This window comes from Musca autumnalis, unplaced genomic scaffold, assembly GCF_047663935.1.
Source record: "Musca autumnalis isolate F117 unplaced genomic scaffold, ASM4766393v1 scaffold_2, whole genome shotgun sequence".
NCBI lineage: Eukaryota > Metazoa > Arthropoda > Insecta > Diptera > Muscidae > Musca > Musca autumnalis.
The window spans coordinates 183,092,551-183,236,729 of NW_027411755.1; the positions used below are offsets into that span (position 1 = coordinate 183,092,551).

The following is a 144,179-nucleotide window of genomic DNA, read 5'->3' on the forward strand; positions in this document are numbered from 1 at the left end:
CGCACTCTTTATAGAGAAGGTGCAGTCTTCGCACTGACAGACGTACTTGAAAAGTACAAGACCGATATTACTGCCATACAGGAAATACGATGGATTGGGAAAGGCGTCACAACAACACCTAAAGGTGACGCACTGTATTATAGCTGCCATGACGTAAAGCATGAGTTTGGTTGTGGATTCGTAGTTAGTCGGAAACTAAAACATCTTGTATCCAGCTTCACTCCAGTGAATGAAAGACTTGCTGCAATTCGAATAAAAGCTAAATTCTTCAACATCAGCTTTATCTGCGCTCATGCTCCCACTGAAGAAAAGGATGAACAGACCAAAGATATATTTTACGAGCGCTTAGAAGAAACATATGACCGTTGCCCTGCCCATGACATTAAAATCATTCTAGGCGATTTTAATGCCAAAATTGGAAAGGAGAATATCTTTGGCCCAACAGTCGGGAAATTCAGTCTCCACAGTGAAACATCTGACAATGGTATGAGACTGATAGACTTTGCAGCTGCAAAAAACATGGTAGTTAGCAGTACCAGATTTAATCATCTCGATATTCATAAGGGCACCTGGCTGTCTCCAGATCAGAAAACAAGAAACCAAATTGATCATGTTGTGATAGATGGAAGACATTCATCGAGCGTGTTGGATGTACGATCGTTCCGAGGCGCAAACATTGATTCGGACCACTACCTTGTTGCAGCAAAGGTACGCACCCGCTTAAACGTAGCAAACAAAGTACGAACGGACACAACACGAAAGTTAGACATCGGTAAGCTGCAATCACAACAGATAGCCACAGCATATTCCACTCAACTAGCCCAATTGCTTAATCAAAGCCCTCCTCATCCCGATAACATATCAGCGCAATGGCAAAGCATTGCCCACTCCATGCAAACAGCCGCAAAATCCATACTTGGATACCAGAGACCTCCACCAAGGAATCCATGGTATGATGAGGAGTGTCGTGCTGCCACCGAAGAGAAAAATGCGGCATATAAGGCTACTTTACAATCCGTAGCAACGCGTAGCGCACGAGAGAGATACAGGGAGAAAAGGAGAGAGGAGAAACGTCTTTTCCGCAGGAAAAAGAGAGAGATGGAAAAGCGGGAGTGTGAAAAAATCGAGATGTACAGGAGCCAGAATGAAGTCCGAAAATTCTACCAAAGAGTCAAGCATCAAACTGATGGCTTTGGTACAGGCACATCCTCCTGTAGAGACCAGCAAGGTAATTTGGTAACTGATACAGATAGTGTACTCAGGATATGGAAAGAACATTTTTCAAATCTGTTGGTATCCAATAGCAGCGAAGACGACGAAGATACCACAGTCCCAATCCCAGAAGATGGTATTGAATGTATACCGCCCAGCCAAGATGAGGTAAAGACAGCAATAAATCGGCTGAAGAATAATAAGGCAGCAGGGGCCGATGGCTTACCAGCCGAGCTGTTCAAAACCGGAGGCGACACGCTGATAAGGTGTATTCATCAGCTAGTTAGCACCATCTGGCAGGAAGAACGAGTACCCGACGATTGGAACCTGAGTATCCTGTGCCCCGTCCACAAGAAGGGAGATAAGACTGTATGCTCTAACTATAGGGGCATAAGTCTACTCCCTATTGCCTACAAGATCGTGTCAGGGATATTGTGCGAACGACTAAAGCCAATGGTCAACGAGATTATTGGACCATACCAATGCGGCTTTAGACCTGGCAAGTCCACCATTGACCAGATATTTACCCTGCGGCAAATCCTGGAGAAGACCCAAGAGATGCAGATCGACACCTACCACCTTTTTGTCGATTATAAAGCAGCCTTCGACAGTCCGCTGCGCTCAAAGGTATTCCAAGCCATGTCTGAATTTGGTATTTCCGCAAAGCTCATCCGGCTTTGTAAAATGACTTTAACTGACACGAGGTCCTCAGTTAAAATAGGAAAGAACCTCTCCGAAGAGTTTGGTACCAAAAGAGGTTTCAGACAAGGAGACAGCCTTTCGTGTGACCTCTTCAACATCCTGCTAGAAAAAGTTATACGAGAGGCAAACGTCAAAAGAAGTGGCACAATCTACACCAACAGTCACATGTTACTTGCTTATGCTGATGATATAGACATCATGGGTCGATCAGTAAAAGAAGTAACTGATACCTTTATAAAGGTCGAAGGAGAATCTGCTAAAGTGGGTCTGGCGGTAAACGGTGAGAAGACCAAGTTGATGGTGTCGACGCGCAATGCGTCCATTGAGCTCGGACCGACTGTGGAAGTTGGTTCCTATAATATTGAGGTAGTAAAAGACTTCGTCTACCTCGGCACCTCCGTCAACACAACAAACGACATCAGTTGTGAAATAAAAAGAAGAATTGTATTGGCCAACAGATGCTACTTTGGATTAAGTAAGCAGTTTAAAAACAAAGCCACATCTCGTCAAACAAAAATAACGCTCTACAAAACACTGATACTACCCGTGCTAATGTATGGCTCCGAAGCCTGGGTACTTGCGCAAGCAGACATGGCAGTGCTTGGTGTGTTTGAGAGAAAAATTCTTCGAAAGATCTACGGACCAATCTGCGTTGACGGTGAATATCGACGTCGCATGAACCACGAGCTGTATCTGCTATACAACGACATGAATATAGTTAAACGTATCGAGATGCAGCGATTGCGTTGGCTAGGCCATATCATAAGAATGAGCGATGATGAACCCGCTAAAAAGGCGTATGAATACATGCCACATGGCGGTGCACGCAGAATTGGCAGGCCAAGGAATAGATGGCGCAAACAAGTGGATGATGAGATGACAAGGCGCGGTATTCCAGTGTGCAAAGCAACAAATAGAGAGGAATGGAGATCTCTTCTTAGTTCGGCCTATAGAACAAATGTTCTGTAATGGGCCAGCTAAGTAAGTAAGTAAGTAACAAACATCAAAGCGATTTAAGAGGAGGTCCTAACTTGAAATTTTTCGAAATTTTGTGTGGAAGGTACCCGAAGGAGTGGGCCGATGAAGTCCATATTGGAACCTCATCTAAGTCTGGTAGAAATTTCACGATGTGCAAGGTATGAACCAAATCGGTTATTCCCTTCAAGAGTTAACGTGCGCACAGATTTTCCGAACATTTTCGAACTTTTGTATGGGAGGTACAATGGAATTCATTATAAACGGCCAGAGGTTTTCGTAGAGGAACAAGAAACTTCACAAGTGGCCAAAAGGGAGTCTATAAGGAAGATGCCTATAGGCAAACTAAATGATGCGTTCAAAGAAGAACATAATCGGCTGTCAAAATAAATTGTGATTTGATGATTTGTGTAGACTATCTCTTGGTATCCTTGTAGACGGAAACAACAACAACAAGATTTTTACTAAAGTAATGATTGTGGCTAAAAATGTTCAGACTATTGATTTTAGAGAACAATTTAAATTTCTGTAACTTTTTTTATAAATCAAACTGACTGACGTTTGGTTTCAAATCACACATTTCCGACAACAGAATACTAACATCGGAAAAACGTATATTCTTTTGAAACAAGATTTCCATTAAAAGGTCGTGCGATATATGAACGGCAACAATAACCATTTGTTATTCAGTATTTAAACATTTGTTGTCTTATTTTCAGGGTACATAACTTAGCTGTTGGACAACCATCACTAGTCGTGGGCAGACATTCGAACTGATAGAACGTGTTATCTGGCTACGAACTGAGAGTTTTAGCAAAAACAATAATAGCCTCCCTAAATATTATATTTCAAAAGAAACGAAAAAAAACACATCTGTTTTCATATCACTCGACCACATAATTTTTTTTTTTAATTTCATGATACAAAATATCTACTCGACAAATCCTCAAGCCATTCGGATACATAAATAAATTTTCAATGGCGAAAAAACATCATACCGTACATACATAAATATGTTATGTATGTTTTTCTTATTTGTTTCGTGCCTTTTTCGTGAAAAATTATTTAACATTAAAAAAATTCTTTCACAATTTCATAAACATTCGTTGGCGTTTGGTGAATTTGCCATTGTGTCACAACAATTTTTCGAAAATTCGATTTTTTTTTTGATTATTTTTACATTCAAAAATTTGTATGAAACATTTCGCTTAAATTTTGTACATTTAATATTTGTTTTATGCGAAAATTAGAATCCCTTTTAGACAAACGTATTGACATCCTCAGTTGTTGTTATCAATTTTGGTCGTGATGGTGGCAAATCCTTGGCGTGGCGCTTGCCACTAGTCAAAATGCCCACCAACATGCCATCGTAGCCACCATCACCACCGATCTTCGTTAAAGACATTTTCAGTTTAGACTGCCGCACTGTCACCGGTTTTGTAACAAATCACCGCCCCGCTACTTCGGCTTGCTGGCGATTTGCTTTTCTTTTTTTGTGGCATGCAGAGTGCCAAATGTTTTAATTGCTTAAAATTGTTTATGAAATATTTGTATTTCGTGAGGGAAAAGCAACAATAAATATTTTATGTAGAAAATAAATCAACCAATATAAACATACAAACCTGTGTATGTAAATATTTCATAAATTATGAATAATTTTAATATTTTTTTTTTTTTTTTTGAAAAATTCATCTTTATTTAGGAAGAATATTTAGGTTCTAGAACTGAGGATCTATAGACAACCATAAGGGAGTGTCTGTAGAAGTTTTAACACTAATGAAGTTTTTGTAATCCCATTAAAGGGAGCTATACACGGTGCTTTTGAAGCAAATTTAAATGGAAGGTACTTGCACTTGGGAAGTTTTTGCCGATTCTGAAACTAAAATGTTCATAGATGAGAAAAAAAATCGCCGGAGCGCTTTTTAAATACAGGGTGTTTTTAAGCCCGATAGAACTTGAAATTTTAAAAAAATAACACAAAAAATTAAATTGTAATCAAATTTTTTTTTTATTCGAAATTAACATGACATTAACATTTGAAAATGATTTCGGGCATATGGGCACCGCGGCTGTTCTTGACGCCACGTAGCGCCATCCGGAGGAGATCAATGTCATCCATATTTTCAAACAAAAAATCATTGATCATGGTGCGGTAACTATCTCCATTGACCGTAACGCGAGCTCCGGCCTCATTTTTGATGAAATAAGGTCCGATGATGCCACCAGCGTGAAAACCGCACCATACGGTGCATTTTTCTGGATGTAATGGGTTCTGTAGGGTCTCTTGTGGATTGGTCTCACTCCATTTGCTGCAATTTTGCTTATTAACAAACCCGTTAAGCCAAAAATGCGCTTGTTCAGATGGACGATTATGTACGCCATACAAATGACGAAGTCGTCTATAAATTGCGCGAATCGACGACTGATTTTCAAAGTAAATTTGGATAATTTCGTAGCGTTGTTCAAGCGTGAGTCTATTCCTGATGATTTGTCAGAGTATACTGAAACAAATAAAAAAGGTTTCATCAAAATTTAATTTTTTGTGTTACTTTTTACAATTTAAAGTTCTATCTAGCTTAAAAAAAAAACACCCTATACATAGCGATTTAAGTTGGCAGCTTTAAGAGTTTTTTAGGTTTTCATGATTTTGCTTAGAAATCGCAAGTCCCATCAAAATGGGACTAAAGAAAATGTTGTAGCTATGAAAATTCTCTACAAGATTAACCTTTATGGTATCCTCGTCGGCTTTCCCGTTTTTGAGATATAGAAGTTAAAATTGGGACAATTCAAATTTAATTAAATTCTGTATCTCCCCCTTATAAAACAATGTCATGGCTGCAAATTCCTAACTTAAACTTATATATCTAAAAAATGCTACAACCATGGTTACTTAAAACAGACTTGTAGAGAATTTTCACAGCTTTAAGATTTTCTTAGGTCCCATATCGATAAGACTTGCCAGCAAAATCGGGAAACCCTAACAAAAAAACCTTAAAATGAAACTTGAGATTCTTTATCTCACAAATGGTACTGCCTGGGAACAAATCATAAACACCAATTCTCTAGAGAATTTTCACAGCTTCAACATTTTCTTTAGCTTCAATTCGATTTGATTTGCGGTTTCCAAGCAAAATCGTGAAAACCAAAAAAAAAAAAAAAAAAAAAAAAAAAAACACCTAAAAATGTGAATTTTGAACGCGATTTATTTAAAAATCCCTACAGCGATTTTTTCTTGTTTTTGGATTTTTCTCATCTATGAACATTGTAGTTTCAGAATACGCAAAAACTTCCCAGGTGCAAGCACCTTCCATTTAAATTTGCTTCAAGAGCACCGTGTATATGGTGAATTTGAATGGACTACTAATAGGCTACCATAAGAGGTTCTTTTTATACCCTCAGCATTAATGCTAACGAGGGTATATACACTTTCATACGGCAAAATGTGCCTCATCGAAATAATGGTTTTAGACCCCAAGTATGCTTGGACGAAATCCGTTTCAGACAATTTGGAGTTGATTTAGCCATGTCCGTTCGTCTCTCTGTCTTGTCTGGCTGGCTGGAGCGCACGATAACTATCGAACGGATCAATCGATTCGTTCCAAAATTTGGCTTTCGTAATGTTTTGTCCAAACTTGGTTTAAGTTCGAAGATGCGATATATCGGTCCACTCCTACCGGTACCTCCCCCACAAAATTTCGGAAATGTTCGGAAAAATTGTGAGCACGATAACTCTTGAAGGGAGTTACCGATTTGGTCCCTGCTTTGCACGTCGTGAAATTTCTACTAACCTTAGATGAGATTTTAATATGGATCCAATCCGTCCAGTCCTTCGGGTACCTCCCACACACAATTTTGGAAAAGTTCACTTTAGGACCTGCTCTCGAATCGCTTTTTGATTTTTGTTGTAACAACTTATATTGACTGTCCTCTATACGACACTACAAGTTTTATCAAGGGCAAGTCAATACTTCCTGAGAAATTAGCCTGAATGGTGCAAAAAATCCCTATGACACCGTGTGTAGTGGTTGGAGCGCAAGATAAATCTTGAACGGATCTGCCGATACGCTCCAAAATTTGGCCTTCGTAATATTTTGTCCAAACTTGGTTTATGTTCGAAGGTGGGATATATCTGTTCACTCCTTCAGGTACCTCCCCCAAGAGTTCAAAAATGTTCGAAAAAACTGTGCGCATGATAACTCTTGATGGTAGTGACCGATTTGGTCCATACTTTACACATCCCAATATATCTACCAAATATATATTAGGTTTGAATATGGACTATATCTGTCCAATCCTTCGGGTACCTCCCACACAAAATTGTGGATAAGTTCACTTTAAGAACTGCTCTGAAATCACTTTGATTTTTTTTGAAGCAACTTTCATTCGCTGCCTCAATTACGACGGTAAAAGTTTTTTCAGGGGAAAGTCCATACCTCTTGCGAAAACTGCCCGAAAAGTGTAAAAACACTCTATGGCACCATGTAGTGGCTGGAGAGCACGACAACTCTCGCACCAAATACTTTGCACATCGTAATATTTCTTCGAATATTAGCTGAAATTCAAAGGTGGTGCTTGTAGGTCCACAAAAATTCGAAAATATTAGCTAAAATAGTACGCGCGATATCTCATAAACAGAGCAACCCGGTTAAGGGTCTGTGCTAGGATCCCTAGAAAATTTTTACCTATTGCTCCTGTTTACAGCGATATCATGCTTCCTGATAAAATGGTCCAAAACCTGTGAATTATATGGTGACCAACTGAAACGACACCCAAAATAAGACCCAATTTCAAAATGGAATATGTCGGTCCATTCCTTTCGATACCTTCCCTGCAAAACTTTTTGAGCTTCTATCCAAATCCATATTTTTGTCGGTTCATACGCCCAAAATTGTCAAAACCCTTTAAATATATACCTTTTTGGAAAAAAAGTGTTTCAATTCACACAGGCTGAGGGTATATATCTGTCGGCAAAGCCGACTGATCCTTTTTTACTTGTTATAAAATATGAGTATATATAGATAGGGTGGTTAAATTTTAAGGGTCAATATTGCTTTTGAATCAGAACAAATTTCCCCCCTTTGGCTCCTAATTATATCATCTAACTCTAACTCTTGAAATGGCTGGTTTATCGACGAACACCTTTTTCTTGGTGGTCAATTGGTATCATCATTAGCTGTATCGCCGCTTTGTTGAAGCAGCATATTGTGCATCTTCCAATTCGTTATCATTTCACAATCACTACTGGGTTTCATGCAATTGTTTGACCGGCCACATTTTGGATAAAATGTGTCATTAAAGAAAAAACACTAAACAGTAATGTGGGTGCATTGGTTTTCCAACAATCTGTTTTGGATTATCATCCTTCCAAAGTACCTTACGGAGTCTGGCTACATTCTTTCGCAAATGACTTCAGCAGTGCGATTCTCTAACACATTTTTTGAGTTACCGACAAAAATCGGTATAATTAATATGCTTATGAATTCGGTAATGAACGATTTTTTTCGGTAAGTTAGCGACCAAGAGAAAGTATTCGAAAAGTTCTACCGATAGCAACAAAGTTGTCAACTTTGATTTGAACTTTTCATTCATAGTTTTGTGTTTTAATTTTACCGACATTTATCGTTAACTCAAAAAATGAGTTAGAGAATCGCACTACAGGGAAGGTACCTGACTCCAAGATGGTGTAGTGGTGGAGTACAGGAAAGGTAGAGGTTAATTGGAGTTTGGTATCTTTGATTTGGTTCGGTTTCATTCATCGAAATGTTCTTACAAAGATTAGGCACCTCCAAAATCCTTGTGCCAGCTGCCGAAGCAGGTGGCTTTCTCATATGATTACCCTTGGAATAGTTGTTAGAAGTAGTTGTTTCTTTCCATGCTTAACTACATCAGTATTCTAAGTCGATGGGTGATGAGTCCAAAGACACGTTTTGAATATTTATATATCAGCCCGTTCGAATCGAAGCAGACACTCGCTTGCAGCCGCACCTAACATGGCAAACGGACACTTCAGGTGTTTTACTACAACATGGGAGAACAGACGCTGACCCATGAGCCGCTGTCTCCAAGACAGTCGCTCACGGGATTCACGTGGGGTCCGCTGGGTCGTTAAACCCTTCATCCTTTTCTAAGGAGTGCCCTTGCAGGAAAATATCAACTCCATTAAAAATGAGTCGCGTTCAGTCGGGCTTGAAATAAACATCTGAAAAACTAAGTCCATCCCGGGAGGGTATGGAGCGAATACAGATTCACACATCCGCATTGATGAAGTTGACATCGAATGGGTGGACAAATTCAATTACCATGGTAGCCAAATTACGATATAGGGTGGAGCTGAAAAAGACATTATAAAGCAATGGCTGCTTTCGGCATGCTTCAGCCTATTTGGAGATCCCGACAAATCACAACACACACGATGTTTCGTATGTAACTATGTCCATTTTTGAGAATGCGAAACCTGGAAACGCACGACTTCAATAGAAGCCCGTCTACAAACCTTCACAAATAAATGTCAGCGGTAAATTTTAAACCTTTGGTGGCCGAACCGCATACGGAATGCTGAACTATTGAACATCACATATCAAATTGCAGCTCCTGTTGAGTTTTATGAACGAACGAAAATAGCGCTGGATAGGGCACATGCTACAGAGACCTTCCGAAACTATTGTTCGTCAAGCGCTTCGTTGGAATCCAAAGGGGAGAGGCCGGCGTGCTGGTGCACCAGCTAAAATGTGGAGAAGGTCGATCGACGCAGAACTACAAGCAGCAAACTATTCATGGAACCACGTCAGTCAAATATCGCTCAACAGAGTTCGACATGAAAGGATGGTTCAGGCCCTATGCTCCACAGGGAGTAAAGGATACCAGCAGAAGAAGGTTTTAAAGTGTTCCTGAGATATTACCCCCCACCTTGGTGAAATCACTGTTTCACTCTACGTGGCTTGGACTTGATGTTCCTGAATTCCACATACGACTGGCGTTCACAAATAGAATTGATTATCCAACGTTCCAAACTTGCCCGGAGGGTAGTCTGTTTCATGTCCTCAAAAAGCATGGAGTGTTTGACAATATCAAAGGCTTTTGATAAGTCGAGCGCCACCATAACTGTTCTAGGGCTACGTAAAATCGATTTCGGTTAATCGATTATTAACTGTAAAATTTCCAAAAGTCGTAGTCGACTATTGACTGTGCGAAAACCGGATAATAGCTTAGTCTTTGTCGACTATCGGAATTGCAGCTTCTGTTGACTGTGCAAAAACCGGATAATCGCTTAGTCTTAGTCGACTTTCGGAAGACGGAGTCAACTATTATTCGCAGTCAACCATTTATCGTAGTGTATTAGTATTCGAAGTCGGCTATTAATCGGGGTAGACTATTAGTTTTAGTTGACTATTAGGTGTGCTAAAACCGCGTAATCTATGATACTTTTTTATACATATAACTATCACGGTTCGCATCAACGAAAATGATCGATTATATTCGATTATAATCGGTTTTCGGCGGTTAACGATTAATCGAAAGTCGACTTTTAGAACACTCTCAAATAATCGACTAACCGAAAATCGAGTTTTAAGTTTATTGCAATTCACTGCATATCCCTAAACTGTTCTAGGACATGGCTTGCTCTGGTTCACTCCCCTGATTCCATCAGGGTCCAACGCTTTTGATAATTTAGTGTTCCTGATGACAATTTGTAACATCTTCCAATGCAAATTGTGGTGGTTCATCCTCGGCTGAAAGAGACGTCGTACTCTTCTTGACAGACTGTCGATTTAAATAACTTGCACATCTTTTCGGATCAAAGGTGACTGATGCCCTATCCTCCTTCTTTCCAGGTTTCGAAAGTAACTTATTCAGACTCTAATGTTGCAATTCTTCAGATGATTAAGACATTTTTTCCGGCTATGCTCATCGACCAACCTATCACCTACTGACTCTAGGGTCACTGTGTTTGACACGACAAAGTTCATCACGCTCATTTGCTAATCCCGTTGCCTCTGCTGGGATACTTGGTTTCACTTCGGGTATTCGACCAGTAGGTATATGGCGAGCGGCTGCAGCAGTGATGATGTCACGGAACGGATTTTCTGCTACCCTAACATCAGAAGGATTGGGCAGATCTTCGAAGCGTTGATCGGAAAAACTTGAACTCATTGGATACTTTCCAGTCAATAATGAGGGATTTGTCTTTAGACAAATACAGTTTCCGCCGCAAGTCCCTAAATATTCTTATCCCTGGGGGTCTATTGAGACCCTGATGACAAGACCCCCAATCTCCGAACTGTGGCTAACCAGTTTTTATGAGCTGGTCTGCAGATTGGGATTCTGAGCAAAGAGTATTTTTAGTATGCGAACAGGCTACACAGTGGGTAATGGCACCCATGTTGGCAAAACCCTTCTGCAGGGGATCTCCTTCAAATTGAAAACCGCTAGTTGCCAACCTTCCCAGAGTTCGTCAAGGCCGTATCTAAAGTTTGGAATTCTAGGGATTTTAGGGACATATGACCTTGACTATGTAAGGGGCAGCGTTACCGAACGGCGTGTGTTTGGGAGGTTCCCAAGCACCCGACATCACAATGTCAGCAGATAAGCAACACTCCATTGTCAGTGATCTCCCATCAGTGTCAGCTCTATCGATGACTGTCACTCGCAATTCATCTGTTACTATTGATTTCTGGTTTTCTTTTCAGTGCTGCGACCCGTAAGAAGAGATTCCGAAGATACTTTTTGGCTCAGGTTAGTTTGTGAGGCTACCTTGGCAGTGATGTCTTTCCTGCTTTCGTTCTGTTGGTAGCAGGTTTGGATTCTTTGTTCGAGTTGGGTCTCTAGGCCTTAGGGTGTACTTCTCACATTGACCAAACTCTCTTCACCATATTCTTTGATGAAGAAGTGTTGGTTTTGGTATGAACTACAGAGGCCGGTGCCGTGTCAGACTTCACAGGTTTCTGCACGCTTGTTTATACTTAGGGTTTATTCATCCTCTTTGACTTAACATCGTTCGACTTTGAGGTGAATCATTCGTGGGGAGTTGAGTCAAATCAACATCGTTCCTGCTTTGACCTTTAGGGGCATTGACAATGAACTCAACTTGACCTCTTCGGTCATCGGGATGTCATTCGTTTCTATATTTATCGTGGCAGACAGTCATTTTAGTTAGTCACCGTATATTTGTTTGACATTTTGGGTCTTTGGACGACTTAAGAAATGTTTTGAACTTTTGGCAAGGTGGTACCTGAAGTATTTGCCCCATAAATACCTACTTGGAACTTGACAAAGTATCGGTCAGCTAAACACAATTATTCTGACGCCTTTATGGATTTTTCGAGTTTTTGGGCCAATTTCTCAGGAAGTACAGACTTGGACCCGAAAAAATTTGGGCCGAATACATAACCTGTTGCCAAAAATGTTAAAATGATTCCAGAGGAGTCCTTAAACTGCACTTTTTTCAAACATTGTGTGGGAGGTACTCGAAAGAGTGGTCCGATGTAGTCAATATCGGAGTCTGTAAGAAGTAATGCAATGTAAACCCTTTGGACCAAATTGGTTTCACTTTTCGAGAGTTTTTTATGTACTACGCAGTTTAGTTGGTTCCGGCAGACTTTTTAGAAGCTTTTAGCCCATTATATTAAGTAGTATGGACTTGCCCTCGAAATAGGGCCCAAAGAAAAACTTATTTATTGATCAATTCAATTTTGGGAAAAGTGCAGTTTAAGACCTTTTCTCGAATTGTTTTGATGCTATAAGCACACAAACTAAAGGGAAAATTATCCTTTGACAGAGATCGACAAGGTGAGCTCGAACATGAAAAGGATGCACGCGACCTCAGAATCTTATGGAATTACCGCGGACTTAGAACTGAAGCCTAGGATCTTCCAGAAGTGGAAGATGGCCACGGAAACCGGAGCGGAGCCGCCATCTACTTATGCCAAGCTAGTCAAACGGCACTACAAGGACGAGCTTTTCTCTGCATTGATGGAAACTAGTAGAGGGTCCGGCAGACAACCCAAAGATCTTCAGGTGACCATCGAAGAAATCGAAGTCAAAGACAAAAAAATGGAACACATGCATCTAGGACGTGGAGAAAAAAAAAATAATCAGCAGTGGGTTTATAGGGGGGGGGGGGGCTCTGAATGTATCACTAGGACCCACAATCTCTCGGTGAGGTAGTTACCAGTTCAGCAAATTCATGGGAATGTGGTAAATTGATGCTAATGAGGAAGGACAAAATCCCTCACCATGGCTTCAAAATCGAAACGGAGCGTTTGCTGAGGATCTTTTATAAACAAAACTGGACTTTGAAGTGAAAGTCTTGAAGTGGAAAGATTTTCACAAGTAGAAGAAAGAAGGTGACATTTTCCTTGTCATGGGACTAGACGATCTCCCACTAGCCAGACATAACCATCGTGTTACTTGGTCTGACAAATGACGTTACCTGGCAACCCGTCATTTCCATTGGATCAAACCATCTCCCCATAATTGTCTCCATTAGCAGACCACCCGATTTCATTACCTCCGAACGCCGCACATTCGTCAATCATAAGAAAGCTGATTGGCCGGGTTTCAGAGAGTTCACCAATCACCGCTTCAGAGAAATGCCCAATCCTTCTGATGTTCGGGTAGCGGAAAGGACGTTCCGAAACATCATTACTGCTGCAGCCGCTCGCCATATCCCTACTGGTCGAATACCCGAAGTAAGGCCAAACTTCCGAGCAGAGGCGACGGGATTAGCAAATGAGCGTTATGAGCTTCGTCGAACCAACCCCAATGACCCCAGAGTCAGGGAGCTGACACTGGAAGTTAACAGGCTGGTCGGCGAGCATAAGCGGAACAAGTGGTTAAATCAGTTTGTCGAGCACCCCGAGAGTGACAGGGCGAAGAGCAGAGTATTACGTCGCATCAGATCTCTTCCTGCCGAGGAGGAACCACCTCAGTTTACAATGGATGATGTTGCCAATGCCATCAGGAACGCTGAATCATCCAAAGCGTTGGGCCCTGATGGAATCTCCATGGTAATGCTGAAGCAGCTGGATGAGCCGGAGTGGAGTATCTCACTAAAGTTCTCAACTTGTCGCTATCCACCCTCATTGTTCCCGAAGTCTGGAAAATGGGCAGGGTGGTCCCACTACGGAAGCCCGACACGGATGCTAGCTAAAGTGAATCGTACAGGCCTATTTCGCTTTTGTCCCCCGTAGCAAAAACCCTTGAGACCTTAGTCCTCCCCAGCATCAGAAATAGCTATTAAGTTGCAAGATCATCAGCATGAATTCCGTAAGCAGCACAGCACAACAACTGCGCTACACGCCATTACCACACATATTTGTCAAGGACTCAACCAGAGATGGCCGTGCGATAGAACAGTGATAGTGGCGCTTGACTAATCAAAAGCATTTGATACAGTCAGGCACTCCACGCTGTTTGAGGACATTGAACAAGCTTGAAACGTTGGATAGTCAATTATATGTGTGTACGCCAGTCGTACGTGGAATTCAGGAACAAGAAGTCCAGTCCCGCAGAGTGAAACAGGGAGTTCCCCAAGGTGGGGTGATATCTCCGGAACTGTTTAACCTCTACCTCTCCTGTATTCCGTCCCTCCATACGGCATCGAGATCGTAACGTATGCGGGTGATTGCACGATCCTGGCGTCGGATACCTAACTGCCCCAAAATTTGAGGTGTCACATTTGACACTACTTTCACGTCGTGCGCGCACGCCACAGCTATCTGCGACAAACTGAAAAGTAGGAACATAGTCCTCAAATCCCTAGCCAGCAGCAGTTGGAGTGCAGATAAAGAAAGCTTGTTGACCACATATAACGCGATAGGTCGGTCTATGGTAAGCTATGCGGCGCCAGTCGCCGTGTCCCCGAGATTATGTGATACGAATTGGAAAAAGATTCAAACTTGCCAGAATGCCGCCCTGAAAACAGCAACAGGATGCCTCCTCACATCTTCAGTGGACCATCTACATGAGGAGGCAAGGATTCTTCCAGTAAAGCAACACAATGAGATGCTTTCGTTGCAGTACCTGCTTGGATGTTACCGTGTGAGCCATCCCAATCACCATCTTGTGGGTAGGCCCGACACATTCAGGCAGATCAGGAAGGATATCCATGCTCTAGAGGGAGAGGTCCAACGATACAGGAGAGACCCCCTAGATCAACAAGTATATCAAGCAGGTTTAAATAGTATTCACACGGATGCAGTTGCCAAGACCCTAAGCAATTATGGTGTGAATAAAGTCCTCGAAATACATCCCCCAACTATTGCAGCTGAGGAGCGTCAGCTGTCACGACAAACTAGAGTGGTTTTGGCTCAACGACGCTCGGGATATTGCAGTCGCCTAAATTCTTATTGGGCGGAAATCGGCCCGCCGTGCAAGACATCTGCCCAGTATGTGGCATGGACCCGCACGACACAAAACACCTTTTCAACTGCCCAGCCATACTTACTCATCTAACTTCAGTGGATCTGTGGTTACATCCCATCGAAGCAGCCACTTTCCTGGAACTGGAGATAGACCCAGAGCCAGATTGAACAGAAGAACGAACTTACAAACATAATAACAAACACTGTTGCAACAACAATATCCCACTAGCCAGGCTATCGAAGACAAAAGGTCCGGATGTCAGCTTTAAAATTGAAAGGGCAAGAATCGGAGAGTACAATGATGCCCAACAAAACAGCCAGATGGTTAACCACCGTGCCGAAACCATAACAAACTCCCAAGAAGTCTGTTTAGGGGCATATGATTGAGGTCATTCAGATAAACCTCCATCGTCAGTGAATCTGCCGTTTGACTCACCCACATCACCTTCTTGAGAATTGCAGCATCTGGTTAGGAGGATCAAGAAAAGAGGTATCGACGTACTAATAGGCAGTGATACTAATTCATACATAGGAACCAAGCCCTATTAGATATTTTGAATACTAATGACCTAATAACTCTTAACATAAGAAACACTCCAACAGTTGGTTTCAATACAAAACTACCTTATCAGTGCATGCATAATCCCAACATCATGCATAATTACAACTCCATTCATACATTATTTAAACTTCAGTGTATTTCCTGGTTGTCTCGCCTTACAAATAATTCTCCTTCACTCCGTAAACCCAGATGGATAAGATGTATGGTTTTCGTCGCTGAATTTGTCGAGTGCTGGAGTTAACCGACGTAAAAGAGAAGACGTGTGGCATTGTCCGCAGTCCAATTCGATTCAACCGAGGATTACATTAGCCATCGACCTTGTGATACGTTCGCCCCTGTCGATTCGTTCGCTCCTGCTGATTAGTTCGCTCCTGACGATTCGTTCGCTCCTGTCAACTCGTTCGCTCCTGTCGATTCGTTCGCTCCTGTCGACTCGTTCGCTCCTGTCGATTCGTTCGCTCCTGTCGATTCGTTCGCTCCTGACGAATCGTTCGCTCCTGTCGATTCGTTCGCTCCTGTCGACTCGTTCGCTCCTGTCGATTCGTTCGCTCCTGTCGATTCGTTCGCTCCTGCTGATTAGTTCGCTCCTGACGATTCGTTCGCTCCTGTCGATTCGTTCGCTCCTGTCGATTCGTTCGCTCCTGTCGATTCGTTCGCTCCTGACGAATCGTTCGCTCCTGTCGACTCGTTCGCTCCTGTCGATTCGTTCGCTCCTGTCGACTCGTTCGCTCCTGTCGATTCGTTCGCTCCTGTCGATTCGTTTGCTCCTGACGAATCGTTCGCTCCTGTCGATTCGTTCGCTCCTGTCGACTCGTTCGCTCCTGTCGATTCGTTCGCTCCTGTCGATTCGTTCGCTCCTGCTGATTAGTTCGCTCCTGACGATTCGTTCGCTCCTGTCGATTCGTTCGCTCCTGTCGATTCGTTCGCTCCTGTCGATTCGTTCGCTCCTGACGAATCGTTCGCTCCTGTCGACTCGTTCGCTCCTGTCGATTCGTTCGCTCCTGTCGATTCGTTTGCTCCTGTCGACTCGTTCGCTCCTGTCGATTCGTTCGCTCCTGTCGATTCGTTCGCTCCTGCTGATTAGTTCGCTCCTGACGATTCGTTCGCTCCTGTCGATTCGTTCGCTCCTGCCGATTCGTTCGCTCCTGCCGATTGGTTCGCTCCTGCCCATTTGTTCGCTCCTGCCGATTCGTTCGCTCCGTTACCTAACCATTTCCGACTCTTCTCTTTGCAGAGTAGCAGAGCCGACCGTCAACAGCCGAGTACGATCAATCACCCGAAAGACGCCCAGCCGATTGTCGATCCAATACCGAGCCGAGTACTGCCGAGAAGAATATCGGCGACAACTACCAACAAGCCGACATCATCCGAGCACCCCAGATGCGAGCAAACACACCTGACGACTACCAACGAGCCGACCGTATCCGACGGCATCCGACTACCCAGAGCCGAGCAACACAACGATTGCCGACGAGCGACCAACAACCGAATATCACCGAGCCGATCCACATATCCGACGACTGTTGAGGCGACAGCCACCCTGCTATCCCTAATCCCATCCCCACACCCGATCATCATCGGGCCGACAAGCATCCATCCGAGATTGTTTGTAGCATCAGCCAATCAATCACTACATCCCCGACTAATCTCAAAATAATTGAATATTCATATATACGTAATTGTATCAATAAAGCATTGAAGCACAATTAACTGTTGTTCTTACATAAGGTTCGTGGGTCCTTAAGTCGACCCTGGAAACTGTGAGGGGGAAAGTCGTAAAACTCGTTTTCCCCACACAAACCTAGAAATTTATGACAAAAAGGCCAGAAAGGTTGTTTAAGTTGTTATTTTTTTGTTATTTTGAGTTAGTCTGTTTTGCCTATGAACGAACGATTGTGTGTTTTTGTTCCCAATAATAAATGTAGAAATTACTTGTAATGTTTTTTTTTTTTTTTGCATAGCGGGGGTACCGTTGGGATCAAAATACTCTCATAGGGAATAAACAAAGTAAACATGGTCGGAGAGAGTCAGTGCAGCGGCAGCGGAGGCGAATTGAGTAGCTGAGAGGGTGGTCGACAGAGAGTAGCGGCCAATTCGCCACGACAATAGAGGCTTAAAGAAGACTTGCGCACGGGAAAGGAGTGAGTCTATGTCGAGTGCTGATCGAGTGCGGATCGGGAAAAGTTTAGCAACCGAGAGTGATACGCGGTCGTACATTTGGTGGCAGCGCGGAATAGGACTAGTGGGTTTTTTGATTGTTCCTGTGCGATTATAAACGTGAGTACTAAGAATTATATAATTTTATATTGTGCTCCCTATACCCCTCCCAAGTGTAACCCCACAATTAGTGTGAACAGAGAACTCATACAAGGAGATTCGTGTGTTCGAAGATTTGCGGCGTATGTTTCCAATTTAGATTTGTTTTTTTTTTAACCAATATCACCACTCGCCTCGAACTCTAGGGAGGGCCGAACGGTCTCCTATAGAATCAATAGTGTAAAACTTTAGGAAGGTCCGAAAGGTCCCCTACAGTATTACTTGTGTTTAACTTTCTGGAGGGCCGAACGGTCTCCAATACAACTACTCGCGTCAAACTCTAGGGAGGGCCGAACGGTCTCCTACATTATTACTCGTGTTTAACTTTATGAAGGGCCGAACGGTCTCCAATATCACTACTCGCCTCGAACTCTAGGGAGGGCCGAACGGTCTCCTATAGAATCAATAGTGTAAAACTTTAGGGAGGGCCGTACGGTCTCCTACATTATTACTCGTGCTTCACTTCATGGAGGGCCGCACGGTCTCCACGATTATCATCTGTATTGAACTTTAGGGAGGGCCGAACGGTCTCTACATTATTACTAGTGTTTAACTTTATGGAGGGCCGAACGGTCTCCAATATCACTACTCGCGTCGAACTCTAGGGAGGAACTCTCGAACTCTAGAATCAATAGTGTAAAACTCCAGGGAGGGCCGAACGGTCTCCTACATTATTACTCGTGTTTAGCTTTATAGAGGGCCGAACGGTCTCCAATATCACTACTCGCGTCGAACTCTAGGGAGGGCCCAACGGTCTCCTACATTATTACCCGTGTACAACTTAAGGAGGGCTGAACGGTCTCCGTTATCATCCCTAGCGTTGAACTTTAGAGAGGGCCGAACGGTCTCCAATAATATCACGTGTGTTAAACTTCAGGGAGGGCCGAACGGTCTCCTACATTATTACCCGTGTGCAACTTCATGGAGGGCCGAACGGTCTCCAATACTATTGCTCGCGTCGAAACTTAGGGTGGGCCGAACGGTCACCAATATCATCACGTGCGTTTAACTTCAAGGAGGGCTGAACGGTCTCCGTTATCATCCCTAACGTTGAACTTTAGAGAGGGCCGAACGGTCTCAAATAATATCACGTGTGTTGAACTTCAAGGAGGGCCTGAACGGTCTCCAACATTATCATCTGTACTGAACTTCGGGGAGGGCTGAACGGTCCCCTATACTATTGGTAGCGTTGAACTTCAAGGAGGGCCGAACGGTCTCCAATATTCTTAGCTGTATTGACGCTTAACCAGCGTATTCGGGTGCCGACATATCTAAGAGCTCGAAAGTGGTGTCTGAGCGGATTGCCGTGAAAGGACCTGACCATCCAGCGGAGGGTGATCAAGGCTACCGGAGGTGTTCACGGCCGAAGCCGATCGTGGTAAAACTAGGTTTAAGGTTATAGATTATTGGAATTTTATAAATTGGAAATAAAGATTGAACTTGTAAATTTGAATTAAAATAAAACGAAACGTCTTTTCCCTCTCGGTTTCTGTGACGAACTCCGCCCCCTGAGTATATCCACGCTATAGGCGGAAAACGTGGCGTTACAAAACTACTGACCTAACCTCAGACTTCGGTAAAACCACTCGTTATAAGAATTAGGGAGGAATTACTAGATACAACAATTTGTTCAAATATCATCCCTGTTCCCAACCTATCCATATGTGTATATGTATGTATAGAAAAGTGTATGTCACCTACATATCATTTGATTTAATAACCTAATACATAGAATTTTATTGTAATTCACGATGTTAATAGGACACGACACACAAGCCCTGATTCCGTATATAGACCATAAACAGACATCTACTCAAAGAACTGTCTGCCCATCTTTGTGGCTGCCTGCAAAATTCTCGGTGACAGGCCATTTCCTTTTTGGTGTAAAATTCTTTAGTTTTATGAAATATCAATGAATCTGACTGCGATTTGCTGTCTGTGTGCAGTGTCTGCACGGGGGATGATAAATTAGGCAAAGTACCGGTGATCACAAGCCAGTATGGGTAGCTGCATGCCGCAAATGAAATGTGCCGGAAATTTGGTATTGTTTAGAAATTATGATTTTAATTAGATGCCTGTCGTATGTGTGTCAAGGGGGCATAAAGAAAATCCTAAGTTTGTGGGGAGGTATCCTACACCATTCATCTTTAAAAACATACATCGCCATAACCCATATATTTTTGTGAATCATTATTTTTTGAATCACTCGGTGGATTTCCTTCGCTTTCCTCAACAAATATATAGGACTCATCTTAGTCAAAATGTTAAACCAATCATGCCATAATTTCAAAAACATCATTTTTAGAAATCTTTGTTAGAAGCCACTAAACCATTTATTAGGACGGGTTTTTTTTGCCAATTATCCCATGTCATTTATCAAGTTAATTACATTTGCAGAGCGGAAGGACAGTACGAGGAAATTGTTGTTGATTTCGTTGTTCATTTTCATGCCGCAGATTGGACAGATGCACATGTAAACATCGATGCGTTTTGCCTTGGTAACAATAGAGCACGATCAGCGCAGTACAATCATAGATGTTTTTGATTTGAAATCTTTTTGTTATTTTTCGAATCAAAACATTCAACTTATTTTTAATACGTATTTTTTCGCCGTTGGTCGAGAAGAAATGAAGTGTACAAAAATATCGAATTTGCTTAGACAAATTAAAGGAACGAACGACCGACCGACATATTGCAACGGAATACAAATCAACTACATGCCCCAATGCAACAACAACAACGATAGCAACACTGCCTCAGGAGCATTTCATTCTCACTTGCAGGGCAGCAGGCATGCCATGAGACATTTACCAAAGGTGTAGCCAAAGTGAAATTTCGAAAAGAAGGAACAGTGGTTAAAATTGTTATTTAAACAAGTAAAAAAGTTCAGGCGGCTTAGCCTCGGACCTAAAGTAATGAAATAAACACAATAATTCTGACGTTTTCTGCCTTCAAGGCTTATCCTACTTACTAACCAGTTTAGCTAGTGCCCGTAGCCTTTTTAGAGCTTTTGGGCCATTATGTCGGAAAGTATGGTCTTGCCCCGAAAAAAACTTGTACCAACGTTATGGCAACAGGGAATACAAAGTCAATCGAAGGAATTTGAGAGCAGGCCTTAAACTGCATTTTTCCGAAATGGTCCAAAATATTGGACCAATATAATCCATATTCGTACCTGATCTAGGTCTAATAGAAAATGTAAGATGTGCAAAGTATGGATCAAATCAAAAGTTATAGCGCGCCACCATTTTAGCGAACAATTTAGAACTTTTGTGGTGGAGGTACCGGAAAGTGTGGAGCGATATTGGCCATTTCGAACTTAAACAAAGTTTTGACAAAACGTTGCGAAGGCCAAATCGTCTGATCCGTTTCAAAGCTGTCATGCGCTGCAGCCACTTTCTGAGCAAGTATGTGATTGCCACAGACAAATTTGTACCGTAGTAAAGGGGGCAGCGAATACAAGTTGCTACAACAAAAATCAAAGAGATTCGAGGGCAGCTCTTTAACTGCACTTTTCTGAAGTTTTGTGTGAGAGGTACCCGAAAGAGTGGACCGATAGAGTCCATATTCGAACCTTATCTATGTCTCGTAGAAATATAACGATGTGCAAAGTATGGACCAAATCGTTATAGTGCGCACCATTTTAACGAACAGTTTTGAACTTTTGGCAAAATATGACGAAGACCAAATTTTGGACCGAATCGGCTGATCTGAGATCTACTCGTCTTCTTAATAAAAGCTACGGAGACTTCCTATAGAAGACCCGTAAGGCCTCCCTATAGAAGACTAGGAAGCCTTTGAAGAACAGGGCTCCCAGAAGACGTCACTCTATAGAAGACCAGGAAACCTTCCAAGAGCTGTAATGTGGTTTTCTCGCAGGCTGAGGTAAACTCAGTTGTGTTCAGGGTCTCCATAAGGACCCACTAAACCTTACGAAATGAGAAGACTTGTATTTTCCCTTTCCAGGGGATTAATATGGATTTTATTTATTTAAGAACTAGATTAGTATCTACTCGGAATTGGATACGATAAGAATATGCTCAATGGGTATGGATCGATCGCTGGCGTGAAGATGACTGGGTGGATCGGTGCTCGTTAGATGGGGTTTTGTGGCAAGTGGCCGTTATTTTGACAATAGTTACCCTTACTCGGATGGATCATCTGAATCAGCGGTTGTTAAAGGCGTTCGCTCTGTATCGGGACCCGGTGGTTTCGCTGGTGGTTCGTGGATATTCGGGAAACTGGTATATTGATGACGGTGTGTAGATAATCGGGATGGCGGGTTGTAGGAGATCGGGGACCTGTTACTATGTCGACGGTTTGCAGGTAATCGGGACGGCGGCTTGTAGCTAACTGGGAACCAGGTGGATTTGGAGTCCGAGAGATAGGGTTTGAATACACGGTGGGTTCGGCGTTCGGCTGATGATGCTTAGTGAGCCGAGGGATTCAACGTTCGGCTGTTGATGTTCGGGAACACGATGGATACGGCGTTCGGCTGTTGATGTTCGGAAACACGATGGATTCGTCGCTCGAGTGTTAGTCTAGGACTACGGTCTAGTTTCTACAATGTACTACTACTACCCAAACAGTGGGATAGAAGACCCGAAGGCCCTTTAGAACTGAAAAACCCGGAAGTCCAGTGCCGAATGGAACAGATGACTCGAAAGCACTGTAGAACTGAAAAACCCGAAGGTCCAGTGCAATTTATTAGCCACCACACTTTAATGGGTAGCTTCCAAAAAGTATTCCCAACTCGGTAACACCAAGGTATACGTTGGCGGTTTTGGAACAACCTTTAGTTCCAACCCGTGTAGCTAACTCCCTGCAGTAGCCAGCTCACCATTTGCCTCCAAAACTGAAATACTTCAATAACTAGGAGCATGAAGCAAATGAGAATTATTAGCCGTAGGCAGGGACAATGAGTGTCGTAAAATACACTGGAGCGAAATTCATCATTGTATAGACTATTACGGCGTGAGTGTCAAGTAGAAATGGTCAAAGCGCTGGCAGTGATGTGGGTAGTTGATAGTAGTTGTTGTCAAATATACGTGCTATAACGTCACGTCACAGATCAGGTCCTGATCTTTTTCTAATCTTGGAAAACTCTTGGTATTCTATCGGATGATCTCCTTGTCTTCCCTGAGATCTCCTGATCTTGGAAGACCTCTTTGTCTTCTGTAGGAAGATATAAGGCCTTCTATAGGAAGATCTTCACGTCCTTTATAGGAAAACCTTCTGGTCTAATATAGGGAGACCTCCTGGCCTTCTATGGGAATACTGGGAATACTTCCTGATCTTCTAAGGAAGAACTACTGGTCTTTAATAGAAACACATCCTGGTGTTCTATAGGAAGACCTCTCTATTAAGACCTCCTAGTCTTCTCTAACCAGAAGGATTCTTGGTGTTTTATAAGAAGACCTCCTGGTCTTGTATAAAGGTCTATCTGGTCTTCTATTGGAAGACCTTCTAATATTTTATAGGAAGACCTCCTGGGTTAGAGAATGAATTTTTTCTAAATGAAGACCATCTGGCATTGTAATGGCAGAACTTCTATAGTTGGACCTCCTGATCTTCTATAGGAAATCTAAGACCTCCTGATCTCTCGTAAGGAGACCTCCAGATTTCCTATAGGAAGTCCTGGGTGTCTATAGAAAGACCTGCTGGTTTTCTACAACAGTACCACCTGTTCTTCTATCAGAAGTCCTCTTGGTCTTCTATAAGAAGACCTCCTGGTTTTGAATAAAAGACCTCCTGTCTTGTATAGGAAAACCTCCCTTCTTCTATAAAAAGACCTCCTGCCTTCTATTTGATGACACTCAAATCTTCTATAGGAAGATCTTCTAGTCTTCTAGAGAAAGAGCTTTTGGACTTCTAGGAGAAGGCCTTCTGGCCTACCAGAAGAGGACCTTTCCTTTTTATATAGGAAGACCTCCTCGTTGTTTTAAGTTGGACTTCCCGGACATCAATCCTTGTCTAATATACGATGCTATCCTGGCATTCTCTATGAAGACTTCCTGGTCTTCTATAGGAAGACCTCCTATTCCTCTATAGGAAGACCTTCCGGTCTCCTATAGGAAGAGACCATTCTTCTACAGGAAAACCTTTCGGTCTTCTATAAGAAGACTTCCTGATCTTCTATAGGAAGATCTTCCGGTCATCTATAGGAAGACCTTCCGGTCATCTATAGAAAAAGCTCCTGGTCTTCTATAGGATGCTATATAGCTATAGCTCTATGAAGACCTCATGGTCTTCTAGAGGAAGCCCTCCTATTCCTCCATAGGAAGACCTTCCGTTCTTCTACATGAAGACCTTTTGGTCTTATATAGGAAGACTTCCCGATCTTCTATAGGAAGACCTTTCGGTCATCTATAGGAAGACTTCCGATCTTCTATGGGAAGACCTTCCGGTCATCTATAAGAAGACCTTCCGGGATCTATAGAAAGACCTCCTGGTATTCTATAGGATGCTATCCTGGCTTTCTCTATGAAGACCTCCTGGTCTTCTAAAGGAAGCCCTCCTATTTCTCTATAGGAAGACCTTCCGGTCTCCTATAGGAAGACCTTCCGTTCTTCTACAGGAAGACCTTTCGGTCTTATATAGGAAGACTTCCCGATCTTCTATAGGAAGACCTTCCGGTCATCTATAGGAAGACTTCCCGATCTTCTATAGGAAGACCTTCCGTTCATCTATAAGAAGACCTTCCGGGATCTATAGAAAGACCACCTGGTCTTCTATAGGAATCTATCCTGGCCTTCTCTATGAAGACCTCCTGGTCATCTATAGGAAGCCCTCCTATTCCTCTATAGGAAAACCGTGCGGTCTCCTATAGGAAAACCTTCCGGTCTCCTATAGGAAGACCTTCGGGTCACCTATAGAAATACCTTCCGGTCATTTATAGAAAGACTTCCTAGTCTTCTATGGGAAGACTTCATTGAATTTTATGGGAAGGCGTTCTGGTCTTCTCTAGGAAGACCTTCTGGCAATGTCAAGGAAAACATCTTGGTCTTCTATAGAAAGGCCTTCTGCTATTCTATAGAAAGACATGATGGATTTCTATTGGAAGGCACCCAGGTCGTCTTAGAAGATTTCCTGGTCTTCTATAGGAAGAACTACTGGTCTTCTATAGAGAGCCCTCCTGTTTTTTTATAGGAAGACCTCCAGGTCTTCTCTAGGAAGTCATCCTGATCTCCTATATGAAGACCACCTGATCTTCTATAGGGAGACCTCCAGTAATTCTAAAGGAAGACATCCTGATTTTCTATAAGAAGTATCTTCTCTGCGAAGACTTTCTAGTCTTCTCCAGAAAGACCTTCTGGCCTACAATAGAAAACCTTCTCGCTCACAAAAGGAATACCTTCTCGCCTTTTAAAGGAAGACCTCCGAGTTTTTTTAGGAAGGTCATCTGGCCATTCTATTGGAAGACCTCCCGGTCTTTTACCTTCCTCTTGCTTTTTTTCAGGAAAACTTCGTGGTCTTCTATAAGAGGAGTATTCAATAGGAAGACCTCTTTGTCTTCTATGGAAAAATCTCCTTAGAATAACCGTGTTCTCTAGGAAGACATCCAGGTGTTCTATTGGAAGACATCCTGGCCATTTCAAGGAAACATCTTGGTCTTCTATAGGAAGACATGGTGCACTTCTATTGGAAGGCGCCCTCGGTCTTCGAAATAATCTTCGGTTTTTTTCAGGAAAACTTCCTGGTCTTTTAAAGGAAGACCTTCTTGTTTTCTCTAGGAAGACATATTAGTCTTCTATAGGAAGACATTTGTTTTTCTTCGAGAAAACCTCAGGCCCTTTATAAGAAGCCCTAGTGGACTTTTGTAAAACCCCCATATGAATGACCCATTAGAAACCCAATTTTAGCCCTATATAGTAAGACCTCCTGGTCTTCTCTAGGAAGACCTCCTGGCCATGTCAAGGAAGCATCTTGGTGTTCTATAGAAGGCCCTCCTGCTCTTCTATAGGAAGACATGGTGGACTCTTATTGGAAGGCGCCCAGGCCTTATAAGGAGATTTCCTTGTCTTCTATGACAAGACCTCCAGGTATTCTCCAGGAAGTCCTCCTGACCTTCTATAGGGAGACTTCCAGGAATTCTATAGGAAGACATCCTGGTTTTCTATAAGAAGAATCTTCTCTGGGAAGACCTTCTAATCTTCTCCAGAAAGACCTTTTCGTCTGCTATAGGAATACCTCCTGGTCCTTTTTAGGAAGGTCTTTGGCCATTCTACTGGAAGACCTTCCAGTCTTTTACAGGTCTCATGTTATTTCCAGGAAAACTTCCTGGTCTTCTATAGGAGGAACTTGTTTTCTTCAATAGGAAAACCGGCTAGTCTTCTATAGAAATACCTCTTGGTCTTCTATAGAAAAATCTCCTAAGAAGAACTGTATTCTCTTGGAAGACCACCTGGTATTCTATTGGAAGAAATCCTGGTCTTCTATGAAAATAACCCTCGGTCATCTATAGGAAAACCATTATTTTTTTCAGGAAAACTTCCTGGTCTTTTACAGGAAGACCTTATTGTTTTCTCTAGGAAGACATGTTAGTCTTTTATAGGAAGACCTCTGTTTTTCTTCAAGAAAACCTTAGACCCTTTATAAGAAGCAATATTGTAAAATTCCTATATGAATGACCCATTAGCAACCAATTTTAGTCCTACAAAATCTGCACCAATTCCCTAAAATCGAATGTCCCATTAAATAAATGTCATTTCGTGTTGTTCTACGTTTCTCGAACGAATCACTGTAAAACCCACCGAACTGACTTTTGTTTCCACTGACCGACCGCTGACTGAATTGGATCCTCTGAACATGTGTATATTTTTAAACTGGCAATTTGGATGGCATCCAATGTGCATTTAGCTACAGAAGTGAACTAAATCAGCATCCATCAGCCAATGTCTGTCTGTCCGTGTGTGTGTGTACGTTTATATGACATACCGACATGTTGTCGTTACGAACATACATATTTTCCCTGAGTGATCATCAACATCATCATCGCGTCCGGCAAAATATCTTGTCTTTTGTTTATGTGATTGTCTTGTGGTCGGATGTGGCCCATGTGGATGAATGCTGTAGGCATATTTCCGACAACGCCAAAAAAATAATTGAATTCATATTTGTTAATAAGAAGTTCGAAGATATTGTTTGCAAATATGACCACGGGATACTCACTTAAGTGAGTGAGCCTGCAGTTACTAATTAAATGTAAAGTAGTCATAAGGTTCATTGAGAACGATGTCCAGCTACCTTGTTGATTCACTGACATGACCAGATTTTAAAAATTGGCATTGGATAGTTAGATATTATAATAATTTGTATAATCTTTTTGAAAATTCTTCAACGGTTTTTTACAGCGGCATACATGTGTATGTACATACATATGTATGCATATGCATTTGAATATCGCCGGCACCATAGTGATACATTGTACCACATATTTATATAGGAATGCATATTTTTGTTCTTTTGTCAAAATTTTCGTACAAACTTGTGATTGATAATGAAATTTGTTTATTTTTTATCTTTAGACTTTCTCGAACTGTGGCTACACGAGATTGTGCAATATCGGATTATAATGCAACATATTCATACATACATTTGTATGTACGTATAATGTATATACATATATTTCAATGGGAAAGTGTGTATGTCATGTCTATCATTGGCGTCAATGAAAATAATACATGCTATATCGGATATCTGTCTATATGTATGTATACGATTTCTATATCAAGGTCGTACAGAAATAAAATAGGGTGTTTATTATAAGTGGTATGCCAGATATTGGCACTAAATGGTTTATCAAAAAATATTATTCTTTTGAGGGAATATCTGTTACTAAGAGATTGTATAGATCAAAGAAATGGCTAAGGCAAATACATCCAACTACATCTAGGGTATTCTCCAGCATGATTTATGCACTTTTTCATGCGCTCAAACCATTTGTCGAAGCTTTTTTTCGACTCCGAATGAAACACCTCATAAACATGGTTTTCAAACGCTTCAACAGCATCTTCTGGCGACGAAAATCGTTGATCACGCCTTTTTTCTTGATGTGCAGGATAAAAAGAAGTCATTGGGTGCAATGTCAGGGCTGTATGGCGGATGACCCACCACGTTTTGGTCAGTCAAAAAGTCGCTGATGTAAGAGAGCACATATGGATGCACAATTCTCTTGTTCGTTTTGAAATTTTGTATGGGAAGTACGCGAAGTAGTCGGCCGATAAGTCCATATTCGATTCTGATCAATACAAACGTATGTTCCCCCAACATCTCCGAAGGACAAGGGGACTTCTCGCATATCCATGTACACCGAATGTAAGTCAACATTATTACACTGAGAGGATTTGCCACTGCCAAAAATTTTGATATTCTGGCCAGGTATTGTACCGCAGACCTTCTGAGTGCAAGTCGAAAGTGAGTACTTCTGCACCGACTTGTAAAATTGTCTCAAATGTTTTTCGTCCAAACATACTTGGGGTGTAAAACCAATATATCGATAAGACGCATTTTGGTCGAATGGAAATGTATACACTAGGGCTATAACCAAAAAAATACCACGCCAGTACCATGTGCGGAATATTGTCCTGATAACGAAAACGGGGTTTTTAGTTCGATTCGGTGAAAAAAGTTTCCGTCCGCACCGACTGCGATTACTAAAGCCCTTTTGATATATTTTTTTCTATTTAAAAATTTAAATTTGCTTTGTTTGAATAAATATTTATAGAAAACAAACACGATTCTCACAGTCAAAGTCATTAAACACAGTATGTAACTTTCTGAACTAAACTTCAACGCATTTGGTGCGGAAACTTTTTTTCGCGATAGAGAAAAAATTACACCGTATTTCATTGTGGTTTTTCATGCTCTACACGGCTATGCTGTGGTAATTTTGATATTTGCAAAAATTACAAACAAGTTATAACCCTAATATACACCCTCGACAATGGCCCTCTACATATCATTTGTCCTACAACCCCAACTATGTATAGATTTCCGCTTATCCCTTTTGGAGATGAGGTCTTTAACTGCATCGAAATTTTTGATATTAACTTTGACTGTTGGTCCGAGTTAGTCCGCAGTGTTGCCAGGCGTCATTTGACATTTTTTTTGGAAAGTTTGAGAGTTTTTAGCCTGAGAGTTTACTCAAAGAGTGACACATCTCAAAAAATCAAGTACCGAGAAAAACGCGTTTTAAGTTGCGATTGAAATTTGGCTTCCCAACTTAAAAAAATTACTACACAAAAAATAAAATAACTTATTGGATCATCTTTTGTAAGTGCTATCAGTGCTTAATTCCTGTGCAAGATCAAGCATGATTTGAAGTGCTTAAGTGCATTATAACCTCAAAAGACTTTTTTGATGATTTATGCCAAACTCCTAGCAAATAAGCTGTAACTCGTTGAGTTTGAGAGTATCAACTTGAAAATTTGACATAATATAAAGTAGAAGTCGTAGAAAAAATAGAAATTGCTAACTCAGCAATAAAAAAGTGTCAGTCGGCTTTGCCGACAGATATATGTATACCCTTAGCCAATGTGAAGCAAAACTTTCAACTCTGGACGGAACGAATGTATTTAAGGTCTCTTCAGAATTTTGTGGCCTTTTTGAACATTTAATCTTGCCGACAAAAATGTGGATTAGGAATTAACTGAACTAAGATAAAAATGTTGAACCTTTGTGGGGGAGGTACCCTTAGGGAGGACCGATATGGGCCATTTTAGAAGTTAAACTAAATTTTGACAAAATATTAGGAGATCCAAAGTTTGGACCAAATTGGTTGCCCCATTCAAGTGATATTGTCCTAGCATTTTAGTGACATTTTTTTTAAATATTGGGGAGAAGTACCGAAAGTTGTGGACCGCTATTGCCCATGAAACTAAGTTTGGATATAATATGACAAAGACCAACTGTTGGACCAAATCGGTTAAACAGTTTGACCGCCATATATGGTGACATTAGGGTTTTTACAGCTTTCGCGCTGTTTTCCCAAGAAATATGGACTTGCCCCTGAAAAAACTTTTAACGTCGTAATGGAGGTAGCGAATGTAAATCGCTTCAACAAAAATCAAATTGATTCGAGAGCAGGACTTAAAGTTAACTTATCCGAAATTTTGTGTGAGAGGTACCAGAAGGAGTATACAAATATAGTTCATATTCGAACCTGATCTATATCTGGTATATATATTGGGATGTCCAAAGTATAGATTACATTGGTCACTCCTTTCAAGAGCTATCGTGCGGAAAATTTTTTTTGAACATTTTTGAAGTTTTGTGTTGGGGAGGTTTCTGAAGGAGTGGACCTATATAGCCCATCTTCGAATTTAAACTATGTTTTGATAAAATATTACGAATGCCAAATTTTGGACCGAATCGACAGATCCGTTCGAGAGTTATCTTGCGCTCCTACCACTACACAAGGTGTCATAGAGTCACATTCGTCTACCCACCTTAATACCCTTTTCCACCACTATCACTCATATTTCTCTCTCAATATTATAATTATCTCCTTACCTGTACAAACTCCTTTCTTTACTCTCTAATATCAACACCTGATTTAAATTACTCTCTCTCTCTCTCTCACTCACTTTCTAAAATATACTCTCGTATAATATAATCTCTCTTACTCGCCAATTGTCTCCCACTCATTCCCACTTTAGCTCCAATTTTTATTGATGCAAATAATTATTAGTTCAAGTCATTGTTTAAAGAGATATTTTGAAGTTCTAATTGATAACACTGTGCCACAAATTGGAACTCAAGGTCTGTGCGGTGGAAAATTCCTTTTGGAGATGAAAGCCCTTAGTGAGTATATCAAGAACCCAAAAGGAAATTTTCCCCATAGGTCAAGTTTCTGAGATATCGCGCGATGAATTTTCTGAATTTTCGCCTATGATGCTTGAAAAATAGCTTTATATATCTGTTTGCCGTTATTGTAGCGTCGTTTTGAGATTACATGTCTTCAGTCAAATCGAATGGCGAATCTTTTTGTAGAACATTTCATTCTTCTAACTCAATTCCTTTCATGTCCTTATCGTCCTTTCTTTCTTGAACCGTAGTAAATGTACCACAAGATGAGATTTTACAGCATCCAAATATTCCACAAAAATATTGCTCAAAGAATTTTAGGTACGGTTCTCATTGACAACTAATCGATATTGTCACGTTTTCATTGTCGTTATTTGTTATGTATTGGTAGGTAGACATACCCATTGATTATCGCTTAATTGACATCTGGAATGTATCTGAAATATTTACCATATATAGCTCCCGATATGCTGAACACGTTAATGATAAATTTTCAGAAGTTTGACCTATGGCATAACTGTCCTTCCGGGTTCATAATATTAACTTCATCCACTTTCATCGACAAAAAGAATATTTCACCCACCATGCTTTGTTCTTCATATTTACGCGCAGTGATATTTTTCCTTAAAAACGGTTCAAGAATACGGGTTTTTTGTTTTAGCACCGAACTCAGGTAAGATGCTGTCAAAAAATTTATTTTCCCTGATTGGCAATTTTATTAGCTTTCTAATGGTATACATATAAGCTTAATCGGTTACTTAAAATCGGTACAAAATCCGGGTTTTATATCGCTATATCCGGTTCAAAATATTAGATAACCGGATCTATTCTCCAAGAAACTTTGTCATTAACGTGTTCAGCATATCGGGAGCTATATATGGTAAATATTTCAGATACATTCCAGATGTCAATTAAGCGATAATCAATGGGTATGTCTACCTACCAATACATAACAAATAACGAATTTACAGAAAAACAAAACACAGGCTTTTTTCTGAACAAAAACCGGGTAAATTTCAAAAAGGACAATGAAAACGTGACAATATCGATTAGTTGTCAATGAGAACCGTACCTAAAATTCTCTGAGCAATATTTTTGGGGAATATTTGGATGCTGTAAAATCTCATCTTGTGGTACTTTTACTACGGTTCAAGAAAGAAAGAACGATAAGGACATGAAAGGAATTGAGTTAGAAGAATGAAATGTTCTACAAAAAGATTCGCCATTCGATTTGACTGAAGACATGTAATCTCAAAACGACGCTACAATAAAGGCAAACAGAGATATAAAGCTATTTTTCAAGCATCATAGGCGAAAATTCAAAAAATTCATCGCGCGATATCTCAGAAACTTGACCTATGGGGAAAATTTCCTTTTGGGTTCTTAATATACTCACTAAGGGCTTTCATCTCCAAAAGGAATTTTCCACCGCACAGAAACCTTGTTGCACAGTGTAATATAAGAAAATGTAATTAGCTGAAGAGTTTGAGTCGTAATCAAGATCTTGATAGTGTTTTGAAGAAATAAAGTGTTTTATTTGAAAAGAAAAATATAAATGTTTTATCAACCCGATAATAACATAACTATAGGGGTTTTTTGCATCTTTCAGGCTATTTTCTCAGGAAGTATGGACTTGCCCCTGATGAAACTTGTACCGTCGTATAGGGGGACGTGAATACAAGTAGTTGCAACAAAAATCAAAGCGATTCGAGAGCAGGTCCTAAACTGAACTTATCCAAAATTTTGTGTGGGAGGTACCCGAAGGAGTGGGACGATTAAGTCCATATTGGAACCTCATCTAAGTCTGGTAGAAGTTTCACGATGTGCAAAGTATGGACCAAATCGGTTACTCCCTTCAAGAGTTATCGTGCCGACAAATTTTCCGAACATTTTGGAACTTTTGTGGGGGAGATACCGGAAGGAGTGGATCGATATAGCTCATCTTCGAACTTAAACTAAGTTTGAACAAAATATTACGAAAGCCAAAATTTGAACCGAATCGGTTCATCCGTTCGAGAGTTATCGTGCGCCCCAGCCAGACAGACAGACGGACGGACATTGCTAAATCAACTCCAAATTGTCTGAAACACATTTCGTCCAAACATACTTGGGGTCTAAAACCATTATTTCGATGAGGCACATTTTGCCCGTATGAAAGTGTATATACCCTTTCTAGCCTAAAGTCTGAGGGTATAAAAATATGAAAATCTCCAGATGCAGACTCTTGGCTTTAAAGCTGCACTGATATTGGCAAATTATTTCATTGGTCATTGGATTTAGTCGTTCACACAATAATCCAGACATTATCTTATAGATAATGGGGATCAGACTTATATAATTTGAACACATGTTCCAATAATCGGATGGTCACATTCCAATCGTCGGATACTTGTTCTCCCTTCCAGATGATACTAAGTAGGTCCCGCATACTTCTTATCAGCATGTCGCCTCTATTCTTAAATAGCCCGACTACTAAACCATCGGCACCTGTGGTCAGTTTGTTGTTGTCTATACCCTACCCTGGCTGGGAGGTATACATTCAATAAGATAGTCTAGGATTAGATCAGTGATATCTTGGTCGTCTTTGTTTGTACTGGAACAGTTTGGAAAAATGATATTTCCATACCCTGAGCACGCTATCTGTGGAATAGAATTTTGGTAGAATTTCATGTTTGAATTCATTCTGACTACTGTATGTCTCGATTTTTTCAAACTTCCGCTTTTCTATTTTTGTCGTTTCCTGTGGCAAAAATGTTTGTCCTCCATCCGCTACTTCTCTCGATGGCTTCGCGTTGCTACTGATTGTAAAATAGGCTCTTTATGCCGCATTCTTCTCTTCGATAGCAGCACGACATTCCTGGTCATTTGGGTCCTTGTTAAAGGTCTATGGATTCTGTGGAATATGCTGACAATATGTGTTATGATTTCAGCTTTTAGATGTATTACATCCATGTTGTGTCTATTTGTACTTTGTGGCCGTTAAAGGGCTAACTTAATGCACTCTCTAATACAGAGAGGCAAACAAATATTGCAAAGCTATTCGATTCGTTTTGAAAACATTATATTCAGCAAATAGGGGAATACATCATATTTAAGCAGTCATCTGTAGTGCAATTCCCCAACTCGTTTTTTTGAGTTACCGACAACAGTCGGTAACATTAAAACGCAAAATTATGAATTTATTAAATTATTTAATTTTACCGATTTTTGTCGGTAACTCTAAAAATGAGTTAGAGAATCGTACTACTGATCGATTCTTCAACTTATAACAAATTGTGTGATAAATCACCGAAAAAAAATATTAACAATCTTAAAAATAATTTCAATTTACTAGTTGGTCTATTGGTTCGTCACTATTTGATGATTCAGAGCCCAAATGTCTCGCAAAGGAAAGGAAAACAAAAAATAGATTCATAAATTTGTTAAAAATACTTTCGATGAATGTCAGCCAAAAAGTTAATTACTTATTAGCCAGCCAACATTCGGCAATGTGCAATGCAAAATTATTATTCAGTGCCATTAAATTTTTTGAAAATATTTCTGACAATTTTCGTTGCGATTCACTGGTCTGTGAATTAGGGTTTGAGGAGGGAAGAAATATTAATGATTTTCTTTTCACAAATATGTGAATATGGCAGTGCGAATGCGATTTATGTACAGTATTTCAAAGAGAATAAACATTTAGTTATATGAGGAAAACAATTAAAATGATGTGAAATAAATAGCGTTTTATGTGGGGTTAACAAAATGTATTCTGTATGAATAAATGACAAGTAGACAATGAAATTTTGTAAAAAAAAATGTAAACCCAATGTAATCGATTATCTGATCTAAATTGTGTTACTTTTTATCTAAAAGGGTCCATCAAATGAAGCCACTGTTCACCAATCTGAAGAACAAAAAAAGGAAATCAAATTCAAATGCTTCGTTGCTCATTTGCCATCGCCATCAATAGCCAACATTAATATTTTGAAGGTGTAAATTGAATGTTTTATTTCGATGAATTCAATTAAATCGTTTGAAAATATTTTAGATTATTCGTCGTCTTTTTTGAAGACTAATTTAGAAAACCTAAAAACGAATAAATAAAAAAACGCCGTTTATTAAAGGAATTAGTGATCTGTGACCGGGCGACATGCATATTTGTCAGTGTTTCTTAGAAAATATATTGCAATTAATAAATATTTTTATTAAACATTAATCACAACATTCAAGCAGACATACATACATACACAGACATACAAACGCACATTCACCAACTGACTGTGTAATATGAAAATATGGTGTATTATGAAATAAAATGAACATTCATTGAGTCATACGACTTAATAATGTTGTGAATATTTCTATTTATTTTTAAATGAAAAATATATTTGAATATATGGTAAAAACCAAATTTCTTTTGCAATTACATTTGAAAAAGTTAAAAAAAATTTGCGAACACATCTACGATTATTGGTACAGAGGTTAGGGAAAAACTTTTGATTTTAAATTCGTTCGCGTTCACAAAATCGGCTGATGCGTGCAAAAGTTATAGCGGTTCTTATTCTCATACTAGCAGACCCCGGTCCGCGTTGCTGGCCCGTCGTAATGAGTTTTAAAACAGCTTTTAATGGACTTTATGTTTGATAATTCAAAAATAGATATTGTATACCTCACTTCTTCGGTCCATTGTCAAACCGAGGCAGATTTGAAATTTATCAACAGATTTCGTCTGTAGCCTTTCTTTTCTCTTACGGATTTTTTTCGCCCATTGATGCTGTTTAGGATTTATTATCGTCCATGTCCAACGTTGCCTCGAAAATTATAATGCAAGTCGATGCACTCATAAGTCAATTATAAAACAATAGGGCCCGAAATTCATCAACAAATATATAGCATTTTGGACCACGGGACATTTCTGAAAATTGCTTGAAATAAGGTACAGTAGTTTTGGAAAAATAATGTATTGAGAAGAGTGGGCGTGGTTATCAGTTTTCAAGATATAATATACTTAGCCAATTTGTACCTATGGTACACACAACCCCATTGCCTCCCAAAATATATGCTTAAACCGATATAATCTTAAGTTTGACTTATACATATAGCGTTTAAAAGAAAGGCATAGGGAAGGTACCCCACCTCCTGCGAAATTCATAAAATATACATAACAATGGCAAACATTGAGCTTTTGCTGCCAATTTGATGGAAATCGGTTCAGTAGTATTGGAGATATAACGTATTTAAAAACAGTCGTGGTCGGGTCTTAAGGCCCCAATAAAGTACATAAATTGTAGATTAATAAGTAAATTTTTAAACCAATACATGTGTAATTTTTATACCCTCAGCATTTTTGCTAACGAGTGTATATAGTAACATGGGGCGCCTTCGCCACTGGGGCGGCTACGCCAGGTCGATTTTCTCGCAAAATACAAGTGCTAGAAAAAATCCGTTAAAAACAAAATTGTGAGTTTGATGAAGATCTATCATCTCCCAAAAGTTGGCAGTGTTGTCATAGGTATGATAGCGGACGCGCGCGGTTTTGTGTTTTCAGGGTATTGGGTAAAATAATTATGGTAGGTATATTTTGTGATATCTTCTTTACCATTTGTGATATCAAAAACACATTTTATACCGTTAGAAGACAACTACTGAAAAATATAAATCCCAATAATTCGCATGAAAAAAGCAATTGCAAATGTCAATATATTAATATTATGAAATATGTAAGGGGTGGGGCGCCTACGCCATGATAGGGGCGTGGTGGGTTAATGTTCGAAATATGTCATGTTTAACTTAAATTCTTTATACCATAGATATACCACACTATAATATGAAGTTAAAATCAAATATTATCCTAAACGTATCTTGTTTTAGTTATATTATGATTTTTGTACCTAAATTCAAGGCAGCTACTTCAATTAACCTCTAGAATCGGTTACTTTTAATGAATTTTAAAATAATTTTTAATTATTCAATAGAAAACATGTTCTTTTTTTACATAATCTTGATATTTAAGGAAGGATTTACAGTTTTAGAGTCCGTTGAAGAATGTTCAATATCGATGGCGAAGCTGCCCCATGGGTGAGGAGGCTTCGCCACTTTTTACACATTTTGTAAATTCTCAAAAATAATATTTTAAGAACAAAATTATAACCATTTATATATCAAAACTTATAGTCAAGATATGCTAATATTTGTTCCAAAAATAATATTTGAATATTTTGAACAAAACATTTTGAACAAAAACGTGGCGAAGGCGCCCCATGTTACCATATACACTTTCATACGGGCAAAATGTGCCTCATCGAAATAATGGTTTTAGACCCCAAGTATGTTTGGACGAAATGTGTTTTAGACAATTTGGAGTGGATTGAGCAATGTCCGTTCGTCTGTCTGGCTGGCTGGAGTGCACGATAACTCTCGAACGGATCAACCGATTCGGTCCAAAATTTGGCTTTCGTAATATTTTGTCCAAACTTAGTTTAAGTTCGAAGATGGGTTATATCGGTCCACTCCTTCCGGGAGGTACCGGAGGTACCACAAAAGTTCGAAAATGTTCGGAAAATTTGTACGTACGATAACTTTTGAAGGAAGCAACCGATTTGGTCCATAATTTATAACTCGTGAAAAGTCTACCAGACTTAGATGAGGTTCCAATATGGACTTAAGCGGTTAACTCCTTCGGGTACCTCCCACACAAAATTTCGGATAAGTTCAGTTTAGGACCATCTCTCGAATCGCTTTGATTTTTGTTTTAGCAACTTGTATTCACCACCCCCTACACGACGGTAAAAGTTTCATCAGGGGCACGTCCATACTTCCTGAGAAAATAGCCTGAAAGTTGCAAAAAAAACCCTATGACACGGTGTGAGGTGGTTGGAGCGCAAGATAACTCTCGAAAGGATCTGCCGATTCGGTCCAAAATTCAGCCTTAGTAATATTTTGTCCAAACATAGTTTGTGTTCGAAGATAAGCCATATCGGTCCACTCCTTCAGGTACCTCCCCCACAACATTTCAAAAATATTCGGAAAAATTGTTCGTACGGTAACTTTTGAAGGGAGTGGCCGAATTGGTCCATACTTTACACATTCTAATATATCTACCAGATATACATCAGGTTCAAATATTGACTATATTAGTCCACTTCATGCAGTACCTCCCAAACAAAATTTCGGATAAGTTCACTTTAAGACTTGCTACTGCATTGCATTCGCTGCCTCACTTCCGATGGTAAAAGTATTTTCAGGGGCAAATCCACACTTCTTAAGCAAACAGCCCGAAGGTAGTAAAACCCCCCTATGGCACCATATGTAGTGGCTGGAGATCGACTTCCATAATGGTCAATGTTGATCCATTCCTTTAAGTATTTCCTCTGCACTTTAATCTAATAATCATTTTTGTCGGTTTATACGTCCACAATTTTTAAAACCTTCTAAATACATACGTTTTTTTGGGAAAAAATAGTTTCAATATATCATTGAGCTTATATGAATCGGGGTGCACTCATTGATATGAGAGAAGTCTCCCCTTGTCCCGTATGGGATGTTTGTGTTTGTGGAACAATTATAGTTTCAATATACACATGCTGAGGGTATATCTCTGTCGGCCAAGCTGACTGATACTTTTTTTACTTGTTTGTCCAAACTTAGTTTTAGTTCGAAGATGTGCAATTCCTATCAACAACTTCTAGTACTAAAAAGTGTATCTAAATGGTATGCACGATATATTTTGAACGGGGCAACCAATTGTGTCCAAACTTTGGATCTTCTAATATTTTGTCGAAATTTAGTTTAACTTCTAAAATGGTACATAATGGTCCAAAAGTTATACGATGACGCACTGAAATAACTAGTGGGTACGATATCTATAGAAAAGATATGACTCCCAAAATAAGTTACATTTCCATAATGGACTATGTCGGTCCATTCGTATGGGTGGCCGTGAATACAAGTTGTACAACAGAAATTAAAACGATTCTAGAGCAGGTCCTAAACTGAACTTTTCCGAAATTTTGTATGGGAGGTACCCGAAGAAGTGGACCGACCATATTGGAACCTCATCTAAATATGGAAGAAACTTTAAGATGTGCAAAGTATGGATTAAATCGGTTACTTCCTTCAGGAGTTATCATGCGCACAAATTTTCCGAACATTTTCGAAATTCTGTGGGGGAGGTACCGGAAGGAGTGGACCGATATAGCCCATATTCGAACTTTAATTATGTTTGGGCAAAATATTACGAAAGCCAAATTTTGGAGCGAATCGGTTGATCCATTCGATACGGATGGACATTGCTAAATCAACTACAAATTGTTTGAAACGGAAATAAAACGTTGACCTTTTCTCCAAATAAGCTTTTGCCCCTTCCGACTCCTGAATATTATCTGACTATCACCAAACTTAATAGCCTTCTTCCTCTGAGGGACCCGCATCAACTCCCAAAATATTCGTGACGATCCGATCAAAATTGCGTGATTACAAAAAATCAGAAAATGGGATGTATTACAGACTATTGCTATATCTTCGTTATTTGGCCACCTACGCCAACATACTTTGCATCATTGTAAAGGTGGGATAATCTACTTTCATAGTCAGGATTTGCTTTTGGAAGCTCCCCATCCAAAGCTGTGATATTCGTCCTTATAATTAAAATGAAAAATTGGGTTGTATTAGCGACTATTGCGATATCTTCGTTGTTTGACCACCTACGACAACCTACTATACATCGATGTAAAGGTGATATTTTCTACAACAACACCCAAAATTTGGTGACGATCTGGTCAAAATTGCGACCTGTAGCGTGGTTTAGATGGACAGACGGACACACATAGCCAGATCGACTCAGCTCATCGAGACATTCATTTTGGTATATATAAGTATGGGTCTACGACCATTATTTCGATGCGTTACAAACTGTTTGGCCAAAACCAACTTATAATACCCTACCTCTTGTGTTTAAAGTTTTTATTGAGACTAAAAAAATGTATACAAGTTTTGGTAAAAAAAACTTATACAATTAAAGGCATGACATGCTATGTTGAATATAGTATTTTAACAGCAAAGTAAACATACAAATGAGTAAAACATTCTAATTACAACACTCTCCCTGAATGTATAAACATTTGTTTTAAAATGATCAATTAACGTATTATGGATTTATAAAAGACCAAAGTAATTCATTAACTTATTAAGTTTTTGTACTGATATAGGTTTCGTGAGGGCATCTGCTACCATTTCGTTTGTTGAGATATATTCTAGGGTAACTTCTTTTGCTTCGATTTTTTGTCTAATGAACTTTGCTTTTATATCCACATGCTTTGTTTTGTTTGAATAGTTGTTGTTCAGGGCCACTTGTATAGCCCCCTTATTGTCACAAAATAATTTGATGGCTGTTTCGCAATCTGGGTTGAGTTCCTTTTCCAGCCTTTTTAACCAAATTGATTCTTGAATAGCTGCAGTCACGGACATAAATTCAGCTTCTGTTGAAGAAAGTGCTACGGTCTTTTGTTTTTTCGTTGCCCATGAAATAGCAGCTGATTGATAAATAAATACGTAGCCTGTTGTTGACTGTCGATCATCCACATTGCCTGCCCAATCAGCATCGCAATAACCGATCATGTTTGATTGTTTACTACTTGCTCTGTAAACCAAACCTTTATCAAGCGTTCCCTTTAAATAACGCATTACACGCTTTACGGCCTCCCAATGAGCTTTGCCAGGGTTTGTGCTAAAACGACTTAACACATTAACGGCGTATGATATATCTGGACGTGATATCTGTGATGCAAACAACAGACATCCAATTGCCTGCATATATGGAATACGTGACATTTCATTTTTCTCTTTGTCATTCTTTGGGCTCATAGAAGACGATAGTTTTTGATTAATATCGATTGGCGTTGAAATAGGGTTACAATCATCCATTCTAAAACGCTTCAACACATCCGCTATGTATTTGCTTTGGTCTAACTTTATGTGATCTACGCCTCGTGTGATCTTCATTCCAAGCACAGTTGATACTTCACCCATATCTTTCATTTTGAACGCTTTAGAAAGTTTCTTCTTTACGTTTCGGACCGCCTTGATATTATCCGAAAAAATGAGAACATCGTCGACGTATATTGCGACATAAAGCTTATACCCGTTGTTGGTATCGTGGTATATACATTGGTCGATGTCACTCCGCACAAGACCCATTTTCAATAATTCATTATTAATAGTCTGGTTCCAGACTCTACCAGACTGTTTTAAACCATACAAAGATTTCTCGAGTCTGCATACCTTTTTCGAACCATCACAAAATCCTTCTGGCTGGTGCATGTATATAGTTTCTTTAAGGTTTCCATTTAAGTACGCACTGACCGCATCCATTTGATGTATCACCATGTCGTTTTTTGCAGCTACCAGCCTAGCTTTCCATTTCTTTGGATTACCATCATTATCACATTTGGTTCTGAACACCCATTTGCACTGCACGGCCTTTTCACCCGGTGGTAATTCTGTCAAAACCCACGTATTATTTGATTTCAGTGAGTTGATTTCTTCATTCATAGCAGATTTCCAATTTTCCGCATGCTCTGAAGACATTGCTTCTTTGAAACTTCCAGGATCAGTCGAAACAAACTCAATTGCACAAAAACTTGATGACGGTAGATTTCTGTTTGCGATTCTTTCAGATCTGCGTATAGTCGGTCCTTCACTGCTCGGTTGGTTATTATGCATATCTGGCGACCATGTGCTATCAGTTCGTCTTTCTGCATTATCACAATTCGACGGCCAATCAGTATCCAAATATTCACTATCCGACTCCGATTCAGGATATGCCTCGCCAGGAACTAAGGTGCCGTCGGCTTGTTCATCGTCATTATCCGTTTCGCTATAACGTGGCGAAGGGGTCGATTCACTGTCACAATTTGATGGGACATCAATTGCTTCTGATGCGACATCAATTTCACTCTCCCCTGAATCGACACCACCATAATGTTCCAAATCAGGATAATAGAAATCTTGCACACTATTTTCTGTTGCCATTACTTGCCTATGTTCTACGAAAACAACATCTCGACTTATAATTATACTGCCATCATTAGGGTTGTACAAACGATATCCTTTGCTTTCACTGCTGTATCCCACCATGATACACTCGGTCGATTTCGGATCTAGTTTTGATCTCCTTTCTTTTGGAATATGAACTAACGCTGGGCAACCAAAAACTCTCAAAAATTTCAAATTTTGTTTGCGTCCAGTCCATATTTCTTCTGGGCATTTGTCTGAGCCACGGCAAGGAACACGATTAATTAAAAATGCGGACGTGGCTGCGGCTTCAGCCCAAAAACGATGATCTAGACCACTATCTAGAAGCATACATCGAACTCTTTCCATAATGGTTCGATTCATCCGCTCTGCAACGCCGTTCTGTTCAGGAGAATATACACAAGACCTTTGATGAACTATTCCTTGTTCCTTAAAGAAATTTGAAAACTGCTTGTTCACATATTCTCCTCCATTATCTGTTCGAAGAATTTTAATTCTCCTTCCGGTTTGCTTCTCAACCAAAGATTTGAATTCCACGAACTTGGAAAAAACATCCGATTTTCTCTTCAACGGATATACAACCACTTTTCGAGAGAAGTCGTCGACGAAAGTAACTAGAAAACGACTTCCGGAAAATGACGTTGTGCTGAGTGGTCCCACAACATCCGAATGGACGAGTTCCAACAATTCAGTCGCTCTAGTACCTTCTTCATTATTTGGCCTGCGTGTTTGCTTACCCTTAACACAAATCGTACACAGATCTTCCTCTTTATTTGAGAACTGCATTCCGATATTCGCATCTTTCACTTCATGGAGCTTTTTATTGCAGATGTGGCCCATTCTCCGATGCCACAAGTTAAAATCGTTTTTTACAACTAAAGCACTAGAAGACACTTTGGTAGATGAGCTCTCCAAACGATGTAACTCATTAAAAACTCTTGCAGACGCTATGGTCTTTCCTTTACAATCAGAAATTCGACATACATCACCTTCAAATGTCACCTTCTTGTTGTTTCTTGTAATTTGCCTAACAGAAAGTATATTAGTGCACAATTTAGGCACATACTCCACATCTTTTACGGTGATAGTTTTGGCTTTGTTTTTACAGTTGATTTCCAAGTCGATATCTCCAACACATTTGACCTCAAGTTCTTCTTTATTAGCCACAATTACCTTCTTAGATTCCACGTCTCTAATGTTGTACATATCCAAGTTGCTATTGGTCATGTGGTTACTTGCTCCGCTATCTATAAACCAATAATTTGAGTTCGCATTTATTTCAGTTGTTGCATTTGCGCATAATGTAAGGCCTTTCGTTGCAAATAAAACCTCAGATTTCTTGTGATTATTTCCTTGACCACCATTTGAATAGGATTTGTTCGGGCAGTTCTTCGAAATATGGCCCACTTTCTTGCAATTATAACAAACTATTTGCTTCTTGAATTTCTTTGACGTCTTTGCTTGAAGTGCAGCTTGCTTTCCTGGCGCTTGGTCAAATTTTGCATCCTGGAGTAAAAGGTTCTTTACCATATCGACGGTCAACTTTTCTTTTGAGTTCTCCACGGCCATCACCAGGGGTTTGAAATCATCAGTTAAACCGGCCAACATCAATGAAGCCGTTAGTTCGTCGTCTATATTCAAGCCAGCGTTCTTGACTTTTAATGCAATAATTACCAATTCGTTAACGTAGTCCTCAATTGTCTTGTAATTTTGCATTTTAATGTTAACCAACTGCTTCAGAAGTTCAACCTTACGAGTTAGGCCCGTATCCTCGTACGCTTTTACCAAAGCCGTCCATGCTTCTTTTGCGGTTGTCGCTGCTGCTATGTGTCCATAATTATTCGGGTCAACCATAAGCGTAATCTCGGCCAGCGCACGTTCGTTCAAATCCGTATTGGGCATCGCCTCGCTAACTGCTTTCCAGCAACCTTTAATAACTAGCAAGGATTTCGCCTGTCTTTTCCAGACATCAAAATTTTCTCTGCCCCTCAGTCTCTCCACAGGACAAGATATTTGAGCGCTTGTCATATTTTTTTCACTTTTTTCAACAGCACAGAAAAAACGATTTGAAAAAATATTCCGTGTCTATAGGCCCATAACCTATTGTGTTTAAAGTTTTTATTGAGACTAAAAAAATGTATACAAGTTTTGGAAAAAAAACTTATACAATTAAAGGCATGACATGCTATGTTGAATATAGTATTTTAACAGCAAAGTAAACATACAAATGAGTAAAACATTCTAATTACAACACTACCCACATAGTGATGTAGGGTATAAAAATCAACAAAACCCCGAAATTCCGGCTTCAAAATGTCAGCATAAATTTTAGGTGGATGCATTGGATATATCGAAAAATCATACACGAGTATCATGTTGCCCATGGAGTATTCATCGAGTCTTTCTATGGGAAGGGAGCATAAAAAACATGTTGGCTTCAACCCATATTTATCCATTTTTCTACGTTGATGCCAACACAGCTTCCACGTAAATTTAATTTTAATGGTCGATATTATGGGATCCCACCTGAAACACTTCATTTTAAAACATTTTTAGTCATACTATTTAGAATTTGTTAACAGTTCGTGAACTCTTCAAGGGTGAAACTCGGATTCATCGATTGTAAACAATTTTTGGTTTTTACCTTATACATATATCATGAATAAAATATTTGAGAAAAATATTTGAAAAATTCGTAAAAAAGTTTTTTCACAAGAATTATAGGTAGGACTCCTTCAAGGCAAATAGAATGTCAAAATCTACTTAATTACAACCACAAAAATTTTGTTACAAAGGGATTTAACACTTCGTATTCAAACAGGTATTGCGAACTTGAAATATCTATTGGAAACATTTCCAATTTTCAGATGGGCAAATGCGTATCAGTTTCGAAATGAATATTTTAGCCACTAAATGTGAAATGTTTTTAGTACATTTAACGCCATCTAGCGGATATTTCATCAACATGTTTTCTTAATGTTTTAATGAAAATGTTTTGATAACATTAAAAACATTTAAAATGTTTAAATAGTTTTTTTTTATTTCATACATGTCTACATACACAACATACATACATAGGCACATATGTATATATTTAGCGGACTGGCCTTTCTTTTATTCCATGCGTCAGTCAGTCACAAATATTTAGACAATGGTATTTTTAACACCTTTTATTTGAATTTCCACCTGATTTTTCACCTACTTCAGCTTACATTTGTATGTGTATTATATAAATAGCATTTGTTCTATACAGAAGCAACACAATGTTGATCAGCATGTAGCGTTTGTGAAGAAACACATAAAATGAAAAAAGCTAAAACAGCATTAAGTTCGACAGGGCATTATGAATTGAGAGTTTTATTAGTTTATGTTATTGGTTGGCATTCTGGTTTTCACTGGATAAATAAAAAACTTCATTTTATTTTAGCGTCAAATATTTGTTATTTTAGCCAGCAACTTATAATTCAGTCGAATATCGCACTACAAGGTAATGTAAACAACCTACCTTTTCCAATATCACAGTTGTGGCCACGGTTGGGCAGTCGGAGAAGAATCCAATCAAGTAGCAAATTTTGCTGTAGTTTTGAAAAAAATACTACTCCGATTACGGGCAAGTTGGTTTTGGCCGAAATAATGGCCGTAGACCCATACTTATATATATCAAAATGAATGTCTCGACGAGCTGAGTCGATCTGGTTATGTGTATCCGTCTGACCATCTAAACTTTTTGATCGGATCATCACGAAATTTTAGGTGTTGATTGGGGTCCAGGAGGGGAAGAAGCCTATTGATTTTGGTGTTGGTCCGATAATGTTCAGGGGTCGGAATGGCAAGAAACATATTTGGAGAAAAAGTCAACTTTTTTGTCAAAGCGACTATCTCAGCATAGTAGTATACCCCTTACTAAAATAAAACCCTGACTATGAAAGTAGAAAATATCATATTGTCGTAGTCAAATAACGAAGATATGACAATAGTCACAAAAGAACCTAAATTTTCATTTTTACGATTCTAATTATAATGACGAATATCTCAGCCTTGGTTGGGGACTTTCCAAAAGCAAAGCCTGACTATGAAAGTAGAAAATCCCATCTTTACAATGATGCAAAGTAGGTTGACGCAGGCATCCAAATAACGGATATATCGCAATAGTCGGTAATTCATCACATTTTTTGAGATCACGCTACAGATGGCAATTTTGATCGGTCCCGAAGCGGAAGAACACTACTGATTTTGGTAATGGATGATATTCATTGACTTCTCAACGTTTTATTCCAAAGCAAATATTTCAGCGTCTACAAATGGTATTCCAAAAGCAAAGCCTGACAATGAAAGTAGAAAATATCACCTTTCTAACGATGCAAAGTAGTTTGGCGTACGTGACCAAATAGGGTGGACATCGCAATAATCAATGCATCCCATTTTAATACCCTTGGCATTTATGCTAACGAGGGCACACATACACTCTCATACGGGCAAAAAGTTCCTCATCGAAATGATAGTTTTATACCCCAAATATGTTTGGAAGAAATCCGTTTCAGACAATTTGGAGTCGATTTACCAATGTCCGTCCATCTGTCTGGCTGGCTGGTGCGCACGATAACTCTCGAACGGATGAACCGATTTGGTCCCAAAGTTGGCTTTCGTAATATTTTGTCCAAAATTAGTTTAAGTTCGAAGATGGGTTATATCGGTCCACTCCTTCCGGTACCTTCCCCACAAAAGTTCCAAAATGTTCGGAAAATTTGTGGGCACCGATTTGGTCCATACTTTGCACATCGTGAAATGTCTACCAGACTTAGATGAGGTTCTAGTATGGATTCAAATGGTCTACTCCTTCGGGTACCTCCCACACAAAATTTCGGAAAAGTTCAGTTTAGGACCTGCTCTCGAATCGCTTTGATTTTTGTTGCAACAACTTGTATTCACTGCCACCCATACGACGGTACAAGTTTCATCATGGGCAAGTCCATACTTCCTGAGAAAATAGACTGAAAGATGCAAAAAGCCCTTATGACACCGTGTGTAGTTGTTAGAGTCCAAGATAACTCTCGAACGGATCTGCCGATTCGGTCCAAAATTTGACCTTCTTATTATTTTGTCCAAACAAAGTTTAGATTCGAAGATAAGCCATATCGGTCCACTCCTTCAGGTACCTCCCCCACAAAAGTTCAAAATTTTTCGGAAAAATTGTGCGCACCATAACTTTTGATGGGAATGACTGATGTAATCCATACCTAATCCACATACTAATATATCTACCAGATATAGATCAGGTTCGAATATGGACTATATTTGTCTACTCCTTCTGGTACCTCTCACATAAAATTGCGGATAAGTTCACTTTAAGACCTGCTCTCGAATCACTTTAATTTTTGTTGAAGCTATTTGTATTCGCATCCTCCATTACGACGGTAAAAATTTTTTTATGGGCAAGTGCATATTTCTTGGGAAAAAAACCCGAAAGGTGTAAAAGAAACCACAAAGTCGCCATATGTGGCGGTCGGAGAGCACGATAACTCTCGAACTGTTCAAATGATCTGGTCTTCGTCATATTATATCCAAACTTAGTGTCATGGGGCAATACCGGTCCACAACTTCCGGTACTTCTCCCCAATATTTAAAAAATGTCACTAAAATGCTAGGACGATATCACTTGAATGGGGAACCAATTTGGTCCAAACTTTGGATCTCCAAATATTTTGTTTAACTTCTAAACTGGCCCATATCGGTCCTCCCTAAGGGTACCTCCCAAAATTGCAACATTTGTGTCTTAGTGCAGTTAATTCCTAATCCACACGTCGGCAAGTTCAAATGTCCAAAAAGGGCCACAAGATTCAGAAGAGACCTTAAATACATTCGATCTGTCCGTAGGTGAAAGTTTCACATCACATTGGCTGAGGGTATATATCTGTCGGCAAATCCGACTTACACTTTTTTACTTATTATATAAATGTTTTGCGGCGTCCACTAAAGCTCGAAAACGAATGGATCGATCATCATATATTTTTCTGGGCTTAGTAAGTAACTTATAATCATGCCTTTGGACGAGAGACTTTTAAAAATATGTATTTTTTTTTAAATAAAATGTGTACCACCAAAGTCAACATTAGATTTTTTGGACAAAAAATTGTCCGATTTTGAACCCTAATCGGTCAAAAACGCTTTTAAAGCACAATTCTCATTTTTGAAAACAAGAGTTCGATGTATTCAATAAGCCCAATATGAAGACTGAACACGAAATTTCAGATATTTCGGGTGGATATTGAGGGCACAACCTTCAAAATATCGAAAATCGGTAGGTACGGTTCCATGGGGGCTATATGAAGGCTGACAGATTTCAGATGGAGAGTTATATACCCACAACGAAGGTTAAATACCAATTTTCAGCCATTTCGGTGTGATAATGAGGCTAAAACCTTCAAAATACCGAAAATCGGGAGGAAGGTCCTTTGTCCCCCAACAAAGGCTAAATACCAAATTTTAGCAATTTCGGCGTGACAATGAGGCTAAAATCTTCAAAATACCGAAAATCGGGAGGTAGCGATATATAGGGGCTATATCAAAACGTGGACTTACATCCACAATTCTCTGTTGGAATGTTTCATACCCCTGCTGAAGACGAAACACCAAATTTCAATCATTTCGGTTGGTTATTGTGACTAAAACTTTCAAAATACCGAAAATCGGGAGGTATGGTTCTATGGGGGCTATATCAAAACCTGGACCGAACATCCCAGTTTTTTGTCCTCGAGATTGTTAGTCAACAATAAGTACGTGTAACAAAATTGATGTACCTACGATAACTTCTTCTATTTTTTGGCCACAGTTAATATGAACTCACGTCATAGTGTGGCATGACTAGCATACAAATATACAAAATGTCCGTTTTTCAACAATAATCGGTCAAAAACGTTTTTAAAGCAAAATTCTCATTTTTGAAAACAAGAGTTCGATGTATTCAATAAGCCCAATATGAAGACTGAACACGAAATTTCAGACATTTCGGGTGGATATTGAGGGCACAACCATCAAAATATCGAAAATCGGTAGGTGCGATTCCATGGGGGCTATATGAAGGCTGACTGATTTCAGATGGAGAGTTATATACCCACAACGAAGGTTAAATACCAATTTTCAGCCATTTCGGTGTGATAATGAGGCTAAAACCTACAAAATACCGAAAATCGGGAGGGAGGTCCTTTGGGGGCTATATGAAGGTGTGGACATATACCGACAAATTTCAAGGGGAACGTTTTATACCCCCAAACAAAGGCTAAATACCAAATTTTAGCAATTCCGGCGTGACAATGAGGCTAAAATCTTCAAAATACCGAAAATCGGGAGGTATCGTTATATAGAGGTTATATATCAACACGTGGACTTACATCCACAATTCTCTGTTGGAATGTTTCATAATTGATGCAACAAAATTGATGCACCTACGATAACTTCTTCTATTTTTGGCCACATTTAATATGAACTCACGTCATAGTGTGGCGTGACTAGCATACAAAATGTTCTTTAAAAAGTATTGTTTTGAAACTTTTACCGAAGGTAGTCCTTGTGGTCCTGTTTACAATTATATAATGTTTTTCATGGGGAAATCAATACTTTTCGACTAAATGGAGGGAGATATCTTAAAATATCCTACGGTCACGCTACACTGATTTGATCTTTATTTAATTATAATGATTGATTTTTGAACTTTCAAAGTTTAAATGGTTTTAATAATAGTTCATAAAAATATGTTATCCTTGAGAACTGATATCTATTTACACCCGCCAGATGCATACGATATTTAAAACATGGGACAACATACCATTTAGCCAAAACTATTTTACGTCATTTGGTGATTCAAACAAATACTTTGTTTTTTGTTTCTTCAATTATTGTCGATAATAATGAATGGCATTCAGAATAAATTGAATCTCTGGTCTTAAATCAATAACAGTGGGAGGAAACGGGTGGTATTACGTTATTGCTGGCCTGTTGAATATAGAATTTCAAATATTTATTTCTCATTCAACTGTTGTTGCTACATTAGGCTGGGTATGATTCGATTCAAAGAAATGACATTGAAAAATATTGGAAAATTTGAAAAAAAATAGAAAATTTGTAATTCGTATTCTGCACTTTGGTGGCTTTCAATTATTTGCTTTATTTTTAAACTGAGAATAAATAACAAGAAAAAAAAACAATCGTTTATGTGACGTAAAAAGATTTGGTGAATGTTAATGGTTTGATAGTTGTTGTTGTTGTTCCTTGTTATTGTTTAAATGTAATTGTTGTTGTTTATGCTTAGCGGATTTTGTGAAAAACAGATTTACTCAAAGAAAAAGAATTTGACACTAAAAATAAACCTAAGATGAAAAAAAATCGAAAAGTTTTCTTTTTTTTTTTTTTTGATTCTAGTCAAACACCAATACAACTGAAGAAACACACTCTCCCATATACCACGAACATGGGCAATGTGAAAAATAAAGAAAACACATAGGCAAAGAGAGTGTCTTGATACTCGTACACATAAAGATATATGAGAGAGCAACTATTTGCATGAAAATAGCCAGACCAGGCAGAAAGCCACCTAACCACTGGCCCACAGTTTCCATGGCACATATCGCCTATTTTGCTTTCTTCTTTTCCAAATTCCAAAATCTTCACATCAAATAAATTTCCCCATGCTGCTACGCATATTCGTATTAATTATGTGGATGTGTGTTGCTGGCTCCTTATATATGGATATGTATATGGTTCTGCAATCGTTTTGTCTTCTCTCCCTCATTGTGATCGTGCTGCTGGCCAACCTGCTGAAATGAAAAACAACGACAATATATTCGGTCATATTGAAGTAAAAAAGACGAAATCAACAACAACAAAATAGTCGAACCAATTTTTTGTTGCGTTCAGTGGTTGATGCTTTGAAATATTTGCCAGTTTTTTTACTGCCACTGAGCGCATTGTATGGCGGAGCTCATCGAGATCAGGGTTCTTTGATGATGCAGAAGAAAAACATGCACTGCCTGTATTAAGAAATTTTCAAAACAGAAACACACGCAACAATTCACATATCCTTCTTCGAATTGTGTGAAACCATCCATCCATTAATTGTTTCCTTTGGAAAGAGTGTTACACCTAATATCGTTTTTTTTTTGTATTGTATTTGTATTTTTTTTTTGTATTGCGGCAGATTTTATTGGGTTTCAGATAATATGAACAAGTGAATTTAAAACATCGTCAATATCGTAAAAAATATTTGTTATTTTAGGTTCAATAGGGATAACAGAAAAGTAAGCAGTAATTTGTCCGGTTGCAGGGTTTAGGAAAAAATTTTTCCGTTATAGCCCAATTCGGCACCAGCTTATTTATGTTAAGCTAATTAAACGAAAGAAGGAAGGACGGACGAAGGCGAAAATGTCAAACGGATATCTATCTAACTGTAAAATCCTTAAATATGTTTCGTAGGATATACATATCCTATGACATACATGACAAGCGAGAGAGCTCTCGTATCAATGCGTGAACTCCGATTCATATAAGCTCGTGCCTTAGGACATCACTTGTAGAGAATTCTTAAATGTCTGAAATACTCAGGAAATGTTATCAACATAACTAAGGAGTATTTTGCCACCGTTTGAAATTTATTGTTGCTTGGCCTGGGAATGAAATCCGGACATTTAGCGTGCAAGGCGGGTGTGCATACCTTTGTACCAAGGTGCATCTAATCAACGCAGTCCAAGCAGAATAAAACAAGAAAGTCAGCTGTGCCGACAGAAAGAAAGTATCAGTCAGCCTCCGACCTAAATGATGCAAACACAATACTTCTGAGGTCCGTGGGAGTGGTTTGAGTTTTTAGGCCAATTTCTCAGTCAGATGGATTTGAGCCCAAACAAGTAAAAAAGTATCAATCGACTTTGCCGAAGTGAATTGAAACGTTCATCTACGGACAGATCAACACAATTGTTGAACTTTTCTGGGGGAGGTACCATAAGGGGAAAAGCGATATCGGTCATTTTAGAAATTAAACTAAATTTGGAAAAAAATATAAGGAGATCCGATGTTTGGATAAATTTGGTTGCCCCGTTCAAAGGATATCGTGCCTACCATTTTAGTGACATTTTTTAAATATTGGAAGTTGTTGCCAATCTTCGAACTGAAACTATGTTTGGACAACTTTTGGGCTGTTTTCTCAAGAAGTATGGATTTGACCCTGAAAAAAAAAAACATTTACCGTAGTATTTGAGACAGCGAATGCAAGTTGCTTCAACAGAAATGAAAGGAAGAGCCCGGCTTCCCCGGCTGAGGTTCGAACCGTGGGTCCTCTCCAACAAACAAGACAATGTTGTCGAGGTCTTAGCGTTCTAAGCCACTGCCAACCTATCATATCAACACTTCTTGATATGATACGAACAAAAAAAACTTCCGAAATGGAGAGCATTACAATTCATGAAGGAAACCCCCCTTCGATTGTACATGTGTATGTATTGAGAAAGTGATTCCTAGACAAGACACTAGGGTGACTTGATATAGAAAAAGATTTCAAAAAATACTTCATATCTACAAATTTGTAAAAATGGTTGCATAAATAAAAGTTATCAAAATCAGCCTTTGTCTTCTAGCCATTTACATTCAAAATATACCTGATGAGCTGGCTTAAACCACCAGCGAAATGATCGCAGCATAGTGGTTGGGTGTGTGGTACTTCGCTAGAATTCATTTTTCAATACAAATTCCTTAGGCCATGTTAGCTCGATTAATTCAATTAATCAATTAAAAACTTTCATAAATAAAGGATTTCGTCCTAAAAAGAGAATAATAAATAAAAAAAAGAAATCAAAGTGATTCGAGAGCAGATCTTAAAGTGAACTTATCCGAAATTTTGTGTGGAAGGTATCCGAAGGAATGGACAAATATAGTCCATATCCAAACCTGATATACATATGGCAGATATATTAGGATGTGTAAAGTATGGACTAAATGGGTCACTCCCTTCAAGACTTGCCGTGCCCTCAATTTTCCGAACATTTTTGAACTTTTGTAAAGGAGTGGACCGATATGGCTTATCTTCGAACTTAGACTATGCTTGGACAATATATTACGGAGGCCAAATTTTGGACCAAATCCGTTTAAGAGTTATCTTGCGCTCCAACCAGTACACGCGGTGTCATAGGGTTTTTTTGCACCTTTCAGGCTGTTTGCTCAGGAAGTATGGACTTGCCGCAGAAGAAACCAAATTGTCTGAAACGGATTTCGTCCAAAAATACTAGGGGTCTAAAACCATTATTTCGATGAGGCACATTTTGCCCGTATGAAAGTGTAAATACCCTCGTTAGCAAAAATGCTGAGGGTATAAAAATCAAAGCGATTCGAGAGCAGGTCCTAAACTGAACTTTTCCGAACTTTTGTGTGGGAGGTACCCGAAAGAGTGGACCGATAGAGTCCATATTGGAACCTCATCTAAGTCTGGTAGAAATTTCACGACGGCAAAGTATGGACCAATTTGGCTATTCCCTTCAAGAGCTATCGTGCGCACAAATTTTCCGAACATATTTGAACTTTTGTGGAGGAGGTACCGAAAGAAGTGGACCGATATAACCCATTTTCGAACTTTAATGAAGTTCCAGAGTTATGTTGCGCTCCAGCCAGCCAGACACCCAACTTCAAATTGTCCGAAACGGATTTTATCCAAACATACTTGGGGTCTAAAACCATTATTTCGATGAGACGCATTTTGGCCGTAGCATATATGCTGAGAGTATACAAAGGGTCGCATACACAACATGCCAAAAATTTAAAAACGATCTGGACGAGTACCGAATCTGTGACTTTTCCAAACATTGTGTGGGAACAACGTCAGCAACGCTACACAAAATAAGGAATTGTACAATACAGAGATCTTCAATAAGCCACAGACAAAAGCGAGCCACTTAGGTATACACAAATGTTTTTGGTTCTCGAGCATTTTAATAGCAAGTATGTTTGCCACTTGAGTATTTTTACCACACAACAAAATGCAATTGATGATTTTTCAGCCGTTGCTTGAGCATTAGAGGGTGAATTGAGTGTAAATCAAATTTTGACTTGTGTGCAAAACTCACAACTTGTGAGTCACAAGTGCTCTCTTGATCGTAGGTGAGTGGCACAACATACTCACGAAAAAAATATGAGAATTGTGTTTTGTGCGCCTTTGTATGTTGTGTGTTTGCGTGCCTTTATTTTGTTTGTAATATTGTGCGTGCTTCTGTTTATGCCATAAAATGAAGGATGTTACTTGTTGCTTGGGTACACTCATTATCACACAACCCGCTTGCGCGATGGACTAGTTCGGCATCGGAAACTCGTCGATTCTCAGCGTTACAGTAACTAGTTCCACTTCTGACCCCTCACAGTGCAATCAACTGTAAACTTTAACATGGGGATGTCATAGGAGGTAACCAATTGACACTCTATGCATTACTTGTAGGTATATAGGTGTCAATTGGTTCCCTTCGCATTACTTATGGGTCAATTGTAAACTAGTACCACTTACCTCTAAATTGCGACAATTGGAATTGTCGCAACTGACGCCTCCTCGTTTACTTGGGGATAAAAAGGTGACAATTGGTTCCCTTCGCATTATTTAGGGGCCAATATTTGTACTAGTACTGATGAGAACTAGTTCTGGACTACTTATACTGCGATAATTGGAATTTTCGTCGCAAGCGGGAAGTGCTTGAGCCACTTGTGCTTCTCTATCTCTGAGAGAGCGTAAAGTAAACAATTGAGTATCAATTTTTACTTGTTGTGCAATGAATAAGAAGGTTAGGCATAAAATAGGTCAGAGTGCGCAAAACGACATGGCAAAGCAGATCCAAGTGTCTATGAGTATGTATTTTAAGAGAACTTGTTTTTTGGTTGGCAATCAATACGTAGGCTTGTTTTTTAGCAAGTGGCTTATGAGTGGCAAATTGCATTTCTCTGGTACAATAGCAGTCTAAAAGAAAATACGTTGAATATACCCTGTAACACTCCCTGATTTAATGAAATAAAAAAGACAGTAGAAAGACTAAAAAGTAACAGAACCGCGACTGAGTTACTTCGGTCGTACATCACATTAGCTTGGGAAGAAGAAAGACTGCCTCCAACATGGAAGAAAGGTATCATTGTAAAGTTTCCCAAGAATGACGACTTGAAAGACTGTAACAACTGGAGTAGAATAACACTATGCAACACTGAAAATGCAAACAAATTCTAGTATGCATTTTTTGAAAGTATGTATATATTTAGACTACAAAAACCCTACTAGGGTTTTGTTCTGTCAGATCCAGTTCGGATTTTATGGCCTCATCTAAACCGGGCTAAATCTACACTTGTTTGCATTTATCAGGACTTTATCTCAGAAACGAATAGGAATTTGGCCTTGCTGTCTTTAGCAATATTGTAGCCCTAAACTAGTAGAACTTATGTTTTGAAAAAAACACATAAGAAAAACTCCATCTAGGGCATCAAAATCTATAAAATATGGAAAATTGTGCATAATTGCTGAAATTCTGGTCAGTATCGGCTAAACTATTGGGAGTTGAACCAAGTAACCTTTTGCAAAAATCTTCCAAATAAAGTTCTCAACAATTCTTTAGAACATTCTGAAACTCTAAAAAGCTTACTTCAAGTTGTTTCAGCGGTATTTTGCATCATATCTTTTACAACACGTATTTCAAACACAGTTCACACCAACGGTTTATTCTCGCATTTCGGATTTCACTACATTATTGACATTTTTATTAAATCGTCGTTGAAAAATGTACTGAAAACAACGGCATAGAGGCATTTTACAACAATGACATATTCTGAAGAGTTGTGTATTACATTTCAGGAAATATTTTTCCGAAAGAAAATATAAAGAAAAAGTTAACGGTTTTGGAGATACAGTGCGCAATGTATACAAATTGTGGAATTTTTGCATATATTTTGAAAGTTGAGGCAATAAATGTAGTTTTCCGAGTTCACTATTTCTCCAAATATTTTATTCTTGTCCTTTTCTACAAATTTGCTTCAGAGATCAGAAGAAGATTCGCATTGGTTTCAGAGATATAGCCCCGGATTTTCTTTAAAAACTCAATATTTAACAATGTTTAGATGGGGCCATAAAATCCGAGATGGATCTGACACAACAAAACCCAACTAGAGTTTCTTGTCTTTTGGGTATGTACTTTCAAAAAATCCTCGGTTCGAATTGTTTGCACAAGATCACCTTAAAAATGTTGCACAGTGTAACCCTGTTCAACACCATATACAAGATACTAGCAGTCATATCACAAGAAACAATTCAAATGCAAGTAGAACATATTCTGAGAGATGAACAAGCTGGCTTCAGATCAAAAAAATGGGATTACCAAGCAGGACTATAGGAAAAGTTTGGAGTTTCAATTAACTGACATAATTTCGCATATGCATTTATCTAATGAAGTGCGATATATACTAGTTACCAAGCTTTGCCTTCGTCTGCCCCAAAAACATCATAATACGCCTGAAGATCGGCTTAACCACCTGTGAAACGTAGCGTAAAAGTTGGATGCGTGGGACTTCGGTAGACTCCTAATTTTCAATGTATATCTAAGGCCTAACAGCTCAACTCGAAAGAGAATTAATTAAAGAAACTATGTAGACCAGGCCAAAACCTTACGCGCCATAACAGAACAATCTATAGAATGACGCACCCCGTGTATCTAATGTTCATCGACTTCAAGAAATCATTCGACACCATCAGACGAACTGTCATATGGTAAGCATTTAGCAAAAAGTGAGTACCCCAGAAAATAATCCGAGTAATAAAGGCGATGTACGAGGTTGCAGAACTCTCAATTCTTCACAACGGGAACATAAGCCAAACGTTCCTCACAAACGCGGGAGTAAAGCAAGGGTGCCCTCTGTCTCCCCTATTGTTCACAATTGTACTGGGTGAAATAATGAGTGAAGTCTGCTCTCAGAGAAGAGGCATAAGGTAGAGTCTCTCACGACAACTCGAAGACTGAGACTATGCGTATGATTTCTGCCTCTCTCAAAATAAATCCAACATGCAGTCAAAACTTGAAGAGACTTGTACGCAATATTGGACTTGAAGTTAACATCAGGAAAACAAAGGCCATGAGAATTAACAACACCAGTACAGAAAACATCATCCTACAAGATCAAGCAATTGAATATGTCGATAGCTTCTGCTATCTAAGAAGCCCTGTAACAACGAATGGTGGTGCAGAAAAGGACATAATCAATAGGCTATAAAATCGATTCTTCTATACGGCAGTGAAACCTGGCTTGTATCCAACACCATCACGCAAAAGCTACAGGTATTCATAAACAAATACCTCAGGATCATATGCGGGAGAGGACGGCATACCCGCAGAGCTTCTTCAGACCAACTCGACAGCAGCTGCAGAAATACTGCTACCATACATTCAACAAGCGTGGATAGACGAGGAATTGCCTGAAACTTGGACGAAAGGAACAATCATAAAACTTCCAAAGAAAAACGATCTGACAGATTGCAATAATTGGCGGGGCATTACCCTTCTCAATACCATATATAAAATACTTGCAACAATAATAAATGACAGGCTAAAGATCGTGGAAAGGGGACTAAGAGATGAGCAAGCTGGATTTAGACCCCACATGAGCTGTCTGGATCAGACGAACACCATCCGGATTATCATTGAGCAATCGATAGAGTGGAGAACCCCGCTATGCTTAGTCTTTATCGACTTTAAAAAAGCCTTCGATTCCAAAAAAAGGACAGCGATATGGGATGCACTTCGGGCGAAAGGTGTTCCATTAAAAATAATACACATAATAAAAGCTATGTACCACAATGCTGCGCTCCAAGTCCGACACAATGGGATGGCGAGCGAACCTTTCTACACCATGGCCGGTGTGAAACAGGGCTGCCCATTGTCACCACTGTTGTTTGCGGTGGTACTAGATGAGATCATGCTAATTCTAAGCAAGAAAAAAAGAGGAATAACTTGGAACTTTCAACAACATCTGGAGGACCTCGACTATGCAGACGACATATGTCTATTATCCCACAAATTCAATGATATGCAGAGCAAATTAAATGACCTGGTGAAACTTGCGAAAATGGTTGGACTGGAAATCAATGAAGAAACAACATATGCAATGCGCCTAAACCATATAACCGACAACAACCTCACTGTCAATAATCACCCGATTTCCTATACTAACAAGTTCTGTTACATGGGAAGCGTAATGTCAGTAGACAATGGCGTGGAAGAAGACGTTACAAATAGACTTAAGAAAGCATGATCAGTATTCGGTCACCTCAATAAAACATGGAGAGCAACGAGCATATCAACAAAAACAAAAATGAGACTATTCAATGCATGCGTAAAAAGCACACTCCTCTATGGAAGCGAAACGTGGTTGATGACTAAGATCATAGCCCAAAGACTGCAAACGTTTATTAACAAGTGTCAATAATACACAGAATATTTTGGCCAAGAAAAATCAAAAACGAAGAACTACTCCTATTAGCCAATGAGGAACCTATAGGAAAGCAAAGCAAAAAGACGGAAATGGAAGTGGATAGGACACATACTTCGTAAATCACAAGAAAGTATTGCAAGTGCAGCATTAGAATGGAACCCAGAAGGCACAAGAAGACCGGGAAGACCAAAGAACACATGGCGACGAACAGTGCTTGCCGAATTGAATAAGATCAACAAATCATAAAATGAAATAAAAGTATATGTAATGATAGAATAAGTTGGAAAAACATTGTAGAAGTCCTATGTTCCCATGAGGAATAAATTAAAGAAAAAAATATGCAGGAAACTCTGGCCCAACACCATAAGTAACATAGAACTGTGGAACTTAACAAACCAAGAACCCATACAAAAGCAGATTAGACGTAGGAAATGGAGGTGGATTGGCAACACCTTAAGAAAAAATGTTCATAGCATAACCAGAATGGCGCTTGAATGATATCCCCAAGGATCACGAAATAGAGGTCGACCAAGAAACACCTGGCGACGAAAAATAACCCAAGAACAAAGACAAAACAACCTAACATGAGAAAATGCAAAAACAACAGCAAGTAACCGCGTCAGATGACGATGCTTTGTGCAAGCTCTACGTCCCAAGAGGAGTTACAGAAAAAAATGCCATAATGGACCGCATGACACGCTGCAACTGTAATTGGCCAGCTAAACCAACTCTATCTGAAGTCTGGGAGCAAGAGACTTTTCCGAGCGAATGGATAGATGGCATAATTGTAAAAATTGCTAAAAAGGCGTGGTATTTGTGTGCTACCGACAATAGCAAAAATAATTGCCAAAATTATTCTCAACCGAATCAAAGATCACCTGGAGGATTCTATAAACTTAGCACTAGCCGGATTGCGAAGTAGATGCTCATGCGCGGACCATATAAATACCATCCGGTTAATAATTGAGCAAAGTGTTGAATTTAATTCAGAGCTGCATCTACTTTCCATCGATTTTGATAAGGCTTTCGACAGCATTAACCGTGCCTGCATTTGGAATTCACTGCAGAATAGAGGTATCCCGCCTAAGCTTATAAATCTCATAAAAGAAAGCTACAATGGCGCAAACTGCTACGTTTTGCATAAGGGAAAATTGTCTAAACCTTTTCATGTTGTGAGTGTGGTAAGACAAGGTTGCATTCTCTCGCCTATCTTATGTCTGCTTGTCGTCGAGGACGTATTATCTGCAATGGTTCATTTTTAAATTATTTGGCCTATGCAGATGACATATTCCTACTGTCAAACAGAGCCAGAGACTTAACACAATCTGTCACAAACCACCAAGATAACCTGAGAGGCACAGGCCTACAGATAAATTCAGCAAAAACCAAATACATGAGTATTAAGACAAACAACGAACAACAGTTACACGCAGGTGGTCAATGCTTTGCCTCAGTAGACCAATTCTGTTTTTTGGGAAGCTTGGTGGACCCGGACGGTGGCACAGCAGTAGATATAAAAGCAAAGATTAGTAAAGCAGCTTTTGAAATGCTGGCACCGATTTGGCAAAACAACGGCTTAAGCCTACGACCAAAGCTCCGTATATTCGAATCCAATGTCAAATCTTTGTTGCTGTATGGATGTACGACGTGGAAGATCACCAACGGCGACTACAAGTCTTTATTAATCGCTGTCTTCGCCGGATTTTAAGTATATTTTGGCCGCGTGTAATAACGAACGCAGAGCTCTTACGTCAAGCAAATCAGATGGATGTGGGATCCGAAAACGTAAATGGCAATGGATTGGACATGTACTACGCCGTGATGACAATAACATAGCAAAACAATCTCTACGTTGGAATCCGTTCAGCCAAGAAGGAAGAAGGGTTGGAAGACCAAAGAAAACCTGGAGACGTTCCACAGAAGCTGAAATGAGATCCATCGGATTGACCTGAGATCAACTTAGATATTAGCTCCAAACCGAGTGTGATGGAAAACGGCTATTGTTAGCGCCCTATGCTCCATTAGGAGTTAAAGGACGAAAATAATAATAAATAAACCAACTCACATAATAACCATGTTACACATAAAAAATATTCATATGCTGTTCCCTGATTCGTTTCCTAGACCTAAGTATTCCAGCCATGTACAACTTCTACACATATACTTCTATACAAGAGGTGTCATAAGGTTACGCCCAAATGAATTAAGGACTTATGTCTATCCGCCAAGTGTTCGCAGACATAACTTCCAAAAAAAATTAGGATATAACACCTAAACCATCTTGAAACAAGTAAGAAAAGCGTTAAGTTCGGTCGTGCCGAACTTTTTATACCCTCCACCACAAATTTCAGCCATTTCGGTGGATTAATGTGGCCACAACCTTCAAAATACCGAAATGCGGAAGGTACCGTTCTATGGGGGCTATATGATGGCGTGGACCTATACCTAAAAATTTCTGGGGGAAAGTTTTATACGCCTAAAGAAGACTAAATATCAAATTTCAGCCATCTCGGTGTGATAATGAGGCTAAAACGTTCAAAATATCGAAAATCGGGAGATATTGTATTATGGGGGCCTATATCAACACGTGGACCTATATAAACATTTTATGGTAGAAATGTTTCTTAGCCTCTGGAAACACAAAATACAAAGTTACAACCGATTCTTCGGTCAAATGGGTCTAACACATTCAAAATATATTCAAATGACGCGTACTTTATAAGGGACATTATGTGGGGGCTATACCAAAACGTGGACCTATATAACCCAACTTTGGTAGGAATGTTTTCTGGCCTCTGAAGACACAAAATACCAAATTACAACCAATTCTGTGGTCAAATGGGTCTAATACATTCAAAATATATTAAAATGACGCGAACTTTATATGGGGCCTTATATGGGGGCTATACCAAAACGTGGACCTATATAACCCAACTTTGGTAGGAATATTTTTTTCGCCTCTGGAGACACAAAGTACCAAATTACAACCAATTCGGTGGTAAAATGGGCCAAATATCTTAAAAATTCCTTAAAACGACGACGCGTCACGCGTCATTTTGTATGGGGGCTATACGAAAGCGTGGACCTACATAGCCCGCTTTCAATACCAAAAGTCCTACGTAAAAATAACATATTTTCCCAAAATTTCATCAACCTACGTCAATCGGTTCGGACGCTAGTGTGATTTCCACAGACGGACGGACATGGCTATATCGATGTAGAATTGCACGCTGATCAAGAATATATATACTTTGTGGGGTCTACAATAATTATTTCGAGTAGTTACAAACGTAGTGACAAACTTAATATACCCCCATCCTATGGTGGAGGGTATAAAAAAGTTTGCATCTGTCCATTAGTTGAAGTCTCAAATACCGGCCGAAGCCCGGTCGTCTACTACATCTTATAATGTTGAAATACTGATTGCAATATTATTGTGAGTCTAAATCCCAGTTATAGCACCTCCCAACTAATTAATATATCCTCGGATTTCAGAATATTTGTATTTTATTAAACCTTAAGTGAAGATGTTTTTTTAATAAATTCTTTTTCAAATTTCGACATATGTATTTCTCTCCATTTAACATCGTTCGATAATATGTATATGGCAACATTTTTTTATATATTTTAATAAAAGTATTTTGTATCATATCGGTTTTACGATATTTTTAAACATTTGTGTTTTAATTTTATTGAAATATTTCGGATAATCCATAAAACAAACACCTTTAGAAAAAAGGGAAATTGTTGTTCAGTTTTTTTTTTGTGATGTGGATGTTGTTGCAAGAGATTAGAGAAGTCACGAGTACTGGTGACCGGTGACGGTGACCAGACACAACAACTAAAAGGTGGTCTATAGTTGATGTTTAGCCGCCGGTGGCATTTGTTTTGAATATTTTTAGAATCAACTGCAAACTAAAAACTTGCTTCTCTTTGAGAGAAAGAAGAAAGCAAACCTCTCACTTAATTCTATATACTACAAAAAACAGATGAATATATACTTGCACCTATGATGGGCTATATACATACATAGAGGCCAAACACAAAAACTATTTACTTTCTTTTACCGATCAACCAACCCAGCCATAATGGAATATTGGAAATATCTTCATTCAGACATACGTAAATACAAACATGCAATACATTTCAATATTTTGTACGAAAATCTCAGGACCACTATTCTCTATTCCATTGCTGCCTGTCACTACTATTGGGAATTATTTGTGTTGTTGCCTTTGGTTATGATGCTGTTTTCATGACGATCGAAAGAACAAATCAAATACCCCATAGGGCGGGCCATAAGGAGAAGTAGATGCACAGAGATCAATAGTGGTTGTTTGTTTGTTTGTGTTGCCAGCCTTCTTCTGTACGAGGTGTTGAAATGTTCTCCGTTTACTTGATTCCCTGTTGTTGGGTTTTTGTTTTTTTTTTCTGTGTGTGCCATAATTCCAAATATAGAATTCGGTTGAACTCTCGAAAACAGATTTCATAAACATTTTTATTTTCATTTAGTTTTTTATGGGATTTTTGTTCTGTTGTTGCTGATGATGTTGCTTTCTTCCGAATACCTCAAGTTTCTGAGCTATTTTAAGTTTAGTTATTTCTTAAGAAATAATAAAATATAGGTCATCGTGTTAAAAGTTGGAGACATATAGATGACCTTTTTGGCGTATTTTTAGATCACGATTTTTTAATGGGTAGAACGCTTGTCACGAAAATTATTTTTTACAAAAATGGCTGCAGCACAGAGCCACCGTGGTGGTGAGACACTTCCGCCTTGCGCTCAGAAGATCTGTGGCTCAATCCCTGACCAGAACATCAAATTGTTCGGCGGTGGCAAATCCAGTCTGCGTAATGTCGGCTTACATTTCCTGAGTATGTAAGCCACGAAAAACTGCTCTACAAGTGGTTCGGCGATAAATGTTAAATCCCATATCATTGAGCCAATATGAAGCGGTGTACACTCATTGAATGCGAAAAATCTCTCTTGTCCCTTCGGGATGTTGTGGGAACATACATATGTATATTAGGGTTATGACTTTTTTACAACCTTCTGTCCCTGCATGATATTTTGATGATTTATTACCTATGATTACATAAAACCTTAATTATAAAGTGATTCCTTAAAAAATGATTCCGCACAAAAAGCTTTTAAAGTTCTAGTTTTTCAGAACTTTTGAACATTTTTTGAAATCAATGTAAGCGTAAGTTTAACTAAAAACAAGATATAGGGGCACACGACATAGCAAAATGACATAACCGTTTGTTTCTCACTAATTTTATCATCGTATTATTGCATATACCCTCCACCATATTATGGAGGGTATAATTAAAATTGTCATTCCGTTTGTAACACATCGAAATATTCATCGGAGACCCTATAAATATTCTTGATCAGGATATTTGGTCTTCGTTGTGGGTATACAACTTTCCCTCAGAAGTTTGTCGGTACAGTTCTACGCCTTAATGTAGCCCTCATAGAACGGTACCTTCCAATTTTCGGTATTTTGAAGGTTGTGGCCACAATAATCCATCGAAATTGTTGAAATTTGGTATTTAGTCTTCGTTGGCAGTATTCAGCTTTTCCTTCCTAAATTTGTTGGTATAGGTCCACGCTTCCATATAGCCTCCATAGAACGGAAGCTCCCAATATTCGGTATTTTGAAGGTTATGGCCTCAATATTCCACAGAAATTGCAGAAATTTGGTATTTAGTGCTTGTTGGGGGTATATAACTTTCCCCCAGAAATTTGTCGGTACGGGTCCACGCCTTTGTGTAGCCCCCGGTGCCTCGCGATTTTCCGTATTTTAAAGTTTGTGGCCCCAACAACCCACCGAAACGACTGAAATTTGGTATTTAATCACGTCCTTGAAAAACACATGAAAAAAAATGTTGTCACGGAGTGTTAGCGTTCAGAGCCAAAAGGCACAGCTTCCAAATACTGCCCTAAGCCTTTGTCATGGACAAATGAATGGACAAATATCCATCTTTGCATTTGAAAGAAGAAAAGTTCAGTGACAGTGAAGCCGCTCCACAGCCGATATGTCTGATGAGACTATACCAAAGGCGAAACACGTAACATAGTGATGGTTGTGTGGGTTCGAATCGTCGACTTTCCTTTTTCACTTGCGAAAATCATAGGTCATTAAGCTCTACTCCAACGAGAAATTAATTAAAAAAATGGTAGTCGACAGCTCTAGGTTCCAACACCTAGGCAACCATGTGTCGATAAGTTGAAAACTCAACTAGCCCCGATGCTGGAAGACGGCACTCCGATAAAGTTGGAAGCGCAGTGGCAAAGAATTGCCCACTTTCTTCAAACTGCCGCTAAATCTATACTTGTGTATCAAAAACCACCACCTAAAAATCTCTGGTATGGTCCGTCGTCGCTACTGAAGAGAAGAACACGGCACACAGAACTACCCTGCAATCAGTAGCAACGCAAAGCGTCAACGAAACGTCAAGGAAAATATCGTTAGGAGAGGATAAGCGTATTTTCAGAAAGAAGAAGGAGCAGGAAAAAACATGAGCGTGATAAACTCGAGATGTTCATAACGAATATTTTACCAGAGTGTAAAACACCTGACTGAAGGGTATGGTGCACTGAATAGAGCTTGGTAACTGATGCATATAGCGTACTGAGTACCTGTAAGGAGCAGTTTTTTAATTTTTTGGTATGAAATATGGCGGCGATGATGATACCCCAGAACGACGGCATTGAATGTTTACCACCCAGCCAAAGTGAGACCAAGACAGCAATTAATCGCCTGAAGAGCAATAAAGCAGAAGGAAATGATGGGCTACATGCCGAACTGTTCAATACCAATAGGGAGTATGCATCAGTTGGTTAGTAAAATGTGGCAGGAAGAAAGCAGTATCAACGAGTAGAACCTCAGTCTGTTATGTCCCGTGCACAAGAAAGGAAACAAGACGTTTTGTGCCAACTACAGAGGCACAAGTATTTTACCCATAGCAATTAAAGTTCAGTCGGGTGTATTGGCTAAAACCTAAGGTCAATGGAATAATCGGATTATACCAATGCGGATTCCGGTTTCGACAGCCCAATAATGTCAAAGGTGTTCCGAGCCATGTCTTAATTTGGTATAATCTGTAGGGGATGCAAGATACCAAGGAACGGTCCTGACTGGCTTTAACATGGCAAAACCCAGGATTTATATTGATTCCTCTCTCATCTCAATTGGACACTGACCTCCTCGTGGTGTCACCTGGGTTAGCTGCATTAAACACCCGTTAAAGGAAGTGAGCTAAAACGTTAAAAATTTGGGTTTGGGCGCCGGGTTAGTGACCCACCGCTATAGAAAAACAGCTTACTATGAAAAAACACGACCCCCGCAAAGTTTTAAGGACAATGATCTGCGAATCTGCACCTGGAATGTTCGCACTCTTTATAGAGAAGGTCAGTTTATGCATTGGCAGATGTACTTGAAAAATACAAGGCCGACATTACTGCCTTCCTGTATGGATGGATTGGGAAAAGTGTCACAATAACACCTAAAGGTGACGCACTGTATTACGAGAATAGCCGCCATGACACAAAGCATGAGTTTGGCTGCGGATTTGTAGTTAGTCGGAAGTTAAAACATCTGGCCTCCAGCTTCACTCCATGAAAGGCTTACTGCAATACGGATAAAAGCAAAATTCTTTAACCTTAGCTTTATCTGCACTCATGTTCCAACCGAAGACAATGACGAACAGAACAAAAAAAAACATTGTTCCACAACATCCCATACGGGACAAGGGAGAATTCTCTCATATCAATGAGTGCACCCCGATTCATATTAGCTCAATGATATGGGACCTACTGTTTATCGCCGAGTCCGAACGGCGTGCCTTAAGACACCACTTGTAGAGAAGTTTTTCAAGGCTGATATACTCAGGAAATGTCGCCAGCATTACTGAGGGGTATTTTGCCACCGTTGAAAAATGTTCGATGTTGCCTGGCCGGGGAATCGAACCACTGACCTTCTGCGTGCAAGGCGGGTGTGCATACCATTGCACCACGGTGTGCATACCATTGCACCAATGACGAACAGACCAAAGATATATTCTACGAGCGCCTATAAGAAACATATGACCGTTGTCCTGCCCATGACATTAAAATTATTCTAGGCGATTTTAATGCCAAAATTGGAAAGGAGATTTTCTTTGGCCCAACAGTCGGGAAATTCAGTCTCCAGAGTGAAACATCTGACAATGGAATGAGGCTGATAGACTTTGCAGCTGCAAAAACATGGTAGTTAACAGTACCAGATTTAATCATCTCGATATTCATAAGGGCACCTGGCTGGCTGTTCCCTATTGCATATACGAGAGTATCTGGAATATTGTGTGAGCGACTAAAGCCTATGGTCAATGAAATAATTGGACCCAATCAGTGCGGCTTTAGGCCGGGCAAATCCACCATTGAGCAGATATTTACCTTGAGACAAATCCTGGAAAAAACCCATGGAATGCAGATCGACCTCACCTCTTTGTCGATTATAAAGCAGCCTTCGACAACCCTATACGTTCAAAGGTGTTCCAAGCCATGACTGATTTTTGTATCGCAGCAAAGCTAATTCGGCTTTGCAAGATGACATTAACTGAAACTCGGTCATAAGTTTAAATAAGAAATAAGCTCTCCGAAGAGTTTAATACCAAAAGAGGTTTCAGACAAGGAGACGGTCTGTCGTGAGATCTCTTCAACATCCTGTTGGAAAAGTTCATACGAGACTCGAAGATCAAAAGAATTGGAACAATACTCGTATAAACAAACAACCATATGTTACTTGCTTATGCCCACGACATTGACATAATGGGTCGATTGGTAAAGGAAGTAACTGACACCTTTGCAAAAGTCGAAAGGGAATCTGCTAAAGTCGGTCTGGCAGTAATCGGCGATAAAACCCAAGTTGATGGTATCGACGCGTAATACGTCCACAGATCTCGCACCATCTGTGAACGTTGGTACCTACGATTTTGAGGAAGTAAAGGACTTCGTCTACCTCGTCACCGCCATAAACACAACAAACAACATCATGGATGTTCACGCAAATCTGGAATGCCAAAGCTTCGTTGGAGCGAACAAGTGAAACGAGACATCAGAAAGCTGCATACCCCAGATTGGGAAAACACAGCAGCAAACAGAGAGGATTGGAGATCTTTTCTTAGATCGGCTTATGGAACAAATGTTATGTAAAAAAGCCAGCTAAGTAAGTAAAGTAAGTACACCCTAGTCCGCCCATAAAATACTCGAAAAAAACGTAAATGGGGTGAACAAAATGCTTGAGGCATGAAGAGTGTCTCAGAACATACCCGATTGTTTCGATGAGGCACATTTTCATCGTATCAAAGGGTAAATGCTGCGGGTATAACAAAAATATAACAATACATAATGTTACAGTAAATAACCGTTATACTATTTCCCTTAATCATTATACCCTACACCACTATGTGGGGAGGGTATTATAAGTTGGTTTTGGCCAAAAAGATTGTAACGCATCGAAATAATGGTCGTAGACCCATACTTCCATATACCAAAATGAATGTCTCGACGAGCTGAGTCGATCTGGCTATGTGTGTCCGTCCGTCCGTCTGTCCATCTAAACCTTGTAATCACGCTACAGGTCGCAATTTTGATCGGATCGTCACGAAATTTCGAGAGTTGATGGAGGTCTCACAGAGGAAGAAGCTTATTGATTTTGGTGATGGTCGGATAATATTTAGGGGTCGGAATGAGCAAAAAATTTATTTGGAGAAAAAGTCAACATTTTATTCCAAAGCAAATATCTCAGCGTCTATAAGGGGTATACAAAAAGCAAAATGAAGCAATGAAAGTAGAAAATATCACCTTTACAAAGAAGTAACGTAGGTTGTCGTAGGTGTTCAAACAACGAAGATATCACAATAGTCGCTAATAGAACCCAACTTTTCATTTTTGCGATTTTAATAATAATGACGGATATCACACCTTTGGTTAAGGGACCTTCTAAAAGCAAAGCCTGACTAAAAAAGTAGAAAATCCCATCTTTAAAATTATGTAAAGTAGGTTAGCGTAGGTGGTCAAATAACAGAGATCTCGCAATAGTCGGTAATGCATCCCTTTTTTCCACTTTTTCTGCAATCACACTACAGGTCGGAATTTTGATCAGATCATCAAAAAAAATTCTCACAGAGATAGAAGCATATTGATGTTGGTGATGTCGATAGTAGTCAAATATAAAATTAAATATAAATTATTTTGGTTCAGTTCGACTTAAGTAATTTGATATAAAAGCCAGATAGGTGAAAACTTTCGTATCTCCCTAAAAGAAATGTTTTCGAGTGAAAAGATTATGCACAGAGGTAGTGGTGTAGGGTATCACATAGTCGGCCCCGTACCGACTATAGCCTTTTCACACTTGTTTTTATACTTGATATGTACGATCATTAGAACTTCCTTTAAAATGTCATTCGTATTCTTATTTCAATAAGTTTTACCTATTCCAATAGAACTTCCTATAAAATATCTGCCGTCTTACGTAAAGAAGATATGGCTTCTAAAGGCCAGTCATCATGTTCGGAAAGACCATGAAATATTCAAATAGACAAACAACTAATTTTCTGGTGTTATAAAATTAAAGCAAAATGTTTATGTAAATTGGATATACATCTTCAAATGCTATTTATATACATAAATGTTATTGCCACTACAAACACTCCATCACCGTCTTCCAATTGTTTTGAAGCGAAATCCTATTCGATTACATTTATAAATATGTTTTCCAAATTAGAATTGTTTATGGGAAAACAGCAGAACATAAATTTCACTTCAACCAGGTGAATATCCTCTAAATGTTTACCCTGTCTCATGGAGATTACACCGAGGGCAGCAAAACAATTATGACCTGTGAAAGAATTAATAAACATGGAAAGATAACAACAATTACACCAACAACAACACCCATAAACATTTTTTACCAAAAATTGTTTTCCAGAACCCAACATGATGTTCCTTTTGGGGTTCAATGATACGCCTCATAAATGTTTTTTTTTTAACCCGCCGGCTTTTCTAAGAGAACTTCAGTCCAGCTCTATTGCTGTCACAGCAATTAATCGCAACCCATATCTTTGCCTTGGCAAATTCAAATAATTGTTGTTAACAAAACCGCGTTAACATGTTTTTCTTATCAGGTCCTTCTTATCAGGGAATGGTTTGTAAATCAACAAGTTTATCGCCCATCACCTGCATAGCTAACGGCAGTGTTTATCGCCTTGATGGGCCTGGGAACTTTTTCAAGATGTTACCAGCCAGCAATTTCGCCCTCATTGCGACAAATTGTAATGTCTGTTTTTGGAAGTTTTTGCAATTCAGTGTGAATCGTAGTGTCTAAATTGTCGGTTGTAAGTGGGCTTAATTCGCATTATGGGTTATTGGTCGGAATTAAGAGCTTGGCTATTTAAAGATCCTGCCAAAATAATTCGTTATGTTGTGCTGTTTGTTTGTTGTATTATTGTCATTGTTCAGGTAGGATAGTGAGGGAGAGAGAGAGAGTGGAATACTAAAAGGATAATGTGGTGGAATAATCTAACGGAATTGTATTCTCTGCGTGTGTGCGTTTATTCGTTTTTTTTTTTTTCAGTTATATGAATGCTTCTCGAAATTAGATAATCCTCCCATATCCACCCACTCATATTATAATTTAAATGAAACGATTGAAATGCCAGCGGTAACCATATGTCGTGAACCTCCGTACAAAGAGGACCAGTTAACGGTAAGTTTTATTAAAAAAATTTAGATTTTGTTAGGCATTTTAAGATATAGCTGTCCCAAAAAACGAATGAAAGTTGGAAATTTTATTTTTTTACTTCGATCCCATCCCAAAGGAAGAAATCCTTTAAGGAAAGAAATAAGATTTTTTTTAAATCTCTATAAAAGAAAAAAATGGATGGGACTAAAGACGAAAAGATTTGGATAACTTTTATGATTTTAAAGGATTTTATTAATTTTGAATTTTAAGCTGTTGTACTTTTGTCATTGTGATTTTATAGCTTTTTATATTTCCTATTGTGTTTGATCTTGACATTTTTAAAGTTAACAGCAAAAAATACACCTCTGTAAATATATGTATTTAATACTACTACTTTAAGCATCTATGTACTACTAAAATTGGTTGGCAACCCTGTAATGGCGAAAATGTAAATTTCGGTCGTCGCGGAAATTATTATTTAAATATTGATAAAAAGGCAGTAAATAGTAGATGATTTATGCATAGTGTTATAAAATGAAATTAATTGAATATTACACTGTTGGAGTTTGTGTGGCTTTTATATGAACTAAATTTTAATAACATCCAAAACCTTACATCATACGTGTGGTTGTTCTTTCAAGAAGAAGAGGAAGAAAAAGAAAGAAAAAAAGGAGAATTTTTTAATAAATTGATGATTAATGTTTGCAGTCTCGTTTCGCACTGAACATCAATTGTCGTTGAATTGTAGACAAACTCTGGAGTTTGCCCGATATTCCAATTAATCATTGAGTATTCCGTTCCGTCTGCTACTCTTGCTTTGTTGCTGCTATTTTCTTGTTTATCAGCTATTGTTTACATCTCCCCAACATATCATTATGGCTCCCAAAAAAAAGGTGTACAAGTGCCCTAAATGCAATATTTCTGTGACTGGGTATAGTATAGGCTGCTCAGTTTGTGATGACTTTTACCATATTAATTGTCTAAAAATATCAAGAGAGCAACATGCATTTTTGTATAAAAACAAAAAATTTTTGTTCAAATGTGAAAAATGCATAAAAATAAAAGAAGGTAATTCTAGTAATAGCACTACTCTACCACACGACCAATGCAGTACCTCCTTGCTTACTGTGTCGAATAAAAATATAAACATGACAGATGATCTTAGCTTATCATTGGAGAACCAACAAGAGAATTTCAAGAAGGAACTGCATGGGCAGATTAAAGCTTTTGAGGAAAAAATGTTAAACGTAATTGATGTTCTTCGAGAGGAAAGGAATTCTAATGTAATGAAATTGGAGCAAGAGCTTAAAAACTGCTATGATATGGCCAAACGTTTAGATGCCTTTCATTATAATGAAATACGGGAGTTGCATATCCAGCAGGACATTATGCAAAGAAGACTGAATGGAGCAAATGTTGTGGTAAATGGATTACCTGATGGATTTAAAGATCTCAGACAACCGGTTTTAAGGATTGCTTCTAAAGGGTGTTTTTTTAAGCTAGATAGAACTTTAAATTGTAAAAAGTAACACAAAAAATTAAATTTTGATGAAACTTTTTTTTATTTGTTTCAGTATACAAATCATCATGCATAGAATCACGCTTGAACTACGCTACGATTCGACCCGTTGTTTTATCGCAAAATTTTGTTCAGCGATGAGGCGCATTTTTGGCTTAACGGGTTTGTTAATAAGCAAAATTGCCGCATATGGAGTGAGACCAATCCACAAGAGACCCTACAGACTCCATCACATCCAGAAAAATGCACTGTATGGTGCGGTTTTCACGCTGGTGGCATCATCGGACCTTATTTCTTCAAAAATCGTTACCGCACCAGGATCAATGATTGTTTGTTTGAAAATATGGATGACATTGATCCGGAGGAGATGTGGTTTCAACAGGATGGCGCTACGTGTCATACGGCGAGCGCAACCATCGACTTATTGAAATCAAAATTTGGCAATAAGTTGATTTCGAGAAGTGGACCTGTCAATTGGCCTCCAAAGTCGTGCGATTTGACACCTCTCGATTATTTCCTGTGGGGCTACGTAAAGTCACTGGTTTATGCTGATAAACCAGCAACAATTGATGCCTTGGAGGCCAACATTGTTCCTGTTATTCGTGACATACGGCCAGCAGTGCTCGAAAAAGTGGCCAAAAATTGGACGTCCAGAATGCACTTCGTCAAGAACAGCCGCGGTGCCCATATGCCCGAAATCATTTTCAAATGTTAATGTCACGTATTGATCTTTCGAATAAAAAAATGTTGATTACAATTTAATTTTTTGTGTTATTTTTTACAATTTCAAGTTCTATCGGGCTTAAAAAAACAACCTTATTTGTGGTTTGGAGTTGTGTCCTCTGGATATACAGCACTGCTGTTACTTTTTAAATGGAAAATCTGTATTAATAAAATTCAACTCAGTATTCATTCGTGACACCTTAATGGCAAATTATCATAAAAGAGCCCCGCTGTATTTGCGCGATATTACTGGTGATGATACTGGGAACAGAGTATTTCTGAATGACCACCTGAATGCGACTTCCTCAAAACTAATATATCTTTGCAAAAAAACTAAAATCTACAGGAAAGATACAATATTATAAATTATTTAATGCAGATAAACTTAAGGTTGAAGTTCTTATGCTTGATGGTTCGTGTAAGGAATTGGATATTGATCAGTGTGCGCAAATTTTAGATGAGAGCAACACATCAACACCCGTCTTGTCGACTTGATATATGTATATGTGCACTACTTACTATCTTATAATTTTTAGCTGTTTTTTATTCATATTTTATTTAATATTTCCGCACATAAAAATTATTATAAATATTGCCAGAGATAATAATTTTCTAAAAACTGCATTAAGGAATCATAGGGATAACTTGAACATAGGTCATTTTAATTGCCAAAGTTTTAAGGTCAACAAAAATGCATTTAAGATTAATGAAATCAGGGATATTTTGGAAGGGAACTATTTAGATTGCGTGGGGGTGAGTGAGACTTGGCTGAAACCCTACATATCTTACAACGTTGTGAACATACCCGGATATGTTTGTCATAGAAACGACCGGCCAGAACGCAGAAGTGGTGGTGTTGCCATATATGTTTCAGAAAAGATTAAACACAAAATTGTCTTTAGAGGTTCATTATATGGTGTAATGGAATATATTTTCGCAGAGTTGAGTATTGGTAGTAATAAGATTCTGCTTGGTACAGTGTATCTTTCCCATGGACGTATTGGAGTTATTGAGGAGCAGCTGTCCGATTTGATAGTGAGGTATGACAATGTTGTATAGATGGGGGATTGTAATACAAATTTGTTTGACCTACAAAAATCAGTTCAAATGAGAAATATATGCAGAAGTTTGGATTTATCTACAGCCCATAACTCAATCCCTACTCACTATGACATTGTACATAACTCCACATCTCTTATTGACTATTTTTTGCTATCTTCTAGTGGCAGTCTTCAGCATTCCAGTCAATTTCAATTTCACACCACTCTTTCATTTTTGTGTCATTGCATATTTCGAAGACTAATAACCCATTATTTTTTGAAGAAGCCTTAATGGCATGTGATTTTTCGAATATGTATTTAACAAACAATGTTGATTTACAGTTGGACATTCTATATTCCAATTTTTCCAGTGTTAACTCTTCTTTTCCAACACTCAGACGTAAAATAACGTATGAACGGAAGGATTCCTGGTTTAATGATCCAGAGATTAAGCGTTGCTTATCATGCAGAGACCTTGCTTGGAATAACTACAACTTATATCCTAGCTCTGAAAATTGGAAATACTTCTGTAGATACAGAAATAAGGCAAAACGGATTATAAGAGGTATTAAAGCCCAAGTTCATGGTAGGCTTTTTGAAGGTAAAACAACGAAGGAATTATGGGGTATACTGAAAGAATATGGTGTTGGTAGGGAAAAAGATATTATTGACGTTGATGTTAATGAGTTGAATGAGTCTTTTTATTCATTCCAAAATAGAAACGTCCCTCTATTATTTCGGATATCGTTGGAACTTTTTCGTTTCATTCTGTGGATATCATAGATATACGGAATGCATTTTCTCTTATTAAGTCAAAAGCTGTTGGTTCAGATGGTCTGACTTTAAAATTCATTAAGTTAATCTGGCCTTATGTGGAACTTCATATCCTACATCTAGTTAACACAATTTTGATGACCTCTGTGTGTCCCACTTTATGGAAGGTTGGAAAAATCATACCCATTCGCAAAAACGATTCTTCGGATTCATATAGACCTATTTCTATGATGCCTATTCTGTCAAAAATGGTTGAGTACCTTATGAAGTCTCAGATTATTGAACACCTCACTTTTTCATTTGCAATTCATGATTGTCAGTTAGGATTCAGGCGAAACCGAAGTACAACTTCACTCCTGATTGGTCTAACTGACAATATAAGAAGTATTCTTAGCCAACATGGATGTTGTATCTCCTTTCCCTTGATATGGAATAGGCGTTTGACAGGATTGAACACACAATTCTTGTGAATAAACTACATAACTATTTTCAATTTACGAATTCAGCTTGTAACCTGATGGCTTCATACCTTAAAAATAGGTATCAATATGTTTCCTGTAATAGACGTTCTTCAGACCTTTTACCAGTTTCGAGAGGAGTGCCCCAAGGGTCAGTACTCGGTCCGCTTTTATTTATAATGTTTACAAATGATCTTTTTTCGTCAATATCTACATCTAACTGCATTCCTTTTGTCTTCGCTGACAATGTGCAGCTTCTCTTTAAATCCGATTTGGGAAATTATGATGTTTTACAAAGTGTTATTAATTTATCAATGTCCTTGTTATCTAATTGGTTACAGTCTAATCAACTAACAATTAAAACAAAAGCTATGTATTTTGGATTCCGTAATGATGTTGGCATTTCTGTCAAGTTTGATCGCATTGAAATTGAATTTGTAAACAGTATTAGATGTCTAGGTATAATTTTGGACAGACATCTGACTTTTGAGGACCATATAAACTTGCTTATTACTAAAATAAATTTCATTCTCAAGAAATTATATAATCTGGAATTAAATATCTCAGTGAAAATAAGAGAAAATATAATTTATGCCCTTATAATGCCAGTATTATTATACTGTGTGGAAATATACACTGGAACCATTGCTGCTTTAACGAAAAGGATAAGACTGGCTTTTAATAGGGTAATAAGGTACATATATTTCTTGCATGTGCGAGAACATGTCGCCACTTATGTAACAAGATTTCTAGAATGTACTTTTCGATTGCAATGTCCTCTTTTTTTGATAAACTTTTTTAAGTTTTCGAAGCACATACGAAATCCGCAACTTATTTTTCCAACGTTATCTCCAATTTTGTGCGTTTGCGTTCATTCCACGTAAGAGTAACTAGGGTTTATAACTCTCTCCCGCTTGGCTTAAGAATCTTTATTTCATCTCAATACTCATATCGAAAAAATCTCATCCGACACCTGAACTCACTTGAGTAAACTTCACCAGGCAAATTTTGTGTTTCTTCTTTGTGAAATATGTATTTTCAACTTTGTATTTATATGTTGATTTTAATAATATTTTTGTTGTTTATGAATCATTTAATTTAACACAACAACAACATTTAACACAATCTCTAATTTTATTAACGTTTGATGTTAACATAAATTGAGTTATCCTTATGAACTGATATTTTTTTCATTCATTCTATTTGAGAGTAGCTGATTTTTTTTTTCATAAATTATCTTTGTAAATGAATTAATTAAATTATATTTCTAATTATAAATTTTAAAACCAGAGTAGATGTCATTCAAAGCAATTTATTTTTAATTTTAATTTTTTTTTAAATTATTGTTAGCATTTAAGAAATGTACATTGTATTTATTGTAGTATACTAGCCACATATGGCCATTTGGCTTGGCTTTGAAATGAATAAATAATAAATAAATAAATTTCATCATACATGACTAAACGACTTTGTCGCTTCTCAAAAGTGAAGCTAAGTAGAATAAAATTCAATAAATTCGTTCATTCCTCTTGAGCAACTTGAACTCTGTACATCAACCTCAGTGCTTCCTTAAGTAGTTGAAACTGATAGCAGAGCATCATCCGCAATACAGAGAGTGAATCAACCAAACAATCTACGAAAATCGTGTATTCTTTAATATTTATTTGGACAAAGAGAAGATAGAAAATTCGGTTTTAAAAATTTAAAGATGCACCAAAAGATTGCTAGGGCGGCTTAGAGGTGAAGACTTTTAGATAGAAGGGCAGGAACAATTTTACGAGGTTTTGATGCAAAAAAAAATAAAGACTCATGAATTTTTAAAGACATTTAGTTCCACCCAAAAACGAAAGAAAGCGTCGATTGTTGGTGGCTCAAAAGATTGAAGGAAACTTTTTTTATTTAGGAGGACCAAAAGACGTGGAGGTTTTTAGGATTTGTATGTGTGATCAAAGTACAAAAAAATGTGATTTTGTATACCCTCAGTATTTATGGTAACGAGGGAAAAATGTGGCTCATCGAAAGAATGGTTTCAGATCCCAAGAATGTTTGGACGAAGTCCTTTTCAGACAATTTGGAGTCGATTTAGCAATATCCGTCCGTCTGTAAGGCTGGCTAGCTGACTGGTGCGCACGATAACTCTCGAACGGATCAACCGATTCGAAACAAATTTTGGATATAGTAATATTTTGTCCAGATTTAGTTTAACTTCGAAGATAGGCTATATCGGTCCACTCCTTCGGGTACCTCCCCCCTAAAGTTCAAAATTTGTCTGTAAAAGCAATCGAGCAATCGTTGTGGTCCAAATTTTGCGCATCGTATTATTCCATCCAGATATAGATCGGGTTCGAAAATGGACTATTTCGGTCCACTCCTTCGGGTACCTCCCACACAAAATTCGGATAAAGTGAAGTTTAAGAGCTCCCCTCGGTTCGTTTTGAAATTTGTTTCAGTAAGTTGTACTTGTGGCTCCCTTTACGACGGTAAAATTTTTTTCCTGCGCAAGTCCATACTTCCTGATATATTGGCCTAAAAGTTCAAAGAAACACTGACGGCACCAACCAAAATGGCAAATCCGCAAGATAATTCTCACTGGGAGTTTCTGATTGGTGCAGACTTTGCACATCGTATTATTTCATCCAGTCATGCGTCAGGTTGGAATATGGACTAAAGCAAAGCAAACTCGTGATAAAAATTCAATATATTTTATATACGGCAAAATTATTGTCTTTGGTTTTGTTGTTTTTTTTTTTTTATACCCTCCACCATAGGATGGGGGTATATTAAGTTTGTCACTACGTTTGTAACTACTCGAAATAATCATTGTAGACCCCACAAAGTATATATATTCTTGATCAGCGTGCAATTCTACATCGATATAGCCATGTCCGTCCGTCTGTCCGTCTGTCCGTCTGTGGAAATCACTCTAGCGTCCGAACGGATTGACGTAGGTTGATGAAATTTTGGGAAAATATGTTATATTTACGTAGGACTTTTGGTATTGAAAGCGGGCTATGTAGGTCCACGCTTTCGTATAGCCCCCATACAAAATGACGCGTGACGCGTCGTCGTTTTAAGGAATTTTTAAGATATTTGGCCCATTTTACCACCGAATTGGTTGTAATTTGGTACTTTGTGTCTCCAGAGGCCAAAAAATATTCCTACCAAAGTTGGGATATATAGGTCCACGTTTTGGTATAGCCCCCATATAAGGCCCCATATAAAGTACGCGTCATTTTAATATATTTTGAATGTATTAGACTCATTTGACAACAGAATTGGTTGTAATTTGGTATTTTGTGTCTCCATAGGCCAGAAAACATTCCTACCAAAGTTGCGTTATATAGGTCCACGTTTTGCTATAGCCCCCATATAAGACCCCTTATAAAGTACGCGTCATTTTAATAGATTTTGAATGTATTAGACCCATTTGACCAAAGAATCGGTTGTAACTTTGTATTTTGTGTTTCCAGAGGCTAAGAAACATTTCTACCATAAAATGTTTATATAGGTCCACGTGTTGATATAGCCCCATAATACAATATCTCCCGATTTTCGATATTTTGAACGTTTTAGCCTCATTATCACACCGATATGGCTGAAATTTGGTATTTAGTCTTCTTTAGGCCTATAAAACTTTCCCCCAGAAATTTGTAGGTATATCTCCACGCCATCATATAGCCCCCATAGAACGGTACCTTCCGAATTTCGGTATTTTGAAGGTTGTGGCCACATTAATCCACCGAAATGGCTGAAATTTGTGGTGGAGGGTATAAAAAGTTCGGCCCGACCGAACTTAACGCTTTTCTTACTTGTTTTTTTTTTTTTTTTGGTCAGTGGCTGAGGGTATATCTCATATCTGACTGATATTTTCTTACTTGTTATATTAGCGTTATGTTTGTTTTAATACCCTCAGCCTTGAGGCTAGAAAAGGGTGTGTACACTTTGATACGACCAAAAATGTGCCTCATCGAAATAACGGTTTTAGTTCCCAAGTATGTTTGGACGAAATTCGTTTCAGACAATTTGGAGTCGATATAGCCAAGTCCATCCGTCTGTCTGTCTGTGCGTCTGTCTGGCTGGCTGGTACGCACGATAACTCTCGAACGGATCAACCGATTCGAACCACATTTTGGGTATCGTAATATTATGTCCCAACTTAGTTTAAGTTCGAAGATGGGCCATATCGATCCACTCCTCCGGGTACCTCCCCCGCAAAAGTTCAAAATTAGTCTGTAAAATGGTGTGAACGATAACTCTCGAAGGGAGCAATCGATTTGGTCCAAACTTTGCGCATCGTAGGGTTCGGTTTAGATCGGGTTCATATATGGACTATATTTGCCCACTCCTTTGGGTACCTCCCATACAAAATTCGCATAAAGTGAAGTTTAAGAGCTCCTCTCGGATCGTTTTGAAATTTGTTTCAGTAAATTGTCCTTGCGGCTCCCTTTACAGCGGTACAATTTTTTTTCTTGCGCAGGTCCATACATCCTGAGATATTTGCCTAAAAGTTCCAAGAAAAAGTTTAATCATTATCAGTCAGCTTTGCCGACAGAGATATACCCTCAGACTCGCTGCAATTCGATTAAAAGCAAAATTCTTCAACATCAGCTTTATTTGCGCTCATGCTCCCACTGTAGACAAGGACGAACAGACCAAAGATATTTTTTACGAGAGCTTAGAAAAAACATATGACCGTTGCTCTGCCCATGACATTAAAATTATACTAGGCGATTTTAATGCCAAAATTGGAAAGGAGAATATCTTTGGCCCAACAGTCGGGAAATTCAGTCTCCACAGTGAAACATCTGACAATGGTATGAGGCTGATAGACTTTGCAGCAGTACCAGATTTAAGCATCTCGATATTCATAAGGGCACCTGGCTGTCGCCAGATCAAAGAACAAGAAATCAAATTGACCAAGTTGTGGTAGATGGAAGACATGCATCAAGCGTGTTGGATGTACGATCGTTCCGAGGTGCAAACATAGATTCGGACCACTACCTTGTTGCGGCCAAGGTACGTACCAGATTAAAAGTAGCAAACAAAGTGCGAACAGACACAACACGGAAGTTGGACATCGGTAAGCTGCAATCACAACAGATAGCCACAGCATATTCCACTCAACTGGCCCAACTGCTTAATCAAAGCACTCCTCGTCCCGATAACATATCAGGACAATGGCAAAACATTGCCCACTCCATGCAAACAGCCGCAAAATCAGTACTTGGATACCAGAGACCTCCACCAAGAAATCCATGATATGACCAGGAGTGTCGTGCTGCTACCGAAGAGAAAAATGATATATGACTACTTTACAATCCGTAGCAACGTGTAGCGCACGAGAGCGATATCGGGAAAAAAGGAGAGAGAAAAACGTCTTTTCCGCAGGAAAAAGAGAGAGATGGAAAAGCGGGAGTACAGGAGACAGAATGAAGTCCGAAAATTCTACCAAAGAGGGAAACATCAAACTGATGGCTTTGGAACTGGCACATCCTCCTGTAGAGACCAGCAAGGTAATCTGGTAACAGATACAGATAGCGAACTCAGGATATGGAAGGAACATTTCTTCAATCTGCTGGTATCCAATAGTAGCGATGACAATGATGCCACAGATCCAATCCCAGAAGATGGTATTGAATGTATACCACCCGGCCAAGATGAGGTAACGACAGCAATAAACCGGCTGAAGAATAATAAGGCAGCAGGAGCAGGAGATGGCTTACCAGCCGAGCTGTTTAAAACCGGAGGCGACACGCTGATAAGGTGTATGCATCAGCTAGTTAGCTCCATCTGGCAGGAAGAAAGCGTACCCGACGATTGGAACCTGAGCATCCTGTGTCCCGACCATAAGAAAGGATATAAGACTTTATGCTCCAACTATAGGGGCATAAGTCTTCTCCCTATTCCCTACAAGATAGTGTCAGAGATATTGTGCGAACGACTAAAGCCCATGGTCAACGAAATAATTGGACTATACCAATGCGGCTTTAGACCTGACAAGTCCACCATTGACCAGATATTTACCCTGCGCCAAATCCTGGAGGAGACACAAGAGATGTACCACCTTTTTGTCGATTAAAAGCAGCCTTCGACAGCCCGCTACGTTCAAAAGTATTCCAAATAATGTCTGAATTTGGTATCCCCGCAAAGCTCATTCGGCTTTGTAAAATCACTCTAACTGACACAAGATCTTCAGTTAAAATAGGAAAGAGTTTTGTACCAAAAGAGGTTTCAGGCAAGGAGACAGCATTTCGTGTGACCTTTTCAACATCCTGCTAGAAAAGGTTATACGAGAGGTAAACGTCTACACCAATAGCCACATGTTACTTGCTTATGCTAATGATATAGACATCATGGGACGATCAGTAAAAGAAGTAACTGATACCTTTATGAAGGTCGAAGGAGAATCTGCTAAAGTGGGTCTGTCGGTAAACGGTGAGAAGACCAAGTTGATGGTGTCGACGCGCAATGCGTCCATTGAGCTCGGACCGACTGTGGAAGTTGGTTACTATAATATTGAGGTAGTAAAAGACTTCGTCTACCTCGGCACCTCCGTAAACACAACAAACGACATTAGTTGTGAAATAAAAAGAATAATTGTATTGGCCAACAGATGCTACTTTGGTTTAAGTAAGCAGTTTAAGCGGTATTCCAGAAAGCGAAGCAACAAATAGAGAGAATTGGAGATCTTTTCTTAGTTCGGCCTATAGAACAAATGTTCTGTAATGGGCTAGCTAAGTAAGTAAGTACAGGTTATAGGCACAACATTGGCCCGCTTTTGGAAGGTCATAACCTTCCACCGTCTGTTGTGGCCTTTGGTCCTTGGAAACCACCAGAGGAGTATAGTGCTGGCTGACCAAAGGATTATAGTACTTGCACGGTCAATGAAGACACCCCTACCAGAATTAACGGAGAGTATCACAGTTCGGCCGAAAAATGACATCACCTGGTAACCAATTGTTTCTCTTGGGTCAGAGAATCTCCCTCATCGGCAGACCGCCCGACTTCATCCCCTCTTAACGCCGCACTTAGTTTCAGAGAGTTCACTAATCATCGCTTCAGAGAAACGTTGTATAACAAATTATATGTATGAACGCTAGTCGTATGTGCAAGAAGTCCAAGTCCAATAGAGTGAAACAGGAAATTCCTCAAAGTGGGCGATATCTCCGGAACTGTTTAACATCTACACGACCTTAGACGTTACGTATGCGTATGATTGTACGATCATGGTGTCGGGTAAATTCCCTGACGTAATTTGTGATAGGATGAATTCCTATTTGATTGATATTAATACATTTTCCCGCGCGAAGAATATGCAAATATCCGTCACTACATCTTTATTCGTCATCTATGGAAATAAAGACTTTTCTAGGTATACAATGGAATGAGGAGCTCCTCTACATAATCTATAGAAAGAAGACCTTTTTAGGTCTGAACGAAAGAAGCGAAATGAACGAGATAATCTAAATGAATGAATATGTATGTATTTGGTTCCGCTTCTTTCATTTCAGGAATCGCTCCTTTAAACAATAGTTCGTTCACGAACGACACAACCCAAGCTCCGTTGGATTTAGACGTGATAAAAGAAGGGAATTTAAAATGAAATTTGTCTCTGTCCCTAGACGTACCAAAAGGAATACAAAGTGAACTTTTTAAGGGGGTAGCCCCTTTGGATATTTTCTCCGAGGCAATTTTGTACAATCCACAGATAGATCAATTCGGTTCACCAAAATGAAACAAATCGTTCATTTTGTTCTTTCGGCTCATTTTCGTCCAATATTAAATTTTTTGGTAGATAACTGTATTTATTGTTACTATCCTTTTAAATCCACTGATGAAGCGGTTTTAGTATGATTAGGACATGGGTAGTGATCTTTTGGATCCACTTAAAATCCTCTTAAAACCCTCAAATTGACATTCCTCTTTAAGCCCCTCTGAAATGTTTCAAGTGTGCTTGGTAGTTGATTATGTTCTCCTTCCTTACTTTTAGGAAATCTCCGGCAATATATGCAGCCATCCAAAGTACAGTTCCTGTTGGAATATGTATCCCTATGATGAAGTACCAATTTCGGAATTTTTTATTAATTCCACATTCAATCAAAGCGAGACCTTTTACAACGATCAATATGGACTGAACTCTTTGAAATCAAGTAAGTAAATGTTCTCTTCAATACTTAAATTCACTTACCGAAAAAACGTTTTTCAGATGTTGAGGTCACCAGTAATACCCAATTTTTTCGTGGCCGCTGTCATACCATTCGTCCAAAAGTTGCCCTCAAGAGGGCTACCAAAAATTCCGGCTATTCGATAATGTTACAGCATCATATCCCCAAGAAAGATGTCGACTTGGATATCTATGAGACACGACCCGGCTGGCATTTATACATCCACGATCCTAAGGAGAATTTCACTGAAGTCAGTATGAAGGCATCGGGTCGTGTGGAGTATGTTTTTGTGGATATTGATGAAGAAATCGAAATAAAGTTGCAGAGTCAATATTTTTCAAATATTGCAACGAAATATCAATACTGTAACAAAGATGAAAACTATAGTGAATTGAAGGTAAATGTTAAGCTATATTGGGAAGGGGAGGGGGGTTTCTGTCTAGGTAAAGTAGTAAGCCCCTGGAAATAAGTTTGGTACATTCTCTTAGAAAGGTTTGTTGAATTTGATCATGTAGACTGTATTAGGAATGATGGGTTGGTAAATCTGCTCCGGTAAACTGCATCAGAGCTAATGGGTTGTTGAATCTGCTAACACATCAATAAAATTACAGAGGTTGAAGATGGCGTCGCTGTAGTTTTGTTGGACGTCCAAACCATACATGTAGAAGACTTTCTTCAGATCCCCCTGGCGTAAAAATGCTGAATGGTATTCATGATGGTTCCAGTAATAATTTTCATTCTTGCCATTGGTAAGGGTGTGAAGTGTTTGACGCGGTGCTCCAGTAGTCATCTTGAAGAGTACGGTACTGAACTTTTATCAACAGCGTTACCTTATGGTTCCAAAAATTACGAATCGCTTTTGATTCAGTTGTTTTACTCCTCGGCCACTGCCAACTGTTGATGGTGTCGAGTGGTCATGTTAGATGACCCCACGTTGGGCGCCAATAAAAAAGAACAAAATTTACATTTGAACAACGTTTTATTTACATAACTTTGACAGTTTTATTTTATTGTTTCCAGTGTGGGGAAAGTTGTATTCTAAATGCAGTTGGTGAATATGCGAACTGTTCGGGACCTTGGTTGCACAATGATAACTCATTGCATTCCTGCAATTCCTATAAATCCATCATGAAGTTAATTGGAGAATATGGAAGGTAAGCCTATATATTTTTACTTGGTTTCTCTTATTAAAAGTTCCTAACCAATGCTTCTGTTTCTTTCAGAGTATATGAAAGTGATGATGACCCTGAATGCGACTGTGACCAACCCTGCGAATCGCGCATATTTTCCACATACATACAGAATCGTAAAAATTTTACCAAAAACATAGAACCAAGCACACAGATCTATATTTACTATACAACGAAATTGATATCGGTAAGAATTTTTATGAGATACGCCTTCTTAAGTTTGTATAACCACAACCTTATGGCGGGTATTTACGATCACAACTGTACCACATTGAAATTATGATTTTAGACTTCCTTTTCCACGCTCGAGTGTTAGATATCCAATCTGATCAAGTTCGGAGATTGTTGTTGTAACAGTGTTTTATTATTATATTTGTATGTTCGTTCTCCTGTTCAATCTGGCTCTGGGTCTATCTCCAGTTCCAGGAAAGTGGCTACTTCGATGGGATGCAACCACAGATCCACTGGAGTTAAATGAGTAGGTTTGGCGGGACAATTGAAAATGTGCGATTCCTGCCCAATAGGAATTTAGGCTACTGCAATGTCCCGAGCGTAATTGAGCCAAAACTACTCTGGTTTGCCGTGGCAGCTGACGCTCTTCAGCTGCGATAGAAGGGGGATGTACTCCGATGACTGCATTCACACAATAATTGCTTATGGCCTTAGCAACTGTGTCCGTGTGGATGCTGTTCAAACCTGCCTGATATGCCCGTTGATCTAGAGGTTCTCTCCTATATTGTTGGACCTCCGTCTCTAGAGCATGAATATCCTTCTTGATATGCCTGGGTGTATCGGTGGCCAGCAGATGGTGATTGGGATGGCTCTCACTCGAGCAAGTACTGCAACGATAGCATCTGATTATGTTGTCGTACTGGAAGAATCTTTGCCTCCTCATGTAGATGGTCCACTGTAGATTTGAGAAGGCACCATGTTGCTGTTCTCATGGCGCCGTTCTGACAAATTTGAATCTTATAAAATTCGGGTACCAAACTGGCGCCGCAGACCGACCTATCGCTTTATACGTGGTCAACAAGGTTTCTTTATCTGCACCCCAAGTGCTGTCGGCTAGGGACTTGAGGACCTTGTTCCTACATTTCAGTTTATCGCAGATAGCTGTGGCATGCGAGGACGACGTGTGAAAGTGGTATCGAATGTGACCCCTAGAATTTTGGGGCAGTTTGTGGTCGGAATTCTGCTACCATCGACCCTGATATTCAACTCTCTTCTATACTGCGCCGTCCATGTGGTGCACATAGTGGCCGTCGATTTAGTGGCGGATATCTGCATATTCCTCGCGTGGAAAAAGGTGGTAAGATCGGTTAAATAGGAGTTCAGTCTCTCACAGATGTCATCAGGGTAGGTACCTGACGCCAAGATCGTACAATCATCCCCACACGTTACGATCTCAATGCCGTCTGGAGGGGCGGAATACGGGAAAAGTGGATGTTAAACAGTTCCGGAGATATCACCCCTCCTTGGGGAACTCCCTATTTCACTCTACGGGCTTGGATTTATTGTTCCTGAATTCCACGTACGACTGGCGACCACACATATAGTTTACTATCCAACGTTTCAAGCTTGGCCGGAGTGTTGTCTGCTCAATGTCCTCAAACAGCGTGGAGTGCTTGACAGTAGCAAAGTGGAGTGCTTGACAGTAAGTCAAGCGCCACCATCACTGTTCTATCACACGGCCGCTCCTGGTTGCGTCCTCGACAAATATATGTGTAGATGGCGTACGGGCTGTTGTCGTGCTGTGCTGCTTACTGAATCCATGCTGATGATCGGTAACTTGATAGCTATTTCTAATGCTGGGGAGGACTAAGGCCTCAAGGGTCTTCGCTACAGGTGACAAAAGCGAAATCGGCATGTACGATTCCCCTTTGCGGGCTTCCTTGCCTAGCTTCAGTAACGGGACCACCCTGCCCATTTTCCAGACTTCGGGAACAATAAACGTGGCTAGCGATAGGTTGAGAACTTTAGTGAGATACTCCACTCCCGGCTCATCCAGCTGTTTCAACATTACCATGGAAATTCCGTCAGGGCCCAACGCTTTGGATGATTTAGCGTTCCTGATGACATTCGCAACATCATTCATTGTAAACTGTGGTGGTTCATCCTCGGCAGGAGGAGATCTAATGCGACGTACTCTCGGGGTGCTCGACAAACTGTCGATTAAAGTAACTTGCACACCTCTTCGGGTCAGTCAACGTTACTGAGGATGACAGGACCTCCTTCCGGGGTTCGAGAGTGACTTAACCGTTGCCCACAATTTACCTATACTGGCTCCAATGTTGCAACTCTTCAGATGATTTAAGCACTTGTTCCGCTTATGTTCACCGACCAGCCTGATAACTCCCAGTATCAGCTCCCTAACTCTGGGTTTGTCGGGGTTGGTTCGACTAAGCTCATCATGCTCCCGTCGCCTCTGCTGGGAAATTTGGTCTTACATCGGGTATTCGACCAGCAGGTATATGGCGAGCGGCTGCAGCATTGATGATGTCTCGGAACGTCCTTTCCGCTACCCGAACATCAGAAAGATTGGGCAATTCTCTAAAGCGGGGATTGGTGAACTCTCTGAAACTCGGCCAATCAGCTTTCCCGTGATTGACGAATGTGCGGCATTCAGAGGTGATGAAATCGGGTGGTCTGCTGATGGAGACAATTATGGGGAGATGGTCTGATCCAATGGAAATGACGGGTTGCCAGGTGATGTCATTTGTCAGACCAGGTGACACTATGGTGATGTCTGGCGAACTGTGACATAGTGCTCGTAGCTAACTTAGTGATGTTCTTCCATCTGGGAAATATGAAAACGTCCACCGCTAAATCAACTGCCACACTGTTCATCACCTGGACGGATGAAATTAAGCTCCCCCAAAACATATAGGTCGATAGTGTCCTGGTTATGATCTCAAACTACGCATGATATTGGTTGTAACCTTCGATAGGATGTCTTAGTAGCCCGCGCAAGCAACGGAACAAGGTTCTCAAGTCGCTGGCAATAGCCCGGTCATTGGTTAGCTATGTGGCACCAGAGTGGTATGCAATTGTTAGCGCTACGCTAACCGCCCTGAGGACTGGAATTGGGTGTCCACTCGTGACACTATTGGATCATCTTCATGAAGAGGCGAAGATTTTACCGATACTTGAGCATCCCTACCACAATCGTGTTCACGGAGAAAGATCCAAAGGTACAAATGGAACGTCTAGATCAACGAGTCTATCAAGTGAGTTCGAAAAGCTTTCACGCTGATGCAGTTACGAAGACAGTTAAACCCTTCCCACCCTGCATCCATCGCCTGCAAGTTCAGGTTGCAGAATTTGAATTGATATACAGAAGAACCAGAAGCAGATATAATGATTTTGGAGAAAGTTCACACCGAATATTTTATTCGTGTACCATTTCTCGGATAACAAAATTATCTCTTAAGTTCACTTTAAAGGCTTTTCGAGGATCGGTTCGAAATTTCCACCGAATATCTGTAATTCGTATCACGATTTTTCGTGGGCAAGTCCACGCTTCCTGGCATAATAACCCGAAAGCTCTAAAAAATCCTACGGTGACCAACAAAAGTGGCTAAGTGGCACAATAACATATCGAAAGGAGTGTCTGACATTGACACAATCTGTAATACACTCCGGTTCATCTGAATAGAACCAATCAATTTTGCCTACAAATACCTTTATATCTAACGATAGGAGAGGAATTGAAAATTATATTTTTGTAGACATGTAGAGTATATAATAGCCTCTCTCTCAAACTTCAACCATTTTTTACGACGGATTATATCGGACAACTTCTTCGAGTATTTCGACCAAACATGTTCAAAATGTTCGATTTAGTGCTGTTTAAGGGGCTGTTACAGGATTCATGTGAACTTTTTAACGAGGGTTGTCCTTATGGTCCTGATTTCGATATATTTTCTTCGTGTAAAAGTAAATACTTCATAGCACAATGTTTAAAAAATGGCCGTTTGCCACAATACTATATGAAGAGGTAACCACCTAAGATAGATGAAGTTCAAAGATATGCTCCAAATGCTACCTCCACAAAAATTCAACACATTTACCCTTAAATACAGTTTCAGACACAAAAGTGCAGCCAAGTCCAGTAGGCCTATTCTCTAACTTTTATCGATTGAAAAGTTGTTAAAATTCCTTTTGTGTTTGTAAGAACAATAAAACAAACAAATGAATTTTTTATAAAATAAACAATGAATAAAGTTGTTAAAAAGTTACAGAAAAGGTCTTTACTACAGGTAGTGTTTGTGTTCCCTTTTACAATGCCATAATTTTATTCTCCATTCTTCCCTCGAAAATAGTTCCAAAAACCCCGCCATGTTTTTATTTTCTTTTTTATTCTTCGAACAAAACTCATTAAATATTTATTGGCCCTTCCATTCATTCTACCGATCGAATGCCTATTTTTTAAAGTATAATTTTCTAAATTCGTGTGCTATTTTTTTGTTTTCAGATGATGGAAGAACGTCCCAGCTATGATACCACGCAATTTATTGCCGATGTTGGTGGTTCTTTGGGTTTCCTTTTGGGACTATCCGTGTTGGGTTTAATTGGTATATTGGAACATGTATGTAATCGGCTTTATATTCCTATATTTTATCAGCACTAAAGATAACGTCTATTTTACAGATAACTCTCCTATTGTGCGGCGGTGTCATCAAGAAAATGCAACGTAAACATGAGAAACGTTCAAAAGGCGGCGAAGAAATGGATAAGGGTTCCGAAAATAGTGATGCCACTGTAGACATTGCCACAATCTACAAAGAGCGTCTATAAAATATTACGAACGTGTATTACACATAACAAAAGTATTATTTTAATAAATATAAATTCTGAATATTTTTTTTAATAAAAATAATGAATAGATGCGACTTCACCATAATAATAGTAGAATTAAAATCTTCACAAACCTTTCCGAAGGGACAGGGGAAGTTTCTCTCATATCGTTAAAAATATGATGTTGATTGACAGGGGCATCGAACAAGTACAATCATTGCTCAAGTTGGGTGTGCTTACCATCGCACCACGGTGACACTCGCGAATTAAAATTAATCCAAGTCAAATACTGAAACCAGCCAAGAATACCAGGTGAATCGTATAGACCAATTTCGAGTGTGTGGCCCGTAGCAGACACGCTTGGTCCCGTTAACAGCACAGCACTACAACAGCGATAAAATCCATCTCCACGCAAAATAGTCGATGACACAACCGGAACTAACTATACGATATAACTATACGACTTGTCTAAATCTCTCAACATTGTCAAGAACTCCACGCTGTTTAAGGAAACCGATCGGACCACATTGATAATATGTTATGTATATGTCTGAAAGCCAGTTGTACGTGGAATTCAGGAACTAAAAGTCGAAGCTGTTTAACCTCTACATGTATTCCCATCCACGATCTTGGTGTCGGGTACCTTCCCTAATGTTATTTTTTAAAAGCTGAATTCCTATTTAATGGATCTTATCACCTTCTAACGCGCGAGAAACAGACAAATATCTCCCACTAAATCTACGACCACTCTTTTCACCACATGGACTGCGGATATGAATACTAAGGGGTAGTTTACACTATATGTAAATGTCATATGACATGCAATTTTTCATCGTTATATTGTCGCTAATATGTGCAATATTGGGAATTTTCCTTACGCAATTTACTTTGTGTGTCCACACCAGCAAACATTTAATAAAATTACGTCTCCACATTGCCTGCGTGGGTAGATATGGAATGTTTTTATTTCGTGTCATATAACATTGATAGATAGTGTAAACTACCTCTAATCTGAATGACCCTATCGATGGTAACAGATTTTTGACTACTAACCCAAGATTTAAGGAATTTCGTTCAACAGTAAGTTCACGTCGTCCATAGGAACAGGGTCCTCAAGTTCCCAGCAGGCAAAACTTGAGGTGCAGATTAGGAAGCCTTTGTGACCATATATGACGCCATAGTTAGGACTACAGTAAGAGCAACGCGATGGAAAAATATTTAAAGTTGTCAGAACACCACCCTGAGAACTTACCCTGAGAGTCATCCTAATCACCGTATTGTAGATGGGACACAACCCGAAGCAACCACATTTCTAGACCAGGATATAGAGTCCGAGCCAGATTAAGCCGGAAAATAAACTATCATATCATATGCCGTCACAACAACAACTTTATGCTTGGTTAAGAACAACCATTTCACGGATCTTCATGCGATGTTTCTGGATTGTTAGGGCTCGTCACAGAGAAGCTGTAGTTTATACTATAGCAGAGAAACTTATAATATTATCATGGATGACGTATGAGGTGAAAGAATCCAAGAAACTGTCCTGACCTGCTTTAACTTGGCAAAGCCTAGGACCTTACATTGGTCCCTCTTTCATCTTAAGTATGCACTGACCACCCCGTGATGTCTCCTGGGAAACTGCCTCTAACAACCGTTAAAAGTATTGAGCTAACGTTCGTTCACCCATAAGAACGACAAGAACATGGGTTGGATATTGGGTTAGTAACCCACCACTATAAAAAACTTTCTACCCTCTAGAGTTGACGCTACCTGCAAAAGAGTTAACAACCATGATCTGTATGAATGAAGTTTGCTCACTTGCGGATGTGCAAATCCGATATTACTGCCACACAGTATATACTATGAATTGCGGAAGACGTGAAAACAACACCTAAAGGTGATGCATTGTATTATACCTGCCACGAGTTTGGTTGCGTATTTGTAGCAAGTCAGGGCCTAAAACACTTGCAGAGAAGTTGTTCATGACTGAAAACTTAAGAAATGGATTTGCCACAGCCGAAATTGTAATGTTCTGGTCAGGGATTGAACCGCATACCTCCTAAAAGCAAGGCGAACTTGCTTACCACTGCACTGCGATGGATGGGGGTGATCTCCGAGTACGTCATTCGCACTGTTCATTTATACTGCCTGCGCACATGCATATGAATGCTATCCAAGCCTGCCTGCTCTTTGATCTAGAGGTTACCGTTTGTACCTTTAGACCTCTCTCTGTAGATCATGAAGATCCCTCCTGACATCGCTGGGTGGGGGAAGCCACTCTACCCAGCGTTTTGCTAGCCGCTTGAAAAATATTATTTTTAAAAATCCACGCCATATTGGTGGCTTGAAACAATATTTCTTTAAAAATCCACGTTGTTGAAAAAGTATTAAAACAAGTAAAAAAGTATAAGTCGGTTTTGCCGACCGAGATGTACCCTCAGCTTGTGTGGATTAAATAGTTTCCTTCCCAAAAAAAAAGTATGTATTTAGGGGGGTTTTCAAAATTCTGGGCGATTGAACCGACAAAAATATGTATTGGATTAAAGCTCAAACATTTGGGGGGAATATCGATAGATAGGGCTTTTGTACCATACTTGCCTACGAAAAACAAAATATCGCAAAAATGTTGATCAATTGTGTGGGTAGTAGCCCAAGAAATGGACTGATAGGATCCACATTTGAACATAAACTAAGTTTGGATAAAATATTTAGAGATCCAAACTTTGAACCAAATCGGTTGTACCATTTTAGCGAATATTTTCGAACTTTTCTGGGGGAGGCACCGGAACCGAGCACCACCTTCAAATTTCTTCTAATATTCGAAGAAATATTACGATATCCAAAGTGTGGACGAACGCAGTATTCCGTTCGAGCTCTCCAGCCACTACATACGGTGCCATAGGGGGTTTTTACAACTTTCGTGCTGTTTTCTCAAGAAGTATGGACTTGCCCCTGAAAAAACTTTTACCGTCGTAATTGAGGCAGCGATTGCAAGTTGCTTCAACAAAAACAAAAAAAGTGATTCGAGAGCATCTCTTAAAGTGAATTTATCCGAAATTTTGTATGGGAGGTATACGAAGGAGATATCTGGTAGATATATAAGGATTTGTAAAGTATGGACCAAATTCATCACTTCAAGAGTTATCGTGCGCATAATTTTTCCGCACATTTTTGAACTTTTGTGGGGGAGGTACCTGAAGGCGTGGACCGATATGGCATATCTTCGAACTTAAACTAAGCTAGCACAAAATCTTACGAAGGCCACATTTTAAACCGAATTACGTTTATTGAAAAAGTATTTTAAAATATCCACATTTTTTGAAAAATATTGTTCAAAAAATTCTCGTTTATTGAAAAAATTAGTTTTTAAAAATCCCTGTTTAATAAAAAAATTAAAAAAATCCCCGTTTATTGAAAAGATGTTTTCTTAAAATTGAAAAATATTTTTTTTTTAAATCCACTTTAATTAAAAAACAGGTATGAACGTGGTCCTCTGGCATTTTATTGTTAGCGGCGCAATATGTGGAAGAATATTCCTTTCGAGAACAAACGATTTGAACGCACGAAATTTTATTTGGGAATGAAAACAATATTTTCACATTGACAATACAACAAAAGTCAAAGCATACTTGATTGATATAAAATAATATTATAATGAAAATTACAAACTAAGTCGATTGAACTCTTACACCCTTTCTCAACCGATTTCGACGCCAACAGATTTTCTGAATTTTACAAATGTTGATACAGGGAGCGGTTTCTTGCATATTATATTTTGCTTTTCAATGTGATCCTTCACAAAATGAACTTTGGTGTCAATGTGTTTTGTCGTATTGCTAAGTTTTCCTTCCTTAATGAGCCGTAAGCAACTTTGTATTCAAATATTGTTGTTGGTAATTCTTGACTGATTCGCATATCGCTTAATAATCGTCTAATCCATATGGCTTCTTTGCATGCTTCGGAAAGGGCAACAAATTCATCTTCTGTAGACGAAAGAGACACACATGTTTGTTTTCTACATGACCAACTGATAGTACCGCCGTTAATTTGAAATATTTAACCAGAGTTTGATTTCCTTTCAACCCTGTCTTCGGCCCAATTTGCGTCGGCGTAGCCTTTTAATATATATTGCTCAGGATTAACACAGTTTAGGTACTTGAGGACCCGTTTCAATTTCGTCCAATCTTCTTGAGTTGGTGCGGCTATATCAGGCCTGGAGTTGACACTTATGTACAGTAGTGATCCAATTAATTTTATATATTTTGCGTTATCAAGCAGTTGCTCTGATTCAGACTTTCCATATCCTGGATCTATAGGGTATTTTGAATCTTTCGAATTCTCCATTCAAAATTCTTTGACCAAGTCGTTAATGTACTTTCTCTGACGAATACAAAAATTCGACAATTTGTCTTGAAATTTTTACACACCCAAATAGTGGTTCGCCATTCCAAGGTTACTTATATCAAATTTACCTCTGAGTAATGTTTCTACTTCGTCGACGTTTGACTTCTCTTCGCTAGCAACCAATATTCATCAACGTAAATTAACGTAGGGGATGGAAGATACCAAGGAACGGTCCTGACCGGTTTTAACATGGCAAAGCCCAGGATTTATCTTGGTCCCTCTTTCATCCCAAGTGGACACTGACCTCCCCGTGGTGTCACCTAGGGAACTGCCTTTAACACCCGTTAAAGGTAGTGAGCTAACATGTGCCGCGCGTTCACCCATAAGAACGTTAAAAACTTGGGTTTGGGCGTCGGGTTAGTAACCCTCCCCTAGAAAAAACAGCCTACTATGAAAAAACGAAAGAAAAGAAAAACAAACCCCTCTAAAGTTGACGAACCCCGCAAACGTTTTAAGGACCATGATCTGCGAATCTGCACCTGGAATGTTCGCACTCTTTATAGAGAAGGTGCAGTCTTCGCATTGGCAGACGTACTTGAAAAGTACAAGACCGATATTACTGCCATACAGGAAATACGATGGATTGGGAAAGGCGTCACAACAACACCTAAAGGTGACGCACTGTATTATAGCTGCCATGACGTAAAGCATGAGTTTGGTTGTGGATTCGTAGTTAGTCGGAGACTAAAACATCTTGTATCCAGCTTCACTCCAGTGAATGAAAGACTTGCTGCAATTCGAATAAAAGCTAAATTCTTCAACATCAGCTTTATTTGCGCTCATGCTCCCACTGAAGAAAAGGACGAACAGACCAAAGATATATTTTACGAGCACTTAGAAGAAACATATGACCGTTGCCCTGCCCATGACATTAAAATCATTCTAGGCGATTTTAATGCCAAAATTGGAAAGGAGAATATCTTTGGCCCAACAGTCGGGAAATTCAGTCTCCACAATGAAACATCTGACAATGGTATGAGACTGATAGACTTTGCAGCTGCAAAAAACATGGTAGTTAGCAGTACCAGATTTAATCATCTCGATATTCATAAGGGCACCTGGCTGTCTCCAGATCAGAAAACAAGAAACCAAATTGATCATGTTGTGATAGATGGAAGACATTCATCGAGCGTGTTGGATGTACGATCGTTCCGAGGCGCAAACATTGATTCGGACCACTACCTTGTTGCAGCAAAGGTACGCACCCGCTTAAACGTAGCAAACAAAGTACGAACAGACACAACACGAAAGTTAGACATCGGTAAGCTGCAATCACAACAGATAGCCACAGCATATTCCACTCAACTAGCCCAATTGCTTAATCAAAGCCCTCCTCATCCCGATAACATATCAGCGCAATGGCAAAGCATTGCCCACTCCATGCAAACAGCCGCAAAATCCATACTTGGATACCAGAGACCTCCACCAAGGAATCCATGGTATGATGAGGAGTGTCGTGCTGCCACCGAAGAGAAAAATGCGGCATATAAGGCTACTTTACAATCCGTAGCAACGCGTAGCGCACGAGAGAGATACAGGGAGAAAAGGAGAGAGGAGAAACGTCTTTTCCGCAGGAAAAAGAGAGAGATGGAAAAGCGGGAGTGTGAAAAAATCGAGATGTACAGGAGCCAGAATGAAGTCCGAAAATTCTACCAAAGAGTCAAGCATCAAACTGATGGCTTTGGTACAGGCACATCCTCCTGTAGAGACCAGCAAGGTAATTTGGTAACTGATACAGATAGTGTACTCAGGATATGGAAAGAACATTTTTCAAATCTGTTGGTATCCAATAGCAGCGAAGACGACGAAGATACCACAGTCCCAATCCCAGAAGATGAGCTAAAGACAGCAATAAATCGGCTGAAGAATAATAAGGCAGCAGGGGCCGATGGCTTACCAGCCGAGCTGTTCAAAACCGGAGGCGACACGCTGATAAGGTGTATTCATCAGCTAGTTAGCACCATCTGGCAGGAAGAACGAGTACCCGACGATTGGAACCTGAGTATCCTGTGCCCCGTCCACAAGAAGGGAGATAAGACTGTATGCTCTAACTATAGGGGCATAAGTCTACTCCCTATTGCCTACAAGATCGTGTCAGGGATATTGTGCGAACGACTAAAGCCAATGGTCAACGAGATTATTGGACCATACCAATGCGGCTTTAGACCTGGCAAGTCCACCATTGACCAGATATTCACCCTGCGGCAAATCCTGGAGAAGACCCAAGAGATGCAGATCGACACTTACCACCTTTTTGTCGATTATAAAGCGGCCTTCGACAGTCCGCTGCGCTCAAAGGTATTCCAAGCCATGTCTGAATTTGGTATTCCCGCAAAGCTCATCCGGCTTTGTAAAATGACTTTAACTGACACGAGGTCCTCAGTTAAAATAGGAAAGAACCTCTCCGAAGAGTTTGGTACCAAAAGAGGTTTCAGACAAGGAGACAGCCTTTCGTGTGACCTCTTCAACATCCTGCTAGAAAAGGTTATACGAGAGGCAAACGTCAAAAGAAGTGGCACAATCTACACCAATAGTCACATGTTACTTGCTTATGCTGATGATATAGACATCATGGGTCGATCAGTAAAAGAAGTAACTGATACCTTTATAAAGGTCGAAGGAGAATCTGCTAAAGTGGGTCTGGCGGTAAACGGTGAGAAGACCAAGTTGATGGTGTCAATTCCTATAATATTGAGGTTGTAAAAGACTTCGTCTACCTCGGCACCTCCGTCAACACAACAAACGACATCAGTGAAATAAAAAGAAGAATTGTATTGGCCAACAGATGCTACTTTGGATTATGTAAGCAGTTTAAAAACAAAGCCACATCTCGTCAAACTAAAATAACGCTCTACAAAACACTGATACTACCCGTGCTGATGTATGGCTCCGAAGCCTGGGTACTTGCGCAAGCAGACATGGCAGTGCTTGGTGTGTTTGAGAGAAAAATTCTTCGAAAGATCTACGGACCAATCTGCGTTGACGGTGAATATCGACGTCGCATGAACCACGAGCTGTATCTGCTATACAACGACATCAATATTGTTAAACGTATCGAGATGCAGCGATTGCGTTGGCTAGGCCATATCATAAGAATGAGCGATGATGAACCCGCTAAAAAGGCGTATGAATACATGCCACATAGCGGTGCACGCAGAATTGGCAGGCCAAGGAATAGATGGCGCAAACAAGTGGATGATGAGATGAAATGGCGCGGTATTCCAGAGTGCAAAGCAACAAATAGAGAGGAATGGAGATCTCTTCTTAGTTCGGCCTATAGAACAAATGTTCTGTAATGGGCCAGCTAAGTAAGTAAGTAAATTAACACATACGTTATCCCTTCCTCGTTGGTGCATTTTGTGTAGAGACATGGGTCTGCTGTTGACTGTTCGAAACCTCCATTACTCAAAACTTTATGGAGCGTATTGCTCCATACATGAGCAGCTTGTTTGAGTCCATATATGCTTTTATTCAGTTTACATACCAGTTTCTTTCCGATTCCTTCAAATCCTGGAGGCTGTTTCATATATATGGTATCTTGCAATTCACCATTCAAAAACGCTGATTTTACATCGAAGTGAACAACTGACATTTTCTTCGCTCCTGCTACGGACAACAAGGTCCGTAAAGTCGTTTGTCTCACTACCGGAGCAAAAACTTCGTCGTAATCCTGACCATATTTTTGAGAGTATCCACGAGCTACAAGTCGATCTTTATACCTTTGAACTGTTCTTTCAGCATTCCGTTTTATTTTGAATGTCCACTTTGAGCTAACGATATTTGCATTCTTCGGAGGTACCACGAGCTCCCACGTATTCAGTTTCTTTAGATATGTTATTTCTTCTTTCATTGCTTTTATCCACTCTTTGCGCTGTTCTGATTGTAAAGCATCGTTAACAGTTTTTGGTTCCTGAAATTCTTTATTATTTTGAGCACTATACCCGTACTTTTCAGCAGGATTTCCTTTTCTTTCACGAGTTGATCTGCGTAATTGTAGTGGTTCATTTATATCATTTGAAGAGATTTCAATTTGATCTTCCATGCTTTCAAAAAATACATCTTCGGACTGAATATCATCGACTAAATTCTCTACATGACCCTCATCACGAGTATTATTGGAATTTGCTTCTCTTGTAAAAACATCGAGTTGTACTTCCGAAAGCATGAGCTTTCGATCCAAAAACATGCAAATGGTTAATATTGGGTACTTTCTTTTCCCATACTCGGTAAGGTGTAATGTCGATCGTTTTGGAGAAAGTGCGATTTTGTAAATAGTTTGCTGTCATTATTGCTTCTCCCCAGGACATATTTGTAAGTTTGGCTTCTGCGAGTAGACATCTTGCCATTTCGACAAGGGATCTATTTTTTCGCTCAGCAATACCATTTTGTTGCGGACAGTAGGGTACAGTATATTGACATTCTATTCCTCTCTCCTCCAAATAGTTCCGCACCTTCTTACCGGTATATTCACCACCATTGTCGGATCGTATAACGGATTGGTATCTTGAAAATGTATTCTTCATCAATTCTAAAAAATATTTAATTTTATCGAAGACTTCATCTTTGGTGTGACTAGGTAGACGTATGTATATCTACTAAAGTCATCAATAAATGTAAGGATATAACGTTTTCCTCCTGGCGTCACAGTCTGCATGGGTCCACATACATCAGTGGGGATAATATCTAAAACCTTGACCGATTTTCCCTCAGATGTTTTATTTAAAGGCTTCTTCGTCATTTTACATGGAATACATATGTCACATACCTTTCTTATACCGCAATCACGTATCTTTAATCCCTTTACCAAATCTCTTTTCTCCATTTCAACATCTCTATGACCGAATATTTTGTGCAAATAGTGCTGACAGTTGGTCGAGTTGCATGTTGCAGACAGTGCATGTTGACTTTGACGAAGTTGGAATAAACCAGCAGACATCTCGGCATAGCCTACCTCTTTCCATCTGCAGCCACAATTTTCGCATTCGATTCCTTGAATATAACTTTAAATCCATTTTTAATATCTTATTTACCGACAATAAATTCCCATGGAAGGATGGTATATAGAGCACATCTTTGATTTTGATATTAAATTTTTTGCATTTTGAATTCATTGTTTGGACATTGTAACTGCTTTGCCACTTGAATGAATCAATTCTCCATTTGCAACGGTAACTAACTTATGTACGGTCGTATCCAACGTTGCAAAATTAGCACGATTTGAACTGATTCGGCACGTTGCGCCGGAATCAAGAACCCACGATTTTGCGTCACATTTTGCTGAAAAGCAATAGTTACCTTCAACAGCTTTCTCGTCTTTTGCCTCGTTCGCTTTGTTGGCATTATTGTTCATGGCTTTCTTGAATTTCCAGCAATCCTTTTTCAGATGACCTTTTGCTTTACAAAAATGGCATCGTTTTACGTGGCGTTCTTCAGAGCGTTCAGATGTCTGGAGAATTGAATTTGATGGTACGTTACCTTTCATGCTACTATAATAGTCAGCTCGTCAACTTTTCGAACTTCCAGGGCTGTGACAAGCGTGTCAAATGACGACGGAATACTGCTAAGAAGCATGGCCACCAAACAGCGCTCGGAAAATTTCTCACCCATAGCTTCCAATTGTTCGAATAGAAGCTTCATGTCCATTATGTGTTCATTAATATACTGCATATTTGTCTCATGATACGTACACTAGTCCCAAGCGTATTTTTTTCATGATGATTTTGCAATATATCCCAAGAGTCGTGGGCACTCGTTTCTTTATCAACATAAGGTGATTGTCTTCAACGGAAAGGCCAATTATAACCGTCGCTGCTTCATACATTTTCTTCCATTCCGCATTAGGGTTACTAGGAACAGCGGAAGTAACTTATTCCCACAAATCTTCCTTACGCAATATTAATTCCAGCTTGAACTTCCATAAATGGTAATTATCTGCGATTAATTTCGCGAAAGGTGTTCTCAAAAAATCCATTGCGATAGAGCCCATAACCTGTTAGCGACGCAATATGTGGAAAAATATTCCTTTCGATAACAAACGATTTGAACACACGAAATTTTATTTGGGAATGAAAAAATATTTTCACATTGACAATACAACAAAATTCAAAAGTCAAAGCATACTTGATTGATATAAAATAATAACATAATAAAAATTACAAACTAAGTCGATTGAATCTCTAACATTTATTGCAATCCTCAGAATTGTGTTTTGACAGGTTTGATATGCTTCCAATGTGTAGATCAAAGGTTTCTATGCGACACTGTCGCCGCATAATAAATCACAGACCGGCCTAATGATTTGTAAAAAATCAACAAGGTTTATTTGTGAGAACCGTCGCTACTGGTAACAGAGGAGAAATCGGCCTGAACGATTTGGCTTTGCCGGCATCCTTGCCTGGATTTAGTAGCGAGACCAAACTACCAACTCAACTCCGGGTTCATCCGGTAAGCATTATCATTAAAACTCCGTGTGGACCCAATGATTTGACGGATGACATCTCCAACATCGCTCATCGTAAATTGTGGCGATACCTCCTCGGCTGCGAGAGCTCTTATTCGACGTAGCACGCTCCCCTTTGCCTTATCACTCTCAGGGTACTCTATAAATTGACTGTTAAAATAACACGCGGAACTCTTCGGATCCTACACTGTCACGCCGTTGGAAATAAGAGTCGTTCTATTATCCTTCTTTTCTGGAATCGAAAGTGATTTCGCCGTTGATAACAATGTTGCATTGCTGCAGGTGGTCTAGTCACTTTTTCCGCTTATGCCCGCCTAATAGCACGTTGACTTCAAGAGTAAGTTCCCCAAATCTTGGGTCATCAGGGTTCATACCACGAAGCTCATCAAGCGCATTTGCCAATACTACTTATGAGTTTAAGTTATGCGGTGGTTTGCCAATCTGAATAAAGAATATCGAAGCTAGTCAGAAAGTAGCCCTGTCCTCCAAGGACCACTTAAATGAGAAGTCCTAGGTTTTGCCGGTGCGTCAACAAGCCAAAATGTCAAGCAAGAGAAGACAATACAGATAATCATATTACGGAGAGACATAGGTCTTTATTATAATCTATAAAGTTGTTTAATTTGTACAAATATGTCTTTATTGATAAACTTATATTTAACTTATATTTTATTTTTAAACACACAAATTAACAAACTAAAATTCGAATAATTATATACAAATATACGTTTTACAGAAATATGCAATCCTTAAATCTACATTTCGAATGGAATGGAAAGGGGGGCAGAAAATACTTTGTCAATTAACATAACATTTTTTGAAAAAAAAAATTAACCTCATCTAAATAATGCCGAAATAAAGACGAAGATAGCTAATACTATTGCCTCCCTTACAGCAAGCCGACCAGCCGAATTGTGATGGTCATGTTGATGATGATGCTTATGATCGTGGTTGTGATGATTATGATTGTTTACATTGTAGTCTGTGGGGGCGGTTCTTCCTATGTTCATCATATCCGAAAAGCTTGTTGAAGTCTCCTTATTCGATCCCTCACAAACCGTATTTGCAATGGCCTCATTTACGGTAGCCTTTAAAATACGGAAATTCACAGAATTTGGAAACAGTTCGCCATAAATGAATTCCTGTAGGCGATTGGAAAGAACCCACAAATTGTGATTGCCATCAACTTTCACATCACTTGGAAACAGCATTTCAACGGGATGCATATAAACACGACCTTGGGTCTTGGGACTATATTCACCACTGGTGGATTTCCAACAGGCCACAGCATTTAAATTTGGCAGGGTATAGAATAAAACCTCAGTTTCCTGATCCAAAAATGATGCTCCCGATTGGGCATTTGTGCCACGAGAACCCAAAATTTTAAATTCCTTATAAATCTGACCCTCAGTGGCCAATGTTTTGTTGCGCAGAATTTTCGTATTCACCGAAAACTCCATGGTCGAGGTCAAGGGATGGAAATATAATGTTGAGAAACCATCTTCCTGCACTTTGCTCAATGACAAGCCATACAAACCATCATCCCATTGAAACATATGACCACCAATACTGAAATTTCCCGACATTGGATCTGGATGGAAGAAATGATGTTGGACACGCCATGATTCCTGTTTTTTCCATGAATATACCACCAAGCCGGGATTACCCAAATCACCAGCATAGGCATAGGTATCTGCACAATCACCATCTTCAATGGCCAAATTGGCAAAGAAGGAATTCTCCTTCACTTGATTGGCCGGAAATATGTGGCGTCTAAGGAGATCATCGTTATGTAAATCATATACCAATAGCTGGGACGGACCAAATATTTGTGTGTCTTCCAAAACACCATCTAAACGTGAATCCAATACCCACAAGCGACCACAACGATCAGCTCGAACACGAAAGGGTGACACCAACTCTGGGTCCATTTCGTCCAAATTGTGGGCCTCCCAACTGGGATAGGGAATTAGGGCGGGAGATTTTGTTGAGTTATCTGAAAAAAGAGAGGGAAGAGAAAAGGGGTGGAAATTAGAAAATTAAGTAAAAGAGAGAAATTATCAATTATTATCAAAAGAAAGAACAAATTACCGGTATCATAGGGAATGTAAGCAGTGGACCTAAGCGAGTTTAACATTGTTAAAGCCAGGACTTATCTTGGTACCTCATTCTCAAGTGGACACTAACCTCCACGTCGTATAAATTGAGGAGCTGCCTTCAACACCCATTAAATGTGGCGAAATAACATGTGCCGAACGTTTACCCATAAGAACTATAAAGACTTGGTTGAGCGTCGGGTTAGTAATCCATTCCTATAAAAATATCCTACCATCTAAAGATTACGACCCGCCCCAAACGTTTTAAGGAGCATGATGTGCAAATCTGCATCTTTATAGAGAATATGCAGCTGATTTTACTGCCATAGGTGTCATGGACTGATCTTCAGACTTGTAATATTCGTCTTATCAGCGCCCATGTCCCTACACCGAAGACAAGAACGAACAGACCAACACTTCCACGGCGGTGAGTTCTTTGATACCGGATTGACCCCGAAGCAAACAACGCCCGTGTTCCGAACAGCCGCTATGGTTTTTCAATGATGCGAGCAGCATATCCCGCAATTCCTGCTCCGGATTCTTAGGTCTTTGGTCCAGAAAACTCAGGATCAATATGGATGTGTTCGGTTCGTCACATTCGCATCTACCACACTCAAACTTCGGTGAAATACAATGGATGCCGGAAGTGGTTGCTTATCAGGGGTGTGGCTGCTCTGGAATCCTCCATGTCAGGGACTACGACAGGGACTATGCTGCTGCTTGCTGCGTGAACACAGTTGGTGTGTCATATGAGACTCCCCGCAGTCCCTCAACGGCAGCCGCACAGGCAGCTTTTAAAACCAGCCGTTGCTGTTCCAATCCCTAAAAATACATCATTCATACAATTTACTTGCAATGTACTCCGAGGTAAGACCGAGAAAATAGTAAATTAATGAGTCGGAAGAAGCTTAACAGGAACTGCAGCTTACAGCGTTGTGATTACAACGTGCGAAGGAAGGATCACACCAGAAATGGAGGTGGGGGATTAGCTTTGACCAGTCCGTTCAATAGAGACCTATCTCAATTGGGTCGTCAGGAACTACCGAGTCAGTCAGGTGTGGAACTATCGAGGTATTAGTTACCTAACGTATACATCCCGACGATAAATAGCTGTATTTCAGGTTATATGCCCAATATTAGCACGCTTTTGGAAGGTCATAACCGTCTGGACATTTTGAGTTGTGGCATTCGGTCCTCGAAAATGACTTGAGGGGTATACGTCGTGGTGCTTTATGTGAGTACCTATCTTGCGGTCTACCTCACAGTGCTCTTAACACCGGGTGAATACAATGTGTCTACCAAAGCCCCCGCACAGGAAGTACGAGTACCAATTCGCTCACACGTATTTGGACGTGATCTCCTCCTTGGTTAGGAGCAGAGCCTTTCTAAACTCCTGCCTTTCTTTGGGTCAGGCACCCGGTTGAAGTGCAACTCCACACTCGAGCCGAAGCTCTCCCCGCGATTTGGGTCTGAGGGGTATGAAGTCGAGGGGTTTTACATGATTCTCGCCTTGACGGCTCTAACCATGGTGCACCATTGCACCCGGGGTCGCGATACAATGCGTCGGCCAGCGCCCCTTTGGGATTACCCAGAGTACTCTTAGAGAGTGGTAGCTCTCCACAGAATCCCCAAGTCTATCCCGCAGGTACCAATTCGAAGATCCACAATTATGGGCTTCACTTCCCTCTTGGTAAGGTCGCTGTTCCATAGGTCGCAGCACCCTGTTGATAATGCAACTCCACATCGAGCCGAAGCTCTACCCGCGATTGGGGTCCAAACCACAACCACCGCGTTGCAACCGATAGGTGCCTCTCCATAGTCAGGCTAGATCAACAGATCTAGGGGCTCCTGACTCCCGCGGTACCAGAAAGTCTCCGGTCAGACTTCGTAGTCGAAACTACTACCAGTTTTTGTTCCATACAACACGGTACTGGTCACCCAAAGTGAGAAAGAGTTTAGGCACGATCGGGGAATGGGAAGAGTGCCACACAAGTGTTCCACTGATGTAGCAGTCTAGTCATCACGTTTACATGGACGTAGCTTCCTCACCTCTTCCGCTCTGAAGCTGGCGAACGGCAACCTATTATGTTTGAAAGTGCCCCGACAAAATCTAAAAGATCTGTGATGGCATGGTGGAGAGTTGAGATTCCCCATTATTCCATACCACCGGTTCCTGAAGTCCTCATAATGAGGACACTCACACAACAGATGCAGCCAGTCTTAGACTGGAGCCCCACAACTGCACGATGAAGTGCCAGAAAGGTTTCTACCATGCAAAAATGCATTGAAAGCCCCATGCCCAGTCAACAAGAATCCCAGATGAAGTTCGTCATGGCAAAAGTAACATCCGGGATAAACCTAAATGTTACTCGCCCATTCTCGCACTCGTTCCATCTAGATTGCCATCTAGATGTTACGAGATCACGCAGCCGCGCCTTGCGATTCAAGGCACCCAGGCTCTCCACACCTTCTACTGCCCATTCAGTGGGAACAATCGGCAAATCTCTCTTGGCTAAAAATGACACGTTTGCACGTATCACTTCCATGTCAAGAGGAGGAACACCCAACAACACCTGCATAGCCTCAGTAGACACTGTGCGGCATACAGTGAGACAAGCCAGCATCATAATGCGCTGACATGACATTGTCTTACAATACCCATACCCAGTAACTGTAGTGAGCCATATGGAGGCCGTATGTTGCACAGGCAACAACGTGAGTGATGAAATTCATCCTCTCACCCGTTGTGATGTCCAAATACCGCACTTCAGTCTTATACGAGAGACTTCGATCATCGAAGACGACGCTCGGATGTCGATTACCAGACAATCACCTTGAGACACTTGAGCAGCATTGGCACACTCTTCTCTCTAGTGACTTGGACACCAACCCTGCTACCCCAAGTGCCAACAATAGACATCATTCTCGATCCCAACTGTTCCATCTCAGAACGAGATTGAGCCTCAACCAGAATGAGCAAATCGTCTGCAAAAGCACAGACCTTGCAAAGAGAGCTGAGTTGTTGCAGTAGTGGATCCATCATAAGGTTTCAAATACATGGACCGCTGCGGACAACCCCGAACAACATCAATGGAAACTCTATTGTTTGCACCAATAGACGTTACGTTGACTGACCCGAAGAGGTGCTCAAGTTATTTTAATCGACAGTTTGTCAAGCACCCCGGGAGTGACAGAACGAAAAGAAGAGTACAACGTCGCATTAGATCTCTTCCTACTGAGGATGAACCACCACAATTTGCAATGGATGATGCTGCGAATGCCATCAGGAATGCTAAATCGTCCAAAAAGTGGTCCTGATGGAATCCCCATGGGAATACAGAAACAGCTGCATGTGCCGCGAGTTGAGTACCACATCAAAGTGAACAACCTGTCGCTAGCCACCCATATCGTGCTCGAAGTCTGGAAAATGGACAGGTTGGTACCGCTTCTAAAACCAGGCAAGGATGCCAGCTAAGGATAATCGTTCAGACTATTTTCATTTTTGTCGCCCAGCTTCAGAAATAACTATCCAGACAGCAGACATTGAGCAGACAACCCTCCGGTCAAGTCTGGAACGTTGAATAATCAATTATATGTGTGGACGCCAGTCAGGAACAAGAAGTCCAAACAGCATCAAGATCGTAACGTATGTGGATGATTGTACGTTCCTGGCGTGAGGTACCTTCCCTGATGACATTTATTAATGACTGAACTCCTATTTAACCGATCTTAATTTCTTTTTCCACGCGAGGAATATGCAGATATCCGCCACTAAATCTACGACCACTCTGTTCACCACATGGACGGATCAGGTGAGAAGAGAGTTGAATGTCGTGGTCGATGGCAGTAGAATTCCGACCAATTGCTCCGAAATTCTAAGGGTCACATTCGACAGCACGTTCCCGTCGTCTGAGAATGCCGCAGCTTTTTTGGTACAAACTGAAATGTAGGAACAAGGCCCTCAAATCTCTAGCCGGCAGCACTTGAGGTGCAGATAAAAAACCTTGTTGACCACGTTTAGGTCGGTCTGTGGTAAGCTATGCGGCGCCAGTTTTGTCCGCAGGTGTAAGTGGAACGCAATGAAAAAATATTCAAACTTGTCAGAATGCTGACCTGAGAACCGCAACAGGGTGCAACCTCATGTCTTCAGTAGACCATCTACATGAGGAGACAAAGATTCTTCCAGTACAGCTGTACTTGCTCGGGTGTTACAGTGAGAGCCATCCCAATCACCATCTGGTGGGTAGGCCCGACACACTCAGGCACATCAAGAAGGATCTTCACGTTCTAGAGAGGGAGGTCCAACGTGCAGGAGAGTACCCCAACAAGCATATCAAGCAGGCTTGAATAACATTCACACGGACGCTGTTGCTAAGGCTATAAGCAAATGTAGTGAGAATAAAATCCTCGGAATACATCCATCATCTATCACAGCTGAGGAGTATCAGCTGCCACGACAAACCACAGTAGTTTGGCTCAACTACGCTCGGGATATTGCAGTCGCCTGAATTCTTATAGGATCGATTACTCCAGGGGATCTGTAGTTAGATGAGTAGGTTTGGCAGGGCAGTTGAAAAGGTGCAGTATGTTGTGTGGATGCATGAGCTAGATTGAGCAGAAGAACAAACACACAAACATACAATAAAAGACATTGTTAAAACAATAACAACCCGGGATACAACCTAACATTGACAATAATATTTATATGTATGTGTTTACTTAATCTATGACAAATTTTTCAAATTTGAGGTGCAAAATTTATGTAAAATAATATGTATGTATGTATTTTGCCACCAGCTTCCAATGACAATCATACATACATACCTACATTACCCTACCTTGAAAACAGTCATATTCGATGATTAATCTCAATATTATTGTTTGCCAATTTAATTAAAGAATATTCAAATAAATTTTGTCAATGTTCAGTCAGCCATAATTTTGAGATACTCGTACATGCATTGTACATATGTATGTACATATGTATGTATTTATTTTTATTTATTAATTTTTATTGATTTGTAAACAATTTTGTGATTTTGTCAAATTGCCATAACAAGCAGACAGATTGACTGCAGACTAATCGACTGAACGAATCTTTTTAAACCTAAATGCCTGCCGGCCTGTTGATCTAAACTTTTATGGAGGCGATGCTAAATGCTATTTAAAGATCATTTAACTCTTGTTTACCGCCCTAATTACAGCGCGAGAGACAAGTTTGCCAATGGCAAATACAATTTTAGAGATGTGTTAAAATCGATATTTACATGTTAATTATCAAGCACTGCTGATTAGTAGTGTTTGTTTTTGTTTCTGCTAAATTAAGATTCCAATAATTAATGAGCGTTGAAGGTGTTAACTCGTTAACGTGACAAGGTGAAGGTATTTTAAGTTAATAAAATGTTAGAAATTTGAAATAATTTTATTACGGTTTAAAGGTCGGTTGTATTGAGTCGATATTAACTGTCATATAAAGTGACCACTAACTTAAAACTTTTGGCGCATCGACTTCTTCCGAATCCTTCTATACCTTTAACAAAATTACATTCATTAATTAGAAAACGTGGATGCTTAAAACAATTTTTTTGGGTGACCCTCAGACTAGAAGATGCGGATTTTTTTAAATAATTTTTTGGGTGACCCTCAGACTGGAAAACGTGTTTTTTAACAATTTTTTTGGGTAACCCTCTGACCAGAAAACGTGGATTTTTTAAACAATTTTTTTTGAGTGACACTCAGACTAGAAAGCGTAGATTTTTTAAACAATTTTTTGGTTGACCCTTAGACTAGAAAACGTGGATTTTTTAAACAATTTTTTTGGGTGATCCTCAGACTAGAAAACGTGGATTTTTAAACAATTTTTGGGTGACCCCCAGACTAGAAAACGTGGATTTATTTAAATATTTTTTCTGGGTGGCCCTTAGACTAGCAAACGTGGATTTTTTAAACAATTTTTTGGGTGACCCTCAGACTAGAAAACGTGGATTTTTTAAACAATTTTTGGGTGACCCCCAGACTAGAAAACGTGGATTTATTTAAATATTTTTTCTGGGTGGCCCTTAGACTAGCAAACGTGGATTTTTTAAACAATTTTTTGGGTGACCCTCAGACTAGAAAACGTGGATTTTTTAAACAATTTTTTGGGTGACCCTCAGACTAGAAAACGTGGATTTTTTAAACAATTTTTTGGGTGACCCTCAGACAAGACAACGTGGATTTTTTAAACAATTTTTTGGGTGACCCCCAGACAAGAAAACGTGGATTTTTTAAACAATTTTTTGGGTGACCCCCAGACAAGAAAACGTGGATTTTTTAAAATTTTTTTGGGTGAACCTCAGACAAGGAAACGTGGATTTTTAAAAAATTTTTTGGGTGACCCTCAGACAAGAAAACGTGGATTTTTTAAACAATTTTTTCGATGACCCTCAGACTAAAATAGTGGATTTTTTAAACAACTTTTTGGATGACCCTCAGACTAAAATAGTGGATTTTTTAAACAATTTTTGGATTGATCCTCAGACTAGAAATGTGGATTTTTTTTAAACAATTTTTTGGATGACCCTAAGACTAAAATAGTGGATTTTTTAAACAATTTTTTGATTTATCCTCAGACCAGAAAACGTGGATTTTTTAAACAATTTTTTTTGGGTGACCCTCAGACTAGAAAACGTGGATTTTTTAAACAATTTTTTTTTGGGTGACCCTCAGACTAGAAAAGTTGGATTTTTTAAACATTTTTGGGGTGACCCTCAGACTAGAAAACGTGGTTTCGTAAACAATTTTTTTGTGTAACCCTCAGGCCAGAAAACGTGGATTTTTTAAACAAATTTTGTTGGTGAACCTTAGACTAGAAAACGTGGATTTTTTAAACAAATTTTGTGGGTGACCCTCAGACTAGAAAACGTGGATTTTTAAAGAATTTTTTTTTTTTGGTGACCCTCAGGCTAGAAAATGTTGATTTTTAAACAATTTTTTTGGGTGACCCTCAGACTAGAAAATGTTGATTTTTAAACAATTTTTTTTGGGTGACCCTCAGACTAGAAAATGTTGATTTTTTAAACAATTTTTTTTAAAAGAAATTTCTTCTCCCAAACTAAATTTATATTTATGTTTTGGTTGTAGTTGAGCATAATCATCGAATTAATTTTGAATACTGCAGGAAAAAATCATCCAAATATTTTCCGATGATTCTTAATTTTAAAAATAAAAATTCCAAATTTAAAAATAACAAATTATAAAATCTACAACAACAGCAGCAACAACAAAAATAATAAATAGAACGACCCACACAAGATAGTCATCATCCATCTATCGGCTGGCTACCTTGGCCACCTTGTCTTTAGAAAATTGTAAAAGCATTATGAATGTTTTGTGGTGGCAGTCTCGCTGTCTGTCAGTCACCCAGTCAATTGATTGAAATCTTTTCATTTCACTGAAACTTTTTATTAATTAACAGCCGCGCCACCACCTACATTGAGCAAATATCAAACACATTACGACATTTATGCTTTTATTTATAAAAAATCAAAATTCCATTTTTTTAGAATGGGAAATTATGTCAAGGATTCATTGTTCTGGGTCTGTTTAAACAAAATGTTAACCTCACGGATCCCAAATACTAACAGAAATTTGGACCAATAAATATTTTTTTCATAGAACTTTTATATGACTAATTTTCCAATCGGATATGGATACCTTCAAATGGGTACCGACTAGGGAACATGTGACTGCTATGATCGGTGGTAACCACAAAGCTATTGGATTTAGTTAAGTTTGACAGAGCAGTTGAAAAGGTGCAGAGTGTCGTACGGGCCTACGCGGGTCTGTGCCGCATGCTGGGCAGATGTTTTGCACGATGCCATCGACCTCCGTTCTCCGAGGACCTATAAATTCCATGTACGGGTCATTAGAGCCAGGCTCGAGCCAGATAGGTCTGTATTGAACAGACTGGTGCAATAGGAAAGCTTATCCTCTTCTGGTGCGATCCTTCCTCAGTACGTTGTAACCATTATAACGATGTAAGCTGCAGTTGTTGTTGAGCTTGGTTTCCTGCATCGCCGCGACCTTCTTCCGACTCAGACCACAGACCGGTATCGAAGAACCCGCCGCCGGGGGATTGACGGTGAGGTCAGTGTCAACTTCAGATGGAAGAGGAAACAAAATAAGTCTTCGCAATGTTAAAGCCCCAAACCAAGGGTCTGGAATTTTTTTTTATATAGAAAAAAAGTCCCAAACCAAGGGTATTGATTTTTTCTATAGAAAAAATACCTAAACCAAATGTCTGGAATTTTTTTCTGTAGAAACAAGTCCCAAACCAAGGGTCGAAACTTTTCTTGCATAGAAAAAAGTCCAAAACCAAGGGTCTGGAATTTTTTTCTATAGAAAAAAGTCCAAAACCAAGGGTCTGGAATTTTTTTCTATAGAAAAAAGACCCAAACCAAGGGTCTGGAATTTTTTTCTATAGAAAAAAGACCCAAACCAAGGGTCTGGAATTTTTTTCTATAGAAAAAAAGACCCAAACCAAGGGTCTGGAATTTTTTTCTATAGAAAAAAAGACCCAAACCAAGGGTCTGGAATTTTTTTCTATAGAAAAAAGACCCAAACCAAGGGTCTGGAATTTTTTTCTATAGAAAAAAGACCCAAACCAAGGGTCTGGAATTTTTTTCTATAGAAAAAAAGTCCTAAAGCAAGGGTCTGGAATTTTTTCTATAGAAAAAAGTCCCAAACCAAGGGTCTGGAATTTTTTTCTATAGAAAAAAGTCCCAAACCAAGGGTCTGGAATTTTTTTCTATAGAAAAAAGTCCCAAACCAAGGGTCTGGAATTTTTTTCTATAGAAAAAAGTCCCAAACCACGGGTCTGAAATTTTTTTCTATAGAAAAAAGTCCCAAACCAAGGGTCTGGAAATTTTTTTCTACAGAAAAAAGTCCCAAATTTAGAGTCTGGAAATTTTTTTCTATAGAAAAAAGTCCCAAACCAAGGGTCTGGAATTTTTTTCTATAGAAAAAAAGTCCTAAAGCAAGGGTCTGGAATTTTTTCTATAGAAAAAAGTCCCAAACCAAGGGTCTGGAATTTTTTTCTATAGAAAAAAGACCCAAACCAAGGGTCTGGAATTTTTTCTATAGAAAAACGACCCAAACCAAGGGTCTGGAATTTTTTTCTATAGAAAAAAGACCCAAACCAAGGGTCTGGAATTTTTTTTCTATAGAAAAAAAGTCCTAAAGCAAGGGTCTGGAATTTTTTCTATAGAAAAAAGTCCCAAACCAAGGGTCTGGAATTTTTTTCTATAGAAAAAAGTCCCAAACCAAGGGTCTGGAATTTTTTTCTATAGAAAAAAGTGCCAAACCAAGGGTCTGGAATTTTTTTCTATAGAAAAAAGTCCCAAACCAAGGGTCTGGAATTTTTTTCTATAGAAAAAAGTCCCAAACCAAGGGTCTGGAATTTTTTCTATAGAAAAAAGTCCCAAACCAAGGGTCTGGAATTTTTTTCTATAGAAAAAAGTCCCAAACCACGGGTCTGAAATTTTTTTCTATAGAAAAAAGTCCCAAACCAAGGGTCTGGAAATTTTTTTCTATAGAAAAAAGTCCCAAATTAAGAGTCTGGAAATTTTTTCTATAGAAAAAAGTCCCAAACCAAGGGTCTGGAATTTTTTTCTATAGAAAAAAAGTCCTAAAGCAAGGGTCTGGAATTTTTTCTATAGAAAAAAGTCCCAAACCAAGGGTCTGGAATTTTTTTCTATAGAAAAAAGTCCCAAACCAAGGGTCTGGAATTTTTTTCTATAGAAAAAAGTCCCAAACCAAGGGTCTGGAATTTTTTTCTATAGAAAAAAGTCCCAAACCAAGGGTCTGGAATTTTTTTCTATAGAAAAAAGTCCCAAACCAAGGGTCTGGAATTTTTTTCTATAGAAAAAAGTCCCAAACCAAGGGTCTGGAATTTTTTTCTATAGAAAAAATTCCCAAACCAAGGGTCTGGAATTTTTTTCTATAGAAAAAATTCCCAAACCAAGGGTCTGGAATTTTTTTCTATAGAAAAAATTCCCAAACCAAGGGTCTGGAATTTTTTTCTATAGAAAAAATTCCCAAACCAAGGTCTGGAATTTTTTTCTATAGAAAAAATTCCCAAACCAAGGGTCTGGAATTTTTTTCTATAGACAAAAATTCCCAAACCAAGGGTCTGGAATTTTTTTCTATAGAAAAAATTCCCAAACCAAGGGTCTGGAATTTTTTTCTATAGACAAAAATTCCCAAACCAAGGGTCTGGAATTTTTTCCTATAGATAAAGGCCCAAAGCAAGAGTCTGGCACTTTTTTCTATAGAAAAAACTGCCAATCCAAGAGTCTGGAATTTGTCTCTATAGAAAAAAGCGCCAAACCAATGGTCTGGAATTTTTTTGTATAGAAAAAAGTCCCAGACCAAGGGACTATAAAAGGGTCTGGAGACCAAGACCATGCACCCTGACTTCCATGATTCCCAAAATATCGAAAAAAATCCTATGGGAACCAACTTTATTGGCTGGTGCCTACGATAAGGGTCAGTCATAGATGACAAAAATTGAGGAAATATATGTATATTTCTAAAGAAATCAACCCGATCGAGCTTTTCTTCCCTCCTATTCCCTCTCCCCTTCCCCTATGAGTCATTAAGCCATACATGGCTACATTTTTTGTCAACAATCTCAAATATCTTCAACTCCATATACAACAAAAAGCCCGCTTAGCAAATTATCAACAAAAATGTTTGTTTTGTTCACACGTCGTAGTATAATTACCGCTACATTAACCATACGGATACCCTTCTTGTGTTCGCATCTTGGTAATTAACTTTACTCACCATTTAGATCAATGTAGGCCAACGAAGCTGGTACTCCTTCCCGCCAACGCGGTAATGTAACAAATAGCCGCGACTTGTATACCTCAATGCCGAATGGTATGACATTTTCAGGTTTAAATTCAAATGCTTCTATTGCCTGCCAACGTACCTCCGCATTGGCATATTTAAAATCCATTTCTTTCCATTCGTAGGCAATGCGTAAATTGTCATTTGCCTCAGCCGATGGCATTGTGAATCTGAATCCGCCGAAAGCAAATAACAGCAACAACGCCCACTTCTTCATCATTATGTGGTGGAATACAAATTCGGTGGTGTGGCGTTTGTACTTCTTAACAACAGGCATTATTTCCGCACACTTATCTCAGTGATGATGGTTTTGCCACCAATTCTCAAATGGAGTTTGTTTTAAGTCTTGCTTCTGAAAATACGATTTGAAAGAAGCAAAAAGAGAAAGGAATTATTTTTTCAGCATAATGGAACATAATTTGAAGTGAAGTCTTAGTTCTTAAATTCTAAAACTATTGACCTTGAAATTCCATCAAGATCTGGTTTTGCGTTTGTTTTGTTATTTCAATTCAATGATTCAACCAATGTGATTTCTGCAATTGCTTATTATGTTGTTGTAGTTGTTGTTGATGATTGTGGTATGTGAAATGTGTACTTTTGATTGTCTGCTGCCACTTGAGCATTGTCAAGTGTGTTTCATATCTTTATGATCTGTTCAAATCAATTAGAAGCACAACCTTCATGATATACCATGTTCAAAACTCTAGCAAAGCTCATATTTAAAATCAGAATACACAGTTTAATGGCACTTGTATTAGAATGGCAATGAATGTAATGGTTTAAATAGAACAATCTTTGTATATAATTATGTCAAACCTCTGCACTAATCGGTTGTTTCTTCATTGAAGCCATTATCCGGCCAAAATATGCTATGTCGACACCAGCGACAAGTCATGTAAATTGAAACCGACGCAACCGACAATGAGAACAAGTTCAGCAGCAAGTGGAACAAGTCAAAACTCACCAGGTTATTAGTTGAGCAAACAATTTTCGGAATAATGAATACCTTTACATGGCTAACCAGATAATAAATTCGGATACGCACTCGAACAAACAAATACATTAAGAAAGTCATGAGGTATTTTGTTTTTATACCCATTCGATTCGATTTTTGAATATTTCTAAAAAATATTCAATATACCCATTTAGATTCCAAAAGCCTATGATAACGAATTTCGGAAACTTGTGATGGTTTACGTAATTTAGTGACTATTGTAAAATTAAAACCGAAATAATTTTGTATACCCTACACCACTACGTGACCAAAAAGATTGTAACGCATCGAAATAATGGTCGTAGACCCATACTTATACATATATACCAAAATGAATGTCTCGACGAGCTGAGTCGATCTGGCTATGTGTGTCCGTCCGTCTGTCCATCTAAACTTTGTAATCACGCTGCAGGTCGAAATTTTGATCGGATCGTCACCTAATTTTGGTTGTTGATGGGGGTCCCGGAGGGAAAGAAGCCTATTGATTTTGGTGATGCTCGGATAATATTTAGGGCCCGGAATGCGCAAAACGTTTATTTGGAGAAAAAGTCAACGTTTTTTCTAAATCAAGTATCTCAGCTTCTATAAGGGGTATACCAAAAGCAAGACATGAAAATGACAGTAGAAAATATCACCTTTCTAACGATGCACATTGGTCGCAAATGTGAATTCTTTGGCCAAAAGACAATTTTTTGACATTCTTCTTTTGAGTTTTTTCTTCGCAATATTGAAGTAAACACTCCAAAACAACAAAAACAAATATTGTTTATTCCAAATTTGCATTTACGGTTAGACGAGAAGGAGTCAAAATAGAGATTTGTTTACTGTGTTATTAATCGAGTTGAGTGCGCAGTATTTTGTGATAATTTGTGGGTTATAAAGTCGCAATAAGTAAAAATGTTATGGTAAAACTGAAATATGGAGAAGAAAGACGATTGTAAATAGAATCATTTTCCAAAAAGAACAGAAGAAAAATTCGGTATAAGAACAAAGTTATCAACATATTTCTGGAACATTGTTAAATTCGTACATTTTGTTTTAATGGTTAAATTGTTCTGGACCGAAATAATTTTGATCGCTAGTGGTCGATGTTAGAAAAAATCAAAATTACTTTGATGTGTATTCTTTAATAAAAAAAATCATTTCAAGATGCGATTCGTTGCGATAAATGATGCACAATTTTTTCAGGCTACATCAAATTCCGAAATATTTCATATTCGGCTGGTACAAATTTAATTCTAAGAAACACAATTTTGAACCGATTTTCCTGAAAACTTGGTATTTTTATTTTATGAGTCCAGAGAATATTTCAACCAAAAATTGTCGACATAGGTCAACGTTGGGGTATAGCCCCCATATTAGGGTACCCCCAATTTAAGATAATTTGAAAATTTTAGCCATATTTTTAAGCCGATTTAGCTTCATTTTGATTTCTTAGAAGATACGAACCCTTCGCACCAAAAATTATAAACAAAAGGTCGAAGTTTTAGTTTAGACCCCATACAATGGGATCACCCTGTTTAATATATTTTAATGGTTTTTTGGTTTTTCAGGGTGAAAATAATTCTGAATTAATATTTTGTGACAGTAATTATAAATAAAACTAAATATCAATAGAAAGGGGCGTACAAATAGTTTTGGCCAGAAAAATTGGATTTCAGACCATGTGCGATGTAACGTAGGTTGTCGTAGGTATTCAAATAACAACAATATCGCAATAGCCGCTAATAGAACGCAACGTTTCATGTTTGCGATTTTAATAATAATGACGAATATCACAGCTTTGGTTGGGGATCTTCCAAAAGCAAAGTCTGACTATGAAAGTAGAAAATCCCATCTTTACAATGATGTTGGTGTAGGTGTCCAAATAACGGAGATATCCCAATAGTCGGTAATACATCCCTTTTTTTAATTGTTTATTAATCACGCCACACGTCGCAATTGTGATTGCATCGTCACGAAATTTTGGGTATTAATAGGTTGTGACACCTATTAGGAAAGAACCTATTGTTTTTGGTAATGGTCGGATATTATTCAGGTGTCGGAATGTGAAAAAAACTTAACATTTATTTCAAAGCGAATATCTCTCTTCTGTAAGAGGTATATCGAAAGCAAAATCTCGCAGGGAAAGTAGAAAATATCACATTTACAACGATGAGAAGTAGGTTGTCATAGGTGGTCAAACAACAGAGATATCGCAACATTCGGTAATGCATCCCTTTTTCCATTTTTTGTGCAATCACACTACAGGTCGGAATTTTGATCGGATCTTCACGAAATTTTGGGGGTTGATGGGGGTCTAACAAAGAAAGAAGCCTACTGATACTTGTTATATACTTTTTTTCTTTCTTTATGACTGAGTTGAATCGGCTGCTGCGTTGGATTTGAATGCGAAAAGGGTCAGGTAACTGTTTTCCAACATTTGGTTTTCTAAAACGCGATTTTTATATGTTGAGTTTGATTTTGGTTCAAAATCAATGACAAATTTCATTGACAGAACGTCAGAACTTATTCATGTTATGGCCACTCACAATTTGTACAATTTTTTATTTATTATTGTCTTATCAGGACGAAAAGGGCTTCAAAAATATTTCATATCTGCAAATTGGCAATAATGTTTGTATACATAGACGTTATCAAACTCAACCTTTGTCTTCTAGCAATTTACATGCGATATGCGTGATGAGCTGAATTAAACCACCAGCGGAACGATCGTAGCATATTGGTTGGGTGTGTGGAACTTCGCTAGAATTCACTTTTTCAATACAAAACTCCTTAGGTCATGTCAGCTCGATTAAGTCAATTAATTGAAAAATTTTTTATTGCCTCATTTTAAAGTAAAGGTACGAGTAGAATAGAATATGTTGCAAAAATTGTCGAGTCGATCGGACAAAAATTAGCTGAGATATGAGCGTTAGAATGAGAAAATTCATTGTGATTTGTATAGAAGTTTTAAACGCAGTTTTCTCGAAATTGCACTTTTGAATGCGGTGCCCACTGTAGCTCGAAAACGGATGATACGACCTTCATGTGTTTTTGTGGGATTATTATACACATAAAAAGCTTTTAAAATCGAAATTTTGAGTTTGACAGTTCACAATTTATTTTTAAAAAATAATATTTTTTAATTCCGTTTCGCTTAAGTTCAAGTCTATTAGGTTCTTTATGATCCCACAAAAACATATGCAGAGCGGTCTGATCGTTGTGATAGTTACAACGTGCTAAGGAAGGATCACCAAAAGTGGAAGGAAGGGATAAGTTTTCCTATTGCACCAGTCTGTTCAATACATACCTATCTCGCTTGTGCGTGGCTCTAATGAATTTATGGGGTCAGGTGTGGAAGTGCCGAGGTAGACTTGTCGAATGTATGCATCCCGCCGATAAATAGTTTTACTCCAGGTTATAAGTCTAACATTAGCCGGCTTGTGGAAGGTTATAACCGTTTCGTCTTGGGGGACTCCCTCAGAAATTACCTGAGAGCATAGTGCTAGCTGAGCAGATTGATGGGGACGCCCCTACCAGAATTAGTAAAGTGTGTCGCCATCATGGCACCTGGTCTGACAAATGACGTCATTTCGCAATCCGTCGTTTCTTTTGGGTCAGACCATCTCCCAATCAGCAGACCTTTGGATTGCATCACCTATGAACATCGCACTTTCAGATTGATGGGGACGCCCCTACCAGAATTAGTAAAGTGTGTCGCCATCATGGCACCTGGTCTGACAAATGACGTCATTTCGCAATCCGTCGTTTCTTTTGGGTCAGACCATCTCCCAATCAGCAGACCTTTGGATTGCATCACCTATGAACCTCGCACTTTCATCAATCGCGGGACAGCTAATTGGACTAGTTTCAGAGAGTTCAGTTCCGAACATCAAAACTGCTGCAGCAGCTCGCCAAATACCTGCTGGTCAAATACCCGAAGAGAAATCAAATTTCCCAGCAGTGGCGACGGGATGAGAAGAGTACTAGGCCTCATTAGATCCTTTCCTGCCGAGGAGGAACCAACACACTTTACAATAGATAATGTTGCGAATGTCATCAGAAACTCTAAATTATCCAAAGCGTTGACCCCTTAAGGCATTTTCATGATAATCTCACAAAAGTTCCCAACATGTCGATAGCCAACCACATCGTTTTCGAAGTCTGGAAAATGGGCAGGATGGTCCCGCTACTGAAGCCAGCCAAGGATGACGGAAAAGGTGAATCATATATACCGATTTGGCAAAGACCCTTGAGGCTTCAATCCTCCCCAGAGTCGGAAGTAGCTATAGGGTTGTTGATCATTAGGATGGGTTCCATAAGCAGCACAGCACGACAACTGCGCTTGGACGCCATCTCGACACATATTAGTCGAGGACTCAGGCAGAGAAAGCCGTACGACAGAACAGCGATGGTGGCGCTCGACTTATCAAAAGCCTACTGTACTGTCAAGTACTCCACGATGTTTGAGGACATTGATCAGACTACCCTCCGGCTATGTTTGAAACGTTGGATAATCAATTATATGTGTGGACGCCAGTCGTACGTTTAATTCAGGTACAAAAAAATCGAATCCGCTCATAGTGAAACAGTGAGTTCCGGCTGGTGGGGTGATATCTCCAGAACTATTTAACCTCAACCTATCCTATATTTCACGGCATTAAAATCGTAACGTATGTGGATGATTGTACCTTCTCTGATGGCATTTGTGAAAGGCTGAACTCCTATTTTACTCATCTTACCACCTTTTTCATCCAGAGGAATATGCAAATATCCGCTACTAAATCTGCGGTCACTCTGTTCACTACATGGAACACTACAGGTGAGCACACACATTCATGTTGTCGAATGTCGTGCGCGCATGCCACTACTAGGTGCGACAAGCTGTGATCTAGGAACAAGGTCCAAAGTCCCTAGCCGGCAGTACTTGGAGAGCAGACAAAGAATACATGTTGACCACATATAACGCGATAATTCGGTCTGTGGTAAGCTATGCGACGACAGTATGTCCCGCAAATATAAGTGCGATGCGATGAAAAAAGCTTCAAACCTGTAAGAAAGCCGCCATGAGAACTGCAACAGTTTGTCTCCTCATGTCATCAGTGGACCATCCGCATGAGGGGACAACGATTCTTTCACTACGGCAACACAATGACATGGCCTAATTGAAATACTTGCTCGGGTGTTACCTTGAGATTCATCCAAATCATATTATGGTGGCATACCAGGAGGGATCTTCATGATCTAGAGGGAAAAGTCAAACGATATAGGAGAGAACCCCTAGATCAGCAAGTCTATCAAGCAGGTTTGAATAGCATTCACACTGATGCATTAAACAATCATCGTGTAAATGCACGAGTAGGATGTTGCAGCCATATAGCAAGGTTTAATGACACAGTGCAAAACATCTGACCATCATGTCATACAGGACCGCACTACCCACTACACCTTTTCAACTGCCCTGCCAAACCTACTATACTAACTTTGTGGTTACAACCAAAAGAAGCAGCCACATTCCTAGACAGGAGATAGAGCCAGGACCGGATGCTGGCTTCCCGATTAATGTGTCCGAAAAGAGCCACTCCTTCATACATCTTCAGCACAAAATACCAGTAATGTCCAGATTTGTCACTTTTACAATGGAATATCCATAGCCTTACACCAATTATGACCCGAAATGTCCAAAAACACTGGCCACATGGCGTTCTTGTAAAATATGAAAATTTATGGATTTTATTTGAGAGGGCTGATTTGATCCAAAGCTCCGATTTGCTCGATTTTACTAGCGAGTGGGAGTACTCGAAGAGTGCAAGCCAAAAATTCCGATAAGCTCGGTTTTACTCGCGAGTGGGAGTACTCGAAGAGTACAATTTTTTCAAGAAGTTTACTCTTCACTTTCTTTTATTTGGGAGCGCTCGCGAGAACTCCTGGTTTAAAAATAAGAGTGGGAGTGAAAATGTTCGAAATAGTACGAGTTTACTCAATGAGTAAAATCGAGCAGGAAAAAATTATTTATTTTTTAGCCGTCTGTGTGTGTAGTAGCTAACGGGGAAGTTGAGGAAGGGCAAGTTGAAGAAGGGCAAGTTGAGGGGTGTGGACAAGATAAAGTTTACAGATCCAATTTGTATCTATCAATATAAGCATATGATGCTTGCAAAAAAATAAAAAAAAATTGAATTTTGGAAATGCAAAACAGTGTTGGTATCTGTACCTTAAAACTTTCAAATATCCGATTGATGCAAATATGCATATTTATGCAAAAATATAAATAATGTTTGTTATTTTTTCAAGAAATGGGGTTGAGCCTAATTGTCGTTGTTTCCCTCTTGGTTTGGTAAGGGTATTAAAATAATTTTTGCAAAATGTTGCAATGAACAAAAAGACCCGACAAATAAAGCGCCACTCCCAGATTCGTACTTTTGTAATATGACCTCGACAATTAGATTTTGACAAATCAAACAGCTGAATGTTTGATTGGAATGTGTGAACAATAAAAGTCATGCATTTATTTTGTCACGGCCAACGCGCTTCTTTCTTCGCAATGCCCGAAATAAAAGTGGTCTTCTTTATTTTTAAGCCATTCAATTCCAAAATGCAATATCATTTGGCAATACAATAAAACCATATGGCCTCATTCAACAGTGGCTCAAAACATGTTGAGGTAATCTTCTTTGATCTAATCTTTGGGGATGATATTATCTAAAATGCGTCTTTTGTCTCTCCGTCTGTCTGTCGGTGTGGTGGCTAAATGACAGCTGTTGTTGTTTGGTTAACTTTGATGTGCTGCTAATGATCGCAGACACAAAATTCTTCAAAGAATTTAATTTTTGTTGTTTTTGAAGACCTTTTATCCAAACTTTGAGTTTGTTGTTGGGTGAATGCTACAAGTAACAGCAACAACAACTAATATTAGCGGTATTTGTTTTAAATGTTTCAAATGCAATCGATTTAATACAAAACTACTGAGACCAGGGCGTTTTTGTGTGTTTGCGTTTCGGTTTATTGCTTAGAGTTGGTAACAACAGCAACAACAACACTGCCTAAATTGATAAATGACTCGATTCGGTCAATTTTTTATTCCCTTTCTATTTGCATTAATTATCAAATTAGTATCCGTCTAATTTATTAACATCGTATACCCTCTCCCATCATTCCTACCGTTAAGCCATTGTCGGTTATCCATTGGATTTGTTCGAAATTGTTCTTTTAAATGGATGGGAAATCGCCTTGTAATCGACATGAACGACAAGCGATTTAGGTAATAAAGATAAGCGGCTTCTGAATGGCTTGTAAAACCCTCATAAGTCAATTCTTTTCGAAGAAAGGCCTATTGTCCACTATTATTGTGTTTTTTTATTAAAGATGGTCTTTTTATGTCTTTATACTAATTAGGCAAACCCAAAAGCAAAGGAGTGTGGGGAGAACCAAAATCAACACCAACATTGAAAAAAAAATAAAAATTTCTTAAGGTTAAGATTGGCTTAAGGTTAGTAAACTAAAAAAGAATTTTTATTTTCGATATTTTTTAGTTATACCATAATTTTCCAACTGGCTAGGGTAGCCCCGGTATTTTTCCCGCTCCTTGACTACGTAGGTGATGAATAGATACCTAATGGTTTTAGACCCCAAGTATGTTTGGACGAAATCCGTTTCAGACAATTTGGGGTCGATTTAGCCATGTTCGTCCGCATTTCTGTCCGATTCAGTCAGCAGTCGTAATATTTTGTCCAAACATAAAGTTAGAATATGGGCTATATCGGTCCACTCCCCACTTGGGTACCTCCTCCACTAAAGTTCAAAATTTGTTGCTAAAATGGTATATTTCTACAACAAATAGATCAGGTTCGAACATGGAATATCCGTGCACTTCTTCGGATACCTCCCACACAACATTTCAGTAAAGTGCAGTTTAAGATCTCCTCTAAAATCAGTTTTATTTATTGCAGCAGGCTGTATTCGGGTCCCTTATTACAACAGTACAAGTTTTTTTCTGGGGCAAGTCTATTCGTCTCGAAAAAATGACACGAAAGCTGTAAAAAACATACGGTCACCATGTGCACGACAACTTTTGAACCGTAGACAGGGTTAGGGTGCTTAACGATCCACTCCTTCCGGTACCTCCCCACAAATATTCAAAAATATTTTCTAAAAATATGTATATAAGAAAATCTTCTGGGTTGCTATAACAAGACCATAAGAAGAACATTTGGTCTTCTATAAGAAGACCTTGTGGTCTTCTATAAGAATACCTTGTGGTCTTCTATAAGAAGATCTTGTGGTTTTCTATAAGGGGGCCTCCTGCCTTCTATAAGAAGACCTTGTGATCCTCTATAAGAAGGCCATGTGGTCTTCTATAAGAAGGCCATGTGGTCTTCTATAAGAAGGCCATGTGGTCTTCTATAAGAAGACCTTGTGGTCTTCTATAAGAATACCTTGTGGTCTTCTATAAGAATACCTTGTGGTCTTCTAAAAGAAGGCCATGTGGTCTTCTATAAGAAGACCTTGTGGTCTTCTATAAGAAGACCTTGTGGTCTTCTATAAGAATACCTTGTGGTCTTCTATAAGAGAACCTTCTGAACTTCTATAAGAAGACCCTCTTAACTTCTATAAGCAGACCTAGTGTTCTCCTATAAGAAGACCTTGTGGTCTTCTATAAGAAGACCTTGTGGTCTTCTATAAGAAGACCTTGTGGTCTTCTATAAGAAGGCCATGTGGTCTTCTATAAGAAGGCCATGTTGTCTTCTATAAGAAGATACTCTTGACTTCTATAGGCAGACCTAGTGATCTCCTGTAAGAATTCTTTGTGGTCGTCTATAAGAAGACCTTGTGGTCTTCTATAAGAAGGCCATGTGGTCTTCTATAAGAAGGTCATGTGGTCCTCTATAAGAAGACCGTGTGGTCTTCTATAAGAAGACTTTTTGGTCTTCTAAAAGAAGGCTTTTTGGTCTTCAATAGGAAGACCATGTGGGGTTCTATGAGAAGACCATGTGGTATTCTATAAGAAGGCCATGTGGTCCTCTATAAGAAGACCATGTGGTCTTCTATAAGAAGGCCATGCGGGGTTCTATAAGAAGACCTTGTGGTCTTCTATAAGAAGACCTTGTGGTCTTCTATAAGAAGACCTTGTGATCTTCTATAAGAAGACCTTGTGGTATTGTATAAGAAGACCTTGTGGTCTTCTATAAGAAGACCTTGTGGTCTTCTATAAGAAGACCTTCTGGGCTTCTATAAGAAGACCCTCTTGACCTTGTGGTTTTCTATAAGAAGACCTTGTGGTTCTCTATATGAAAACCATGTGGTCTTTTATAAGAAAGCCATGTGGTCTTCTATATGAAGACCTTCTGGACTTCTATAAGAAGACCCTGTTATTTTCTACAAGCAGACCTAGTGCTCTCCTATAAGAAGACCATGTGGTCTTCTATAAGGATACCCTCTTGACTTCTATAAGCAGACCTAGTGCTCTCCTATAAGAAGACCTTGTGGTCTTCTATAAGAAGGCCATGTGGTCTTCTATAAGAAGGCCATGTGGTCTTTTATAAGAAGGTCATGTGGTCTTCTATAAGAAGACAATGTGGTCTTCTATAAGAAGACAATGTGGTCTTCTATAAGAAGGCTGTGTCGTCTTCTATAAGAAGGCTGTGTCGTCTTCTATAAGAAGACCATGTGATCTTCTATATGATGACCTTCTGGACTTCTATATGAAGACCTTCTTGACTTAGTGCTCTCCTATAAGAAGAACTTCTGGTCTTCTAAAAGAAGACCATGTGGTCTTCTATAAGAAGACTATGTGGTCTTCTATAAGAAGACCTTGTGGCCTTCTATAAGAAGACCTTGTGGTCTTTCATAAAATTCCATGTGGTCTTCTGAAAGAAAACCTTGTGGTCTTCTATAAGAAGACCATATGGTATTCTATAAGAAGACTTGTGGTCTTCTATAAAAAGACCATGTGGTCTTCTATAAGAAGACAATGTGGTCTTCTATAAGAAGACAATGTGGTCTTCTATAAGAAGACAATGTGGTCTTCTATAAGAAGGCCGTGTCGTCTTCTATACGAAGACCATGTGATCTTCTATATAATGACCTTCTGGACTTCTATATGAAGACCTTCTTGACTTCTATAAGAAGACCCTCTTGACTTAGTGCTCACCTATAAGATGACCTTGTGGTCTTCTATAAGAAGATCATGTGGTCTTCTATAAGAAGACCATGTGGTCCTCTATAAGAAGACCTTGTGCTCTTCCATAAGGATTCCTTGTGGTCTTCTGTAAGAAAACCTTGTGGTCTTCTATAATAAAAACATGTGGTCCTCTATAAGAAGACCATGTGGTCTTCTATAAGAAGACCTTGTGGTCTACTATAAGAAGACCTTGTGGTCTTCTATAAGAAGACCTTTTGGTGTTCTATAAGAAGACCTTGTGGTCTTCTATAAGAAGACCATGTGGTCTTCTATAAGAAGACCTTGTGGTCTTCTATAAGAAGACCTTGTGGTCTTCTGTAAGAGGACCTTGTGGTCTTCTATAAGAAGACCATGTGGTCTTCTATAAGAAGACCATGTGGTCTTCTATAAGAAGACCTTGTGGTCTACTATAAGAAGACCTTGTGGTCTTCTATAAGAAGACCTTTTGGTGTTCTATAAGAAGACCTTGTGGTCTTCTATAAGAAAACCTTGTGGTCTTCTATTAGTGGACCTTGTGGTCTTCTATAAGAAGACCTTGTGGTCTTCTATAAGAGGACCATCTGGACTTCTATAAAAAGACCCTCTTGACTTCTATAAGAAGACCTTGTGGTCTTCTATAAGAAGAGCTTGTGGTCTTCTAAAAGAAGATTTTTGGTCTTCTATAAGAAACCATTGTGGTCTTCTATAAGAAAACCTTGTGGTCTTCTATAAGAAGACCTTGTGGTCTCCTATAAGAAGACCTTGTGGTCTTCTATACAAAGACCTTCTGGTCTTCTATAAGAAGACCTTGTGGTCTTCTATAAGAAAATCTTGTGGTCTTCTATAAGCAGACCTTGTCTATAAGAGGACCATGAGGTCTTCTATAAGATGACAGTGAGGCCTTCTATAAGAAGACCATGAGGTCGTCTATAAGAAGACCATGAGATCTTCTATAAAAAGTCCATGAGGTTTTCTTTTCTATAAGAAGACCTTGTGGTCTTCTATGAGAAGACCTTGTCGTCTTCTATGAGAAGCCCTTGTGCTCTTCTATATGAATACCTTGTGGTCTTCTATAAGAAGACCTTGTGGTCTTCTATAAGAAGGCCATGTGGTCTTCTATAAGAAGGCCATGTGGTCTTCTATAAGAAGACCCTCTTGACTTCCATAAGCAGACCAGGTGCTCTCCTATAAGAAGACCTTGTGGTCTTCTATAAAAAGACCTTGAGGTCTTCTATAAGGAGGCCTTCTGGACTTAGACCTTAGAAGACTTAGAACGCTCCTATAAGAAAATCTTCTGGGTTCCTATAACAAGACCTTGTGGTCTTCTGTAAGAAGAATTTTTGGTCTTCTATAAGAAATCCTTGTGGTCTTCTCTATGAAGGATTTTTGGTCTTCTATATGAAGAACTTTTGGTCTTCTGTAAGAAGGCCTTCTGGACTTAGACCTTGTGCTCTCCTATAAGAAAATCTTCTGGGTCCCTATAAAAAAAAACTTTGTGGTCTTCTAAAATAAGACCTATTGGACTTCTATAGAAAGACCTACTGGTCTTCTATAGAAAGACTTTCGGGCTCTTTTCAAATTACCTTCTGGTATTTTATAACAAGACTACGTGGTCATGCATTAGGAAACCTTGTGGTCTTCTTCAAGAAGACCCTTAATTGTTGTACAGATGAAGACGCTCTGGTCCCTCTGGAATTTTATATGATGTGTTCCTGGTTTTCTGTAAGATGAACTAAAGAGCGATTAGCGTCTCTAGCTTTCTATTGAAAATTCTGAAAAGGTTACTAGGTCTGGATGGAAGTTCCAACTTAAATCCTAATCTAATAAGTTAAGCGCAATACGCATTTACTAGTAGCAAAGCTATGGAAACTGCACTACAAGAGGTAGTAGGTCACATCGAGAAGAATATGTACGGCTCAATTTGTACACTAACGGCATTGTTAGACGTAGAGCTGTGTCAAGCTCGAGTCAATTCACAATGCTTTAACTTATCTGGGTATCTCCTCTCTCCTTATTGAGTGGATTAATAGGATGCTGGAGAGATGACTTATCAACTCTTTCGGGTACCACCCACAAAAAACCCTGTCGGATCGTTTTGAAATTTTTTTTCAGCAGGCTGTCTTTGCGACGGCACATTTTTTGGGGTGATGTCCATACTTCTTGTGACAAATGCCTAAAAGATCCAAGAAAGCCTACCGGCACCAACTAAACTTGATAGCACGTAAGATAACCCTCGAGGCTAGAAACCGATACGTTGTACATCGTATTATTTCTTGCAGACTCGAATTATGAATATTGACGACATCGGACCGCTTTTTCGGGTACCTCCCACACAAAGTTTGGAAAGAGTGTCGTTTAAGGACTTGTCTGGGATCGTTGTGTATGCGGCCCTGGTAATGACGGTACAATTTTTTTGTGGGGCAAATCCATACTTCCTGAGAAATTGGACCAAAAACTTCAAAAACTCTTCTATACATACGTCTGAAGTATTGTGTTCACTTATTTTCTTTAGGTCCGAGGCTGATAGTTTCGTATCTTTTTTTTTTTGGAAAGCCCATACGTACTTTAAGTCTTTCTTTCATTCGAAAATCAAGCAGATTTTCATGATGCTTAATAGTATTCCAAACTTGACCGCACTGTCATTGGTATTTATTTTACTTTTTTTCACACTACGCCCCCTTTTTGGGAATCCAACAAACAACAGTTCTAAAAAAAGCATTTAAATTCTCCCACAATACAACACAAAAGGGAATTAATTGATAATTTTTTTGCATTAACAGTTTGTTGCACTTTGTTGCGCTGATTAGTATTCACATGACAGAATTTGTAGTTGGCGGAAGACAGGTTAATGCACATCCGGACACATGGATTTTTGTTTTTGCATTTGTTTTATGGGATATGAAAATAAAATGTTTCCCTTAGTTATTATTTAATTTCCATTGTCACTTGTTCACATTACTTTGTGGCTGTGTTTGTATTCGCATTTCGGTGTGTGTGACCAAATTCTTTTTGGACAGATTTAGTTTCACATGTTTGTTTCTTAAGTCTTTTGTTTGGAAGAACGACATTCCCATGAGATTTTAAAGATTAAACCTTGAGACACTAATTTTGTTGTTTGTTTTTTTTTTTCTTCTTTTATTATTTCTACTTCTCTTTCTGATATTATATTACACAAAGCCGAGCACAAATTTGTTTACATATTTTTAAATAGCTATTTCACATGTCTGTGCCAATAAGAATTTAAAATCACAAAACAAACGTTTTTGTTTATTTATTTTTTTTCTCATGTCAATCTCATTATTAAACTACTAACCTAATACAAGTATCACTGGTATTTATTGTTGTTGTCGTTTCTCGTTAACATTAAAACAAAGCTGACTACAGAGATTATTGTTAATATCTTAATCGTCGCACACGCTTCACACTTAAACGCTAATAAGCCGTAATGTCGTCAGTCCAACAACCGTAGTAAACAACCACCAACCGTTCTGCGTAACGTTCAAACTTAAACTGACTGTTTTAGTCGGTAAGACTCACAGACTGAGTGAATGGTTGAAGTCGACTCAGTGAATCAATGAATGAATGACTGTTCGGATTAACCACATCCACCACAATAAACACACTACCAGTTTCAATATCTCTTCTCTGGCTGGATATTCTTACTCTGTTTTGCTTTTTTATGCTGTGATCAAAGATTGTGGTTTTTCCCTGCTCGTGGCTGAATGTTTGAAGCTCTACTTGTGCTGGGTTTGGACTTGTTTATGTTTTTGCATCATGTTGTTGTTGTTGTTTTGTTTTTTGCACATTTTGTGGCAATTCCCAAACACCACATCATAGATAGTGCTCAATAATTTTATTATTGGACATTTGAAATTTTATCCAGTTATGAGTCATTGGGTTATTTTGTTTTTGCAGAATTTTGTGTGTTTTTTCTTATTTTTCATCTGAAATACCACACAGTGCTGTGGGTTAGGATAAATTGTGACATAGATGGTGAGAGGAAGCAACTGATTATTACACGCAGAAAAATATATGTTAGAAATATGTTGTAACGTGGTTTTGTCGTCGGCTGGGGTAAGCTCAGTCGAAATGAGAAGACTGGTATTCTCCCTTTCCTGGGGGCTAAATCGGGGATTTATTGAATAAATACTAATTTACAATCCACTTGTGTTCAAATGCGATAAGAATGAATTCAATGGGTATATATTTAGATTAATAGTTGGCGTTGGATTATGCAGACTCGCGGGGATTTGGCAGCTGAGGAGCTCGTGTTGAGTTACCGGCTTCTTCTACGAGGGAAACGATGTTGTTTGTGTTTGGTGTTCGGCTGTAGATGATCGGGATGACGATGTATTCGGTGTTCGGCTGTAGATGATCGGGAAGACGATGAATTCGGTGTTCGGCTACAGATGATCGGAATGACGATGTATTCGGTGTTCGGCTGTAGATGATCGGAAAGACGATGAATTCCGTGTTCGGCTACAGATGATCGGAATGACGATGTATTCGGTGTTCGACTACAGATGATTGGGAATACGATGAATTCGGTGTTCGGCTACAGATGATCGGGAAGACGATGAATTCGGTGTTCGGCTGTAGATGATCGCGAAGACGATGAATTCAGTGTTCGGCTACAGATGATCGGGAAGACGATGAATTCGGTGTTCGGCTACAGATGATCGGGAGACGATGAATTCGGTGTTCGGCTACAGATGATCGGGAAGACGATGAATTCGGTGTCCGGCTACAGATGATCGGGATGACGATGTATTCGGTGTTCGGCTGTAGATGATCGGGAAGACGATGAATTCCGTGTTCGGTTACAGATGATCGGGAAGACGATGAATTCGGTGTTCGACTACAGATAATCGGGAAGACGATGAATTCGGTGTCCGGCTACAGATGATCGGGATGACGATGAATTCGGTGTTCGGCTGATGCCCGGGGACACGACGGCTTCGGGTATTAGTCTAGTTAGTCTAATTTCTACCATGCGCTACTGGTTTCTAACTACGGAACAGTTGACCCGAAAGCCCTATGGAACAGCTGACCCGAAAGCCCAGTGGAACTGCTGACCCGAAGGCCCAGTGGAACAGCTGACCCGAAGGCCCTGTGGAACAGCTATCACGAATGCCCTGTGGAACAGCTGGCACGAATGCCCTGTGCAACAGCTGGCACGAAGGCCCTGTGGAACAGCTGGCACGAAGGCCCTGTGGAGCAGCTGGCACGAATGCCCTGTGGAACAGCTGACCCGAAGGTCCTGTGGAATGCATCAACCACCACAACTTAATGTGGCAGCTTCCAAAATAATTCCCAATACTAGGCACCGAGGCGTAAGTTGGCGGACTTACTCTTTGGCCTGCCAATTCTGCGTGCACCGCCATGTGGCTCGAATTTATACGCCTTTTTAACGGGTTCATCATCGCTCATTATTATTATAAGGCCTAGCCAATGCAATCGCTGCATCTCGCTACGTTTAACTATATTGATGTCGTTGTATAGCAGATACAGCTCGTGGTTCATACGACGTCGATGATATTCACCGTCAACGCAGATCGGTCCGTAGATCTTTCGAAGAATTTTTCTCTCAAACACACCAAGCACCGCCATGTCTGCTTGAGCATGTACCCAGGCTTCGGAGCCATACATCAGAACGGGTAGTATCAGTGTTTTGTACAGCGTTATTTTTATTTGACGAGATGTGGCTTTGTTTTTATACTGCTTACTTAAACCAAAGTAGCATCTGTTGGCCAATACAATTCTTCTTTTTATTTCAAAACTGATGTCGTTTGTTGTGTTTACGGAGGTGCCGAGGTAGACGAAGTCTTTTACTACCTCAAAATTATAGGAACCAACTTCTACGGTTGGTCCCAGCTCAATGGGCGCATTGCGCGTCGACACCATCAACTTGGTTTTCTCACCGTTTACCGCCAGACCCTTTTTAGCAGATTCTCCTTCGACCTTCATAAAGATATCAGTTACTTCTTTTACTGATCGTCCCATGATGTCTATAACATCAGCATAAGCAAGTAACATGTGGCTATTTGTGAAGATTGTCGTTTGCCTCTCGTATAACCTTTTCCAGCAGGATGTTGAAGAGATCACACGAAAGGCTGTCTCTTTGTCTGAAACCTCTTTTGGTACAAAACTCTTCGGAGAGGTTCTTTCCTATTTTAACTGAAGATCTTGTGTCAGTTAGAGTCATTTTACAAAGCCGGATGAGCTTTGCGATGATGAGCGATGATGACCCCGCTAAAAAGGTGTATAAACACGGACCGCTTGGTGGTGCACGCAGAATTGGCAGGCCAAGGAATAGATGGCGCAAACAAGTGGATGATGAGATGAAAAGGCGCGGTATTCCAGAAAGCGAAGCAACAAATAGAGAGAATTGGAGATCTTTTCTTAGTTCGGCCTATAGAACAAATGTTCTGTAATGGGCCAGCTAAGTAAGTAAGTAGGATGAGCTTTGCGTGAGATACCAAATTCAGACATGGCTTGGAATACCTTTGAACGCAGCGGGCTGTCAAAGGCTGCTTTATAATCGACAAAAAGGTGGTAGGAGTCGATCTGCATCTCTTGGGTCTTCTCCAGGATTTGCGCAGGGTAAATATCTGGTCAATGGTGGACTTACCAGGTCTAAAGCCGCATTGGTATGGCCAATTATCCCGTTGACCATAGGCTTTAGTCGTTCGCACAATATCCCTGACACGATCTTGTGAGCAATAGGGAGTAGCCTTATGCCCCTATAGTTAGAGCATACAGTCTTATCTTCCTTGTTGTGGACGGGGCACAGGTTCCAATCGTCGGGTACGCGTTCTTCCTGCCTGCATACACCTTATCAGCGTGTCGCCTCCGGTTTTAAACAGCTCGGCTGGTAGGCCATCAGCTCCTGCTGCCTTATTATTTTTCAGCAGGTTTATTGCTGTCTTTACCTCATTTTGGCCGGGTGGTATATATTCAATACCATATTCTGGGATTGGATCTGTGGTATCTTCCGCTGCTATTGGATACCCCCAGTTTTGCAAAATGTTCTTTCCATATCCTGAGCACACTATCTGTATCAGTTACCAAATTACCTTGCTGGTCTCTACAGGAGGATGTGTCTGTACCAAAGCCGTCAGTTTGATGCTTGACTCTTTGGTAGAATTTTCGGACTTCATTCTGGTTCCTGCACATCTCAATTTTTGCACACTCCAGCTTTTCCATCTCCCTCTTTTTCCTGCGAAAAAGACGTTTCTCCTCTCTCCTTTTCTCCCGATATCTCTCTCGTGCGCTACGCATTGCTACTGATTGTAAAGTAGCCCTATATGCCGTCTATATGGTCTCTGGTATCCAAGTATGGATTTTGCGGCTGTTTGCATGGAGTGGGCAATGCTTTGCCATTGCGCTGATATGTTATCGGGATGAGGAGGGCTTTGATTAAGCAATTGGGCTAGTTGAGTGGTATATGCTGTGGCTATCTGTTGTGATTGCAGCTTACCGATGTCTAACTTTCGTGTTGTGTCTGTTCGCGCTTTGTTCGCTACGTTTAATCTGGTGCGTACCTTTGCTGCAACAAGGTAGTGGTCCGAGTCTATGTTTGCACCTCGGAACGATCGTACATCCAACACGCTTGATGCATGTCTTCCATCTATCACAACGTGGTCAATTTGATTTCTTGTTCTTTGATCTGGCGATAGCCAGGTGCCCTTATGAATATCGAGATGCTTAAATCTGGTGCTGCTAACTACCATGTTTTTTGCCGCTGCGAAGTCTATCAGCCTCATTCCATTGTCAGATGTTTCACTGTGGAGACTGAATTTCCCGACTGTTGGGCCAAAGATATTTTCCTTTCCAATTTTGGCATTAAAATCGCCTAGAATGATTTTAATCTCATGGGCAGGGCAACGGTCATATGTTTCTTCTAAGCGCTCGTAAAATATATCTTTGGTCTGTTCGTCCTTGTCTTCAGTGGGAGCATGAGCGCAAATAAAGCTGATGTTAAAGAATTTTGCTTTTAAACGAATTGCAGCGAGTCTTTCATTCACTGGTGTGAAGCTGGAGACCATGTGTTTTAACCTCCGACCAATTACAAATCCGCAACCAAACTCATGCTTTATGTCATGGCAGCTATAATACAGTGCGTCACCATTAGGTGTTGTTGTGACGCCTTTCCCCTTCCATCGTATTTCCTGTATGGCAGTAATGTCGGTCTTGTACTTTTCAAGTACATCTGCCAATGCGTAAACTGCACCTTTTCTATAAAGTGTGCGAACATTCCAGTTGCAGATTCGCAGATCATGGTCCTTAAAACGTTTGCGGGGGTCGTCAATTTTTGAGTGATTTATTTTTCTTTCTGTTGTTTTTTCATAGTAAGCTGCTTTTTCTAGGGGAGTCTTTCTAACCCTGCGCCCAAAGCCAAGCTTTTAACGTTCTTATGGGTGAACGCGCGGCACATTTTAGCTCACTACCTTTAACGGGTGTTAAAGGCAGCTACCCCAGATGATACCACGGGGAGGTCAGTGTCCACTTGAGATGAAAGAGTGACCAAGATAAATACTGGACTTTGCCATGTTAAAGCCGGTCAGGACCGTCCTTTGGTATCTTTCATCCCCTACGTCACTTGGTTTAATTCCGGCTGTCCTTAAATGAATCGTCAAATATTGGTACTGTAAAAACTTGTATAACGAAAAATAATCCAATGATTAATCAGTCCGATCACTTATTACGTTGCTGTTGTTGTTGGTATTTCAAGAACTGTTACTCTAAACACGTTCTCAGAATATTTGTTTATTACAAAAAGCGCTTTTTCGTCGAATCAACTACCCGCTGAAACCGCTAATAGCCATTGAATGAGTAAGATTTGCTGGCACATGTGACACATACGAACGAGTTCATAAATTTTTACAAGCGCTAAACAAGTTTAGATAAAACAGAATAAAAATAATACACATATAATGAAATCAAATTATTTAATTTTTTGCAGAGAGAATTGAACAGAATGCAACAATTATATAATATAATAATTGTTCCACAAACATCCCAGACGGGACAGGGGAGACTTCTCTCATATCAATGAGTGCACCCCGATTCATATTAGCTCAATGATATGGGACCTACTGTTTATCGCCGAGTCCGAACGGCGTGCCTTTCGACACCACTTTATAGAGAAGTTTTACATGGCTGAAATACTCAGGAAATGTCGCCAACATTACTGAGGGGTATTTTGCCACCGTTGAAATTTTTGATGTTGCCTGGCCGGGGAATCGAACCCACGACCTTCTGCGTGCAAGGCGGGTGTGCATACCATTGCACCAAATTTATTTGTTTAATAGGAACATATTTGTTAATTTTCTGCATTTAAGACGTGTATGTACTTATTCTTAATATTCTCACTACTTCTTCTACAAAGTTTTCAATTCATTCTGTACACAATGATATTTTCATATCTTAGCAAAAGATTCTCTTAGGACTAATTGAAATTAAACATTTAATTAATACACTTTAATTATATTAACTAACTATTATTTCAATGAAAGTTGGTCGATCAAAACTTGCTTTGATAACACTGGGCGACAACAACAAAAAAATGACAAGGAAAATCGAGTAGATTATGAAAATAAAGCTAAAAATATGAGACACGTGTATCCGCGTTTTTAAAGTTTACGCCGGAAAGTAACCAAAATAGGCGGGGCATGTTCCGCCCATTTTTAAATTTTTCGAAATATTCGAGTTTAGATATCTTGGAATCCTTGCATTTCAGGTATATAGTGTCTTTGGTAACTTTACTTAGGAGGGTGTGGTAAATATTTTTGTTAAAAATGTTAACCCTCATGCGGTTCATCAAAGATGTCTTTTTTGTCCTTTTTTCGAAAATCTTTCAAAAACTCATTAAAAATGTGATCGTATCAATTCCGAATATTCTACAAAATTGTTCGCCATAAAATTTTATTATAGGTCTCAGAATACACCAAATCTGTAACTCTTGTCTAATCGCCAGGAATCTCTAAGAATGAATAACACGTTTTAGGGTTAAAGTCGGACTTCATTTGAGTTTATTCAAAATTGTCCCACAAAACATAATTTTAGAGAGATGATGTTAGAGACAAAAATATTCTTCGTCAAATTTCACCGTAGGTCACCAAAGAAATGAAATGTCTATTTATATTTTGTATCATGAAAATATCAGTATCCATTTTGCTGAAAAACATGAAAATATTTTTTGATGAACAATTTTTCCTTCTTTTTTCGAGTTGGAACATGGAAGTTATATGAAACTTGGTTATATGTGAAAAGTGTCAAAGGATGAAAAATTCTACACAAAATTTCATAATGAGTTTCAAAATAAACTATATATCTATGTATACTATTTCTTAAACAAATTAGATTACAAAGTTATATATTAGGATGAAATCATATGTTTTAATTTTGGACTGTTAATTTTACATAATTCCATACTGGATCAAAATCTACCAAATTCCTTTACTTTTTGGGAATATTGTAAAAGAAAGAAATGTTCCAAATAAAGTTTCATTATGGGTCTTTGAATGAAAGAAATCTGTAACTATAGCATATAACATTCTTAGCAGCACTTGTTTTTGATATATAGGTTTAAGGGCCATATTTTCCAATTTTCATACAGATTGTCGTTGTGATTGAAAAATATAAATATCTTATTGATGTTTTTTCGTTATAAATTCATACAGAAGATGTTGCGCGTTCAATTTAAACAGCTTTTAAAACCCAGATCGGACCTGCCAAAATTTCGTATTTTTAATGCTTTCAACTTAAATTCCATAGTTAGGATAAGCCATTGGTTACTTATATTGCATGCGAAAATACATTAGAGGTCTACGGCTATGGTCCAGTGAAAATATAGGTGTCATATGGGCTCTCACATGCACAATTTAGTGTGGTCCAAAAAAACTAAAATGATGGGACTCACTCCTACTTTGGTGGCATTTACGGAATTAGCCTTAGAAATTGACATAAATGACTATATCCTAACTGGGTTCGTTATGGTGATTCATGATACAGCTATTTATGTCAATTGCTAGGGTTAATTCCGTAAATGCCACCAAAGTAGGAGTGAGTCCCATCATTGTAGTTTTTTTGGACCACACCAAATTGTAATCTATTTTTTTTAAGGAAATAGTGTACATAGTTTTACGGTTTATTTTAAAACTCATAGTGAAAATTTGTGTAGAATTTTTCATCCTTTGACACTTTTCACCTATAACCAAGTTTTATATTACTTCCATGTATCAACTAGAAAAAAGAAGGAAAAATTTTTCATCAAAAAAATTGGGAAATATTTTCATGTTTTTTCAGCAAAATTGATACTCATATTTTAATGCTATAAAATGTAAATATACATTTCATTTCTTTGGTGACCTACGGTGAAATTTGACGAAGAATATTTTTGTCTCTAACATCATCTCTCTAAAATTATGTTTTGTGGGACAATTTTGAATAAACTCAAATGAAGTCCGACTTTAACCCTAAAACGTGTTTTTCATTTTTAGAGATTCCTGGCGATTAGACAAGAGTTACAGATTTGGTGTATTCTGAGACCTATAATAAAATTTTATGGCGAACAATTTTGTAGAATATTCGGAATTGATACGATCACATTTTTAATGAGTTTTTGAACGATTTTCGAAAAAAGGATAAAAAAGACCTCTTTGATGAACCGCATGAGGGTTAAAATTTTTAACAAAAATATTTCCCACACCCTCCTAAGTAAAGTTGCCAAAGACACTATATACCTGAAATGCAAGGATTCGAAGATATCTAAACTCGAATATTTCGAAAAATTTAAAAATGGGCGGAACTTGCCCCGCCTATTTTGGTTACTTTCCGATGTAAAGTTTAAAAACGCCGATAAACGTGTCTCATATTTTTAGCTCTACTTTCATAACGTGCTCGGGTTTTCCCATAATTTTGAAAAAAAATTGAATTTTGTTGCACAGTGTAATGCGCTTTTGTATTCAGGTCGCAATGAAAAAATAGCAAGAAAAAAATTATTATTATCCCACATTATTATGTGAGATTTTGAGTGATAATTGTTTATTTAAATTATTTGTTAGCATTGAATGAAACAATTAATGTAGAATGTGTATTAAGCTTGATTTTTGTCAATATTTTAAAATTTCATTTAAATGTTGTTTTCAGTTGAAGGCGCAAAAAAGTAAACAAGTAAAAAACAGGCGACTTGTCGGCAGCTAATACCCAAAGCGTATGGCAGCAGAAAAAACAATAACAGGATTGATTGATGGACCTAAATGTTCTAAAAAAGATCCCTAAATGTAAAAGTAAGTAGTCTGTTCCTAGGTGACAGGGATGTTTTGCAAGTTACCAAGGTATATTTTGTGGGGCTGTTATCATAAAAAGTGGGACAAATTAATCCACAGGCAGACCCAATCAACGTCTACACGAATAAAAATCCATAATTCTAGATATATTGCAAGTATACCAACTTCGGTACGAATTTGTGTGGAGAATAAAATTATAGCGTTCTATGAAATACCACAAAGCCTACAAAAAGGGTGAAGGGGGACCCTAATAATTCGGGGATATTGATGCCCCTATGTCAGAAAGTATTGGATTCTACTAGCAAAAAAACCATTTCAACGTTGCAGCTATTAAAATCCCAACACGATCCGAGAAGTGACTTTTAACTGGACTAATGATCAAAGGTGGGTGACATAGGGGATGGAAGATACCAAGAAACGGTCCTGACTGGCTTTAACATGGCAAAGCCCAGGATTTATCTTGGTCCCTCTTTCATCTCAAGTGGACACTGACCTCACCATGGTGTCACCTGGGGTAGCCTGCCTTTAACACCCGTTAAAGGTAGTGAGCTAAAATGTGCCGCGCGTTCACCCATAAGAACGATAAAAACTTGGGTTTGGAAGTCGGGTCAGTAAACCAACCCCTAGAAAAAATAGCCTACTATGAAAAAACAAAAGAAAAGAAAAACAAACCCCTCGAATATCATGTTTATATTATAGCTTTTTGTAGGGTTAACCTCCTTTAAGAGGATTTATTTGAAGTATACGCAATGGAATTAATATTTGAAACCCAATCGCTTTATTAAATCTGGTTATATATAAACGTACTATAAAGTTCGAACCCCGAAAACGTTTTAAGGACCATGATCTGCGAATCTGCACCCCTGGAATGTTCGCACTCTTTATAGAGAAGGTGCAGTTTGCGCATTGGCAGATGTACTTGAAAAGTACAAGGCCGACATTACTGCCATACAGGAAATACGATGGATTGGGAAAGGCGTCACAGCAACACCTAAAAGTGACGCACTGTATTATAGCTGCCATGACTCAAAGCATGAGTTTGGTTGCGGATTTGTAGTTGGTCGGAGGTTAAAACATCTGGTCTCCAGCTTCACCCCAGTGAATGTAAGACTCGCTACAATTCGATTAAAAGCAAAATTCTTCAACATCAGCTTTATTTGCGCTTCCACTGAAGACAAGGACGAACAGACCAAAGACATATTTTACGAGCGCTTAGAAGAAACTTATGACCGTTGCCCTGCCCATGACATTAAAATTATTCTAGGCGATTTTAATGCCAAAATTGGAAGGGAAAATATCTTTGGCCTAACAGTAGGAAAATTCAGTCTCCACAGTGAAACATTTGACAATGGTATGAGGCTGATAGACTTTGCAGCTGCAAAAAACCTGGTAGTTAGCAGTACCAGATTTAAGCATCTCGATATTCATAAGGGCACCTGGCTGTCGCCGGATCAAAGAACAAGAAATCAAATTGATCACGTTGTGATAGATGGAAGACATGCATCAAGCGTGTTGGATGTACGATCGTTCCGAGGTGCAAACATAGACTCGGACCAAAGGTACGTACCATATTAAACGTAGCAAACAAAGTGCGAACAGACACAACACGGAAGTTGGACATCCGTATGCTGCAATCACAACAGATAACCACAGCATATTCCACTGAATTGGCCCAACTGCTTAATCAAACCACTCCTCGTCCCGATAACATATCAGGACAATGGCAAAACATTGTCCACTTCATGCAAACAGCCGCAAAATCAGTACTTGGATACCAGAGACCTCCACCAAGGATGGATCGAAGAGAAAAATGCGGCATATAGGGCTACTTTACAATCAGTAGCAACGCGTAGCGCACGAGAGAGGTATCGGGAGAAAAGGACAGAGGAGAAACGTCTTTTCCGCAGGAAAAAGATAGAGATGGAAAAGCGGGAGTGTGAACAAATCGAGATGTACAGGGGACAGAATGAAGTCCGAAAATTCTACCAAAGAGTGAAACATCAAACTGATGGCTTTGAAACTGGCACATCCTCCTGTAGAGACCAGCAAGGTAATCTGGTAATTGATACAGATAGTGTGCTACGGATATGGAAAGAGCATTTTTCCAAACTGTTGGTATCCAATAGTAGCGAAGTCGACGAAGATACCACAGATCCAATCTCAGAAGATGGTATTGAATGTATACCACCCGGCCAAGATGATGTAAAGACAGCAATAAACCGGCTAAAGAATAATAAGGCAGCAGGAGCTGATGGCCTACCAGCCGAGCTGTTTAAAACCGGAGGCGACACGCTGATAAGGTGTATACATCAGCTAGTTAGCTGCATCTGGCAGGAAGAACGCGTACCCGACAATTGGAACCTGAGCATCCTGTGTCCCGTCCATAAGAAATGAGATAAGACTTTATGCTCCAACTATAGGGGCATAGGTCTTCCCCCTATCGCCTACAAGATAGTGTCAGGGATATTGCGCGAACGACTAAAGCCCATGGTCAACGAAATAATTGGACCATACCAATGCGGCTTTAGACCTGGAAAGTCCACCATAGACCAGATATTTACCCTGCGGAAAATCCTGGAGAAGACCCAAGAGATGCAGAGCGACACATACCACCTTTTTTCGATTATAAAGCAGCCTTCGACAACCCGCTAAGTTCAAAGGTATTCCAAGCAATGTCTGAATTTGGTATCCCCGCAAAGCTCATTCGGCTTTGTAAAATGACTCTAACTGACACAAGATCTTCAGTTAAAATAGGAAATAACCTCTTCGAAGAGTTTTGTACCAAAAGAGGTTTCAGGCAAGGAGACAGCCTTTCGTGTGATATTTTCAACATTCTGCTAGAAAAGGGTATACGAGAGGCAAACGTCAAAAGAAGTGGGGACGATCAGTAAAAGAAGTAACCGATACCTTTATGAAGGTTGAAGGTGAATCTGCTAAAGTGGGTCTGGCGGTAAACGGCGAGAAGACCAACCTGATGGTGTCGCAATGCGTCCATTGAGGTCGGACCAACTGTTGAAGTTGGTTCCTATAATTTTGAGGTAGTAAAAGACTTTGTATACCTCGGCACCGCCGTAAACACAACAAACGGCATCAGTTGTGAAATAAAATGAAGAATTGTATTGGCCAGGATGCCAGCAAAGGTGAACTAAACAGGCGAATTTAACTGCCATTAGCAGAGCCCCTTGAGGCTTTACTTTTTCCCAACATCAGATATAGGTATCCAGTTGCCGATCATCAGTATAAATTCCCCCAACGGCCAGCGGCTGCCAACCCAGCATCAAACATACGGATCTCAGTCAACTACACCACTCTGTTTGAAGACGAATTCCGTTTCAGACAATTTGAAGCCGCACGATATCTCTCTAAACTTTCTATCTTGGTCCAAACTTTCTATCTCGAAATATTTTATCCAAACATATATTAAGTTTGTATATGGACCATAAGGACCCACTATTTCGGGTACATCCAATACAAAATTCCAAAATTTTTCGCAAAAAGTTCAGTTTAAGATCATACCTTCTATAGTTTTGCAGAGGTTCCTGAGAAAATGGTCTAAAAGCTCTAAAAATCCTGTCGGCACCAAGTAAAATGACCGATGAGCACGATAATTTGGGAATATATTGTCCGAATCTTTGCACAACGTAAAACTCCTTCCAAACATACATCAAGTTCCAAGAAGGCCTATATTATCGACCAACTACATTGGCTGGTGGACACGATAACTACCGAAAGTAGTTACTGACATTGGTTCATCTTTTGCAGCTCAAAGATTTAGCGGTAACCAACTAAAATTATGGGTTGATCCGAAAAGTATCGAAAGGAATGACTGCCAAAATTAGATTCAGTTTCAAGGTAGACCAATATAGGAATAGACCAAATTCCTTTAGGTAATTTCTCTGGGTAAGTCCAACACCTTTGATGATTACTTACTTACTTAGCTGGCCCATTACACTAAGAAAACTAAGAAAAGATCACCAATTCTCTCTGTTTCGTGCTTCGCTTTTTGGAATACCGCGCCTTGTCATCTCTTCATCCACTTGTTTGCGTCACCTATTCTTTGGCCTGCCAATTCTGCGTGCACCGCCATGTGGCTCGAATTTATACGCCTTTTTAGCGGGTTCATCATCGCTCATTCTTATTATATGGCCTAGCCAACGCAATCGCTGCATCTCGATACGTTTAACTATATTGATGTCGTTGTATAGCAGATTCAGCTCGTGGTTTATACGACGTCGATATTCACCGTCTACGCAGATTGGTCCGTAGATCTCTCGAAGAATTTTTCTCTCAAACACACCAAGCACCGCCATATCTGCTTGTGCAAGTACACAGGCTTCGGAGCCATACGTCAGCACGGGTAGTATCAGTGTTTTGTAGAGCGTTATTTTTGTTTGACGAGATGTGGCTTTGTTTTTAAACTGCTTACTTAAGCCAAAGTAGCATCTGTTGGCCAATACAATTCTTCTTTTTATTTCACAACTGATGTCGTTTGTTGTGTTTACGGCGGTGCCGAGGTATGCGAAGTCTTTTACTACCTCAAAATTATAGAAACCAACTTCGACAGTTGGTCCGATCTCAATGGACGCATTGCGCGTCGACACCATAAGCTTGGTATTCTCGCCGTTTACCGCCAGACCCACTTTAGCAGATTCTCCTTCGACCTTCATAAAGGTGTCGGTTAGTTATTTTACTAATCGTCCCATGATGTCTATATCATCAGAATAAGCAAGTAACATGCGGATATTGGTGTAGATTGTGCCACTTCTTTTGACGTTTGCCTCTCGTATAACCTTTTTTAGCTGAATATTGAAAAGATCACACGAAAGGCTGTCTCCTTGCCTGAGAGGTTCTTTCCTATTTTAACTGAAGATCTTGTGTCAGTTAGAGTCATTTTAAAAAGCCGAATGATCTTTGCGGGGATACCAAATTCAGACATTGCTTGGAATACCTTTGAACGTAGCGGGCTGTCGAAGGCTGCTTTATAATCGACAAAAAAGTGGTATGTGTCGATCTGCATCTCCTGGGTCTTCTCCAGGATTTGTCGCAGGGTAAATATCTGGTCTATGGTGGACTTGCCAGGTCTAAAGCCGCATTGATATGGTCCAATTATTTCGTTGACCATGGGCTTTAGTCGTTCGCACAATATCCCTGACACTATCTTGTAGGCGATAGGGAGAAGACTTATGCCCCTATAGTGGAGCATAAAGTCTTATCTCCTTTCTTATGGACGGGACACAGGAAGCTCAGGTTCCAATCGTCGGGTACGCGTTCTTCCTGCCAGATGGAGCTAACTAGCTGATGCATACACCTTATCAGCGTGTCGCCTCCGGTTTTAAACAGCTCGACTGGTAGGCCATCTACTTCTGCTGCCTTATTATTTTTCTGCCGAGTGGTATACATTCAATACCATCTTCTGGAATTGGATCTGTGGTATATTCGTCGACTTCGCTACTATTGGATACCCACAGTTTGGAAAAATGCTCTTTCCATATCCTTTGCACACTATCTGTATCAGTTACCAGATTACTTTGCTGGTCTCTACAGGAGGAGGTGCCTGTACCAAAGCCATCAGTTTGATGTTTCACTCTTTGGTAGAATTTTCGGACTTCATTCTGTCTCCTGTACATCTCGATTTGTTCACACTCCCGCTTTTCCATCTCTCTATTTTTCCTGCGGAAAAGACGTTTCTCCTCTCTCCTTTTCTTCCGATACCTCTTTCGTGCGCTACACGTTGCTACTGATTGTAAAGTAGCCCTATATGCCGCATACTTCTCTTCGGTAGCAGCACGGCACACCTGGTGATACCATGGATTCCTTGATGGAGGTCTCTGGTATCCAAGTATGGATTTTGCGGATGTTTGCATGGAGTCGGCAATGTTTTGCCATTGTCCTGATATGTTATCGGGACGAGGAGTGCTTTCATTAAGCAGTTGGGCCAGTTGAGTGGAATATGCTGTGGCTATCTGTTGTGATTGCAGCTTACCGATGTCCAACTTCCGTGTTGTGTCTGTTCGCACTTTGTTTGCTACGTTTAATCTGGTACGTACCTTTGCTGCAACAAGGTAGTGATCCGAGTCTATGTTTGCACCTCGGAACGATCGTACATCCAACACGCTTGATGTATGTCTTCCATCTATCACAACGTAATCAATTTGATTTCTTGTTCTTTAATCTGGTGACAGCCAGGTGCCCTTATGAATATCGAGATGCTTAAATTTGGTACTGCTAACTGCCATGTTTCTTGCAGCTGCAAAGTCTATCAGCCTCATATCATTGTCAGATGTTTTACTGTGGAGACTGAATTTCCCGACTGTTGGGCCAAAGATATTCTCCTTTCCAATTTTGGCATTAAAATCGCCTAGAATAATTTTAATGTCATGGGCAGGGCAACAGTCATAAGTTTCTTCTAAGCGCTCGTAAAATATATCTTTGGTCTGTTCGTCCTTATCTTCAGTGGGAGCATGACCGCAAATAAATCTGATGTTGAAGAATTTTGCTTTTAATCGAATTGTAGCGAGTCTTTCATTCACTGGGGTGAAGCTGGAAACCAGATGTTTTAACCTCCGACCAACTACAAATCCGCAACCAAACTCATGCTTTGTGTCATGGCAGCTATAATACAGTGCGTCACCTTTGGGTGTTGCTGTGACGTCTTTCCCAATACATCATATTTCCTGTATGGCAGAATGCGAACATTCCAGGTGCAGATTCGCAGATCATGGTCCTTAAAACGTTTGCGGGGGTCGTCAACTTTTGAGGGATTTGTTTTTCTTTTCTTTCGTTTTTTTTTTTCATAGTAGGCTGTTTTTTTTCTAGGGATTAAAGCCATCTGCTAATCTTTCTAAAACGCCGTTTGCATTAGAGCTTTTTCCGCGTTAACCTTCTTTATGAGGATTCATTTTTATGTATACACAATGTAATTGACAGTTTAAACCCAGTGGGTTTATTAAATTCAGTCTGGGTGGGTAAGTGCGCAGGTGGTCACAGGTCCACAAGAAACTTTGTCATATGATTCACTGCGTTATCAACTGAAGGTGAGAACTTACCTTATAGCACGGTTACACTACAGCTTTTAGCCGGGTTAACCCACTTCATGAGGATTTATTTGCTTAATCTGCTCAAATCTGACCAGATTTGCCATACAAAAATTAAATCCTCTGATGGCTGGGTTTATTTTAAATCCGGCACAAATCCACCAAAAATACAGTGGTATTTGTGCAAAAAAATCCAACTCTACTCAATAAGTACCAAAAGTTGCAACTGTTTTTGCAACAGAGTTTGTCGTGTTTTACACGTTTACGTTTGGTCGCATGAGATTTTATGGAGTTAATAAATCTAAAGTTATTTGGAAATAATAAAATTATTTATTTTTTTTTTTTCATTAGACACTTTTTTAACAAAAAGTACTATTGATTCCATGATACAAAAATGTATCCCTGTGTGTAAAATATATCAATATGAGCAAAGAGGGGACGATATCTCATACGAGAAATTGTAAAAGTGTAACACACGACTTTATTAGTTATTTTGTATGTATACGTAAACAAACATCAGCTGACAGTTTATATCCTCGAAAAGCTAAGTGTAACCAGCAAAGATTAACCCACTGGATCTATTAAACCCAGTGGGTTAACCTTCAATAGTGTAACCGGGGTGTTAGGATCTAAAAATTGGAAAGAAAAACAACCAAAATTTTCTAATGTCTGAAAATCCATTTATTACTTTTTATTCTTCTTTATATAGTGAAAAATTTACAAACGCCTAGCGGCCAAAGTGACCAACCACTGAGATGTGAGGAGGATAATGATTCTTTATTAATATTCATTTGTATATAAATTCTCATACGTATTTCATTTAAAAACTTAGCCACAGACAATGTTATTAAATTTGAATTATGTTATTTTTAATGAATATATTATTAATAATAATTATTTAACTAGAATTTTTTGTTTTGTTTTGCTTTTTTTAACAATATTTCTATATAATTGTAGATAGTTGTTATCAATAAAAAATTAAAGAGAAAAAAATAACATGGAGTAATTCATTTAAAACTTTAATATAAATAATTGTTT

The 144,179-nt window shown here is 39.3% G+C and overlaps 2 protein-coding genes across 3 annotated transcripts; one reads left to right on the forward strand and one right to left on the reverse strand.

Moving 5' to 3' along the window:
- Positions 1–17,976: 17,976 nt before the first annotated feature.
- Positions 17,977–88,916, forward strand: ppk17 (amiloride-sensitive sodium channel pickpocket 17). Of its 2 annotated transcripts, none has more exons than XM_073965684.1 (7): positions 17,977–18,090; positions 82,665–82,824; positions 82,881–83,236; positions 83,860–83,993; positions 84,063–84,216; positions 88,504–88,617; positions 88,680–88,916. In XM_073965684.1, the coding sequence occupies exons 2-7, from the start codon at positions 82,716–82,718 to the stop codon at positions 88,824–88,826; spliced, it is 1,014 nt and encodes a 337-aa protein (XP_073821785.1). In that variant the 5' UTR covers positions 17,977–18,090; positions 82,665–82,715; the 3' UTR covers positions 88,827–88,916. The 2 variants fall into 2 exon arrangements, with proteins under 2 accessions (XP_073821785.1, XP_073821784.1); XM_073965683.1 differs by lacking the exon at positions 17,977–18,090 and adding an exon at positions 70,059–70,184.
- Positions 88,917–100,269: 11,353 nt separating this feature from the next.
- yellow-b (L-dopachrome tautomerase yellow-b) lies at positions 100,270–127,387 on the reverse strand. Its single transcript, XM_073970252.1, has 3 exons — positions 127,128–127,387; positions 112,617–113,034; positions 100,270–101,689 (listed from the first exon to the last, which is right to left on the reverse strand). Exons 2-3 carry the CDS (start codon positions 112,957–112,959, stop codon positions 100,530–100,532), a joined length of 1,503 nt encoding a protein of 500 aa, XP_073826353.1. The 5' UTR covers positions 112,960–113,034; positions 127,128–127,387; the 3' UTR covers positions 100,270–100,529.
- Positions 127,388–144,179: the final 16,792 nt, after the last annotated feature.

Coding starts and splice junctions, on each gene's coding strand:
- ppk17 (XM_073965683.1), top strand. CDS start 70,131: ATGCCAGCGGTAACCATATGTCGTGAACCTCCGTACAAAGAGGACCAG. Junction 70,185..82,664: donor ACAAAGAGGACCAGTTAACG/GTAAGTTTTATT, acceptor CCTTACTTTTAG/GAAATCTCCGGCAATATATG. Junction 83,237..83,859: donor AAAACTATAGTGAATTGAAG/GTAAATGTTAAG, acceptor TATTGTTTCCAG/TGTGGGGAAAGTTGTATTCT.
- yellow-b (XM_073970252.1), bottom strand. CDS start 112,959: ATGCCTGTTGTTAAGAAGTACAAACGCCACACCACCGAATTTGTATTC. Junction 101,690..112,616: donor GGCCTACATTGATCTAAATG/GTGAGTAAAGTT, acceptor CTCTTTTTTCAG/ATAACTCAACAAAATCTCCC.